Genomic DNA, 144179 nt, shown 5'->3' on the forward strand with positions numbered 1-144179 from the left:
GGGTAAAGCGGGTCTAAAAACCAGAACCGATGTTAGGAACCGGAACCACTTTTAGGGCCGGAACCGGTTTTTGTGAAACGTTTAAAAGATGTATATCTCATTCGTTTAAACTCCGATTGACAACGATTTTTTCCAACGTGTAGTTTAGAGTTTGTACATGATTTTAGACTATAAATTTTCCATTTTTAGTTTTATATTCATTGACTTACAGTCCCCCAAAGTCGAGATATCAAAGCTGAAAGTTTTTAGTTTTTCAGTTCTTTTGTATTCTGTGAAAGTTTTAAAACATGCATATCTAATTCGTTTGAAGTCGGATTGACATGTGGTTTTTTCCAACTTGTAGTTTACAGTTTATACATGAGTTTTGACTATAATTTTTTCATTTTTGGTTTAATATTCAATGATTTACAATCTCCCGAAGTCGGGATATCAAAACTGAAAATTTACAAATTTTCAGCTATTTGTTTTTCTACTTTGTATTCTGTGAAAATGTTAACACATGCATATCTCATTCGTTTAAAGTCGGATTGACATGCGGTTTTTTCAGAGTGTAGTTTAGAGTTTGTACATGATTTTAGACTATAATTTTGTCAATTTTGGTTTCATAATTCAATGAGTTACAGTCCTCCAAAGTCGGGATATCAATATGAAAATTTTCAAAGTTCAACCCACTAAATAGTAAGTAATTACCAAAAAAATCATGTTTTTCCGGGTTTTCCGGTTCTAAAACCACTTTATCCGATTCCATCCTACCCACTTTGATGTTTCCGGGTTTTCCGGTTGTAGACCCACTTTACCCGGTACCGTACCCGGAACCGAACCGGAACCGGTTCCTATATACCGGTCCGGTTTCCGGTTCTATAAAATCTCGTTAATCGGTTCCGGGTTTTCCGAGTCCGGGTCCATCCGGTCTGGGTTTGGACCCACTTTCATCCCTAATCAGAAGAGAGATTTCAACTACTGGCACATTTATCCAACCATATATAAACATGCATACTATTCACACATGATGCGTACAACTACCTGTTCACACTAACATACATGTTAGGAGCACTAAAATAAGTCTATGTTCTAAGAAAATTCAAAGGAGCATAACATGCTCTATGAATAACTTTAGATTCAAAACACAAAAATATAACTTTGGATATCACAACAATTTTGTACCTAACATCCCCTTGTGATAAGTCCTAAAAGATCTTAAATCAACAATCAAACAACAATGAAGCCACACCGACCAATGATCTTCTTAGAACCAACTACCATGACAAATGATCTGTCACATCCTTTCAATCATACTATGAATTCTCGACACAATTTGTAAGTATGACAAGTATATTTTGAAGTGTGAAATATGGAAACCCTTATTTCTCACTGATCTGAAAAACAACTTGACTTATCTTTCCCTTGGATTGATAAACAACTCCCTATTCGGGAATATGTAAGATATGTCATTCCTTATACTTTATAATCCCTCTCAACTTTGTATTGGGACTCACAACAACCTTCTCAAACCTATAGTAAAACACCATAAATAAACGGACATGGGTAAATGCAATATGAAAGGATTTACGATCCATTTTTCAACAAATCACAAAATTATTTGGATTAATAAGAGAAAAGTCAACAATAGTAAATTAAGATTCTTCATCTTTACCCCTCAGAACTTTGAAATTTGGATCTTGGAAAATGTCTTCAAATAAAACTCCATTCTTAACATCCAGACCCTCTAAACTTTATATAAACTCTAACCTCATCTTGTACTTTCTCCAACACAATGTGAAATCTGATTTTCCTTTCTTTAAACCATACTCTTTTGATCTCTTGAACCGAAAGGGAGATAATAAAATCAAAATTAGTATGTAGTAACTTATAAGTGAAGATATAATAAAAACCAAATTAGAAAACACTTGTTTAAGTAAAATATTCTTCCGCTTTCATTTGCTTCCTTCACATACAGACACTGAAAAAGAACACACACATGGATTATAGTTACACTATGGGTACTCTAATAGACTAATATACCAAAATGGGCTCAAGGTCATATCGTTGATGAAGTTTTAAAGGAGGTTAAAATGGATTAAGGTAGATTGTTTTACCTTCATGACTATTAAGTCGACTTTTTAACCTTTATGACTCCTTTATTTGTAGTGCTTTGCTCCACCCAAACCAATCATATATCTCAAAATTAATAAACTTTGAAAAAAAAAGATTAACATGAACCAGATGAATATGAATTTATATTGACCAATCATATAACTCAAACACCACTTTTATCCACATCTATTGATATTGGTATACAATTTTGAGCCAACCAAGTGGAACTAGTAGGAAGACTGTTTGTCAATCATATTGACAACTGATAAATTATAATGATCAGACTAATCACATACATGTATTTGCACTTACATTTAGTTACATCTAATAGCAACATAGTTATAATATGTTATCCATATCATCAACATCCCATTATTTCCATAAATAGTTATGTATTGAAATAAGATATATGAATACTATTGTAACATCCCAAAATCAGAGTAAAATTGTTCATTTTTTTTCAAAAACAACCCAACGACCATAATTGTTTACAAAACATTGTTTCAAAAGTGATAATCAATAATCAAAGTATCCCAAAATCCAAATAACATAAAATCCAAAGGATGTGCACGGTCACGCCTTGCCTTGCCAAGATCATCTGAAGTACCTAAAACAATAAACTAAAACTGTAATCCAAAGCTTAGTGAGTTCCCCCAAACTACCACCACATAAACATATAATTAAAGAGATACTGGTTCCACAACCTCCTGGTTGGATTACCCCCGTCTCACAACCTTTCAGTTGGAATGCCCCGGTCTATATTGACTGACAACATAAAGTAGTAAAGTCTCAACCCCACCATACTATGTCGACATATACATAACAAATAACATATTTCCACTATCCAGTAACAAATAATCATATAACCAGTCAGCAGAAAAACAGGCTGATCTACAAATCTGAAAGAACCCCTTTCTAAACTTTCATATTTCTGAAAGACCCAAACTTTCATACTTGAAAATATAGTTACTCCAAAACATGCTACATGCATATTTATAAAACATTATCTTACATTGATAAAGTGATTACAAAAGATTGGATACAAACCGACTATGTTTTTATATTTTACATAACTACCCAGGATATTGTAATTTTATACAAACATAAACCGAAATACAAAAGTAATATTACAACTATTCTAAACCTTCCAACAGTATATGACTATACTGGTTACTTATTCCCTGCAAATTTGTTAAACATTGAGAGGGTAAGCGGTGACGCTTAGTGAGTTCAATAATAGATACAATATAACGTTATGCCATATATATACTTCAATATGGCAGAAGCAAAGGGGAACAAGGAACAACAAAGGCATATGAGACATAACAAATTCCATACTTGATAAATATAATCAATAAATTTTTGGCCCAAATGGCACAGAAGACATACAACTTCGGATTAACATTTTGGTAGATTTCAGGCTTATAACCCTGTCTAACCTTTTGCCAATACCATAGAATAGAAATCATTCTCTTACGGAGACATGTTCTACATGGCCAGAGGCTACATACCAGTACCAATATGAATCTAAGTCCTTTCACTGATCACATGGTCAAAGGTATTTCTTTTGCTATTAAAAAGAATAACGAATAAAAATAACACGGAAGGTACTCAAGAATATTATTTTGCTAGAATACTTAGGCTTTCAGCCTTATCTTAGAATACTACCGAAGCCAAAGTGATGCCTATGTCATACACTTCATGGTCAACGGTTCATACCAATACCCAAGTGATGCCTATGTCATACACTTCGTGGTCAGAGGTACAGTCTTGCTATAAAAATAGCGGAAATAATAACACGAGATGATAACATGGAAAAGCACATAGCACATATAACACATAACATACAATTGTTCCTATATATTAAACTCACCTTGAAATAACCTGGGGTCAAAATAATAATTTGTGCATCATTTCGGCTCTAAATATGACTTTATTCGTTGAAAACCGGGAGATTTATTGAAAACCGGGCTCTACCAAGGTAGAGCTTCAAAACCGAAAATATAAATTTTTCGGGCTTCTCGGGAACTTCAGGGCGTGTTACGGGTGCTATAGTTGATACCGGGGCTTCGGGGGATGAAGAGATAGTAAAAATATTGAAAAGGGGTGAAAAAGTGCCAATTTCTAAAAATTACCCGGGCAATCTCGCATGCCTTCTATTTATAGGGGCGAGCTGCGAGGGTTCGGCCGAGAAGGAGGAGTCAGCGAGGCACGTGGCATCAGCAGCGAAGGCCAGGTGGTGACCGCGGAGCAAAGCAGCTGGCTCGGACACGCGACAGCTTCTGCGAGGGGCACGTGCGAGGCATCGGACGGATGGGGCCTTCTAAGTGGACCGAACTTCGGTCCAACGGGGAAAGAGGGTGACGACTTTGGACCAATCAGCGGGTTTCGTTTAGAACTTTCGTTTTTGACGTTCTTTATATGCACGCGTAGGGAATATTATGCTCTACAACTTTCGTTTAGACTTCATCGGAAAATTTTAACTTTATTTTTATATTATTATTTTTAACAGACCGGGACTGGTAAATCCGTTAAAAATTCATAACTTCTTCATCCGACATCCGTTTTCGTCAGACTTTTTACCGTTGTACTACTAATGACGAGACCTTAGATTCTCGTTTAGGTTGTGTCGGCTAAAAATCACTCGATCTAAAATTCGAGTTTTTAGCTGTCTACTGCTAAGCTGAAACTTAGAAAAATCATAACTTCCTCATACGAAGTCAGATTTTGGCGTTCTTTTTATCGAACTTCTCGGTTTAACGAATACTACGACTTTCATTTAGATCACTAAGGCTAAAAAGTAGTTTATCAAAAACTCACTTTTTACGTCATTCGACACCGTGCCGGTTTTATCGCGGATCTTCGATTGGTCATAACTTCTTCGTTATAACTCAGATTTCGATGAGGTTTTCGCCTACATGTTTCTAACGAGATTATCTCCAACTTTCAATAATAAAATTTTACTTATTTCAAATTTTATATTTTCGCTAAATTTCACTATTTGGCTTTTAATTGGAATCTCATAAGACTTCCAATATTTTATGAGTGATTCTAAACATAGTTTTACTTCATTTCTAGTAAAAACTATCTGTTAGAACTCTACACTCAATTTCACATAATATTTCATAATATTATTAACTTTTTAAATTACATAACACGATTTCAAAACGTGTATGTTACAAATACCTCCTCCTTTTGAGGATTTCGTCCCCGAAATCACAACGATTTAGACAAATGAGGATATTTCGCTCTTATCTCATTCTTATTTTCCCTAAGTATAATTTGAATCTTATCAGTGGTGTCTTGAATCATTTCAGGACCACCAAGGATTTTCTGTCCTACATTATGCCAACATAATGGTGTTCACAGTTACTACCGAACTCTAAGACACATGCACGAAACATATCTTCTACTGTTTGGTTTGTTCTCTCCGTCTAACCATCTGTCTGGGGATGATAAGCTGTGTTGGGAGCAACTCGAGATCCCAATTCACTTTTCATACTCGCCCAAAAGTGAGAAGTGAAGCGAGTATCACGATCGGAAATAATCTTTAGTGGCACACCATGTCTCGCCACAATTTCGTCTAAGTAAACTTGTGCGTATTTCTCCATTAGAACCGTTATACGTATGGCGAGAAAATATGCACTCTTAATCAGTTGGTCGATAATTATCCAAATGCTATCATTCACAGTTTTCTTCTCCTCTTTCAAGGTATTAACTGTATAAGCCGGATAAGTAGAATATCCCTTCGATATAAATTTACGAGTTTTTAAGAAAGAAATTTATTATTTTCACCGTAGACATAAATAGAATCCTTCCTTTCGATAGGGATGCATATCATCTCTTCGTAGCACAAGAGTTCTGCGTAGTTCTTTGAAAATTGATTCATGTCAAGAATAATATCAAAGTTGGGAAAGAAGATAGGAATTAGGTTAGCAGGAAGGTTATAACTTTCAATTCCTATGACACTATCTCTATAGACTTTATCAGCAAGTAATGATATATTTCCTATATTATCTATATGAAATGATTGGACAATTGCGTAACAGGCAATTTGAAAAGAATGTGCGAATTTATAAGGCACGAAAGAATAAGGGGCATCACAATCAAATAAGATGTGAGCAGATCTAAAGTTTACGAGAAATTACTAGTCACAACATTCGAGTCCTAACTTACTTCCTCTGTGGTAATCTAAAATGTACGATTTTTAACTTTTGGTTTGCCCAAACATTGTCAAACTCTTCAAATTTCTTAATTATTAGCGGTGCTCAAACCTGCACCCGCTCATCATTCTCTATTGGGCCTTCGATCCTAATCTTTGAGTTAAAACTCAATTCTCATTGCAGACTCCTGCTCCTTCTTGTTTTATAGACTAAACCCAAGATAAGGCCTTTACTGTTGCTATAACAACAACTCGTATGGTCTTATTCTAATGACCTTTGATTTTATAACGCACAAGACACATAACGAACCAAACTCTTGTATTAGAATCAGATCGAATAAATCGAGCTGATGGAATAAAGAAAACAAAAAGAGTTTGATCAACACGTGGATGCTTCGGAACAGAAAGAATAGCACCACGTATCTCTAATTCGTGCTTTCGGACATACACATCAATTTTATCAAATGACAGAATATTTCGATTGATTACTAAATCACGGATTTCATACTGTAATCCTAAATTCTTCATCGCCTTCATAACAGGTAACATCTCTAGTTAATGGTTGCTCAATTCTTTAATGAAGATCGTTATATTTCTATCGACCATCTCGACCATCTCCTTCTTGACTGAAGTTTCGTCATTACTTAATACATGGCTTTCTAAACCAATCAACTTTATCTTTGTAGATTTATATTAATCGGACTCCACTCTTTATGACATTAAGATTTGAACGATAATTATCTTCTTAGTCATTACCGAAACGAAGGTAAAGACACACATGAATAAAACGGAATCATTTACTAGCTTCTTGGTAACCTTGTGACTTTTCCTGATCCAAGTGTGAGTCCTGTGCTTCCAGTAGTATAGGCCTCTACTACTATTCACACCTACTCATACTCGTCCCAAGTATTGTCTGCAGTTCCCAAGTCACCATTCAAAAGTTTTCACAAAGCAACTTTTCACACCCGAGTGTGTTCAAACAAGTACATACAACAATTCCTCCTAGACTCAACTAGGGTTTTCGCGTTTCTATCAAACATATCTTGAATTACTTATACTCGCCTTCTAAGATTCTTCTCACCCATATGCTCGATCTAGCATATTCTAATACTCTTTCATAGGTCGATAGAATTTTACTTCCAATTCTTCATATAAATTCTTTCTCGGGTAGTGTCTACTCTGCAAGACATACTACACCCAAAATTTACTCTAGCAATGTAGAGACAAACGGTTTTCAACTACTTGCATCATCTTCTAACTTATGTAATTCACCAGGCACCTTTGTTTATTTCATTATCCTTCCATGACATCGTTATTCTTGTATCTGAGTAAGTCTAAGTCTACTTCATAGGAGTCTATCCTAAGAAGTCTGCATTATAGCTGCATCTCAGCAAGCTCTACTAGCTTCAACTTGGTTCTCTGTCATTCCTAACTACCACATTTCTTCTCATATAATAATATGAGTGTATATCTTCTTCAACTAAGTACTCTACCTTACTCTAACAAGTAAGCCACTCAGCCTTTTCACAACTAAATAACCTATTTCACTATCCTAATCTTGTATGTTAAAGTCGGCTTAACACACAATGGAACTTCCATAAGGAAGTGATAGAAGTCAATCATCACTCAGTATTATTAAATACTAAGTCTGAGCATCCTGTATAGGGTTACTACTTGAACTACATACTACATTACAAAGTCTTGGCCTATTGAGTCTGAAAACTTCATTAGCCTTTCCTTTGATCTTCATTTAATTCTTCTAAATCTTGTACCACATAAATTTCAATACTGTCGAAGTATTTATCACCAGCTTCGGTTCTTCCGACTCTATAAACAATCACTGCTTCAATCTGGACAGCGATGGAACAACTTCATGGATTTGTACCAACACATTTATCTCGCCCAAATGTGTTTCAAACGTACATCATTCTTCTAAAGATGTTATTATTTCATCAAACATACTTTAAATGTATAATACCACTCTATTGGTATTAATACACTATTTACGATAACATTTTATATTTATTATTTTACGATATCCCGATATCGTTTATTTATAAACTTATTGATGTCAACTATCATAAGTCTCTCTATCACTTTGAAAAGTTTCAGGTAAATTCTATTACGAAAATTCTTAGAATTCTGAACATATACTTTTCTAAACCAAGGTCGGCAACAGACCTTAAACTTTCTCAAATAATAGTAATATAGGTATGAAACCTAAAGCATGCTATATTTACTTATCATTTAGCACTTAATAGAATATAAGGCATATCCCCTCTTAATATTCTAGTGCTTGTGTCCATTAGGTATTCAACCTAAAGTATACCAGATACATATTGTATCATCTTCACTTAACAATTCATGTTTAAGTCTAGAAATTCTCAAAATTCCAAGTTCACATAAACTAATTCTCTAAAATTTTTGAAGTAACTTAATATCTTAGAATACTAGGGTTTATCACTACCCAATACCCCACTTAAGTATTTCCTATGGTTTGTATCCATATATTTACAATGATTCAGTTCATATATTGAACTTCCAATAGTTTAAGTCTAAATACCAATCCGTGGTATTTAGTTCACTTAAACCACTTCTCTGATACCATGATTGAAAGAACCCCTTTCTAAACTTTCATATTTCTGAAAGACCCAAACTTTCATACTTGAAAATATAGTTACTCCAAAACATGCTACATGCATATTTATAAAACATTATCTTACATTGATAAAGTGATTACAAAAGATTGGATACAAACCGACTATGTTTTATATTTTACATAACTACCCAGGATATTGTAATTTTATACAAACATAAACCGAAATACAAAAGTAATATTACAACTATTCTAAACCTTCCAACAGTATATGACTATACTGGTTACTTATTCCCTGCAAATTTGTTAAACATTGAGAGGGTAAGCGGTGACGCTTAGTGAGTTCAATAATAGATACAATATAACGTTATGCCATATATATACTTCAATATGGCAGAAGCAAAGGGGAACAAGGAACAACAAAGGCATATGAGACATAACAAATTCCATACTTGATATATATAATCAATAAAGTTTTGGCCCAAATGGCACAGAAGACATACAACTTCGGATTAACATTTTGGTAGATTTCAGGCTTATAACCCTGTCTAACCTTTTGCCAATACCATAGAATAGAAATCATTCTCTTACGGAGACATGTTCTACATGGCCAGAGGCTACATACCAGTACCAATATGAATCTAAGTCCTTTCACTGATCACATGGTCAAAGGTATTTCTTTTGCTATTAAAAAGAATAACGAATAAAAATAACACGGAAGGTACTCAGGAATATTATTTTGCTAGAATACTTAGGCTTTCAGCCTTATCTTAGAATACTACCGAAGCCAAAGTGATGCCTATTTCATACACTTCATGGTCAACCGTTCATACCAATACCCAAGTGATGCCTATGTCATACACTTCGTGGTCAGAGGTACAGTCTTGCTATAAAAATAGCGGAAATAATAACACGAGATGATAACATGGAAAAGCACATAGCACATATAACACATAACATACAATTGTTCCTATATATTAAACTCACCTTGAAATAACCGGGGGTCAAAATAATAATTTGTGCAGCATTTCGGCTCTAAATATGACTTTATTCGTTGAAAACTGGGAGATTTATTGAAAACCGGGCTCTGCCAAGGTGGTGCTTCAAAACCGAAAATATAAATTTTTCGGGCTTCTCGGGAACTTCGGGGCGTGTTTCGGGTGCTATAGTTGATACCGGGGCTTCGGGGGATGACGAGATAGTAAAAATATTGAAAAGGGGTGAAAAAGTGCCAATTTCTAAAAATTACCCGGGCAATCTCGCATGCCTTCTATTTATAGGGGCGAGCTGCGAGGGTTCGGCCGAGAAGGAGGAGTCAGCAAGGCACGTGGCATCAGCAGCGAAGGCCAGGTGGTGACCGCGGAGCAAAGCAGCTGGCTCGGACACGCAACAGCTTCTGCGAGGGGCACGTGCGAGGCATCGGACGGATGGGGCCTTCTAAGTGGACCGAACTTCGGTCCAACGGGGAAAGAGGGTGACGACTTCGGACCAATCAGCGGGTGCAACGCTAGGCTGCGGTCCAATCAGAAGACGCCACGTGGAGGCTGCATGCGAAGGATGACGTGGCAGCACTATTCATGCGAAATTTCTCGAAAAATGTGCCAAATCTTGTAAAATCCATAACTTTCTCATACGGGCTCCGTTTTTGACGTTCTTTATATGCACGCGTAGGGAAAATTATGCTCTACAACTTTCGTTTAGACTTCATCGGAAAATTTTAACTTTATTTTTATATTATTATTTTTAACAGACCGGGACTGGTAAATCCGTTAAAAATTCATAACTTCTTCATTCGACATCCGTTTTCGTCAGACTTTTTACCGTTGTACTACTAATGACGAGGCCTTCGATTCTCGTTTAGGTTGTGTCGGCTAAAAATCGATCGATCTAAAATTCGAGTTTTTAGCTGTCTACTGCTAAGCTGAAACTTAGAAAAATCATAACTTCCTCATACGCAGTCAGATTTTGGCGTTCTTTTTATCGAACTTCTCGGTTTAACGAATACTACGACTTTCATTTAGATCAATAAGTCTAAAAAGTAGTTTATCAAAAACTCACTTTTTACGTCATTCGACACCGTGCCGGTTTTATCGCGGATCTTCGATTGGTCATAACTTCTTCGTTATAACTCGGATTTCGACGAGGTTTTCGCCTACATGTTTCTAACGAGATTATCTACAACTTTCAATAATAAAATTTTACTTATTTCAAATTTTATATTTTCGCTAAATTTCACTATTTGGCTTTTAATTGGAATTTCATAAGACTTCCAATATTTTATGAGTGATTCTAAACATAGTTTTACTTCATTTCTAGTAAAAACTATCTGTTAGAACTCTACACTCAATTTCACATAATATTTCATAATATTATTAACTTTTTAAATTACATAACACGATTTCAAAACGTGTATGTTACAAATACCTCCTCCTTTTGAGGATTTCATCCCCGAAATCACAACGATTTAGACAAATGAGGATATTTCGCTCTTATCTCATTCTTATTTTCCCTAAGTATAATTTGAATCTTATCAGTGGTGTCTTGAATCATTTCAGGACCACCAAGGATTTTCTGTCCTACATAATGCCAACATAATGGTGTTCACAGTTACTACCGAACTCTAAGACACATGCACGAAACATATCTTCTACTGTTTGGTTTGTTCTCTCCGTCTAACCATCTGTCTGGGGATGATAAGCTGTGTTGGGAGCAACTCGAGATCCCAATTCACTTTTCATACTCGCCCAAAAGTGAGAAGTGAAGCGAGTATCACGATCAGAAATAATCTTTAGTGGCACACCATGTCTCGCCACAATTTCGTCTAAGTAAACTTGTGCGTATTTCTCCACTAGAACCGTTGTACGTATGGCGAGAAAATATGCACTCTTAATCAGTTGGTCGATAATTATCCAAATGCTATCATTCACAGTTTTCTTCTCCTATTTCAAGGTATTAACTGTATAAGCCGGATAAGTAGAATATCCCTTCGATATAAATTTACGAGTTTTTAAGAAAGAAATTTATTATTTTCACCGTAGACATAAATAGAATCCTTCCTTTCGATAGGGATGCATATCATCTCTTCGTAGCACAAGAGTTCTGCGTAGTTCTTTGAAAATTTATTCATGTCAAGAATAATATCAAAGTTGGGAAAGAAGATAGGAATTAGGTTAGCAGGAAGGTTATAACTTTCAATTCCTATGACACTATCTCTATAGATTTTATCAGCAAGTAATGATATATTTCCTATATTATCTATATGAAATGATTGGACAATTGCGTAACAGGCAATTTGAAAAGAATGTGCGAATTTATAAGGCACGAAAGAATAAGGGGCATCACAATCAAATAAGATGTGAGCAGATCTAAAGTTTACGAGAAATTACTAGTCACAACATTCGAGTCCTAACTTACTTCCTCTGTGGTAATCTAAAATGTACGATTTTTAACTTTCGGTTTAACGAATACTACGACTTTCATTTAGATCACTAAGGCTAAAAAGTAGTTTATCAAAAACTCACTTTTTACGTCATTCGACACCGTGCCGGTTTTATCGCGGATCTTCGATTGGTCATAACTTCTTCGTTATAACTCGGATTTCGACGAGGTTTTCGCCTACATGTTTCTAACGAGATTATCTACAACTTTCAATAATAAAATTTTACTTATTTCAAATTTTATATTTTCGCTAAATTTCACTATTTGGCTTTTAATTGGAATCTCATAAGACTTCCAATATTTTATGAGTGATTCTAAACATACTTTTACTTCATTTCTAGTAAAAACTATCTGTTAGAACTCTACACTCAATTTCACATAATATTTCATAATATTATTAACTTTTTAAATTACATAACACGATTTCAAAACGTGTATGTTACAAAGTCACTACCGCATATCAACATTATATATACAAGGATATAGATCTAATAGATCAATACAACATAACAACATCCTATATACCTCGATACACAATCTAGTAGGCCAACATTGGTGCCTTCGACCCACGAGTACAGTGAGAAAAACTCACCTCTCAGTCTTAAAAGATCGCTGAACAGGACACTGCTGCGATTATTAGCTCTACCCGTCATCTATTCATTGGAACATGACCAAACTTTACTTATAATCAAACTACCCAAAATGCCCTTAGGTTAAACTTGGTCAAACCCATGTCAAAGTCAAAAAGTCGAAAGTCAACATGATTCAACTCAACTGAGTACGTTGGACGTACTTAGCCTGTACACGGGGAGTACTCGAGCTTGACCAGAAAACGTGGTGTTGACTGTGTACGCGCAACATACCATTTGGTATGACCAACATATGCAACTGCTTCTTCTCCCTTCTATTAAGGGCTTAATCCTTTGAGCTATTTCATCCAAATTCCATATCTAGTCCTCAAATGTTGTCCTTAACTATAAAGTTTCCAACTTTATGGTCTTGCATGGCTATTAAGTGCTCAATACCAAAAACCCTAACTTCTTAACTCATTAAGACATCCTAGTTCATGCATGGAAGGAAACTAATGACCAAGATCACATTTTTATGCTTCTAAACACACCAAAACGTCTGAAAGGACATATTATATGAATTAGAGTAACCCATACTCATAATACCAAGTTCATGGGACGAAAAGAACACAAATCCATGGATTAACAAGATCTAATCAATATTTCATCAAGTTCAGAGCTTTTTACCTTTAAATGGTGTCAAATGATTATGTGTTTCTGGATCCAAAGGGTTCCACCCTTCTAAGACAGTCTCCGCTTCTTTCTTCCTCCTTCAAGATCACCAAAACACACACAAATGACTCAAGATGCTCTCTAATTAACTAGGGTTTGCAAAGGGGTCGAAATGGGGCTTGGAGGATGATGAAAGAAAGAAGTCTTGAGAGTTAAGGATGTTTAAATAGGGTCCAAACCCTAAAAATTAGGGTTTGGGATTCTACCACGTACGCCCACCGTACGCGTGTTTTGCCCAAAAATTATAGAAATGCCACTATGGTCCAATTTGCAAACAATTCTCACACATAAGGGTTATAAATGTAATTTACTTGAATTTTGAAAGTTACAATTCCCCCCTCCCACTTGAATCAAACTTTGTCCTCGAATTCCGCTGCTGAGAACAACTCAGGATAGTGCTCCTGCATCTCTGCCTCAGGTTCCCAAGTCCATTCGGAACCCTTCCGCTGCTGCCACTGGAACTTGACCAAAGATACCACCTTGTTGTGTAAGGCCTTCGTCTTCCGATCCAAGATCGCCACTGGTCTCTCAACATAATTCAGGAGATCCTCAACCTGAATATCATCCAATGGAATAGCCATTGAATCATCAGCCACACACTCCCGAAGCTAAGACATATGGAAGGTGTTGTGAATATGATTGAGCTCCTCAGGCAAATCTAGCCTGTAAGCTACCTTGCCAACCCTGGCAATCACTCGAAATAGCCCGATATACCGGGGCCCCAACTTTCCCCTCTTCCTGAAGCGTATTACACCTTTACAGGGTAATACCTTCAGCAAAACCATGTCGCCGACCTGGAACTCCAACTTAGATCGACACTTTTCGGCATAACTTTTCTGCCGACTCTGAGCTGTCTGCAGTCTCTGCCTAATCTGCTGAATGAGCTATGTCGTCTGAAGGACTACCTCAGTCCTTCCCATGACACTATGGCCAACCTCTCCCCAACAAACTGATGGGTTTTGAGCATTCTAACACTTCCTAAGTGTACATGCAACCCTAATAACCTTGAATCTATGTTTTCTCTATATACATGCAAATTTCTTTTTCAAGGTTATTTCCTAACTAGCATGGCATGGGGATTACATAAAACATAAAAAACTAGTAGAAATACATACCTTGTTGTTGCTTGGATTCCTTCAAGACTTTGTGAGCCTAGCACCCCAAATGTTGTGCCTCAAATGCTTCACACAACACCACAAGACTTGGAATAACTTGAGAGAATACTTCTAGCACTCAAAATCGGTTATGCCCTCTCTAGTAACACTAGGTCCACTAGCTCACCATTTTGCTAGCCATAGGGTTCCTTTTATAGTGTTGTCACAATTAGGGTTTACACATGAATGCCCTTAATTGTCATGACTCTTGATTTCTCATGACCCATGGGTTTGTAACTCCCATGGACTATCCATGGAGCTCCATATGGTTATAACCAAAGCCATAAACCATGGATCATTAATCCACCATAAAAGAATTGATGATTGTCATAATCAACCCTATATATTTAATTAGTCTCACTTTGATCACCAAATTAATCCTAGATTAATACTTGATCAATACTAATTAAATAATACTATTATTAATATATTAGAACTTATAATATATTAATAATCATAAGTGCCTTATTCTCTCATTTAGTCTATCCAAGTATTGCAATGCCATGCAACCCAAATGGACCATGCCGGGTCGGGTCAAGTACATACCAAATAAAGTTATGGACTTAGACACTATATCCAACAGTCTCCCACTTGGATAAGTCTAATAACTATATTTGCAAATGTGACTTCAAAATCCGACTAGCAATCGTAGCTCTTTCAAAGTCTCTCGGAACTGAGATGATGATGATACGCCATTTAAGATAAGTGATCATAAAATCCTCTGTTCTCATGATATCAGCCGGACAAACACATGGAACATGGTCTTACTTATTGTCCAGCATTTGTTTCTCGATCTCTGATTTGTTTCGACATAGAACTAAATTGAACACATCAATTAGGTTCTGACTGGGCCCGGTACATAGGTCAAAACCAAATCATCGAGGGGCCCAGATATCGCTTCTATTTCTAGAAGGAACAGATAAACTTCGACTGATATGCTTGTACTAACTACTTGTTGAATTATTCACAAAGGCACGTTTTATAACATCGAATTACCAATGCGTTTTCGTACAATCAATGAATAACCAACTCATAGTCAACAACTCATATCTCTAGGTTTGAAGATTTATATGATATTACCGTCTCACGATCACTCGAGATAAATTCCATGAAGTGATGCAAGTGAGCGTGGGTTGGATCCAATACTCAGCCCTTATGAGTACTCATGAATGTTGTAGCAACCATTGCATTGTCCAAAGCACTTTTAGACAAATCATACAAGCCAAATTCATGACAGTCTTAAATCAATACTTACTTCCAAAGTTTGACTGACTGTGGATGGTTTGAATAATAACATAATTATTCTGGAAGTAAAAACATGCAAAATTGAAACATAGTAAACAATCAACACAAGATAGTAACACCTTACTCATAAATAAATAACAACTTTTATTTATCATCAAATGTCAATTACATTTTACAAGTTTCAGGAATCTAATTATTGAAACTAATATCATCCTTCAGCCCAATGCGCCTTGCATGCTGTAAATGCTTAACCCTGCTCAGTCCCTTCGTGAGGGGATCTGCCGGGTTCTCATCTGATGATACCCTCTTAGCCACGAGGAGTCCTTCTTCTATTCGATGTCTGATGAAATGGTATTTTCTGTCAATGTGCCTAGATCTCCCGTGATCTCTTGGTTCCTTAGCCAAAGCAACCGCACTTTCGCTGTCACAGAAAATTTCCATTGGCTCTTTTATAGCTGGTACAACTCCAAGGTCTCCGATGAAGTTCTTTAGCCATATCGCCTCCTTAGCTGCTTCACTTGCTGCTATGTACTCTGATTCACAAGTAGAATCAGCTACTGTCTCCTGCTTGGAACTTTTCCAAGTAATTGCCCCTCCATTTAGGATAAAGACCCAGCCTGACTGAGAGCGGAAATTATCCCTATCAGTCTGGAAGCTAGCATCGCTATATCCTTTCACTCTCAAGTCATCACTGCCTCCGAGGGTAAGGACCCAATCCTTAGTCCTCTGCAGATACTTGAGAATGTTCTTTACCGCTGTCCAGTGTGCCTTGCCAGGGTTCCCTTGATATCTACTGACCATGCTCAAAGCAAAGGCCACATCAGGGCGAGTACAAGTCATAGCATACATGATCGAGCCCACAGCGGAAGCATATGGTATATGACTCATTTCAGCTATCTCAGCCTCTGTACTCGGACTCTGAGTCTTACTCAGCTTGGCATTACTCTGGATTGGTAATTCTCCTTTCTTGGATTCTTGCATGCTGAACCTCTTCAGCACCTTATCCAAGTAAGTACTTTGACTAAGTCCAATTAGTCTCTTACTCCTATCTCTCAATATCCTTATCCCTAGGATATAGGCAGCTTCCCCAAGGTCCTTCATAGCGAAACACTTCCCAAGCCAGGACTTAACCTCCTGCAAGGTTGGGACGTCGTTTCCTATGAGAAGTATGTCATCCACATACAACACCAAGAAGCTAACTATGCTCCCACTAGCCCTGACATACACACAAGACTCATCCTCACTCCTAGAAAAGCCAAACTCTTTGACTTTCTCATCAAAGCAAAGATTCCATCCGCGAGATGCTTGTTTCAATCCATAAATGGATTTATCACGCTTACACACTCTATTAGGGTATCTTGTATCGACAAAACCCTCTGGTTGAGCCATGTAAACATCCTCAGCCAACTTTCCATTAAGGAAAGCGGTTTTGACATCCATTTGCCATATTTCATAATCATGAAATGCAGCTATGGCTAACAATACTCTAATAGACTTAATCTTAGCTACTGGTGAGAAGGTCTCATCATAGTCAACTCCCGGAGTTTGAGTAAAGCCCTTCGCAACCAGTCGCGCTTTGTAAGTATGTACCTTCCCATCCATGTCGGTCTTCTTCTTGAAGATCCATTTGCACCCAACTGTCTTACGACCTGGTACATTGTCAACCAAGTTCCAAACTTGATTGTCATACATGGACTGAATCTCGCTGTCCATAGCCTCCTTCCATTTAGCAGACTCAGGGCCTGCCATGGCTTCCCTGTAATTATTAGGTTCATCCAAATCTATTAGTGTACTATCACTAATAAATGTATCACCTTCAGTGGTGATGTGATAACCATAATAAAAATCAGGTGTGTTCCTCACCCTAGTGGAACGTCTTGGAGGTACAGACTCATCTATCGGATCAACAGGAGTTTCCTCCTCAGGTTGGTCGATAGCATTTGAGGTTCCTTCACCACTTGACTCTTGAAGCTCTTCAAGGTCAATTTGCCTCCTACTGTCCCCTTGGCTTATGAATTCTCTCTCACGAAAGACTCCTCTTCTTGCTACAAAGACCACATTATCACTGGGTCTGTAGAAGAGGTAACCAAAGGATCTATGTGGGTAGCCGATGAAAATACACCTCTCACTTCGAGGTTCAAGCTTATCATGAGTCTCACGCCTCACGAAAGCTTCACAACCCCAAATCTTGATGTGGTCCAAATTGGGAACTTTCCTAGTCCACATCTCGTGAGGTGTTTTGGCAACATTTTTAGTAGGGACTAGATTAAGGATATGGGCGGCAGTCTCTAAGGCATACCCCCAGAAAGAGATTGGTAACGAAGCTCGACTCATCATGGAACGAACCATATCCAACAAGGTTCGATTGCGCCTCTCAGCTACATCATTCAACTGTGGTGTTCTGGGAGGTGTCAATTGTGAGACAATCCCACATTCCTTAAGATAGTCAAGGAACTCAATGCTAAGATACTCTCCTACCCGATCGGATCGGAGCATCTTGATGTTCCTGCCCAATTGATTCTCCACTTCCTGCTTAAACTCTTTGAACTTTTCAAAGGTTTCTGACTTATGCTTGATTAAGTAAATATATCCATATCTACTGTAATCATCAGTAAAAGTCACATAATAGCGATTAGCATCCCTTGTAGCAACTCTGAAGGGCCCACACACATCCGTGTGTACAAGGTCCAACAAACCTTCACCCCTATCACAAGTACATGTGAAGGGTGACTTTGTCATTTTTCCAAGTAAACAAGACTCGCAACTATCATCTGACTTGAGGTCAAATGATTCCAAGACTCCAGCCTTTTGGAGTTGGCCTATGCGCTTCTTGTTAACATGTCCAAGACGACAATGCCACAAGGATGCTTTATCCATGCTATCTGAAGAATCAATATACAACACATTATTTCCTAGATTGTCTACAACATTCACGGCTTCATATACACCATCACAAGGTAATGCTTTAAAGTAAAATACATCATTGTAATAAACATTAATAACACCATTTTTATTATCAAATGAAAATGAAAAACCTTGTCTGTACAAGCCATGAAAAGAAATAATATTTCTCGCCATTTCGGGCGAGTAACAACACTTATTCAAATCTAACATTAACCCATTATTAAGCAATAAAGAATAAACTCCTATCTTGGTAACAGGTGATGCTTTCCTGTTGCCCATGACTAAGTTTATCTTCCCGTGCTCCACTTGCTCACTTCTTCTTAGTGCCTGCAAATCAGTACAAATGTGAATACCACACCCTGTATCAAGCACCCAAGAATTAGCATTAGATGAGTTGTTAGACAATATTGTGTAAATATCTGCATGGGTGGGTTTAACCTTCCCATCCTTTAGATCTTGCAGATATTTGGGGCAGCTTCGCTTGAAGTGTCCCTTATCCTGGCAATAGAAGCACTGTGCTTCCTTTGGGCTTGAAGAAGGAGTAATGGGACCTTTCTTTGTCCCACTTGAAGAGGAACCATCAAGAGTCTTACCCTTGGTACCCTTCGAAGGGCTTTTCCTCTTCTTACCCTTTCCCTGCCCAATAGCCAGAACAGGGGCTGTTGAAGGAGTAGAAGTAGCAACCGCTTTACCCTTAAGGCCATTTTCAGCTGTCCTTAAGAGTCCTTGAAGTTTGCTAAGTGTGACTTCCTCCTTGTTCATATGATAAGTCATACGAAACTGATCATAACTTGGAGGTAAGGAATGGAGAATGATGTCAATCGCCATTTCCTCAGGAAAGTCAACATTTAGCTTCAGCAACCGGTCAACGAACCTTTGCATCTTCTACAAGTGACCGGTGATGGGTTCACCATCCTTCATCCTTGTGGTTATCATGGAGGAGATGATTTCATACCTCTCCTGACGCGCGCTCTGATGGTACCTTTCCATCAGATCCAGGTGCATCTCATAGGGGTAGAAATCTTCATAGGATTTTTGAAGTTCAGGAGTCATGGTGGCCATCATGATGCATGCTACTTTAGTAGAATCCTTTTCATGTGCAACAAACTCCGCAAACTCTTCAGGAGTAGCAGTGGCTTCACTCACAACCTTAAGCTCCCTATCGAGGACATATTCTTTGTCCTCATAGCGGGTAATCATTCTGATGTTTCTGATCCACTCATTGAAATTGGATCCATCAAAGATGACCTTACCACACAAGTTCATAAGGGAAAAGGAGCCTGTTGGGTTTGAGCCAGAAGCATTGTTGGAAGACATCTGAAAGGAAAGAAAGACAAGTTTCATTAGATTAGGAATCCTTAATAATTCACCCAAATGAAATATTAAGGCTAGGATCCAACAAACTATTTATAGTTGGAAGAGGGATGCCGTAATCCATACTATAAAATATTTGAAGGTAGGTAAATGACGATTTACCAATTTCCACCATAAGAACGAAATATTTTATTATTAGGTTTTATTGGTTTTGAAACTCCTAGATCTTTTGAGATACATTGAACTTTTCAATGGCATGTTTGAATCTCGATTGTGCCCTCTCAAGTTTGTGACTGGGATGCCGAGGATCACAAACAAGGTGTGAATAACCATACAAATTGACTTGGTACCCTCAACAATATTACCTAATCGATGTGCCGGTTAACCACACACGCTCCACCGATCTATAATAAAGTCAAGTTACCCTTTGCCACTCTTACTAGTCCATGTTAGTGTGCCGGTTAACCACACACGCTCCACTAACGACTTGGTAAGGTACAAAGTGTAATTTTATGGGCTAGCATCAATTTCACATTTTCCTAAAGTAACTAAGATTGGGAATTTATAATGTATAGTTACTTTATAATTCATTATACTTTTAACAAGTATTTAAAGTCGTATCCTACCCGTTCGGCTAACGACCCTCCACCGATCAAGGAAGCGGTGGGTGAGAGTGGACACCCATTAAGTCACCATTTTATAGGCAACAACCTTATACCCCCCTTATAGACCGGCTTCGTGAATGAGGCCTACTAACGGTAAGAATGACATATTCTTATACATATCTATATAATAAAATTATAATAATAGTATAAGTGTTGATTTTTAAACTTTTTAAAAATCTAAGGTTTAATTTGGAATTAAAGTAATAAAGTGTAAGACTTTTCAAATTCCAAAACTTGAGGGCAAGATTTGAAACTATTCCAAGTCTCTTCAATTTGTAACTTATGAGTTTTAATGGTTCATAAAAATGAAGACTCTTCATTTTATGAAACCTCTTTAGTTCTTTAATCACAATTAAAAGAAGTGACTTTTGGTTATCCATAACTTGAGGACAAGTTATGGACACCATCATAGCCATTAAGATCATGAATTAAACACACATGGTGGTTACACATAATTCCTATGATCTTCTAAAAACTCATAAGAACACAAATTCATGTCAATCAATCTCAAGAAATCATATAAACATATACAATACTTGAAAATTGATAAAAGTCATGTAAAATGGGTTAACATAATCATTATCATTTTGAAAAACAGATTTTACAAGTCCAAAACAGATTGGGATAATGATCTTAATCCATTTCCAGCAACAAAACTCGAAAAAACTGCCCAGCACGCTCCTACTCGCCGAGTGCACTATTCTACTCGGCGAGTAGAATGAATTTGTTCATGGACTCGGCGAGTCCTCCCCATGGACTCGGCGAGTCCATTCGTCAGAATGCAGAATTTTCGGTTTTTAAGCAGTTTTGCATCAAGTATACAGAAAACAATCCTAGGCTCTGATACCACTGATGGGTTTTGAGCATTCTAACACTTCCTAAGTGTACATGCAACCCTAATAACCTTGAATCTATGTTTTCTCTATATACATGCAAATTTCTTTTTCAAGGTTATTTCCTAACTAGCATGGCATGGGGATTACATAAAACATAAAAAACTAGTAGAAATACATACCTTGTTGTTGCTTGGATTCCTTCAAGACTTTGTGAGCCTAGCACCCCAAATGTTGTGCCTCAAATGCTTCACACAACACCACAAGACTTGGAATAACTTGAGAGAATACTTCTAGCACTCAAAATCGGTTATGCCCTCTCTAGTAACACTAGGTCCACTAGCTCACCATTTTGCTAGCCATAGGGTTCCTTTTATAGTGTTGTCACAATTAGGGTTTACACATGAATGCCCTTAATTGTCATGACTCTTGATTTCTCATGACCCATGGGTTTGTAACTCCCATGGACTATCCATGGAGCTCCATATGGTTATAACCAAAGCCATAAACCATGGATCATTAATCCACCATAAAAGAATTGATGATTGTCATAATCAACCCTATATATTTAATTAGTCTCACTTTGATCACCAAATTAATCCTAGATTAATACTTGATCAATACTAATTAAATAATACTATTATTAATATATTAGAACTTATAATATATTAATAATCATAAGTGCCTTATTCTCTCATTTAGTCTATCCAAGTATTGCAATGCCATGCAACCCAAATGGACCATGCCGGGTCGGGTCAAGTACATACCAAATAAAGTTATGGACTTAGACACTATATCCATGCAGCTTCAGCTGCCGAGAAGCATAAGCAATAACCCTCCCCCGCTACATAAGCACCGCCCCCAGGCCTGTGATGGATGAATCACAAAATACCACAAAATCCTCAACAACCTCAGGGAGGGTCAACAGTAGGGCCTCACATAACTTCCGCCTCAAAATCTCGAACGCAACCTGCTGCTCAGGTCCCCAACAGAAATCCAAGCTCTTCCTCCTCATAAAAGTGAGGGGTACTGCAATCTTGGAGAAATCCTGAATGAATCTCTAATAATACCCTGATAATCCCAATAAACTCCTGATCTCAAATGGGGACTTCGAAACCTCCCACTACATCATAGACTCAATCTTGGCCGGATCAACCAAAATCTCGTTCTGGTTAACGAGATGCCCCAAGAACTGGACATCCAGTAACTAAAACTCACACTTTGAGAACTTGGCATAAATCCGTTCTCGCCTCAAAACTCCTAGAAGCTCTCGAAGGTGTTCCTCATGCTGCTCCCTGGTCTTGGAATACACCAAGATATCATCAATGAAAACAATGACTGATTGATCGAGCATCGTCCTGCATACCCGATTCATCAAATGCATAAATACCACAGACTTATTGGTGAGCCCAAATGGAATCACCATGAACTCGTAATGACCATAACAAGTCCGAAACAAGGTCTTCTCCACGTCCTCCTCTCTAACCCTCATCTGATGATACCCCAACCTCAAATCAATCTTGGAAAACCAAGATGCACCTTGCAACTGATCGAAGAGGTCATCAATCTGCGTAAGTGGGTAACGGCTCTTCACCATCAACTTGTTCAACGCACGGTAATCGATACACATCCAATGTGAACCATCCTTCTTCTTGACAAACAAAATTGGTGCTCCCCACAACGAACTGCTTGGCTTAATAAACCGCTTGCCTAATAGCTCCTGAAGTTGTGAGGATAACTCTTGCATCTCAGGTGGTGTTAATCGGTACGACGCCTTAGCAATCGGAGCCGCACCTAGAACCAAATTGATCCTGAAATCATCCTGCCTCTCAGGAGGCACACCGGGTAAATCCTCCGGGAACACATCTGCAAACTCTCTAACAACAAGTACGTCCAAAACCGAAATCTCCTTTCCAACCCGTGTATCAACCACATACGCAAGATAACCCATACACCCGTGCTGCAGATATTGCTGAGCCCTGACAGCAGAACAAAATGTTGATCCAATACTGGTACCCACTCCATAAATAACCATTTCTTCCCCACTTGGGGTTCGAACTACCACCCGCTGACCCTCGCAGTCAATCATATCCCCAAACCCGCTCAACCAATCCATCCCTGCTATCACACACACATCCCCTATGGAAATCAGAATCAGATCAATCAGATCTCGACACCCCAAAAATCTCTAAGACATAAACCTGATAAACGATCGATCCAGAAACCCCATGTTCGTTGGCGATATATGTGACATCCCCTAATTTCTCGGCCAGAAAAGACCGATTTAATTTATGTTTTTTAAAATAAAATCAGAGAAATCTTTTTAAAAGATGTTGCGGAATTGGTCCCCAAAACAAAATATGATAAAAGTTTGTCAAAACCTTTCTTTAATAAATATATAATTTCATTTCATATCAAAACCTCGGGATGTCATGTACCGATACAGATCAAAAGCATAAACAAGACATGATAAGCCTTTCGACAGTTATTTACAGCTACTGGCCTATAATCCAAAAATCTCTCATCGTCCTCCGACTATGCTCGGGGTCCACTACCTGTAACATAAAAAGCTGAGTGGGTCAGGCTTGGGAGCCTGGTGAGCATATAGGGTTTTCAACCCACAGTAATAATAAACTTATTAAGTTCATCAATCAACAATAACCCTGATTACCCATTTCCCGTTATCCTCACTTTACGTCCCTAAACACTTATCACAAGGGACCTAGCCTAAAGAATATCATCGGGATGGACACTACTGCTAAGGGGTTTCCTCAGCCATACATGTCCTAAAGGCAACCATGAGGGGGATGGAGTACAACGAACGAACACCCAAGTTTATTAACACCTACAGGTTGCGGGCCTGCTAGCGTTTCCACTGGACTGTCTAGAAAGTCCGTGGTTGTCATCTAAACTCCGCTAGATGACTAGATCACAAATTACATCGAGGCCTCTCATCATTTTATCTCATCGCACATCAACTATCTACCCATGTTTTACCCAACATATTTGTAGATAAAAATACATATACAGTTTAAAACTTGTATAAAACATCGATTCAACAGTCACCTCAATTAAACAATTAATATAATTACACGTAGCACGTATTTCATATAAAATACTTCATATCTAGGTGTAAGATGAAGGTGACTATACACTCACTTGATTTGATGAAAATCGGGCAGCAATTCGTTTCCTAAAACGTTCGTTTCTAATAAAACCGGGAGTTTTATATAGAAACCGGGCTCTGCGAGGGTCGGGCTTCGAAACCGAAAAGATAAATTTTTCGGGCTTCTCGGGCTCTTCGTGGCGTATTCCGGGGGTTATAATTGATACCGGGGCTTTGGGGGATGTTAAAATGAGAAAATATGAAGAAAGGGGCTAAATGTGGCAAAATTCCAAAAGTAACCGAGAAGGCTCGCAAGCCTTCTATTTATAGGAGGTCAGAGGTCGGCTTAGAAGGGAGGAGTCAGCACGCGAGGACACGTGGTAGCAGGGCGAAGGCGCGCAGCACATGGCTCGCACGTGCGAGGGTCTCGGTGGCAGCCTCTGATTGGACCGAGGTCTAGTCCGAGGCTTCGGACGTGGCACCCCCCTGCGAGACTCAGACACGTGATAAGGGACACGCGTCGGACTCCTAGTGGACGACTTCGGATTAGCTCTCCGGTTCGGATGACTCACGAGATCGGATGACTCAGCATAATTTCGGACACGTGTTGGATGCGAGGCGAGGACACGTGGCCGAAGTCCACGTATGCGAAAATTCCCGGTTTTGACATCATTTCTCGATTTTCGCGCCAAAACTTCTAAAATCCATAACTTTCGCATACGAGCTCCGTTTTTGACGTTCTTTATATGCACGCGTAGGTAAAATTATGCTCTACAACTTTAGTTTGGACTTCGTCAGCTAACTTTGATTTTAATTTTTATATTATTATTTTTAACAGACCGGGATAGAAAATCCGTTAAAAATTCATAACTTCTTCATCCGACGTCCGTTTTCGTCTGTCTTTTTACCGTTGTGCTACTATTGACGAGACCTTCGATTCTCGTTTAGGTCGTGTCGGCTAAAAATCACTCGATCTAAAATTCGAGTTTTTAGCTGTCTACTGCTAAGTTGAAACTTCGAAAAATCATAACTTCCTCATACGAAGTCAGATTTGGGCGTTCTTTTTATACCTACTCTCGGTTTAACGAACACTACGAGTTTCGTTTAGATCACTAAGTCTAAAAAGTAGTTTATCAAAAACTCACTTTTTACGACATTCGGCCCCGTGCCGGTTTTGTCGCGAAACTTCGACAGGTCATAACTTCTTCGTTATAAGTCGGATTTCGGTATTCTTTATATATCCGTAATCCTTGTCACCCCCACTACAAGTTTCTTAATAGATATCGACTTTATCTAATATTTATTTTTGACGTTCATTTTTATTCTTAATTAATTAAACCCTAATAATTAAGCATAAAACACATAAAACACATAATATTCACATAATTCCTTTTTCATTTCTTCAAAATGAGTTACAAAGGTTAACCTCGACTATAATGTCAATATTAATGCCTAGCCTAGAAACACGGGCTTTACAATATAAACCCGCAACGGACACTCCAACTCTCCAAGAGTCATATCAAAACCCTATTGAAGGACTAAGATACAAAGGACCGACTCGCACCTGAGTCAAAAAGCGTAAGAGAAAGCAAAGAGTTCACTAAGAAGGTACCTAACATCATTACGATCATAAACATACAAATAAATATATCGACAAAATAATAAATGGAAACATACCAATAACGACGTCCGACACTACACCGGCCTCCTCTGTAGTGAGCTGGAAAACACGACCTCGAGACCTCGGGGGTTCCGCCCTACCCTGGCGTCCATCTGTAATCCTTAGAGTGGATGGAGATGGAGCCTGCATCGACCTAGCCGCGAGCAATGGATACTGTGCCTTCACATGGCCCACCTGATCATAGTGATAACAATTTCTGGCACTCGGTACTGGGGATTGCTGATGACAATCCTTAGCATAATGTCCCTCCCTGCCATATTTATGGCATGCAGATGATGATCGACAAGCTCCCTTATGAACCTTTCCGCACTTGCCACAAGTGCTTCCCCTCTATCCCCCAGATCTCGAATTAGCGGGCTTGAAGCGCTTCGCTGCAGGCTGGGACTAAACATGAGCATGCCTCATCTCCCTCGTCTGAATCTCTATCTCAAACTCTTGCCTCCTCGCGGCATCTCGAAGCTCAGTGAGGGTACCATAACGCTATGTGGACATGAACAACCAAATATCCGTCTTGAGCATGCTCAAGTACCGAGTCATTTGAGCCAGCTCCAAAGCAGGAAACTCAGGGCAGAAAAGAGCCCTCTCAGTAAACATTTTGGTGATATCTGTCACTGACTCAATCATTTGTGTCAGATCCAAGTACTCCTGATCCAACCTCTCCCTCTCCACCAAGGGAACGTATCTCGCACGGAACATTTCTGAGAACTGCTCCCAAGTAACAACAACTCTATGCTTAGGAGTGTAAGTACCAGTCACCAATACTCAGGAGTGAAAGTACCTGTCACCAATCTCCACCAATCCTTCGCCCCTAACCCGAGAAGGTTCAGGGCGCACTTGACCTTCTGGTCAGCAGGGCAAGAACATGTGACGAAACAGCCCTCCACATCAGACATCCACCTTATAGCTACAATCGGGCCCATGAACCCATCAAACTCTACGAAGTTCGTATTGTCAAAGTCCCGATACTGTAAAACACTCTCCTCTCAAACCCCCACGACAACAACAACCGAAGTAGCTGCAACAACAACAGCCTCAGAAAGTGCAGCATAGCGATCATCGAATAGCTCAATCATGATGGTCTTGATAGACCCAAACAACTCCGGAATAGATCCCCGGACAACAATAGCCACCTCAGCGACACTTATCTCTCGTATCTGATTACCGGTCAACCCTGGCCTATCCTGGCCACTCGCTCCAGATCCAGAACCTGATCCCCTCGTGAATACCACACTGAAAATAAACCATAATATATATCAGAAATGCCACAATTCATACCATCATAACCGTTCCAGACAGAAGAAATGTTGGATAAGGTGTCTAAGTCCATAACTATTTCTGGTATGTACTTGACCCGACCTGGCATGGTCCAGTTGGGTTGCATGGCATCATGCATTTGGATAGACTAAATGAGAGAAATAACACTTGTTGTTTATTAAAATATTATAAGTTCTAGTATATTAATAGTATTATTTAATTAGTATTGATCAAGAATTAATCTAGAATTAATTAAGTGATCAAAAGGAGACTAATTAAATATATGGGTTGATTGTGTAAATCATCCATACTTGTATAGTGGGCTAAATGCTCCATGGATTATCTAGTTGGGCTAAGGTCCATAGGATGCTCCATGGGAGTTACAAACCCATGGGTCATGGAAATGAAGAGCCAAGTCACATTAGGGTTTACATGGTGTAACCCTAATGCAACACACTATATAAGCATACTTAGAGCAACCAAAATCGGCTACACTAGTGAGACAAGAGGGCAAGGCCGATTTCAAGTGTTATACAATTCTCTCAAAGTTTTTTCCAAGAGCATTTGGTGTTGTGTGAAACATTTGAGGCATCACACTTGGGGTTCTAGGCTCTCAAGTTTTTCAAGGAATCAAATCAACAATAAGGTATGTAATTCTAGCCATCTTTTATGATTAAAGTTCCCCATGTATGCTAGATAGGATTATGAACCTTGGAAAAAGTATTTTGCATGTATTTTAGACAAACATAGATCCAAGGTTTTCTAGGGTTGCATGTACACTTAGGAGTGTTACAATGCTCAAATGCCATCAGTGGTATTAGAGCCTAGGCTTGTTTGTTTGATACTTGATGCAAAATTATGAAAAAACTCGTTTTTATGCATTCTAAAGCATGAACTCGCCGAGTCCATGGGGGGACTCGACGAGTCCATGAGTAAAATCATCCTACTCGTCGAGTAGGTTCTTGCACTCGACGAGTAGGAGCCCCTGAGTGCAGTTTTTCGAATTTTGCTGCTGGAAATGGACTAAAAACATTACCCTAAACTGTTTTGGTGTTTTAAAACTTGTTTTAGATGGTGTAATGATTGTTCTAATCCATTTACAATGGCTAATATCAAAATTACATGATTATATGTGTTCATATGTTCTTGAAATTTTGATATGATTATTCATGTTATTATGAGTTCTTGATAGATCATAGGAATTTCTTGTTTAATGCTAAATTCATGATCTTTATGTGTTTTAATGGAGTCCATAACTTGTCCTCAAGTTATGGATAACTAAAAGTCACTTTGTATTAATTCCATTAAAAGAACACATAAGTTACAAAAATGAAGAGTCTTCATTTTAATAACTCATAAGTAATGAATTGAAAAGGTTTTGTAAAGTTACAAAACTTGCCCTCAAGTTTTGAAACATGTAAAGTCATCTAGTAAACTTTAGTTCCAACCCCTAGAATTTTAAAAGTTAAAATTCAACCCTTATACTTTATAATATTATAAGTTTAATAATATATATATATATATATATATATATATATATATATGTATAAGATCAAAGTCGTTTTACCGTTAGTAGGCCTCATTCACGAAGTCGGTCTATAAGGGGGTATAAGGTTGTTGCCTATAAAATGGCAGCTTAATGGGTGTCCACTCTCACCCACCGCTTCCTGGTGAAGGGTCGTTAGCCGAATAGGTAGGACAATGACTTAAAATTCTCATTAAAAGTATAATGATTATTATAAAGTAACTAAATGTTTTATAAATTCTCAATCTTAGTTACTTTAGGAAAATGTGAATAAAGTGCTAACCCATGAAATTACACTTTGCACTTTGATTAAGTCGTTAGTGGAGCGTGTGTGGTTAATCGGCACACTAACTTGGACTAAACAAGGTAGGCAAAGGGCGACTTAAGGTTTTTCATAGGTCGATGGAGCGCGTGTGGTTAACCAGCACGTCGATTAAGTGAAAAACATTAAGGGTACCAAGTAATTTGCATGGTTACTTCACACCTTGTTTTGTGATCCTCGGTATCCCAGTCACAAAACATGAAGGGCACAATCGAGATTGAAACATGCCATTGAAAAGTTCAATGAATCTCAAAAAGAATCTAGGAGTTTCTAAAAACCAAATAAAAACCTAATAATTTATATATTTTGTTTTTTTTTCATGGTGGAAATTGGTGAATCGTCATTCACCTACCTTTCAAATATGTTTTAGCTTAGATTACGGCATCCCTCTTCTAAGTTATAATATATTGTGATTGGATCCTAGCCTTAATATTACATTTGGGTGTTTTATTAAGGACTATCTTTATATCTAAACTGAACTTGTCTTTTCTTCTTTTCAGATGTCTACCAACAATGCTGCTCCTGGCTCAAACCCTACCGGCTCCTTCTCTCTCATGAACCTTTGTGGGAGAGTCATCTTTGATGGATCCAACTTTACAGATTGGATCAGGAACATCAGGATGGTCACTCGGTATGAGAACAAAGAATATGTTCTCGACAAGGAGCTTAAGGTACCCGAGCCGACTGCTACTCCTGAGGAGTTTGCTGAATATGAGGCACATGAAAGAGATGCTACCAAAGTGGCATGCATCATGATGGCCACTATGACAGCCGAGCTCCAAATGTCCTATGAGGACTACTATCCTTTTGAGATGCACCAGGATTTGATGGACCGCTACCATCAGAGTGCTCGTCAAGAGCGATATGAAATCATCTTCTCCATGATAACAATCCGAATGAAAGATGGTGAACCCATCACGGGCCACATGCAGAAAATGAAAAGGTATGTGGACCGTTTGATGAAGCTGAATGTGAATTCCCCGAGGAGTTAGCAATAGATATCATTTTGCACTCCTTACCATCGTGTTATGATCAATTCCGCATGACATACCACATGAACAAGGAAGAAGTCACCCTCAGCAAACTTCAAGGACTCTTGACGACCGCCGAAAGTGGTCTTAAAGGTAAGTCGGTTGTTACCACTCCAACTCCTACTCCAAACCCCGCACCTGTCCTGGCAATCGGGAAAGGTAGAGGGAAAAAGAGGAAGAACCCTTCGAAGGGTACCAAGGGTAAGACCCTTGATGGCTCCTCTTCAAGCGGAACCAAGAAAGGTTTCGTCACTCCTTCTTCTGATCCAAAAGAGGCTGTATGCTTCTATTGCCATGAAAAGGCGCACTGGAAGCGGAACTACCCAAAGTACCAGCAAGATTTGAAGGATGGGAAAGTGAAACCCAACCATGCATGTATTTACAATATATTATCTAATAACTCACCCTATTCTAACTCTTGGGTCCTTGATACCGGTTGTGGTATTCATATTTGTTCTGATTTGCAGGGACTAAGAAGAAGTGAGAATGTGGAGCATGGAAAGATAAACTTGATCATGGGGAATAGGAAAGTTTCACCTGTCACCAAGATTGGAGTTTATACTTTGTTGCTAAGTAGTGGGTTTACTTTAGATTTGAATAAATGTTGTTATTCGCCTGAAATGGCAAGAAATGTTATTTCCTTTCATGCTTTGTACAAACAAGGGTTTACCTTTTCTTTTGATAATGAAGTTGGTGGAATAAATGCTTTCTTTAATAATGTGTTTTATTTTAAAGCATTACCTTGTGATGGTGTGTATGAAGCTGTGTCTGTTGTAGATAATTTAGGAAATAATGTGTTGTGTATTGATTCTACTAATGATAATAACTTGGATAAAGCATCATTATGGCATTGTCATCTTGGACATGTAAGCAAGAAACGCATAGGCCAACTCCAAAAGGATGGAGTCTTGGAGTCATTTGACCTAAAGTCAGATGATAGTTGTGAATCATTCTTACTTGGAAAAATGACAAAGTCACCCTTCACAGGTTCTTGTGCTAGGGGTGAGGGTTTGTTGGATCTAGTACACACAGATGTGTGTGGACCCTTCAAAACTGCCACAAGGGATGCTAATCGTTATTATGTGACTTTTACAGATGATTATAGTAGATATGGATATGTCTACTTAATCAAGCATAAGTCAGAGACTTTCGATAGATTTAAAGAGTCTAAACAGGAAGTAGAGAATCAATTGGCTAGGAACATTAAGATGCTTCGATCCGATCGTGGTGGTGAGTATCTTAGTACAGAGTTCCTCGACTATCTTAAGGAATGTGGGGTTGTCTCACAATTGACACCTCCCAGGACACCACAATTGAATGGTGTAGCTGAGAGGCGTAATCGAACCTTGTTGGACATGGTTCGTTCCATGATGAGTCGAGCTACGCTACCAATCTCATTCTGGGGGTATGCCTTAGAGACTGCCGCCCACATCCTTAATCTGGTCCCTACAAAGAAGGTTGCCAAAACACCTCACGAGATGTAGACTGGAAAAGTTCCTAGTCTAGCCCACATCAATATTTGGGGTTGCGAAGCTTTCGTGAGACGCGAGACTCACGATAAGCTCGAACCTCGCAGTGAGAGGTGTATTTTCATTGGCTACCTACATAAATCCTTTGGTTACCTCTTCTACAGACCTAGTGAGAATGTGGTCTTTGTAGCAAGGAGAGGTGTCTTTCAAGAGAGAGAGTTCATAAGCCAAGGAAACAGTGGGAAGCAAATTGACCTTGAAGAAATTCAAGAGTCAAGTGGTGAAGGAACCTCAAACCCTAGCAGTCAACTTGAGGAGGAAACTCCTGTTGATCCGATTAACGAGTTTGTACCTTTGAGGCGTTCCACAAGGGTTAGGAATGCACCTGAGCACTACTATGGTTTTTATATTACTGCGGAAGGTGAGACACTTATCAGTGATGAGACACTGGTAAGTCTGGATGAACCTAACAGCTATGCGGAAGCCATGGCAGGCCCCGAGTCTGCTAAATGGAAAGAGGCAATGGACAGCGAGATACAGTCCATGTATGACAATCAAGTTTGGAACTTGGTTGACAATGTACCAGGTCGTAAGACAGTTGGGTGCAAATGGATCTTCAAGAAGAAGACCGACATGGATGGTAATGTACACACTTATAAGGCGCGACTGGTTGCAAAGGGCTTTTCTCAAACTCCAGGAGTTGATTATGATGAGACCTTTTCACCAGTAGCCAAGATTAAGTCTATTAGGGTATTGTTAGCCATTGCTGCATTTCATGACTATGAAATATGGCAAATGGATGTCAAAACCACTTTCCTTAATGGGAAGTTGGTTGAGGATGTTTACATGAGTCAGCCTGAGGGTTTTGTCAGTATAGAGAACCCTAATAGAGTGTGTAAGCTTGAGAAATCCATATATGGATTGAAACAAGCACCTCGCAGATGGAATCTTTGCTTTGATGAGAAAGTCAAAGAGTTTGGCTTTTCGAGGAGTGAAGATGAATCTTGTGTCTATGTCAAGGCTAGTGGGAGTATAGTTAGCTTTTTGGTACTGTATGTGGATGACATACTACTCATAGGAAATGACATCCCAACCTTCCAGGAAGTGAAGTCCTGACTTGGGAAGTGTTTCGCTATGGAAGACCTAGGAGAAGCTGGCTATATTCTAGGGATAAGGATTCTGAGAGATCGGAGTAAAAGACTAATTGGACTTAGTCAGAGTACCTACTTGGATAAAGTACTGAAGAGGTTCAGCATGCAAAATTCCATGAAAGGAGAGTTACCTATCCAGTGTAACGCCAGATTGAGTAAGACTCAGAGCCCGAGTACCGAGGCTGAGATAGTAGAAATGAGTCGAGTACCTTATGCTTCCGCTGTAGGCTCGATCATGTATGCTATGACTTGTACTCATCCTGATGTGGCCTTTGCCTTGAGCATGGTCAGCAGATATCAGGGTAACCCTGGCAAGGCTCACTGGACTGCGGTAAAGAACATTCTCAAGTACCTGTGGAGGACTAAGGACTGGGTCCTTACCCTTGGTGGGAGTGATGACTTGAGAGTTGTAGGGTATAGTGATGCTAGCTTCCAGACTGATAGGGATAATTTCCGCTCTCAGTCGGGCTTGGTCTTTACCTTAAACGGAGGAGCAATTACTTGGAAAAGTTCCAAGCAGGAGACAATGCCTGATTCAACTTGCGAATCAGAGTATATAGCGGCAAGCGAGGCAGCAAAGGAGGCAATATGGCTGAAGAACTTCATTGGAGACCTTGGAGTAGTACCAGCTATAAAGGAGCCTATAGAAATTTTCTGTGGTAGTGAAAGTGCAGTTGCCTTAGCCAAGGAACCAAGGGATCACGGGAGATCTAGACACATTGACAGAAAATACCATTTCATCAGACATCATATAGAAGAAGGACTCCTCGTGGCAAAGAGGGTATCATCGGATGAGAACCCAATAGATCCCCTCACGAAGGGACTGAGTAGGGCTAAGCATCTCCAGCACGCAAGGAGCATAGGGCTGAAGGATGATATTAGTTTTAGTAGTTAGATAGTTTTGAAATTTGTAAAGTGTAATTGACATTTGATGATGAATAAAAGTTGTGTTTATTTATGAGTAAAGTGTTACTATTTTTTGTCAATCGTTTACTATTATTTCTTTTGCATGTTTTGACTTCCAGAATATTTATGTTGTGTTTTACATATTATTCAAATTATCCACAGTCGGCCATATGTTGGAAGTAGATATGAATTAAGACTGTCATGAGTTGGTTGTAGATGTCTAAGATGTTGGACATGGCCTCAACACTCATGAGTGCTCATAAGTTCTGAGTATTGGATTCAACCCACGCTCGCTGGTATCACTTCATGGAATTTATCTCGAGTGATCGCGAGACGGTAATATCATATAAGTCTTCAAACCTAGAGATATGTCTTGTTGTCTATGAGTTGGTTATACATTGATCGTGCGAAAATGCATTGGTAACTCGATGTTATAAAACGTGCGTTTGTGTGTGATTTAACAAGTAGTAGAACAAGCATATGAGTCGAAGTTTATCTGTTCCTTCTTGGATTAGAAGCGATATCTGGGCCCCTCGATGATTTTGTTTTGACCTATGTACCGGGCCCGGTCAGAACTAAGTTAATGTGTTCAACTAAGTTTTATGTCAAACAAATCGGAAATCGAGAAACAAACTGCTGGACAATGAGTACGACATTGTTCCACGTATCTGTCCGGCTGATATCTAGAACAGAGGATTATATGATCACTTATCTTAAATAGCGTATCATCATCTTCTCAGTTCCGAGAGACCTTGAAAAGAGCTACGATTGCTGATCGGTTCCTGAAGTCATACTTGCAGTTATATTTATTAGACTTATCCAAGTGGGAGACTGTGGGATAAGGTGTCTAAGTCCATAACTATTTTTGGTATGTACTTGACCCGACCCGGCATGGTCCATTTGGGTTGCATGGCATCATGCATTTGGATAGACTAAATGAGAGAAATAACACTTGTGGTTTATTAATATATTATAAGTTCTAGTATATTAATAGTATTATTTAATTAGTATTGATCAAGAATTAATCTAGAATTAATTAAGTGATCAAAAGGAGACTAATTAAATATATGGGTTGATTGTGTAAATCATCCATACTTGTATAGTGGGCTAAATGCTCCATGGATTATCTAGTTGGGCTAAGGTCCATAGGATGCTCCATGGATGCTCCATGGGAGTTACAAACCGATGGGTCATGGAAATGAAGAGCCAAGTCACATTAGGGTTTACATGGTGTAACCCTAATTCAACACACTATATAAGCATACTTAGAGCAACCAAAATCGGATACACTAGTGAGACAAGAGGGCAAGGCCGATTTCAAGTGTTATATAATTCTCTCAAAGTTTATTCCAAGAGCATTTGGTGTTGTGTGAAACATTTGAGGCATCACACTTGGGGTGCTAGGCTCTCAAGGTTTTCAAGGAATCAAATCAACAACAAGGTATGTAATTCTAGCCATCTTTTATGATTAAAGTTCTCCATGTATGCTAGATAGGATTATGAACCTTGGAAAAAGTATTTTGCATGTATTTTAGACAAACATAGATCCAAGGTTTTCTAGGGTTGTATGTACACTTAGGAGTGTTAGAATGCTCAAATACCATCAAGAAACCCTCGGGGTTTGTGACTTCCTTGCTATGCATACGGGTCCTATGCTTCCAGTAGTACAGGCCCATACTACCTTCCACACTTACCCGTATTTGTCTCAAAGGATCATCACAAACTGCCCAAAACAAGTACACCAACCAGGATATGCATACATCCTATTCTCACTCTATCACGAGTGGCTAAACATTCCTCATCTAGACGGTTGCTCACACATATACTCATCTATGAAACTTCCACTAACCCTGCAGCCACTCGTGCATGCTAATCATCCATAACATTGGATCATATAGACAGTCGAATACTTGATTCTAAATAAGGCTAAACCAAACATTCTCGGGCTATAAAATCTAAGTTATATACGACTATGATGCATACATTAACCGGATATATTATTGATGTCAATTTCATACAAGAAGTCCTCCTAGGCTATCAGACATCATACATCAGGCAATTCTATCATGCAATCCTAGAAGATTCCTTGCCTATCACTGGCATACAATGTTATCATATCATAACAAATAACAGTGTGGTAATTTGGGCTATACTTTCTTGCTCCGGTTGATCGTACACATCGCATCCTTCCTTGGTTACTTTTAAAAACCATTTTGAAAACCTTTTTCAGTTCCTTAGTTTGAGTCTAGATTCACATGAATGTTCATCCAATTCTCTCAAACCAAGGCTCTATTACCAACTTGTAACATCCCAAAATCAGAGCTAAATTTTTCATTTTTTTAAAAAACAACCCAATGACCATAATTGTTTACAAAACATTGTTTCAAAAGTGATAATTAATAATCAAAGTATCCCAAAATCCAAATAACATAAAATCCGAAGGATGTGCACAATCATGCCTTCGCCTTGCCACGATCATCTGAAGTACCTAAAACAATAAACTGAAACTGTAAGCCAAAGATTAGTGAGTAACCCCAAAGTACAACCACACAAACATATAAGCAAACATATACTGGGTCCACAACCTCCTGGTTGGATTACCCCTGGCCCACAACCTTTCGGTTGGAATGTCTCGACCCACAACCTTTCGGTTGACTTGCCAATACGTATTGTGTCCACCACCTCCCGGTTAGATTACCCCCGACCCACAACCTTCCGATTGGAATGCCCCGCCCCACAACCTATCGGTTGGAATGCCCCGGTCTATTGACTGACAACACAAAGCAGTACAGTCTCAAACCCACCATACTATGTCGACATATACATAAAAAATAACATATATCCAGTAACAAATAATAATATAACCAGTCAGCAGAAAACAGGCTGATCTATAGATCACTACCGCATATCAACATCCTATATACCAGGATATAGATCTAACAGATCAGTACAACATAACAACATCCTATATACCTGGATACACAATCTAATGAGCCAACATTGGTGCCTTCGACCCACGAGTACAGTGAGGAAAACTCACCTCTCAGTCTGAAAAGATCGATGAACAGGACACCGCTCCAACTATCAGCTCTATCGATCACCTATTCATTGGAACATGACCAAACGTAACTTATAATCAAACTACTCAAAATGACCTTAGGTCAAACCCTGGTCAAAGTCAAAATCTCAAAATTCAATCTGAGTAAACTCAACTAAGTATGTTGAGCGTACTCACCCTATACGCGAGGCGTACTTGAGCTTGACCAGAAAACGGGGTGTTGACTGCGTACGCACAACATACCATATGGTACGCCCATTGTACGCGACTACCTCTTCTCCCTTCTATTAAGGGCTCAATCATTTAAGCTCTTTCGTCCAAATTCCATATCTAGTCCTCAAATGTTATATTTAACCATAAAGTTTCCAACTTTATGGTCTTACATGGCAATTAAGTGCTCAATACCAAAACCCCTAACTTCTTAATTCATTAAGACATCCTAGTTCATGCATGGAAGGAAATTAATGACCAAGATCATATTTTTATGCTTCTAAACACACCAAAATGTCTGAAGGGATAGCTTATATGAATTAGAGTAACCCATACTCATAATACCAAGCTCATGAGACGAAAAGAACACAAATCCATGGATTAACAAGATCTAATCAATATTTCATCAAGTTCAGAGCTTTTTACCTTTAAATGGTGCAAATGATAATGTGATTATGGATCCAAAGTGTTCCACCCTTCTAAGATGGTCTCCACTTCTTTCTTCCTCCTTCAACATCACTAAAACACACACAAATGACTCAAGATGCTCTCTAATTAACTAGGGTTTGCAAAGGGGTCGAAATGGGGCTTGGAGGATGATGAAAGAAAGAAGTCTTGAGAGTTAAGGATGTTTAAATAGGGTCCAAACCCTAAAAATTAGGGTTTGATATTCTGCCACGTAGGCTCAACATATGCGTGCTTTGCCCAAAAATTACGAAAATGCCACTATGGGCCAATTTGCAAACAATTCTCATACATAAGGGTTAGAAATGTAATTTACCTGAATTATGAATGTTACAACTATAATAAAAAAATAGACAAAAAGATTAGAAAATTATACAAATGATGAAATGAATTAAGTCCACTTTTTAAGCACATGGTATAGAGGGAGAAGAAAAAAATGGGAAGAAGTTTGAACTTTGGAGTGATTGAAAATTCAATGAATCGATTTTCATGGGTATCGCACCTCAGCTGTCAACTTTCAAAGCAGATGTCAGTATCATCCAAATTCACTCCCTAACTAACAACAATATAGATTAAGCATCAATATAGGAAGAAATGGATACATGATGGGTACATAAAAAATCAAATTTGAAAACATACCATGATTGTTAAACCTATAGCCCCAATCTATAGTTACAGAGTGTGCTCTTCAAAAAGATCCAATTAGGTCAATATACACATAAAAACATGTCTGAAAACCAAAACCTTGTACCAAAAGAAATTTGTATGCCTTCGTTTTTAAAAATCAAGAGATAAAAACCATTCAATAGATTTTGGGGAGTAATGGTATACATGGGAGTGGTTTAGGCCGATGTTTCTAGGGTTTCTTAATCAGAATAGAGGAAAAATTGTGTTAGGTGTAGCAATACTCCTGGTGTATGGATTCTATAGAGAATATGACTCATCCTTACAATGTTCAAAGAAAACGGTTGAGCTGCTCTCTGTAAGCATTTAATTGGAAGATAAAGACGGTGATAAGGATTACAGAGGGTCGATGCGACATCCCTATTTTTACGGCCATTTTAAAACTATTTTATTTGTAACACCCTATTTTGGGTCGTTTCTAAATTCGGGGTTGTGGACGAGAATTCGATCATTTAAAGGCTTTGGGCTTTGAGAAAGTAGATTTGGGTCTTATTAAAGGTTGATAATATTGGTTGTGAGGTCAAGGCCCTTGATTCGTATGCTGGACCCAAAGGGAAGAAAGAGGAAAGGTTATATTAGGCTTATTCCGATGGTTTTGGTTTTATTTGGGTTGGTGGTAAGTCAGAATTAACAAGATATAATTGTAGGGATCTTCGATACCTTTCCGTGCATATAAGGAACGCCGAAAACAGAGTTGGAACGAAGAAGTTATGTTCATTTGAAGTGAAGTTGAGAATTGGGAGTTGGTGGTACGTTGGGCGTACATATGATGTACGTAGGGCGTACATCATTAAAGAAGTGGCGGCGACTCCATGAGTACGCTCGACATACATATGAAGTATGCAGGGCGTACTCATGCAGATCTTACACCCTAAGTTTTAGGGTTTGGACCCTATTTAAAGAACCTTAAGTCCTTCAGACCTCCCTTACCTTCAGCTTCCACTCCCTCATTATGTTAACTCGAAACTGAAACGTCCCATTTTCACAACCAAAATTTTTTATTTTTATTAAGGTAAAATTTCCCAATTTATAAATCCATTATTAATAAAACTGTTTATTCCAAATTACATTTATTAAAAATTAGAATATCATAGAAAATGTGAAATCCTCAATGTTGCTGAAGAGTGTGTACAGTCCTGCCTTCGCCTTCCCATAAACATCGATGATACCTGAAACAATAAACAACTGGATAAGCATAAAGTTTAGTGAGTTTCCCCCAAAATACCACCACACAAACAAATAACATATACAATCAAACATGTCAGGTCCAGTCAACCATTGGGTTGGAATACTCCATGCCCAGACAACCTCCGGGTCCAGTGATCCTCGGATGGAATACCCAGGTTGGAATGCCAATATACAACAGGTCCAATCATCCATCGGGCTGGAATACCCAGGGTTTGTTGGCCTACCGCCTCAACCCTACCGCTCTTCCCGAGCCTCCATACCTACGGCTTACATCCGGCCCGCACCGGGTATCTTGACCTACAACACAAAGCAGGACCGCCTAAACCCAAACCAAACACAACATGTCGACATATAACAATCATGATCAAGTAGGCACAAAATATAGGCAAACAACACTCATACAGCTCACTACCGCCTACTAGTCCTCTCACATCATACAGTCCTGCTACTAGCTAACCTCCATAGAATGCGTAACCATAAGTAACCAGGGGTGAGATAGCCACCCACACAGATGATCCTACTCTAGAGCCACAACCAAACAAGGAACAGGCAAGAGAGCCTAGACCAAGAGTTATCAGGCTATCCTACATGACCACAAACAGTCCCCAAGGGCACTCCATAGATGACAACCAGCAAGCACATATAACATACAATTCTATAGATTATTACAACAAATCAACATACTCAATACCAAGAAACAGATCTAACAGATCACTACAGCATAACAACATACTCGATACCATAACATAGATGTAACAGATCACTATATCATAACAACATACTCGATACCAGAACACAGATCTAACAAATCACTACAACATAGCAGCATACCAAATATCAACAATCCAAGGAATGCATGGCTGTATATACGCAGAGGTGAGATAGTCACCCGAACAGATGATCCTACTATAGAACCACAACCAAATAAGGAACATGTAAGAGAGCGTAGATCAAGAGTCCTCAGTCTATCCTACATGACTATATACAGTCCCTAAGGCATCCCTCTATTAACATATAACCAAAACTGGTGGGCCGACATTGGTGCCTTCGACCCACGGGTATAGTGAGGCGAAACTCACCTTGATATGCGTGTAGGTAACCACCGCAGCAATGAAGAACTCTACCAGCTTCAACTCACTTCCAATCACCTACAGGAAGATACTTGAGTCAATCCCTGATCACAGGTCATAGTCACTCACTCACTTGCAATAGTGACTATTTCACATGAAATGACGATTAGGGTTCCACATAAAATGACGATTAGGGTTAAGTAAGAACACTTAACCCATTAAGGACTTAATCATCTAAGGGTAGGACTGGTTAAGGTTTGAATGAGTCATTCTCGAGTGAAACAATAATCCAGGAAATAGCCCAAATACGCCCCCGACCATTATTCAAAATAGATTTCCCCGATTATAGGCTTTTCACATGAAATCATAACTAGGGTTAGTGTTCCACACTAAACCCCTTAAGGAATTAATTCATTAAGCCCAATAAGACATTAAGTTAATCGTAGGGCATTACCGAGTATAATTTAAAGTTCAATTAACAATTTTAACGTGGGTCCCGACAAAACTCCAAAACTAGGGTTTTTCTTGTCATTAGGGTTTTCTAAACCCTAATTAGGGTTTCCAACCCCAAAATCATGCCACTCGGACTAAAGTTATATTTTTAGGTAATTTAATGTTTAATAAGTCGAGCACCACCCACTGCCACCTCGGATAGTGGTGGTCGGTGGTGGTCCGAGAGCAATGGCAAGACGGAACAGTCGCATGGCGGCGACGGCGACGCAGAGAAACGATAGAAGAAACGAAGAAGGTGGAAGGGGGGGGGGGTGCACCATTAATGAAGAGAGAGTCACAACAGCCACATGACTCGTTCATCTGGTCTCCCCACAATCATGGTGTCGGGCTCGCAACCCTCGTCTTCGTCGACAACGGGAGAAACGTCGGTGGTGCTCGAAGGTCTATGTCCGACTAGGAGGTGGCGGCGGCTGGAGGTATGGAGGCATAAGGGTGTCGGCTGAAGAATGAGTTTAGGGTTAGGGTTTGAGGAAGAAAAATGAGAGGCAAGGGAAGGGGATGTCGGGTTTTAGTCCCACCTCCACCCATCAAAAAAATTTCCACTTTTACACTATTAGTCCCTCCTTCCCCATTCTTTTTCAAATTAAGTCCATAATTTACTCTATAGCCCCCTGATTCCAAAAATCCTTTCAATACAAGTCCAAAAATTACCAAACAGCCCCCAACATCCAAAAATCTATTCATAACTAGTCCGAAAGTTACACTTTAACCCCTGATTTCCAGAATTTATAACATTTTACTCCTTGCGCTAATACTCTAATAAATTATTACGGATTTAGGGGAGTAAATTACTAAAATCGTCCCTATTGTTTGGTTAAAATTTCACGTTTGGTCTTAAGCTTGGTTTTTGCACTCGGATCGTCCCTATGGTTTGATTTTGTTGCATTTTTTTGTCCCTTACATACATAAAGTTAGGGACCAAATGTGTAATTTTGACCAAATCATATGGACGAAAAATGCAACAAAATCAAACCACAAGGACGATCCGAATGCAAAAAGAAAGTTAGGGACCAAATGTACAATTTTGACCAAACCATAGGGACTATTTTAGTAATTTACTCGGATTTAGGGCTAACAAAAAAATATATAAAAAATTACATCTTGGGGTTTTAGGGCTTATTATTTATTTATTTACTTATTTTATTTTATTTATTTTATTTTAAAGGAAATGTTACAGAAACTAGGGATGAGATTTAGAACCGGAAAACCGGAACCGGAACCGGAATCGGACCAGAACCGGAACCGTTAAAACCGAAATATATAGAACCGGTTCCGGTTCCGGGTTTATAAATTGGCTTTATCCGGGTTCCGGGTAATCCGGGTTTGGGTCCATCGGGTCCGGGTAAACCGGGTCTAAAAACCGGAACCGGTGTTTGGAACCGGAACCACTTTTAGGGCAGGAACCGGTTTTTGTGAAACGTTTAAAAGATGCATATCTCATTCGTTTCAACTCCGATTGACATGCAGTTTTTTCCAACATGTAGCTTAAAGTTTGTACATGATTTTAGACTATAAATTTGTCATTTTTAGTTTTATATTCATTGACTTACACTGCCCCAAAGTCGAGATATCAAAGCTGGAAGTTTTTAGTTTTTTAGTTTTTTTGTATTCGGTGAAAGTTTTAAAACAAACATATCTAATTTGTTTGAAGTCGGATTGACATGTGGTTTTTTATAATTTGTAGTTTACAGTTTGTACATGAATTTAGACTATAATTTTGTCATTTTTGGTTTAATATTCAATGATTTACAGTCCTCCGAAGTCGGGATATCAAAACTGAAAATTTTCAACTTTTCAGCTATTTGTTTTTGTAATTTGTATTCTGTGAAAATGTTAACACATGCATATCATATTCGTTTAAAGTCAGATTGACATGCGGTTTTTTCGAGAGTGTATTTTAGAGTTTGTACATGGTTTTAGACTATAATTTTGTTAATTTTGGTTTAATATTCAATGAGTTACAGTCCCCCAAAGTCGGGATATCAATATGAAAATTTTCAAAATTCAACCGACTAAGTAGTAAATAATTACCAAAAAATTCCGGTTTTTATGGGTTTTCCGGTTCTAAACCCACTTTATCCGGTTCCAACCTACCCATTTTGATGTTTCTGAGTTTTTCGGTTCTAGACCCACTTTACCCGGTATCGAACCGGAACCAGTTCTTATATACCGGTTCGGTTTCCAGTTCTACAAAATCCCGTTAACCGGTTACGGGTTTTCTGGGTCCGGGTCCATCCGGTCCGGGTTTGGACCTACTTTCATCCCTAACATAAACCCTAACCCTATTTGTGAGAGTTGAAGGCCTTATTGTGGTTCTTGTGTGTTCTTGGGAAGAAGGAATCAATTGGAGAAGCCTTGGTGAGTTTGAAGCTTGAAGATCCGGAACCTTCATCACCTTTACAAGCTTGAGGAAGTATAAAGGTTGAACCTTTATGATTCTCTTGCTTAGATCTTGGTTAGCTTAGAAAGTATCATGCTTTTGGTCCCATGACTTGGTTATTGTGAGTAGAAGCTACTATAAAGCTTAGGTTTAGCATTCCTGATGTTTCTGAGGTTCTTATGGCATAAAGATCGGATGTTGATGGTTACATTTCACCCATGCATGAATTGTTGGCCATTTTGTGAAGTTTGGAAACTAGTTTTTGGTTTTGGGTTCTCCCCAACCATGCAAAGTCATAAAACTTTAGACGTCCATTAGAGTCAGATATGAGAGTTGGACATGAGGTCTTAACGTATTAATAACTTAAAAAGTCGATTTGGCATCAGCTAGATTACGCAGGGCGTAACCCAGTCGTACGCAGCGCGTAACAGGTCATGCCCATTTTCTTTTTTGTGGATTCATGGTATACGGGGAGTAGTTATGGTGTACGCATGTCGTACTCCCAAGAATAAGAATATGTCACTTTGGGATTTGGGCCAAGTTGGGTGGGTTTAGCCTTGGATGGGTAAAATGGTATTTTACCCTTAGTGAAAGAGAATATGTAATGGACCTTGATGATGGGTTATTATCCTAATTATTGATTAGGGTTGGTTTCAATATGTTTAGGGTGAGGAGATTTCGTAGCAGCAACGTGTGTGTGAGTTTCGACTCTCTTCGGATGGAGGCAAGTCTTTTCACTGTACTTGTGGGTCGAAGGCACCAATGTCGGCCCATTGGATTATGTTGTAGGATGATAGTTGTCTTTATGAAACTTACTGACATGTCTGTATATGCTTGTTGTCTGTGTGACTCTTGCTAACATGACTGTATGCTTAGATGTAGGGGTGATATAGACCTGTACCGGTTGAAAGATATCGAGGGAGTCGGAAGGGACTCAGAGAGCCAGAAGGGACTCAAGGGTGAAATAGACTCGTTACAAATTTAGGATGAGGGATTTAAGGAGTTTTAGGCCATTAATTAAATTGATGTAAGGCCTGCAAAGATTAGTTTATGCATCCCAAGATTTTAAATATTAATGAAAAACGCTTCTGATGGGTTTTGATACAAATAAAATTAGTTTTTCATAAAAACCGGGCAACAGAAGCTTTAAAAATAAGAAGTTTATTTTCGAGTTTATAGTAAAACCAAACCATCTAGGATCCATTTATAGAGGTTAGAATAATATTAAAAACAACCATAAAGCATTTTAGGATTACAAGATTTGGAGCCTTTGAACCCATTTGGTTTTGGGGTGTTGATGAAGATAGAAAGATCAAAGAAGATGATCTTCTATACAAGTATACACCATCAAGAATAAAGCACTTGGAATGCTAGTGCATTCTTGTATTCTTGAGTGTCTTAAGCCTTTAAGAACTTAACCCAAATAGGCACTAAATGAGACAACTCAAAAAAAGCACCAACACTTGCAAGAACTTCAAAAGAAAAGCAAGAAGAGAAGTGTCTTAAGACACTTACGGTTTTGGAGAGGGGAAGAAAGAGAACCAAAGAAATAGCTCAAAACAAGTTCCATGCACTTTCTTATATACTGTCATGCAAGACATGCCTTTAGATTATAATAACATGAAGTAATGGTAGCCTTTAGGAGCATAGGGAGCATTAGAAGAAGGTCGATAAGCAACCTCTCTTCTTTAATAATGAATTCGGCCATGCCTTTAAAAGAAGAAAAAAAAATGTTTTGCTAGTTTCTTTAACTTAAAGACCAAATAACTAGTAAGTCCATGGTTTACCAAAGTGTCCAAAACATTTGTACATGACTTATAAATCATACCATATGATATAATAACTAGTTATGCTCTCTTTAATTATTATTTTCACAAAAACAATAATTATTCCCTAACTAAATACGAGAGTTGATATTATTTATTAATAATCATATTAATAATAAATATACAAAATGTGACAACTTGATAAAGGTGTGACCCTATACGATCATATGTTATTAACAATATCACTCAATAATGATTCTTTAGCATATAGACCCAAGAATCTCCCACTTACACAAGATTCATTATAGACTGACATAGACAGTAGATGGCGTCTAGTAACGGGCAACTGCCCTAACAGCATACGAAGGGTGCCATCTTATCGACAAGCAATTCCAGGAGCTCTAAGCTATAATTGTTACTAAAGGTGTGGTATCAATTATTCCTTTGTCTCAGACATCATGTTGAACATGAGATATGGATCGCGATCAATCTCATATGGTGTTAAACTTTTAGTAAGGCCTTAGATGTCAAACTCTCAATGGATAAGAGGAACAAATCCTATCTTGACTTCATATGCCCATCATGTAGTTCATGTTATACCCAACGATGGCCCTTATAACTGCCTTTTATGGAACAACATTAAACCATGTCAAAGCACAACAATTCCAACACTCTAAGTCCTAAATATGTATCTCAAGTCTAAGAATACAAAGATACAACCTTTTATCAAACATCACTTCTGACTATGATCCACAAAGTGATTTCGATGCAAGTCAGGTCCAATACTTATTCTCCTAATCAAGTACCTATGAAGTTGGTAGCAACTCTTGCTAATTTCATGTCCATGAAAATCAACCAAGCCATTTATATTCGTCTTACCTCATAGAGGAAATACTATATCCAATATATCAACTCATTACAAATATGTTGCTTGTACTATTCCAATATCCAAATACTAAATTTAAATAAAATACATCCACTTAGGACAACAAGGTCCTATAGCACCAACTTGACTTTCATGCTTTAGCAAATGATGGAACTTTGTTAAGTAGATTCCACAATCTTGATTTGTATAAACTTTACGAATACCAACATTTTCAGTTTATATATATATATATATATATATATATATATATATATATATATATATATATATATAGAGAGAGAGAGAGAGAGAGAACAATTGATAATGTATTAGATGCTTAAATATGACTAAGATACCAATACTTACGTACTGGGATTATTCATAGTCATAATGAACTATACATTAAGCATCTTTGTATGTGGTTCTCCAAACAACAATGTACTCTAACTTTGATGTGTAACCGTAATTAAAATCTACATGGAACTACTATCCATGTAATTTATCTTCATCTAAAATGGGGACACACCCGGTTGTGATTGAGAATTATTTCAATCTATTTGGAAGTTTAGCATATGTCTAACAGTTTAAAGTTTAAACACAACTTTCTTTCAAATACTCTGCATATTAGGAATATTTCTTTATTTCTCTCAAGTACTTTAGAATGTTCCTTTAATACACACTACGACTTATTCTCGGATTATACTGGTATCATTCAACATGCTCTAAGCATACTGTAACATCCTGTTTTCAAGACGTTTTCATTTCAAAATGGTGAATAAGGTTTGGGTATTAGCAGGGTTAGAATCCTTGAAGAAGTCGATTACTGGGCTCATTTGGAGGTGGGTGCTATATTGGATGTTTTGGGTTATTCGGTTGCGACTTGGAGCAAAAAGAGTATTTCGATAATTTGTCGACCGGGCTTTATGTGAAATGGATTTTAGATTCGGGATATCTGATGGAAAATATGAATTGATAAGAGTGTTGAGCATCTCGATGCCTTTCTACGGATATATGGATGGTCGAGATCGGGGTTGTATCGAGTGAGTTATGGCATTCGGAAGAGTTAGGGTTTGGGGGAAAACCCTAGTACATGGGGCATACCAAGTGATACGCAGGGCGTACCAAGGAGAAAAGGTCTATGCGAGGCGTAGCTGGGAAGAATGCGCAGCATAGGTGCGAGGGTTGAGTCGGGGTGCACGGCGTCGTACGCGGGGCGTACGAGGGTCAGAATGAAAAACCCTAATTTTAGGGATGGACACTATATAAAGAACATAATGCCTCAAAGGTCAGCCTCCATCTCACCCTTAGACAACTTTCACGAAACCCTAATCCTTTTTGTGTGTTCTTGGAGCTTGGAAGACCATTAGAAGAGTGTTTTGGTGATTTTGAAGAAGGTGCTCACTCTTGAAGATTCATTGAAGAAGCTAGAGCCTTTAGATCCAGAACCTCATCAGCCTTTGGCTCTCATCTGAGGTATAAAGTCTCAAACTTGGTGGTTATTTTCTTAGATCTCTTTTGGGTTGAGTTTATGGACTCTTTTGGTCCCATTGATGAAGTCCCTTGAGCCCATGCCATTTTTGGAGCTTAGAGTTGCCCCTCTCAGTGTTATTTGGGACCTAGAATCATAAAGTTGTTATCTTGGAAGTCTTAATGGGTTCATGCAAGAGTTAAGACCATTTTCATGGAAGTTGAATGCCATTTCGAGAGTTTGGGCTTATGTGGGGCATGCAACGCCACCAAGCCAGTGGCTTTATGGGTTTAAACGTTATTTAGGACTAAGATCTGTAGTTTGGTCTTATGGCTTAAATCATTAAGTGCTTAATGGAAAAGTGGGGTTAAGAGGGACGTACGCTGGGTGTACAAGCCATTAAGTGAGTACGCGCAGCGTACAACTGAGTACGCCCTGCGTACTCTGTCTGAGTGGGTTTGCATATTTGGGCTTCGGTTTGGGATGTCTTCATGGGCCCGATTGCTGGTGACTGGTTGGGCCATCTGAGAAAGGGTGTTTTGGATTAGAGTTAAGTCGTGGGCTTTAGAGTAAGGCCCAATTATGAGTTTGGGCCCAATTTGGAAAATTGGGCCATTAGTGGACCTTTTTGGTCTTGGGCCTTGGTGGGCCTAATGATTTGGCTTAGTAGTGGGCCTGGTTAGTTGGGCCATCTATGGGGCGTAGTGTTGGGGTGTAGCATTGTATAGTCTTTGATTATAGTGTTGGGTTGTTTTGACCCAGTTCAGGAGTCAGTGCGCATCAGCAACGACAACGTAGGGTTTCTCGCGTAGCACTTGAGGTGAGTCTTCTCACTATACTTACCTGAGTGGTAATACTGTGTGACCGGAGTGTCTTATTTGAGTTATCGACCAGAGGGTCCTACGTGCTTATATTGAGCTATGTGATATTATGCATCTTGTCTTTGTGAGATATGCTATATTATTTTGTGCCTTACTGAGTTAGGACCAGAGGGTCCAAACTGAGTTATGAGACCGGAGGGTCTTCACTGAGATATAGGACTGGAGGGTCCGACCCGAGCTGTGAGACCAGATGGTCTTCACTGAGACACATGACCGGAAGGTCCACACCGAGCCGTAAGACCGGAGGGTCCTCACCGAGATGCATGACCGGAGGGTCCATGCCGAGCTATAACCATGAGGGGCTTATTATTTGTGTATGTGGTATTTGGGGAACTCACTAAGCTTCGTGCTTACCGTGTTGTGTGATATGTGTTTCAGGTACTTCTCACGATTGCGAGAAGGCGACGGCTTGATTGTACACATCTGTTCGAGATTATGTGGAGGATTCTGTGATATTATCAGTTGTTTTGTTGATCTGTGTTTTTGATATTTGATACATTGTGGTTTTGAGAAAATGTGATATTGAGTTTTATGTGATTTAAAAATGAAAATTTTGTTTGAAAATTTACGATGTTACAAGTTGGTATCAGAGCCTTGGTTTGAGGGATTCGGATGTACTCTCGGGTATGTCTGGACTCAAACTGAGGATTTGAGAAAATTTTCTAAAAAGAAATGATTTTTCTAAAACGAGTAAGAGCTTTTAAGAGAAAACGAGATGGAGCAGTGTGTACAATCAGCCAGAGCCCGAACGGAGATTTCCCAAAATACCACTACTAGTTTACATTATGATATACTTATGAGATATTACAGTTGCATGCTAGAGAATAGGCTAGGTATTTCAGGAATTTAGAGCTAAAGTTTCCTGATTCATGATGCCTTAGCCTAGGGAATGCTATTGATTGATATTATCTGCTATTTTCTCTATGTATGTGATGAGCAGGAGTACCTAGCAGGAATCTTTTAGAGAGAGATTTGAGTAGAGGAGTAATCTCGGAGAGATACCTAGATGTGTATTTGAGGAATCTATTGAGAGAGTAGTTAGAGACCCACGAGAGGTAGGGTTGCCTGAGATCGGTGATACCTTTTGAGTAATGGATAGAGCGAGTGGAGTTGTAAGCTAGAGTGGCTTTATGTGCTGGTAGCGGTTATTTGATGACCGAATGCTGCTTGCTTTGTGATTTGTGGAACTCTTGATGATGGGAGTCAGCTACTAAGTGAATATGACGATATTCAGGAGGTAGATGGCTGGCATCATGAGGAGTTCTTGAACAGCTGATGGCAGAGAAGCATGAGAACCTAGGAGAGCCTAGGAAGTAATTTTCAGCCGATGAGTGCACTGTTTAGAGGTGAGAATTCACTGGGGAGCGAGCATGAGTAATGGGATTGGTTGATCGAGAGGGCTGAGCAGCTACTTAGGAGATCTGGGACGATCCGTGTGGAAAGTATGGGTAAATGTAGAAGGTAGTATGGGCCCGTACTACTGAAAGCAGAGGACCCATACTCGAAACAAGGAGAATTCGAGAGGTTCTAAGTAGCAGATTGAGAGAAGATAACATGGTTAGGGTACCATGATGCGTAGCAGAGTGTGCTTCCGTCCCACTGTGATTGTTCAGACTGAGAGTGGACATGGTAGATTGTGGGGCCAGAGGACCAGGTTGGTCGAGCTTCAACGGAGTATACCTTGTGAGGATAATTGAGATTAGATCCCGAGGGGTTTGACTGGTGAGGTGCCAGTTGGAGTCGCGGGACTCAAGGAATAGTGGAGATGACGTTTTATGGAGGATTGCGGTCTGGATTGAGTGATCGGCCAATGGTTGAGATGTCACTTTCTGTGACGAGAATTACAATATTTCCGCTTCCCGTGTGGAGCGAAAAAGATAACGAGCTTTCGGTTTTCAGAGTTTGGAGGTAAACCCCGTGGGGTAGCATGTAGTTCCGATATTTTCACCAGAGTATTTTATGGTATGTCTGCTGCGAGGTATGTCTTATACCGTGAGGGAGTCATCAGAGGGGACTGAGATGGATGAGGACAAGGATATGCCTTAGTTGAGTATAGTAAGGCATATTTTAGCAACAGTTCCAGGTAATCAAGAGAAGTATATCGGGGCGGTGGCCCTCGTTGTCTACGTTGTATATTGATGGTAAGGGTTGAGAGTCGTAAAAAATTCGGGACAGTCGAGATGTCCGGTGGTGTGTCGGTACAAAATTTTGGGTGACTAGAGGCAGTCACATTGGGAGGATTCCAAGGTTTTCATCTGAGATTTAGGATACTTAGAGTTATTTGGTCATTATCTGGAAGGTCATCGAGTGCTGCGAGGTACGTTCCATGAGTCGAGAATGGTACATCTGGTGAGCCAGACTGTAGTGTGGTCTGTTTGGTATGTCAATGGACAATGGTTCGAACCCTAAGTGGGGGAGAACTGGGGTCATGTGGTAGTCAAGGCAACATACAGAGCGAGATGATGCATGTTGCACATGCTCAGGAGAGAATGAGTGTTTTCACGGTAGGTGGCTGTTGGACAGGTATCCGATTAGGGTCCGTGTTTCTTCGGGTGTGTCAATGTTTGAGTTTCGAGACGGTTGGGTTGCTGAGGTCAAGATTCGATTGCTGAGAGATTGATAGTTCAATGTATAGATTGTTATCTGTACGCAGGGAAGGGCAGCAATTGATTTGTCAAACAACTTCAGAGTCGGTATGAGTAGCTTCGCATGGGCGAGATCAGTAGAGGATGGGGTTTTGGACTGTCGTCAATGTGTTCTCAGTCATGGACGATTCCTTCTGCTTCAAATTATGAGTTGGGTACTTTAAGGGTTCGATTTGTGTGGGTAGAAGATCAGTGGTCGTGGCAAGACATCATGAGATTTTGTGATGGTGTATCGAGGTATCCGAGTATGATACCCTAAATTGTTGGATTACTATGAGACTTGGGTTTGTCAGACGGCAAGGGGAACATCAAGCGATTATACTTACAGATGTGAGACCATCAATTAATTGTCGCCAGACGGGGATTATCTAAGGGTGTGACTGTGCTGAGGAAAATGCCTTGTCTACGAGAACTTTGGTCAAGAGTAGTGATGCATAATCTGGGTAGGTGTGTGCACCTAACTATGTTGGACCGCAGAGCATTAGATAGTGAACTCAGTGTGTTGATGACTTGATGATGAGATTGCGGGGAACCGTAGCATACATGAGTCAGAGAGAGTATCGTATGACTGCGGGGAGCCATATCATACATGAGTCAGAGAGAGAGAGTATCATATGACTACGAGGAGCCGTAGCATACATGAGTCAGAGAGGGAGTATCGTATGACTGCGGGGAACCGTAGCATACATGAGTCAGAGAGAGAGTATCGTATGATTGCGGGGAGCCGTAGCATACATGAGTCAGAGAGAGAATATCGTATGACTGCAGGGAGCCGTAGCATACATGAGTCAGAGAGAGAGAGAGAGAGAGAGTATCGTAAGACTGTAGCGAGCCGTAGCATTCATGAGTCAGCGAGAGAGAGTATAGTAATGCCTCTAGAGTTAGGTCAGGTTGTGTTCTGACCCAAAGGGATAAAGTGATAGCGTATGCATCGAGGCAATTGAAAGAGCATGAAAAGAACTACCCCACTCATGGTCTGGAGTTCGCAGCGGTAGTATTCTCCTTAAAGGTATGGAGAAGGAATTGAACATGAGGCAACGACGCTGGCTAGAGTTACTCAAGGAATACGATTGTGAGATACTTTACCACTCTGGTAAAGCAAATGTTGTTGCTAATGCTCTCAGTCGGAAGGTAAATCTTGAAAAGAAAAGGCCAAGAGCGTTGAGAATTAAAGTTGTCTCGACAATCGTGAAAGCTCAAGAGGAAGCTTTAGAGAGAAATGACCGAAAGGAGGAACATTTGGGCAAAACGTTGGTGTTTGATACAAACGGTCAAGGACTGAAGGTATTCAAAGATAGGATTTGGGTACCTAAGGCGGGAGGAGTAAGAGATCTTCTGATGGAAGAAGCTCACAAAACCATGTACTCGATTCATCCCGGCAGTACGAAAATGTATAGGGATCTAAAACCCTATTACTGGTGGCCGACGATGAAGCTCGATGTTGCTAAGTATGTGGCCGAGTGTGTAACTTGTTCTAGGGTTAAGGCACAACATCAGAAACCGTATGGGAGTTTAGAACCTTTGCCTATACCTATGGGCAGATGGGAAGACATCACTATGGATTTTGTGACCAAACTGCCCAGAACAAGGAACGGTCACGACATGATTTAGGTGGTCGTTGATCGCTTCACTAAGAGTGCGCATTTCATAACAGCCAACGAGAAATGGTCTATGGATAAACTTGCGAATTCTTATGTGAAGGAAATTGTGAAGCTTCACGGTGTTCCGTTAACGATTGTATCCGATCGTGACAGCCGTTTTACCTCAAGGTGTTGGAGGAGTCTGTAAGAGGAATTGGGTACCAAGTTGTGTTTGGATACAGCTTACCATCCGCAAACCGATGATCAGAGCGAATAAACGATTCAAACGTTGAAGGATATGCTGAGAGCATGTACCCTAGAATTCCAAGGTAACTGGGATAAACATTTACCTTTAGTAAAATTTTTCTATGGTAATAGTTTCCACTCGAACATCTAGATGGCACCTTATCACGCTTTGTACGGAGAAAAGTGTCGAGCCCCGTCATGTTGGCTGGAAGCTGAGGAACAACAGTTTATGGGACTTGAAATAGTCCATCAGACTGCTGAAAAGTTGAAAGTGATTAGGGAAAGGATGTTAGCTGCTCAAAAGAGCTATGCAGACAAGAAAAGACAGCCGATATCATTCGAAGTTGGAGATTCGGTTTTACTTAAAGTCTCGTCGTGGAAGGGACTTATAAGGTTTGGTAGAAGGGGAAAGTTGAGTCCAAGGTTTATTGGACCATTTAAAAGTTCTTCAGAGGATCGGGAATCAAGCTTACAAGCTAGAATTACCGGAAGAACTAGAGGGTATTGATAATACCTTTCATGTGTGTTATTTGAGAAATTTCACAGGAGGTGTGCCCGACATAATTCCCATTTCTGAATTAAGGTTGGATGTGAGCAAGAGGTTAATTGGAGAACCTGAGGCAGTCGTTGATCGTAAGACTAAGAAGTTGTAACACAAGATGGTCGATTTAGTGCTTGTGCGTTGGAAACATATAAATGGGCCAAATCCCACCTGGGAAACGGAGAGTGACATGGTGAGTCCCTACCCGTAGTTGTTTGTCGATGTGTGATTCCGGGGACGGAATCATCCTAAGGGGGAGAGAATTGTAATGCCCGTGTTTCTAGGCTAGGCATTAATATTGACGTGATAGTCTAGGTTAACCTTTGTGACTCATTTTGAAGAAATGAAAAGGAATTATGTGAATATTATGTGTTTTATGTGTTTTATGCTTAATTACTAGGAGTTAATTAATTAAGAATAAAAAAGAGCGTTGAAAATAAATATTAGATAAAGCCGATATTTATTAAGAAAGTTGTAGTGGTCGTGACAAGGATTACGGATATATAAAGAAGGCCGAAATCCGAGTTATAACGAAGGAGTTATGACCTGTCGAAGTTTCGCGACAAACCGGCAGGGTGCCGAATGTCGTAAAAAGTGAGTTTTTGATAAACTACTTTTTAGCCTTAGTGATATAAACGAAACTTGTAGTGTTCGTTAAACCGAGAGTAGGTATAAAAAGAATGCCCAAATCTGACTTCGTGAATGCCCAAATCTGACTTCGTATGAGGAAGTTATGATTTTTCGACGTTTCAGCTTAGCAGTAGACAGCTAAAAAAACTCGAATTTTAGATCGAATGATTTTTAGCCGACACAACCTAAACGAGAATCGAAGGTCTCGTAAATAGTAGCACAACGGTAAAAAGTCTGACGAAAACGGACGTCGGATGAAGAAGTTATGAAATTTTAACGGATTTCCTGTCCCGGTCTGTTAAAAATAATAATATAAAAATTAAAGTCAAAATTAGCCGACAAAGTCTAAACGAAAGTTGTAGAGCATAATTTTACCTACGCGTGCATATAAAGAACGTCAAAAACGGAGCTCGTATGCGAAAGTTATGGATTTTATAAGATTTGGTACAAAAATCGAGAAAAATCCCCAAAACCGAGGAATTTCGCACACGTGGACTTCGGCCACGTGTCCTCGCTTCGCATCCGACGCGTGTCCGGGAATGGCTGAGTCACCAAAGCCACCTGGCGAGGCATGTCATGTCCTTCTCGAGTCCGAGGTTCGGTCCAATAGGAGGCTGCCCCGTGTCCGATCTCGGTGTGTCAGCAGCAGCCTGTCCGAACCATAGAGTTGTCCGAAGTGGTCCAATCAGAAGCCTCCAACAGACCCTTCGCATGCGCAGCCCACGTGCGAGCCTTCCCTGCGAGCCCTCGGATCTGCGCCACCTGGAGCCTTCTCAGCCGTTGGATCAGGAGGCTCGCCCCTATAAATAGGAGGGTGCGAGACCTCCCGGGTATATTTTGGAAAATTGTCACTTTTAGCCCCTCTTTCCATATTTCTTTCATTTTAACGTCCCCCGAAGCACCGGTATCAATTATAACCCCCAGAATACGCCACGAAGTGCCCGAGAAGCCCGGAAAATTTATCTTTTCGGTTTCGAAGCCCGACCCTTGCAGAGCCCGGTTTCTCAATAAAACTCCCGGTTTTATTAGAAACGATCGTTTTAGGAAACGAATTGCTGCCCGATTTTCATTAAATCAGGTGAATGTGTAGTTACTTTCACCTTACACATAGATATGAAGTATTTTATATAAAATACGTGCTGTGTGAATATTTATTGTTTGTTTATTTGAGTTGGATGTTGAAGGAGTGATTTATACATGTTTTAAATAATTTAAACTGTATATGTATTTTTGTCTACAAAAATGTTGGGTAAAACATGGGTAGATGAAATAGTGGGTGTGTGATGAAAGGTGAGTTGGATAAATGAGATGATCAGTGATATAGATCATAAGTTGAGGGTGAGTGGTGAAAGGAGATCATAAGTTGAGGGTGAGTGGTGAAATATGAGATAAGCCCTTACCCAAACGGTGACCCCCGTCATTCAACAGAGTAGGGATGACAACCATGGACTATTCTAGACGGTCTGTGGAACACTAGCAGGCTTGCAACCTGTAGGTGTGTGAACTATACGTTCATCATGCGTACTCTAAAAAACCATTGACATGTATGACAGGGGTGAATACTGTCAATAATACTGTCAATAAATAAGAGCTATGAATTTAGCCCCTGTTGTATAAACCCTGGCGATGGTGTGACCTTGTGCCTATTCCTTAGGATGAATCCTTAGGAAGGAGTGATATTTGAATCTTGGGGTAAACCCTTAAGAAATAAATAAGATAATGTGGTTGGGGTAATTTGGTTGATTGATTGTTGTTTAAGTATAATAAATTTATTTATTGTGGATTGAAAACCCTATATGCTCACCAGGCTTCCAATCCTGACCCACTCAGCTTTTTATGATTACAGGTAGTAGACCCCGAGCATAGTCGGATGATGATGATGAGTGATTTTGGATTATAGGCCAGTAGTTATAAATAATTGTTGTAAGGCTTATAATGTCTTGTTTATGCTTTTGATCTGTATCGGAACATGACATCCCGAGGTTTTGATATAAAAAGGAAATTATATATTTCTTAAAGACAGGTTTTGACAAACTTTTATCATGTTTTGTTTTGGGGACCAATTCCGCAACATCTTTTAAAAAGATTTCTCTGATTTTATTTTAAAAATCATAAATTAAATCGGTCTTTTCTGGCCGAGAAATTAGGAGATGTTACAGTTGGTATCAGAGCATTAGTTTAAGCGAACTAAGAAATTGTAGTATTTCTAGACTTAAACTTAGAATGCTAAGTGATGATTGTGAGATGAGTGTCTACCATATTTTAGACACGAGCACTAGTTTATTTTAGGAAAGATGCCTAAAATGCTTTTATGTGCTAAATGCTATATGTTTGCCATATATGCCATTATTTGTTCGGATCTATGGTCTGTTGCCGACCGGATCTGGAAACCTTATGTGTGTAGCATTCTAAACGTATGAATACGATATTAGAACTAACATATAAATGTTTCGGAGTAATAACGAAGATTTAACGTCTATCGAAAATAAAGATCTAAATTCACCTACGATTGGTGTATAGATCGAAATGGCGAGTACGCAAAGTGAATTCGGAAACGATAATCCGCAGCCTGAGCCAATCACGATGACTGGGGTGCAGGCAATGGTGCGTACGATGTTGGATCAACAAATGGAAGAAACAAAACGTTTACTTCAACAAAGTAAGGATGAACTTACTGTGCCAGTACGTCAGGCATCTGTTCTTGAGGCAACTATTAGGGTTGCTAAGTCTATTGAAGAAATGATCAATGACAGGACCGCCAATAAGGTTGAAGTTGGCAAGAAGAGGAAATTTGAGGGGTCTTCAAGGCCCAACAAGAGCAACATATCCTCAAGGTTTGGCAGAAGAGGAGGTAAAGGAAAATGGTACGAGAAGTGCAAAAAGAAGCACTTCGGGAAATGTAGCGAAGAGGTGACCTGCTACAAGTGTGGAAAGACTAGGCATTATGCCAACGAGTGTACGATTCCCAAGAGGGTGTGTTACGTATGTAAGGAAGAAGGCCATATTTCTAAAGACTGTCCGAAGAAAAATGAAGTAACAAGGCCAAGTGCACCGCCAACGCCAAGGGAATTTCAGAATATCCTTGACGAAGCAATTAATAATGCTAGGAAGTAGAAGTAAAGACTTGATACTTGAAGATCAAGTTACGAAGTAGTAATGTGAATAGTAACAAGTGGTTTAGCCTATTAGAGGCATAGTATAGGGTAAACTTGAACTTTTATGTAATCGTTTCAAGGAAATAATATAAACCCTGGTTTTGTCATCTGATTAATGGAATGGTTGGTGTAATTCTTGAAGTTGTCCCATCGTCTGGAATTTCCATCACCAACCAAGTTGAAGTAGAATTGATGATTGAAGATACGCATGGAAGAAGTCCTAGTAGAGTCTAGGAAAATTTTATGATTAATTGGACACATTTGTATGTGTTAAATTGTTTTGTGATTTTATGACTTGGGGACTGCGAGACCGTACTTGGGACGAGTATGAGTAGGTTTGAATAGTAGTAGAGATCTATACTACTGGAAGCACAAGACTCACACTTGGATCAGGGAAAGTCACAAGGTTACCAAGGAACTAGTAATTGATTCCGTCTTATTCTAGTCTGTCGTTACCATCGTTTCGGTAATGACTAAGAAGATGATTGTTATTCTGACCTTAGAGGTCATATCGAATCGAGTCCGACTAAGATGAGTTTATTATGTGGTTCAGAGAACCAAGTTCGATGTAGTATTTGACTTAAGCCAGAAGATTGAAGTGAGAAATGATCAAAGCGATCAATAGAAGCATCACACTCATTGTTAAAGAAGTTGGTAGTTAGAAATGATACATGTTGAACTGTGATTGTATCACATTAAAACATGAAGGTAGGTATAGTTTGTTCTGAAATTTGTCCCTAGGAGATCTGAGTTTAAGTAGTGCAGTATACAATGAGAGATCATTAGAACATGACCCATCGGTCTGTTACAATAAATGAAGGAAAGTACTTATTCCAAGAAGAAGAAGGAGTCCTCAATAAGGATTTATTTTGTAAATCGAAGGTTTCGATTGAAAGTCCTATGGAGATCTGAAGCTTTTTTAGGATTAGCTGGATATTATCGCTGATTTATCCAAGGCTTTTCTTCGATCGCGACTCCATTGACAGCTTTGACCCACAAAGGAGCTGTCTATACTTGGAATAAGAAGCATAGGAAGCTTTGAGAAGTTAAAGAAGAAGTTATGTGAAGCACCGATTCTTTCGTTACCTAAAGGAGTTGATGACTTCACATTTTATAGTAATGCCTCTGGAGTTGGGTTAGGTTGTGTTCTGACCCAAAGGGATAAAGTGATAGCGTATGCATCGAGGCAATTGAAAGAGCATGAAAAGAACTACCCCACTCATGGTCTGGAGTTCGCAGCGGTAGTATTCGCCTTAAAGGTATGGAGAAGGAATTGAACATGAGGCAACGACGCTGGCTAGAGTTACTCAAGGACTACGATTGTGAGATACTTTACCACTCTGGTAAAGCAAATGTTGTTGCTAATTCTCTCAGTCGGAAGGTAAATCTTGAAAAGAAAAGGCCAAGAGCGTTGAGAATTGAAGTTGTCTCGACAATCGTGAAAGCTCAAGAGGAAGCTTTAGAGAGAAATTACCGAAAGGAGGAACGTTTGGGCAAAACGTTGGTGTTTGATACAAACGGTCAAGGACTGAAGGTATTCAAAGATAGGATTTGGGTACCTAAGGCGGGAGGAGTAAGAGATCTTCTGATGGAAGAAGCTCACAAAACCATGTACTCGATTCATCCAGGCAGTACGAAAATGTATAGGGATCTAAAACCCTATTACTGGTGGCCGACGATGAAGCTCGATGTTGCTAATTATGTGGCTGAGTGTGTAACTTGTGCTAGGGTTAAGGCACAACATCAGAAACTGTATGGGAGTTTAGAACCTTTGCCTATACCTATGGGCAGATGGGAAGACATCACTACGGATTTTGTGACCAAACTGCCCAGAACAAGGAACGGTCACGACATGATTTAGGTGGTCGTTGATCGCTTCACTAAGAGTGCGCATTTCATAGCAGCCAACGAGAAATGGTCTATGGATAAACTTGCGAATTCTTATGTGAAGGAAATTGTGAGGCTTCACGGTGTTCCGTTAACGATTGTATCCAATCGTGACAGCCGTTTTACCTTAAGGTGTTGGAGGAGTCTGTTAGAGGAATTGGGTACCAAGTTGTGTTTGGATACAGCTTACCATCCGCAAACCGATGGTCAGAGCGAATAAACGATTCAAACGTTGAAGGATATACTGAGAGCATCTACCCTGGAATTCCAAGGTAACTGGGATGAACATTTACCTTTAGTAAAAAATTTCTATGGTAATAGTTTCCACTCGAACATCTAGATGGCACCTTATCACGCTTTGTACGGAGAAAAGTGTCGAGCCCCGTCATGTTGGCTGGAAGCTGAGGAACAACAGTTTATGGGACTTGAAATAGTGCATCAGACTGCTGAAAAGTTGAAAGTGATTAGGGAAAGGATGTTAGCTGCTCAAAAGAGCTATGCTGACAAGAAAAGACAACCGATATCATTCAAAGTTGGAGATTCGGTTTTACTTAAAGTCTCGTCGTGGAAGGGACTTATAAGGTTTGGTAGAAGGGGAAAGTTGAGTCCAAGGTTTATTGGACCATTTAAAAGTTCTTCAGAGGATCGGGAATCAAGCTTACAAGCTAGAATTACCGGAAGAACTAGAGGGTATTGATAATACCTTGCATGTGTGTTATTTGAGAAAGTTCACGGGAGGTGTGCCCGACATAATTCCCATTTCTGAATTAAGGTTGGATGAGAGCAAGAGGTTAATTGGAGAACCTGAGGCAATCGTTGACCGTAAGACGAAGAAGTTGTAACACAAGATGGTCGATTTAGTGCTTGTGCGTTGGAAACATATAAATGGGCCAAATCCCACCTGGGAAACAGAGAGTGACATGGTGAGTCCCTACCCGTAGTTGTTTGTCGATGTGTGATTCCGGGGACGGAATCATCCTAAGGAGGAGAGAATTGTAATGCCCGTGTTTCTAGGCTAGGCATTAATATTGACGTGATAGTCTAGGTTAACCTTTGTGACTCATTTTGAAGAAATGAAAAGGAATTATGTGAATATTATGTGTTTTATGTGTTTTATGCTTAATTACTAGGAGTTAATTAATTAAGAATAATAAAGAGCGTCGAAAATAAATATTAGATAAAGCCGATATTTATTAAGAAAGTTGTAGTGGTCGTGACAAGGATTACGGATATATAAAGAATGCCGAAATCCGAGTTATAACGAAGAAGTTATGACCTGTCGAAGTTTCGCGACAAACCGGCACGGTGCCGAATGTCGTAAAAAGTGAGTTTTTGATAAACTACTTTTTAGCCTTAGTGATCTAAACGAAACTTGTAGTGTTCGTTAAACCGAGAGTAGGTATAAAAAGAATGCCCAAATCTGACTTCGTATGACGAAGTTATGATTTTTCGAAGTTTCAGCTTAGCAGTAGACAGCTAAAAAAACTCGAATTTTAAATTGAATGATTTTTAGCCGACACAACCTAAATGAGAATCGAAGGTCTCGTAAATAGTAGCACAACGGTAAAAAGTCTGACAAAAACGGACGTCGGATGAAGAAGTTATGAATTTTTAACGGATTTCCTGTCCCGGTCTGTTAAAAATAATAATATAAAAATTAAATTCAAAATTAGACGACGAAATCTAAACGAAAGTTGTAGAGCGTAATTTTACCTACGCGTGCATATAAAGAACGTCAAAAACGGAGTTCGTATGCGAAAGTTATGGATTTTATAAGATTTGGTGCAAAAATCGAGAAAAATCCCAAAAACCGAGGAATTTTGCACACGTGGACTTCGGCCACGTGTCCTCGCTTCGCATCCGACGCGTGTCCGAGAATGGCTGAGTCACCGAAGCCACCTGGCGAGGCATGTCATGTCTTTCTCGAGTCCGAGGTTCGGTCCAATAGGAGGCTGCCCCGTGTCCGATCTCGGTGTGTCAGCAGCAGCGTGTCCGAACCATAGAGTTGTCCGAAGTGGTCCAATCAGAAGCCTCCAACAGACCCTTCGCATGCGCAGCCCACGTGCGAGCCTTCCCTGCGAGCCCTCGGATCTGCGCCACCTGGAGCCTTCTCAGCCGTTGGATCAGGAGGCTCGCCCCTATAAATAGGAGGGTGCGAGACCTCCCGGGTATATTTTGGAAAATTGTCACTTTTAGCCTCTCTTTCCATATTTCTTTCATTTTAACGTCCCCCGAAGCACCGGTATCAATTATAACCCCCAGAATACGCCACGAAGTGCCCGAGAAGCCCGAAAAATTTATCTTTTCGGTTTCGAAGCCCGACCCTTGCAGAGCCCGGTTTCTCAATAAAACTCCCGGTTTTATTAGAAACGATCGTTTTAGGAAACGAATTGCTGCCCGATTTTCATTAAATCAGGTGAATGTGTAGTTACTTTCACCTTACACATAGATATGAAGTATTTTATATAAAATACGTGCTGTGTGAATATTTATTGTTTGTTTATTTGAGTTGGATGTTGAAGGAGTGATTTATACATGTTTTAAGTAATTTAAACTGTATATGTATTTTTATCTACAAAAATGTTGGGTAAAACATGGGTAGATGAAATAGTGGGTGTGTGATGAAAGGTGAGTTGGATAAATGAGATGATCAGTGATATAGATCATAAGTTGAGGGTGAGTGGTGAAAGGAGATCATAAGTTGTGGGTGAGTGGTGAAATATGAGATAAGCCCTTACCCAAACGGTGACCCCCGTCATTCAGCAGAGTAGGGATGACAACCATGGACTATTCTAGACGGTCTGTGGAACACTAGCAGGCTTGCAACCTGTAGGTGTGTGAACTATACGTTCATCAGGCGTACTCTAAAAAACCATTGACATGTATGACAGGGGTGAATACTGTCAATAATACTGTCAATAAATAAGAGCTATGAATTTAGCCCCTGTTGTATAAACCCTGGCGATGGTGTGACCTTGTGCCTATTCCTTAGGATGAATCCTTAGGAAGGAGTGATATTTGAATCTTAGGGTAAACCCTTAAGAAATAAATAAGATAATGTGGTTGGGGTAATTTGGTTGATTGATTGTTGTTTAAGTATAATAAATTTATTTATTGTGGGTTGAAAACCCTATATGCTCACCAGGCTTCCAAGCCTGACCCACTCAGCTTTTTATGATTACAGGTAGTGGACCCCGAGCATAGTCGGATGATGATGATGATGAGTGATTTTGGATTATAGGCCAGTAGTTATAAATAACTGTTGTAAGGCTTATAATGTCTTGTTTATGCTTTTGATCTGTATCGGAACATGACATCCCGAGGTTTTGATATAAAAAGGAAATTATATATTTCTTAAAGAAAGGTTTTGACAAACTTTTATCATGTTTTGTTTTGGGGACCAATTCCGCAACAACTTTTAAAAAGATTTCTCTGATTTTATTTTAAAAAGCATAAATTAAATCGGTCTTTTCTGGCCGAGAAATTAGGGGATGTCATAACAATCAACCCAAATTACCCATCCCCATTATCTTCTTTACTCTCAAGGATCTACCCTCAAAATTGTCTATTCCTCGTTAATTCATTCCTAAGGAAACAGAACGAAATCCATCGTTGCCAGGGTTTACTCAACAGGCACTAAGTCGCATAGTTGCCAGGGTTTAGGCACTAAGTCTCATAGTCGCCAGGGTTTATACAACAGGCACTAACTCACATAGTCGCCAGGGTTTAGGCACTAAGTCTCATAGTCGTCAGGGTTATCTCGTTTATCGACAATATCGTTTCCGAGAATCCACTCGCAATACATGTCAATGGGTTTTTAGAGTACAGCTGGTGAATACACAGTTCAAATACACCTACAGGTTGCGAGCCTGCTAGTGTCCACTGGACTGTCTAGAATAGTCCGTGGTTGTCATCCATACTCTGCTGAATGACGGGGCCAACACACGGGTAAAAGGCTTCTCTCATGGTTTACCTCTCACCCTTATCTCATGGTCTATATCATCTCTCATCATAATATTATTGTCACACAACAACTATTTCATCTACCCATGTTTTACCCAACACATTTTCTAGATATAAAATACATATACAGTTTAAATCATTTAAAACGTGTATAAAAATCTTTCACCCAGCATAGACAGCAAGCATTCAGACAATATGCACAAATAGCACGTAGTTTATATAAAATACTTCATATTTATGTGTAAGATGAAAGTAACTATGCACTCACTTGAAAAGGTGGTGACTCGGTACTCGGACAGCACTTCGTTATCTCAAAACAATTTTCCCTTGACAAAACCTAGTATCAATACCACTAGGATTTAGTCTAACGTTAACCGCGACTAATTAATAGTTTAGCCATTATTATTATTATATAAGTGTTAAACAACACTCTATATAACTCATAATAATAGCCCAAATAATTATTTTTAAGGACCTAATAACATTACTATAATTATTTAAAAGCTATATTAAAAATTTCATAGGCGTAGCTCACTTACAACGGATTTTAAAGAAAACCGGGCTTCGCTTGGAGCAGCGTTTCCGAACCGAAAGACCCTTTTTCTCGGGACTCCGGGAGCCTCGGGGCTTCCTTCGGGTGCTAGGGGGTTTACCTAGGTTTTAGGGGGGGGGGGGTTAAAACCCTTAGAGAGAGAAAGTAGTTTAGAGAGAGAAGGAGAATGGTGTGAAAAATCCGAGAAATCTCGCAGCTATTTATAGGCTGCTGGCTTGGGACTACGCTGCGCGTTCAGCAGCACTACGTTGGGCGTAGTTCGGATGAGGATGCCAGCTGCGTCCAGCTGTCTCGCACTTCGGACTCGGATGGATAAGAACCGAGGTACGCTGGGCGTACCCGACCTCGGACGCGGGGCGTAGAGCGAAGGCGACGTGTCTTCATCTGGTGCGAGGCCGTGGGGAGCAAGGGAAGGCTAGGATCGTGCCACGTCATCACAGTTTCGCAAATTGCACACTTACCTTCTAAAAATCATAACGTTCGCATACGAGCTCCGTTTTCGACGTTCTTTATATCCACGCGTAGGCGGGAACGTTCTCTACAACTTTCGTTTAGACTCCGTCGGCTAATTTTGACTTTATTTTAAACGTTATATTATTAACAGGCCGGGACATGATTGGTCCATTAAAATCTCATAACTTCTTCATTCGACGTCCGTTTTCATCTGTCTTTTTATCGTTACGCTACTATTAGTGAGATCTTCGATTCTCGTTTAGGTTGTGTCGGCTAAAAACCGCTCGATCTAATATTCGAACTTCGGGCTGTACACCGCTAAGCCGAAACTTCGAAAAATCATAACTTCCTCATAGGAAGTCAGATTTGGGCGTTCTTTTTATGGACGCTTTCGGTTTAACGTATTCTATGAATTTCGTTTAGATCGCTAAGGCTAAAACTCACTCTATCGTAAATTCACTATTTACGCTTCCCGGTGGCGTGCCGGTTTTGCCGTAAAACTTCGACGGGTCATAACTTCTTCGTTATAACTCGGATTTCGGCGTTCTTTATATGTACGGAACCCTTGAGACATATTCTACAACTTGGTTAAGATTATTTATTCTAAATAATCTTTTGTCAAAAATTCGTTTTCGACCCCTATTATCTCTAAATTAACTAGCCCGGATCTGCGGGCGTTACATTGAAGAATTCAGTTATTGGTCACATTTGGAGGTGGATGCTATATTGGATGTTTTGGGTTATTCGGTTGTGACTTGGAGCAAAAAGAGTATTTCGATAATTTGTCGATCGGGCTTTATGTGAAATGGATTATAGATTCGGGATATATGATGGCAAGTATGAATTGATAAGAGTGTTGAGCGTCTCGATGCCTTTCTATGGATATATCGATGGTCGAGATCGGGGCTGTATCGAGTGAGTAATGGCATTCGGAAGAGTTAGGGTTTGGGGGAAAACCCTAGTACGCGGGGCGTACCGAGTGATACGCAGGGCATACCGAGGAAAAAAGGTCTATGTGAGGCGTAGCTGGGAAGAATGCGCAGCATAGGTGCGAGGGTTGAGTCGGGGTGCGCGGCCTCGTACGCGGGGCGTACGAGGGTCAGAATGAAAAACCCTAATTTTAGGGATGGACACTATATAAAGAACATAATGCCTCAAAGGTCAGCCTCCATCTCACCCTTAGACAACTTTCACGAAACCCTAATCCTTTTTGTGTGTTCTTTGAGCTTGGAAGACCATTAGAAGAGTGTTTTGGTGATTTTGAAGAAGGTTCTCACTCTTGAAGATTCATTAAAGAAGCTAGAACCTTTAGATCCAGAACCTCATCAGCCTTTGGCTCTCATCTGAGGTATAAAGTCTCAAACTTGGTGGTTATTTTCTTAGATCTCTTTTGGGTTGAGTTTATGGACTCTTTTGGTCCCATTGATGAAGTCCCTTGAGCCCATGTCGTTTTTAGAGCTTAGAGTTGCCCCTCTCAGTGTTATTTGGAACCTAGAATCATAAAGTTGTTATATTGGAAGTTTTAATGGGTTCATGCAAGAGTTAAGACCATTTTCATGGAAGTTGAATGCCATTTCGGGAGTTTGGGCTTATTTGGGGCATGCAAAGCCACCAAACCAGTGACTTTATGGGTTTAATCGTTATTTAGGATTCAGATTTGTAGTTGGGTCTTATGGGTTAAATCATTAAGTGCTTAATGGAAAAGTGGGGTTAAGAGGGACGTACGCTGGGCATACAAGCCATTAAGTGAGTACGTGCAGCGTACAACTAAGTACGCCCTGCATACTCTGTCTGAGTGGGTTTGCATATTTGGGCTTCGGTTTGGGATGTCTTATTGGGCCAGATTGCTGGTGACTGGTTGGGCCATCCGAGAAAGGGTGTTTTGGATTAGAGTTAAGTCGTGGGCTTTAGAGTAAGGCCTAATTATGAGTTTGGGCCCAATTTGGAAAATTGGGCCATTAATGGACCTTTTTGGTCTTGGGCCTTGGTGGGCCCAATGAGTTGGGTCAGTAGTGGGCCTGGTTAGTTGGGCCATCTATAGGGCATAGTGTTGGGTTGTTTTGGCCCAATTCAGGAGACCGTGCTCAGCAACAACGACATCGTAGGGTTTATCGCGTAGCAGTTGAGGTGAGTCTTCTCACTATACTTACCTGAGTGGTAATACTGTGTGACCGGAGGGTCTTATTTGAGTTATCGACCGGAGGGTCCTATGTGCTTATATTGAGCTATGTGATATTATGCATCTTGTCTTTGTGATATATGCTATATTATTCTGTGCCTTACTGAGTTAGGACCAGAGGGTCCAAACTGAGTTATGAGACCGGAGGGTCTTCACTGAGATATAGGACTGGAGGGTCCGACCCGATCTGTGAGACCGGAGGGTCTTCACTGAGACACATGACCAGAGGGTCCACACCGATCCGTGAGACCGGAGGGTCCTCACCGAGACGCATGACCGGAGGGTCCATGTCGTGCTATAGCCATGAGAGGCTTATTATTTGTGTATGTGGTATTTTGGGGAACTCACTAAGCTTCGTGCTTACCGTGTTGTGTGATATGTGTTTCAGGTACTTCTCAGGATCACAGGAAGGCGCCGGCTTGATTGTACACACCTGTTCGAGATTATGTGGAGGATTCTGGGATATTATCAGTTGTTTTGTTGATCTGTGTTTTTGATATTTGATACATTGTGGTTGTAAGTCCCCAATCTGCTTGTTTATCAATCAGATCTGTTTGATGGTGCGGAATCCCAATCAAACGGATGATGCCAGATCAATAGAAGAAGAAGGAGAAGAAAAAGATGATGAATCTTGTATGAATTAATAAGAATGTAGATCCAGATACAAGAGATTTACACACACAAAACTTCTCTCTAGTTTCTCTCTCTAGAAGATGCTCTCCTTCTCTCTTGCCTTCCACACTCCCACACTTGTCTAGCCTTTCATGCACTCCTCACCCTATATATAGTAGACAAGGGCCGTACACGGGTTTACGGCCGTACACACCAACCGTAAACACATATATAGCCGTAAACACCGAGCTGTTTACGGTCCTAGACATAAAAATAAATTTTCCTAGAAAAGCAAAGTATAAACCAAAATTTAGACCCAACAATCTCCCCCTTGGTTTATAGTTTTCTTTTCTAATTGACCCAACAAGCTCCCCCTAAAAAGTAGCTGACTTTTCTTGTCAATCTTTATCGGGAGCTTGGCTTCATCATTAATCTTCAAATTCTTCACAGCTTCAAGATGAACTTGATGAATCTTCAATGAATGACTTCATCTTGAGTAGTTGGGCTTTTCTTCAGGATTTGGCGTTGAACGCACGTTGGGTGAGGAGGCTTCTTGAAAAGATTCTTGAAAGATAGCACTTTCAGCTTGAGAATCTTTAGAGAGAATATCAGAGAGAACTAATCTTCTGGATTACTTCAGCAGGTACACGATAGCAGCAGACTGATTGAGGAGGCTTCAATGCAATCCGTCACATAATCTTCAAGTACAGCTTGACCTTGCTTCTGGGGTCGAAAGATTGAATGTTTAAAGAATAATCTTCATTTCTTGCTCCTTCGAATGAGAATTCTTCGATGCTCACGGATAAAGCCTTGGCTCAGAAATTTTCAATTCAGTCTCCATGAGTCTCATCTCTGAATTCACTTTTCAAGACAAAACAAAACTGAAAGATAAAAAACAAAACTGAAAGATAAAAAACAAAACTAAAAACAAAATTTAGCACACAATATTTTTGGATTTTTCATATTTTCTGAAAAAATAAAACAGAAACAAAAATATTTTTGGATTTTTGATTTTCTTGAACAAGAAATAAAAAAGAAATAACACTATTTTTTGGATTTTTAATTTTCTGATTTTTGTTTGATTTTTGAATTTTCTGATTTTTGTTTGATTTTTGAATTTTTTTTAATTCTCCCCCTAAATTTGTGCATAGAGGAAAACTATGAACAAATTTAACAAAAAAAAAATTGGGATCAAAGTTGTCAGGCAATCCAATATCGTTTATCAGCACACGCCTGCATGTCTAGATCTGGTCAATCACCGATATTATGGTCCACTTAAACACAAAGGATGTTGACAATTTGGACAGATTATAAATGACAAGTCATTGTGATATATATTTCTAAATGGACATTTAGCTGACGACGACCAAGGATATTGTTGTCCACTTAAATTAAGCAACAAGATCTACAGACAACCTATTAAATGGTTCAATTTTAGATGTACTAGAACATGTTTCCCACTTCCCGATATACCCCGGTAATCAAGAACTTCCAAAGAACTCCTTACTTTAGGTGAGTATTCAAGCATTAAGAAAGAAGTTAGATATAGAAGTGCATATGTTGTATCCCAGGTCGGATGTCTTCCAATCACACAGAGGGAACAACATATGACTAACATAGATAGAGGTTTAGAGAGATAGTAGAGTGCATATGCTGTGTCCCAGGTCGGATCTTCCGATCACGCAGAGGGGACAGCATATGGCTAACAGATTGAAAGAATTTCATAGATAAGGAGGTGCGTAGAGATAGAGTTGTATATGTTGCATTCCAGGTCGGATATGTTCCAATCATGCAAAGGAAGCAACATATGACTGACAGATAGAAAGCAAGAAAATAATTTCCTACATACCTACTTTATCAGAACCCCCCAGTTGCCCTATCAATACCGGAATTAAAGACATGAGTCCATACACAAGGAAATGTTGAGCCACAGTTCTAGATAATTAACTTTTAGTGTATCTCGCAGGTTCCCATGTTCATCTCATTGCTCAATCTACCCGAGCGTCGTATGGTCAGTCTAAATGAAACTATCTAAGTCTATATTGTCTAGTCCTTTCATGGTCAATCAGTGTCTAGTCCATTTGAATCCTTTTGTGCCTACCAGCACATTGAATACAGAGTCTAGACAATTCGGCTTTCGTGCATTACACGAATTTCAGATTGCCCTTTAGCACTAGACTTTATATCACTTCCCAAAACAACCTACTAAAGAAAGACATATAAGGAAATTAAAGAAAATTGTCTTTGAAATGAAACAGTGTAAGATAAACTCAGGAGTATCGAGAAGAAAAATCAAATTGTACGTCAGCGATTGAATTTGCATCCAGAAGGTATGAGAATAGCACGCATAATCTCAGTACAGATCCGAAAATTCTTCATGTCATTAAGCACAAACTCCATGTGTGATCCCTTCCTTTCTTCCCTTCCCGCAAAGGACACATACTCTCAAACAATGTTCTGAGTGTTGTACGGTTGAGAGATGCCTCCTATCATGTGCCTGGAACAGCCACTATCAACAAACCGAAGTCTGATGATATGCCTCCATAGCTACTCCGACACAGAGTAGGATTAGTTGGCCTTTGGAACCCAGTCCATTTTGAAACTGGGTTGACCTTTGTCATCCTTGCACGGTATTATCTCCCATGACATATCTTGTTTATCACAAACAGAAGATGAAGAAACGTTAGAAGCATTAGGAGATTTGGGAGATTGAACCTTTGGTACCCATCTGTAGTCGGGTTTAACCCATTTCTTTTTCGAGCGGATGGGTGCCTCGGTACTTGATTTTGAACTTGAAGCCGATCGCTGAAATGACTTTGATCTGACCGATCTTGATTTCGCTGGAGCATCTCTTGGATTAGACTTCTTGGCCGGCATACCCTTCTTGTTGTTGGGAGTTGGATTCTTGGCCTTGGGAGTTGAACTATTGCCCTTCGTGGCATTCCAGTCGCCATTGTCTGAACGTGACCTTGAAGGATTTCTTTTGGAAAATCTCCCTCTTGGCGCGTTCTGCCAGCCTTGAGCGTAGTGGGGAACGTATATGCGATTTGGACAGTTTCGGGCAATGTGTCTAGGTGTTCCACAGTGAAAGCAAGTCTTTTTCTTCACGTAGGAGTTGTTTTTTCCTGCCCCTGGTGGCGTGTCCTTGCCTCGTCTCTGATTGTTCCCACAAGCACACTTGCAGCAAGTCGGCTGTTTCACTTGGTTTGGTGGCCTGTATTTCTCAACGGCAGGTTTGTCAGAAGTAACTGAGTTAGAAGCAACAGATTCAGAGTTTAAGGAGACATTTGTTTGTTCAACAGTTTTCTCTTTGTTCTCATCTTTCGTTACTTTACTTGCACAAGAAGTAGAAGCATTAGAATCGTTCAGCTCAACACTTTCTGGCACAACCACATCACAATTATCAAAGATATCATCAAATATATCGAAAAAATTTGATTCATCAGACTTTGATACAATTTTATTATCAGACACACTCTCTTCAGCTGCTTGCTTTGATTGACTTAAATATTGATCTGCATGGGAAGTAGAAACATTAGTATTTCCAACATTAATACTACCTCCTGACACAAATCCATATTTAAGATGTGGCTCTCTGTCTATTTCCTCTTTTGTCAAAGGGTTATTAGTATAGGTATGATTAAAAGGAGGAGGCACTTTATCATACCCTAAACCCTTTTGCTGATTCTCTTTGAATTGTAAATTATGTTCTATCATGGATGCAACTACTTCACTTGACACATCAAATTTTCTAAAAGTAAAATCTGCATTTTCAAATTTGTTTTTCAACGTGTCAAGCTCAGCAGTTACCTCAGCAAGTTGTTCTGTCCTTTCCTAAGTTGATATCCTTCGTATTTTAGGTCCTCGTTCTCTCTGCGTAATAATTCGATATGCTCAAGTAAATTTTTAACTTTATCAATGCATGTTTGAGAACAAGAAATTTTATTGACTTTGGTGTTTGAAGAACTCATTGTTTACCAAAAATGCCCTTTGATTTGAAAACTCAAAAGTCAACCTTAAAAGTCAAATTCAAAAAATCAAACTTAAAAAGTCAAACTTAAAAAGTCAAACCGAAAATCTAAATTTGAAAATTTTAAAGTCAAAGGTCAAACTTGAAAGTCAAAGTCAAAATTTTAAGTAAAAAGTCAAAATAAATTAAAAAATTAAAAGCTAAAATTTTTGGAAGAAAATAGAATTTAAATTAAAAGAAATTTGAATTTTGGGCTAAAAGTGTCAAATTGGCGAAATTAGGTGTGAATGGGAGTGCTTTTGAATTAAAATCGAAAGGAATGTAACACTAGTGATGCTAGAGTAGTTGGTAAGGCGGAGGTTTCAATACGCAGAGCACCTGGGTTCGAATCTTGCAACCCTCGATTTCCTTTTGATTATTTTCTGCTTGCTGCGTAGACTATATGATCTAAAAATGGAAGAGGTTTAACAAATTCCTTGCTAGTTCAAGTGATTTGATGCGTGTGTTGATAAATCAAGGGACCCGAGTTCGATCCCCGGCACCCCCAATTCGTTTTTTGAATTATCTCCGAAGCGAGTATGCAACGTACGTGTGCGATGATGCTGGCCGTAAACGAGACCGAACACGCCTGACCGAGATCGAGGACCGTGAACGTGAGGGCCATGAAATCTGAAGCCGTACACATGCGAAGACCGGCCGTGAACCTCGGACCGTAAACTCCGGGCCGTAAACACTTCGGAAACCCTAGCTGTTGGCCGTACACGCCGCCACCCCCTCGCTGGTTACGACCAAAAACAGCTTTTTTCACCCTTTTTGCTCCAAAACTCGATAAAAAAACTCGTTTTTATCAAAAACACGAAGAACAAACCCCCCCTAATTTTCAGAGATATATCCAAAAACGTAAAATCCTTCAAAAATAAGATCAAATAAGCTCCAGATCTGACAAAAATGATTGATACAATCCAAGCTCTGATACCACTTATAAGTCCCCAATCTGCTTGTGTATCAATCAGATCCGTTTGATGGTGCGGAATCCCAATCAAACGGATGATGCCAGATCAATAGAAGAAGAAGGAGAAGAAGAAGACGATGAATTTTGTATGAATTGATAAGAATGTAGATCCAGATACAAGAGATTCACACACACAAAACTTCTCTCTAGTTTCTCTCTCTAGAATATGCTCTCCTTCTCTCTTGCCTTCCACACTCCTACACTTGTCTAGCCTTTCATGCACTCCTCACCCTAAATATAGTATACAAGGGCCGTAAACCCCGTTTACGGCCGTACACACCAACCGTAAACACATATATAGCCGTAAACACCGAGATGTTTACGGTCCTAGTCATAAAAATAAATTTTCCTAGAAAAGCAAAGTATAAACCAAAATTTAGACCCAACAGTGGTTTTGAGAAAATGTGATATTGAGGTTTATGTGATTTAAAAATGAAAAATTTGTTTGAAAATTTACAGTGTTACACATATGACTTATTTGGCCTTCATGCATAATCATGGCATACATGATTAATCCAATTGCAACAACATATGTAATACAATCATATTATCTAGTTCAAAACATTATGCTAGGATTTTGAAGAGTGCTCAAAATCATTTCATGTGGTATTTGACAAGATAACTCTCTCAGAGTCCATTATCTTAAGCTCTTTAAGATCCTTGACAATTAATGTAATTTTATTTAATATTTATGTTTCCATGATCTATCTATATAGATCTTTATTCCAAGAATTAGTATGTCAATCAAATATAATACTAGGAATGTTAATGCATTCCCACTAGCTTTGTAGAAAACACAAGAGTCGTCTTGATTTATAGTTAAATCACACTATTCAATTAACTTATAAGAAAGAAGATTCTTACTTTGAGATGTTAGCTTAAATCCAGAAAGATTTTCATTCATGTATTTCTCTCATTTGGAAACTTACTTACTCTTTATAGTCATACTATATCGAGAAAGATTAATCAAACCCATACTTGATAATCATACATGAATTCATCTCTATGTATTTTATTAGTTTCTGATCAACTATTAAATAGGTTCTGGTTCCAGACTATGATGCAATTAGTTTATGGTTCTTTAGCTCTTAAATTTCTATATTGCTCCCACTTACAAAAATAACTTTCTAAGAATATGTCTTTTGGAATGACAATCAGTGGGCTTATGGAAACTTCATCCTAAACAATCATTTAGAATAGTCTACATAAATGTAGTTAATAGATGCTAGAGTGATCAAGCATATTATCTAATAGAAGTTCCATAACTCTATACCTTTTAGATAAGGATAAACCAATACATCCTCAGTCTAATGAAAGTATTTAATCTACTCTTTTGGTTGAAAAAATATATATTCAATATAGATCTGTTCCAGTGAGCATAACTCCAAAAAAAATTATAAAGTAAATAGTTCCTTTAAAAACATCATATAGTAGACTACAAGGTCTATGTTTTATCCTATTCAAAAACTTGTACTATTGACATTCATCCAGTGGCCAAGTGACCTTATCCCACTAGAGAATACAAAGGCTAACTTAAGCATCATAAGACAAATCCAAGCGACCAATTGATCCTGTGCCACAAGAACCGTACGAATGACGAGTGAGTGTTTTTGACGGAATGAGTTGTGAATGTATTCCACAACTCTTAAGATGTTCCAAGAAGACTTGGTTTACAAAACTCATTTTCTTTATCACAATGAAATGTTAATGATGGAATCATTAAGTTGTATTTCAATATTCACCATGAAACAATTTGAGCAAATCAAAAGTTTCAAGAACGAATAAAAGTCGTTAGTGAAATTGACTTAAGTATATATCACCAAATCTATTCATGGATTGAAAAGATTGCATACATCACTTATGTATAATTCTTTGTCAAGTCTTTTGTTCTTTAACTACTAATAGATAAATACACTTGCGAATCATCTTCCCATATAAATATGATTCATATATATAAAATGAATCAAGCTTATTTGCCTTAAAAAAATTCCATCCTTTGAAAGTTGGTATATGTGTTTCATATTTATATAGTTATGATGATTATGACATAGATAAGTTTGAATCAAATATCATTTGATGATTTAGGTGTTAAAATCACAACTATCAATTTAATGAAAGCTTATAGATTTACTTCATAAATAACATAATGAGAAAGTATTCTTAACACATAATACATCGTTTCAGAACATGAATGTGAACATCCATTAAATGATAACTAAATCTAGATTTATTCATAAATTTACAATTTTTACATGTCCCTATAAGAAGAGGTACAAAACATCTATTGTTCGAATATAGACTATAACAACACTTGTTATATCTTCAACACGAAATACCATTCGTTTGTAATCAGTAGATTATTTCATCCAATCATCAACAAATAATATCAATTATTAGTGTCACCTGAAGTATAACATGCTCAAGTGAATGATGGAAAAATAAATAGTTCTAGCATATAGATATCTGAAGTCTTGGTCAAGTTAGACTTCCTCAGCTCGATGAGATTAGAGGAGCATTTCCTCATTCAGTGTCTAATTTCTTCCATAATAGATACAACATTAATCATTATGGTCCTTTCTCGATCCCTGGGTTTATGCTGTATTTTCCATAACTTAACTATAAGTCTATTTGAGCACACAATCACTCATACTTTCATTTTATTCAATGATTAAACAATTTTAAAGCACATTATACTGTTCTGGATGAATACCTGCTTTACTTGATGAGCCATCTGATATGTTTCATAATTATCCAAGACTTTTTGCAAGTCAAGGTTAAGTACTCTAGTATGATGTGAGACATATTAACATCATCACAATAATACTTTCATCAAAGCATCATGATCAGACTAACTGGCTTGCAGAGGTTATTCAGGTATGTGATCTTTCAGTATATAATTTTTATTTACCCTTAAGGAAGAACCTCAAGGTATTATACTAGTTATAGAAATTATAACCATCCAATGTTACTATCTCTTGAAACTCAACAAGAGAGAGGTTTTACAGGGCGTACGAGTATTAACATTTATATATACAACATTCAACAAAATTTCATTTAGTACTTTCAATATTTATTCTTTAAAAATTAATACCTTTTATTGTTTCTAAAACATTAATTTATTAAAGTCTAGGATCCAAGTAATGAAACAAGTAAATGGTTAGGTGAAATTTATCCCATCCACTTAATCAAACTCGATAGGTAGTGATTACTAATTGCATAAAATATATAATTCCTAGATAATGGGATCCCAAAAAACTATTGCTTATCTTGGCATGTTTGATCCCATCTATGCCTTGGACCTTTCATGCTTAGGTGACCTTTATCATACAAGATTCCGATCAAGGTTTCCTACTTAAAACAACTTGTAGCATTACAACTAACTAGTGAATATGTGACCCTTATGTCACAAGAGAATACAAAACAACTCGGACATCATAAGACAATCCTAGTGGTTAGGTAACCCATCCCCCCAGTAAGACCGTACAAATGGTACCCGAGTGTTCTTCAAAATGACGGCAATGAGTTTCATTTTTAAGAAAAAGTTTTATATATGTTTGACAATATAGTTATAAAAACATGGTCACATGAATATTGCATGCATCCAACAATTCATGCACCCTTTTGTAAAAATCATATCACTTGTTATAAGGTTCTTTAGGTACCAAATAAAAATTCATTTTATTTACCATTAGCCGCGATCAATTATAAACTAATCCGATGTTTATAGTTTGTAGTAGAGTGTTAAGAACCGGTCACAGTCTTAATAAAATTTCATTCTATGAGTTTTGGATGAGTTCTAAACTCACAATTTTAAATATCTCCTTAATAATCAAAATCTTATAACTTTATGAATTTGTAGAATAAAACTCGTTTTATTTTAATAAACTCAATTTTATGCATCTTATGATAAAAGTCATATTTTGATGAACCAAAACATGGGTGATGATAATTATGTTTTAAGTCTAATATGGAATGTGTAACGCCCGTAGATCCGGGCTAGTCAATTTAGAGATAATAGGGGTCGAAAACGACTTTTCGACAAAAGATTATTTAGAATAAATAATCTTACCCAAGTTTTAGAATATATGTCTCAAGGGTTCCGTACATATAAAGAACGCCGAAATCCGAGTTATAACGAAGAAGTTATGACCCGTCGAAGTTTTACGGCAAAACCGGCACGGCACCGGGAAGCGTAAATAGTGAATTTACGATAGAGAGAGTTTTAGCCTTAGCGATCTAAACGAAAGTCGTAGAATACGTTAAACCGAGAGTGTCCATAAAAAGAACGCCCAAATCTGACTTCGTATGAGGAAGTTATGATTTTTCGAAGTTTCGGCTTAGCAGTGTACAGCCCAAAGTTCGAATATTAGATCGAGCGGTTTTTAGCGAACACAACCTAAACGAGAATCGAAGATCTCGTTAATAGTAGCATAACGATAAAAAGACAGACGAAAACGGACGACGGATGAAGAAGTTATGAATTTTTAACGGAACAATCCTGTCCCGGCCTGTTAAAAATATAACGTTTAAAATAAATTCAAAATTAGCCGACGGAATCTAAACGAAATTTGTAGAGTACGTTCCCGCCTACACGTGGATATAAAGAACGTCGAAAGCAGAGCTCGTATGCGAAAGTTATAATTTTTAGAAGTTGGGAAAGAAAAATGTGAAAGTGTGAGGGGGTGATGACGTGGCTCAATCAGGGCCGTCGCTTGCTGATCACGGTCTGGTCTTCGGATTCGGACACGTCGCCTCGCCATTACGCCCCGCGTCTGAAGTTGGGTACGCCCCGCGTACTCCGACTCTTATCCGTTCCGAGTGCAAGACAGCTGGAGGCTCGCTGGCAGCCTCATCCGAAGATATGCGCCGCGTAGCCAAGGATTACGCCCAACGTAGTCCGAGGCCTCGCAGGCTATAAAAGGGGGCGAGGGTTTCCGGATTTTTCACACCAATTTTCATTCTCTCTCTAGTTTCTTTCTCTCTCTAGCTCCCCAAACCACCCCTAAGCCCTAGGAAAAATCCCTAGCACCTAAAGGAAGCCCCGAGGCTCCCGGAGTCCCGAGAAAAAGGGTCTTTCGGTTCGGAAACGCTGCTCCGAGCAAAGCCCGGTTTTTAATAAAACCCGCTGTTTTCTCGAGGGAAATTGTTTTAAGAAGTAACGAAGCGCTGTTCGAGTGCAGAGTCACCACCTAATCAAGTGAGTGCATAGTTACTTTCATCTTACACATAGATATGAAGTATTTTATATAAACTACGTGCTATGTGTGCGTATTATCTGAGTACTTGCTGTCTATGTTGGATGAACGATTTTATACATGTTTTAAATGATTTAAACTTTATATATATATATATATATATATATATATATATATATATATATATATATATATATATATATATATATATATATATCTACGATAATATGTTGGGTAAAACATGGGTAGATGTAATAGATGGAATATGAGTTGGATGATAAGTTGAGAGGTGTTATAGACCACGAGGTGAGTGAGAGAGGTGGACGATGTGAGAAGCCTTTCCCAAACGATGGCCCCGTCATCTAGCAGAGTATGGATGACAACCACAGACTATTCTAGACAGTCCAGTGGAACACTAGCAGACTCGCAACCTGTAGGTGTTGTGAACGATGTATTCACCGGTGTACTCTAAAAAAAACTCATTGACATGTATTGCGAGTGGACTCTCGAAAACGATACTGTCAATAAACGAGATAACCCTAGCAGTTGTGCTCGAAGGACAATACTGGCAGCGGCGCGTCACATAGAATGTCACAATTCTGGCAGCTGTGCCTAAGTGATAGAACTAGCAGCTGTGCTTGACAGCTGTGTCATTGACAATGATGGACTTCGTACCTATTCCTTAGGATAATCCTTAGGAATGAATGAACGAGGAATAATTGATTCTTAGGGTAGATCCTTAAGAATAAAGAAGATAATGGGGATGGGTAATTGGGTTGATTGTTTGATTATTAAACATAATTATATTATTGTGGGTTGAAAACCCTATGTACTCACCAGGTTTCCCAACATGACTCACTCAGTTTATTTGTATCACAGGTGTCGATGTGAAGTCTTTACACTGAGAGATTTAAAAGAGATGTAGATCACTAGTGTAAATGAATGTAAGTCCTGTTTATGCTTATGTTTCTGTATTGACGATGACATCTCAAATGTTTTAAAATGAATAAAAATACATTTCTTCGGAAATGCTTTGATAACGTATTTATAATGTTTTTCTGGGAACAAATTCCGCAACATTTTTATCAAAAGAGGTACTCTGATTTTTATAAAGCATAAACAAAATCGGTCTTTTCTGGCCGTGAAAATGGGGATGTCACAGAATGCATAAAACATAATATCAACATGTTGCGTTAAGTTTAAAAACTAATATCATATATTAAGTTTCGACGTAAAAAATAATCACTAGTTTTATTTGCCGTTATAACGCTATAAACCGATGTTAGTCTTTTTAATAAAAACTTCTTATTTATTATAAAGACATGAAGTTTATATAATGTTTAAACCATTTTAAAGTTGGATATTTATAAGTTTTACAATAAAACTATTTTTAACAAAAAAAATCGATGTTTAACCGGTTTTTATAAATAGTCATTTATAAACATCTTATGTTACCTTTTAAATATTTTTTACTCAAACTTCAAGTGATATTTCTTTATGATAAATTGTTATTTAGTTTGTAAAAACTATTTTCATACATCAAACATAACATACAACAATCATAAAATAAACATCACATACATGCATTAAAATGTGTATAAACCAGACAATGTCTAGTAATAATTTTTGTGAGTCATCACAAGAATTATTAAGTATTTTCTAAAGGAGACACTTCAAAAGGTCTTCAAACTACCACTTTCCAAGTCAACTCATGCTTGCAAAATAACTTCAAATCTTCATGTTGTAAATGTTGTAACACTTAAACCATAAAGACTATATAATAAGCCCAAAACCAATAGTAGAAGCTCATGGTTGGGATTATGGTCTCAAGTGGTTAAGTCATCTTGAAAAAGGTCATTTATTTATCTTGTTACATTTAAAAAGAAATACAACTAGTTTAACTAATTTATTACAACAAATAAACAAATGAAAAATACATATTTATCTATACATCTTATGAATAAATAAATATCAATCAAACACAACACAAATGTTCAAATGACTTGTTTATACATAACAACATATCAAATATAATAACAAACAACTCTTTTTTTTCTAAGACAACTTTTATATAACCAAAATGCATGAAAAATTGTTATATATAAAAATAAACAATTTTAAACTACAAGTTGCTAAAGAAGACAAATATGAACATTTCTTAACCAAAAGAAATTTATGCTTGTTTTCCAAAAACCAAAGATTATCAAATATAAAAAAAATAATTCTAACATATAAAATATGGCTTTGATACCACTGATGGGTTTTGATACAAAATAAAATTAGTTTTTCATAAAAACCAGACAACAGAAGCTTTAAAAATAACAAGTTTATTTTCGAGTTTATAACAATACCAGACCATCTAGGATCAATATATAGATGTTAGAATGATATTAGAAACAACCATAAAGTGTTTTATAATGACAACATTTGGAGCCTTTGAACCCACTTGGTTTTGGGGTGTTGATGAAGATAGAAAAATCAAAGAAGATGATCTTCTCTACAAGTATCCACCATCAATAATAAAGCACCTGGAACGCTAGTTTCTTCTTCTATTCTTGAGTGTCTTAAGCCTTTAAGCACTTAACTCAAATAAGCACTAAGAGAGATAACTCAAAATCTCCAACACTTGCAAGAATTTCAAAAGAAAAACAAGAAGAGAAGTGTCTTAAGACACTTACGATTTTGGAGAGGGGAAGAAAAAGAACCAAAAAAATAGCTCAAAACAAGCTCAATGCACTTTCTTATATACTCCCATGCAAGACATGCCTTTGCTTTTTAAAAACATAAAGTAATGGTAGCCTTTAGGAGCATGCGAAGCATTAGAAGAAGGTATTGAATTAGGTGTCTAAGCCATTAACTAAATTATTATAAACTTAAATTATTAGCAAAGTCCTTTTGGGTTGCCCTCAAACCTAGTAAGAAACTGGAATGTTATTTGGAGAGAGAGACTGATTTATTAATATATTATATGATTAATAAATTAATTAGAAATAAAAATAAATAATTTATTAATATGTTTTGTGAAAATTATATTAATTCGAAATTATATTGTTTAATTATATATTAATCACAAATTAATTGGAATTAATTTTAGGATTAATTGGATTAATTAAAAGTAGAAGGAATAAAAGTGTCAATGTCCAAAAGTTTAACATTGACTGATTCTAAAACCTCCCTAGGAGAGGGGGCGGTTCTAGAGGGGATTAAGGAGCTTTTCTATGAGTTCTAGGAAGCTTAGGGTTGCTTGGGGGAATGAAAAGGGTTAGAGTTATCCAAAAGGAAACCTGCCTTTTATGCACCTCCTGAAGGGTTTCGGTTTTCACCTCTTCCAAGAAACTCTTAGAGCCGAAAATTATATCCTTTCCCCTCTCTATTCAATAAGCCTCCAACTGCTAGTGTTTGGGTGTGAGCCATCAGAGGTACGAGATTTCTGGTGACGACTTTCTGAAGTTCTACAAAGAAGGAATTCAAGTTTATTTACAATAATAAACTAAAAGGTATGTTTTCTATTAACCCTTCTCCAATTTCGAAAACAGTAATGTACTTTAGGGTTCTTGAATTTAAATTGTTGTTTGCATATCATAGTGAGAACATAGATCCTTTATGGTGTATGGGAACTTAGGGTTTTATGTTTTCCACAAAAAATATGATTTTTGTTACATATAAAATCCATCAGAAGGTTGATAAGCAACCTCTCTTCTTTAATAAAGAATTCGACCATGCCTTCAACAGAAGACAAAAAAAATGTTTTGCTAGTTTCTTTAACTAAAAGACCAAATAAGTTCATGGTTTACCAAAGTGTCCAAAACATTTGTTGTCATTGGGGATGTCACATATGGTGTTGTAATTTCATTAGCCGCATCTTACCTGTTTCAAGAAGGGATACATCGATGAACTTACATTTTCTTTTCTATGTTATGTTTGTTTCCACCTAAAATTTGGATATTGTATTTTGGTTGTTGATGAGTTTTGCGTTTAATTAAACTTTTCATATTTACGCCACGTGTGATCTGGAAGTCGTTTAAGATTAGCATGGACGTCCCTCCTTGGCTTCATGTACCATAAAAATAGAAACCATAGAGTCCTAAACGACCCTCCATTCATGAATTATGGAATAAAATGTGTCCCTAACAAGGATAAAATAGGCCAACAATTTGATATCAATAATAAGTTGAGTAAATTTTTTCAAGGCTCATGTCTAGGGATTACAACTAGCTTCCTTTTATTTAGCATAATATAACATCTCAATAACAGAAGTGATTGCAATTATAGGTACATAAAGAATAGTATAATTCATTGGTAAGAAAAAAGCTCAAGGGTGTAAAACTTGAATTATGCACATTCACTTCAAAATAAATGGCATAAAACTTAGAAAAATTGTACAATGAAGAATTGAAGTACAAAAATTACATCAAGAATTAAACTAAATCAACTACAATATCTCTATTCTCATCACTACATAAGAACAAATTCAAAGTTCAATGATTGTTGCTAATTTTTGGTAAAGTGTATATATATATATATATATATATATATATATATATATATATATATATATATATATATATATAAACACACACTAATGTTGCCCTTACACTTCTTCATGCCTTCCTTTCATGTTGTTTTTCTGACCCACTGATGCCATGTGAAACGATTTTCCAAAATAAAAGTTAAGTCTTTTAACTCACATGAGCAACTCAACAAGACGTTGAGAGACACATGCCTTAATTATAGCTTTAGTTTTGTCATTTTGTATCCTCAGAAAAATAAAAGAGAGCCCATCATGAATCTCCAACACCTCTTCATTATTTGAATGACAAGCATGTTGAATCTATATGCGCAAGAATCATTATTGAGTGACATTGCTAGTAATATATGATCCTATAGGGTCACACCTTTATCAAGTTGACACATTTTGTATATTTATTACTAATGTGATTATTAATAAATAATATCGATTTTTGTATTTTAATTAGGGAATAATTATTGTTTTGTGAAAATAATAATTATAAGAGAGTATAACTAATTATTATTTCATATGGTATGAATTAATAAGTCATGCACAACCTTTTGGACTAGTTGAATTTTTTTGTCTTTTACCAAAAGACAAAGTTTATATTTTATAAACTTATAATTTATAAAAATTAAAAAATTCCTCCTCTTTTGAGAGGTATGGCCAAAATTAATAAAATAATATGGAGGTTGTTTGTGAACCTCCATGCTTTGCTTTGTCTCCCCATGCTTCTAAAGGCTATACATACTTTGCATGGATTATATAAAAGATGTGTCTTGCATGATTTTTGGGGAATTTTGGTCTTATTTTCTCCTCTTAAGCCATATGGACGAAAATACTCTTTCTCTCCCCCCTCTCTCTTTTGAAGTTAGTTTGGTGGTTTAGAATCCTTCTTGAGTTGTCTCATTTAGTGCTTATTTGAGTTAAACACTTAAAGGCTTAAGACACTCAAGAATACAAAAAGGAACTAGCATTCCAAGTGCCTTACTCTTGATGGTGGATACTTGTAGAGAAGATCATATTCTTTGATCTTTCCATCTTCATCAACACCCCAAAACTAAGTGGGTTCAAATGCTTCAAAGGTTGTCATTCTAAACACTCTTTGGTTGTGTTTTTTTAAATTTCATTCTAACCTCTATAAATGGATTTATAATGGTTTGGTTTTATTACGAACTAAAAATAAACTTGTTATTTTTAAAGTCTCCAGTTGCTGGTTTTTTGTGAAAAACAAACTTATAATTTGTATAAAACTCATCAAAGCCGTTCCAAAGCAGGAAGTGTTGCTTTTGTCTGCATTCTATCAGTGAGACCCACTCCTACATAATGATAGTGTTGAAATAGAGGCATAAGGCATAATTAAATCGTAGCAATGGAATGTCGTGTGTTTTTAAAGTATGTATATAAGTGATTGATTCTAAACGGTTAACCAGTAAACAAGGTTAAAGGTTGATTTGGTAAAAACATTTTATGTCAAAAAGTGTTTTAATATTTATGGTCAATTCACAATTTCTTTTTAAATTATAATGATTTTAAAATATAATAAAGGATTATAAATTGTAAAAAAAACTTTGTTTAAAAAAGAGATTTAGGATGTTCGATATTTTGAAGGTTAACAAAGGTATGTACGATAATTGAATTTTAAACTGGACAAATATGTTGCTGTGAAGCTTAACAATAGTATATAAAAAATTATCCTAAATTTTGTTTCCAAATTAAATTCGTATCATGGTTTGTGATTGGTTTTAGTTTATTTCGTAATATTCTAGTTCTTTGTTAATTCCTTATTTATTTTTATAATATATTTAGGAATCAAATACAACATATTTTTCTTGCTTTTTGAAGTTAACTACAAATCTAATTCTATCCTAATAATGAAAATTATTTTTGTCAAATGTCATATTCTCATTGTATTTGACACATGTTATTATCTAAGATAATTTTATTTATTGTTTTTTCACTTGTCATTTTATAGTTTTTTTTTCTATTTTATTAAATTCCAAATAATATTTAAATATAATAATTATAACAAGTGTAATTATAAATGTATATTAATTTCATTAATGCAAGTTCCTTTTAATTTTCAAGTTTTTAAATTTAATCCAATTATTTTATTTGTTCATTTATCTATATTATTTGTTTAAATTTAAATAAAAAAAGTTTAAAAGTAACAAAGTGAACATTACATTTTAGTAATTCAATATTTTTCTTTTCTTTCTTTATAAATTTAAAATTTCCTAAATTTATAAATCTTCGTAAAAGTTTTGAATAAACATGTGTAGTATACTGAGTATCACAGCTAATAGTTATCAAATATATATAACTTCGGGGCATTTTTAGGAAGTTATGTAATATTTGACGAATTGAACCTTATATAATTAGAAAATTATATAAATTGTCCATGTGTTTCATGAAATACATAAACAGTCCATGTCTCATAGGGAACTTATAAAATGATCTATATGTTTCAGTAAGTTACAATAATGGTCCATGCCTCATAGTTAATTTAAAGAAATTGTCCCTATATTTTACAAAAATACAAATATGGTCCATGTATCTCACAAAATTAAGGAAATGGTCCTTGCTTTATTGCAAAATTATATAATTGGTTCACTGTGTTCATAAAATTATAGAAATAGCCCACACAAAATTTACATAAATAATTCTTGTATTTCACAAATTCACATAAATGATCATTATCTAACAAAGAATTTACACACAAAATTACAGAAAAATAATCCTAACTAATATCGAAATAACCGAAATAGTCCTTGTGTTTCAAAAAGTTATAAAATGGTAGCGAATTTACCAATATGATCCCTGTATTTCACAAAAATTACACAAAAGGTCTCTGTAAAACATATCATTACAAATTTGTGTAAAAAAACAAACGATTAATAAACCGATGTAACGCACGAACCATCACATAGTTTTTTTTTACAATTACATGTATAAAGAGTATACGACAAAGGGTCTAAAAGTTACATGTAAAAATCCAAGTGTTTCTTTACAATTGCATATACATCTATATTCTAGGTAATAAGTAAACTAGGATTTTTCCTGTCGCACGTTGCGGCGGCGTCAATCTATTTTTAAGTTGAATTTTGACAATTGAATTGATAAAATGTAACATCCCAAAATGTCATGACCAAAAATTTCATTTTTAAATCATTAATCAACCATAATCAAGTCATACATAAATCCTTATATGAAATCAAGTATCAATTCAACATATTTATTTCATCAAAGTAAACATCCCAGGCTAAAAACCTCTTGGTGTGTGCCATGCGATCATCCCGAGCTCTTCCCTCCGCTACCGGAAGTGCCTGAAACCAAAACTGAAAACCGTAAGCACGAAGCTTAGTGAGTTCCCCATACTACCACATACCAGACATATAACCACATACTGGGCCCCCGCCCACTGCGTCGAGACTTGCCCGACATCGGAATCGCTCCGGCATCGGGCCCCGCCCGACATCAGGCCCCGCCTGGCATCGAGCCCCGCTCGGTATACAGATCTGTTTCTCTTAGGCCCCGCCCGTCTCTGGGCCTCGCCCTCTAAACACATACAAACATATAACACAACACATAACAAATAACTAAATATACTCTACTATACTCCTGATCTAAGGCCTCGCCTAACTTGGGCCTCGCCCCTGTAACGCCCGGGTTTCGGGGCTAAGCATTTTAGACGATGTAATAGTCTAGGTCAACTATTGTAACTCTTTTGATGTAATAAAGATGAAATATTTGAGTATTTTGTGAATTATGTGAATTTATGTGCATATTGTTTAATTATAAATGTATAATTAATAAAGAATAAAAATACGCGTCAAAATTAAAGTATGAAATAAGCCCTATATCTTTACGTAAAGTTGTAGTGGTCGAAACAAGGATTCTGGAGATATAAAGAACGCCGAAATCCGAGTTATAACGAAAAAGTTATGACCCGTCGAAGTTTCGTGATGAAACCGGCACGATACCGGGAAGCGTAAATAGTGAATTTACGATAGAGCGAGTTTTAGCCTTAGCGATCTAAACGAAAGTCGTAGAAAACGTTAAACCGAGAGCGTCCACAAAAAGAACGCCCAAATCTGACTTCGTATGAGGAAGTTATGATTTTTCGAAGTTTCGGCTTAGCAGTGTACAGCCCGAAGTTCGAATATTAGATCGAGCGGTTTTTAGCCGACACAACCTAAACGAGAATCGAAGATATCATTAATAGTAGCACAACAATAAAAAGACAGACGAAAACGGACGTCGGATGAAGAAGTTATGAATTTTTAACGGACCAATCCTGTCCCGGCCTGTTAAAAATTTAACTTTTAAAATAAATTCAAAATTAGCCGACGGAGTCTAAACGAAAGTTATATAGTACGTTCCCTCCTACGCGTTGATATAAAGAACGTTGAAAACGGAGCTCGTATGCGAAAGTTATGATTTTTAGAAGTCGGAAAGGAAAATTGCGAAATCTGCAAGGAGGTGGTGACGTGGCCAAATCTCAGCCGTTGCTTGCTGAGCACGGCCTCGCATCTGATGATCGCCACGAAGCCTCGCATACGCGTCGCGTCCAAAGTTGGGTACGCCCGGCGTACCTTTGGCCTTATCCTTCCGAGTCCGAGTGCGAGCCAGCTGTATGCGAGCTAGAGCCCTATCCCATCTACGCCCCGCGTAGCCAAGGATTACGCCCAGCGTAGTCCGAGGCCTCGCAGGCTATAAAAGGGAGGCGAGGGTTTCCGGATTTTTCACTCATTTCTTCATTCCTTTCTCTCTCTACTTTCTCTCACTACCCATTTTAACCCCCTAAGCCATAGGAAAAATCCCTTGCACCCTAAGGAAGCCCCGAGGCTCCCGGAGTCCCGAGAAAAAGGGTCTTTCGGTTCGGAAACGCTGTTAATACCAAAGCCCGGTTTTCTTTAAAATCCGCTGTAAGTGAGCTACGCCTACGCAATTTTTAATATAACTTTTAAATAATTATAGTAATGTTATTAGGTCCTTAAAATAATTATTTGGGCTATTATTATGAGTTATATTGAGTGTTATTTAACGCTTATATAATAATAATAATAGATAGACTATTAATTAGTCGCGGTTAACGTTTATATAATAATAATAATAGATAGACTATTAATTAGTCGCGGTTAACGTTAAAACTAAACTCTAGTGGTATTGATACTAGGTTTTGGTCAAGGAAAAATTGTTTTAAGATAACGAAGTGCTGTTCAAGTACCGAGTCACCACCTAATCAGGTGAGTGCATAGCTACTTTCATCTTACACATAGATATGAAGTATTTTATATAAATTACGTGCTATGTGTGCATATTATCTGAATACTTGCTTTCTATGTTGGATGAATGATTTTATACACGTTTTTCATGATTTAAACTGTATATGTATTTTATATCTACAAAAATGTTGGGGTAAAACATGGGTAGATGTAATAAGACGATGTGTGATAAAATGATGAGAGGCCTCGATGTTGTTGGTGATCCAGTCATCTAGCGGAGTATAGATGACGACCACAGACTCTTCTAGACAGTCCAGTGGAACGCTAGCAGGCTCGCAACCTGTAGGTGTTTGTGAACGATGTGTTCACCGGTGTACTCCATCCCCCTCATGGTTGCCTTTAGGACATTTATTGTTGAGGAACCTCCTTAGCAATAGTGTCCATCCCGATGATGATCCTTAGGCTAGGTCCCTTATGATAGGTGTAGGGACGTAAAGTGAGGATAACGGGAACGGGTAATCGGGTATTGTTGATTGATGAAATTAATAAACTTATTTATTGTGGGTTGAAAACCCTATGTGCTCACCAGGCTCCCAAGCCTGACCCACTCAGTTTCATGTATTACAGGTAGTGGCGCTCGAGCATAGATGTGATGTTTTGGATGACGGATTACGGATATAAGCATGTAGATATGAAATAATGTAGTAAGGCTTATATTGTACTGTTTATGCTTTTGATCTGTATCGAACATGACATCCCGAGTCTTTTAATGAAATACATTTCCTTGGAAATGCTTTTGATAAATATTTATCATATTTTGTTTTGGGACAAATTCCGCAACACTTTTATTTAAAATGTTACTCTGATTTTCAAACAAGCATAAACAAAATCGGTCTTTTCTGACCGTGAAAATGGGGATGTCACAGTTGGTATCAGAGCATTAGTTTAAGCGAACTAGGAATTTGTAGGATTTCTAGACTTAAACTTAGAATGCTAAGCGATGATTGTGAGGTGTGAGCACTAGCTTATTTTAGGAATTATGCCTAAAATGCTTTTATGTGCTAAATGCTTTGTGTCTGATATGATGTTATTTGTTCGGATCTATGGTATGTTGCCGACCGGATCTGGAAACCTTATGTGTTTAGGATTCTAAACGTACGACTACGATATTAGAACTAGCATGAAAACGTTTCGGAGAGATAAGGATGATTTAAACAACTATCATGAATAAAGATCTAAATTCACCTTATTCGGTGTATAGATCAAAATGGCAAGGACCTGTAGCGGAAACGTGAATGCAAATGGGAACCGAGATCAACCCCCAGTGATACAGCAAATACCAGTCGTAGTAGAAGTTGCACCTGAGCCAATCACCATGGCTGGAGTACAAGCTATGATGCGGGCTATGTTAGCTGAACAAAGGGAAGAAATGAGGCAAATGATGCAAGAGAATAGGGACGAAGCCACCGTGCCCATTGTGCAACAAGAGCCGATTCCCGAGCAATCGGAGGAAGGTAACTATAGCCGCCATGTGAGTCAAGTTGGGACTCAAGGAGAACGAAGGAATGACCCGGAGAGGGGAAACGACAAGGATGGGCGGATGTATAAGAATTTCTTGGGTGCCAAGCCACCAAGTCTCTCAGGAAGCCCAAAGCCTGTTGAGATTATGGATTGGATCTCCGAAATGAAGATGGTGTTCGAGAGCTGCAACTGTAGCGAGAAACAGAAGACTGTCTTTGCAGTTAGGCAACTGAAAACTGGAGTCTTGAGCTGGTGGAAGCTATTGGCGGATACAATGTCGCGGGGAGAAGCCCTGAAAATGTCATGGGAAGAGTTCTTGGAACAACTGAAGATGCAGTACTGTTCAGCGATAGATCTGATTGATTTGAACAATGAGTTCCAAAATTTGAAGAAGGGAAGGATGAGCGTCGACGACTACGCTACTACATTCACAGAAACAATGAAGTTGTTTCCATACCTAGTGCCAACCGAACTCTCCAAAATTGAGAAGTTCGCAAACGGACTGCCAGCCGACTTTGGCCCGACAGTCAAGATGGCAACCACTCTGAAATTAGTTGTTCGAGCAGCTAAGAATGTGGAGACCTAGCAAAAGGAAAGGGGTCTGGAGAGGGCCGAGGCTGGTGAGAAAAGGAAATTCGATGGATCTTCAAGGTCCAACAAGAAAAGTAAATTCTCGAAGTCCGGTTCGAAGGGAGGAGGAGCCGAAGCAAAGTGGTGTGACAAGTGCAAGAAGAAGCACTCCGGAAAATACGACGGAGAAGTCACCTGCTTTAAGTGTGGAAAGACCGGGCACTATGCCAATGAATGCACCCTCACAAAGAAAGTCTGTTATGGGTGTGGCGAGGAAGGGCACATTTCGAGGGACTGCCCGAAGAAGAAGGAGGCAGGAAGACCCAACATTCCACCGAAGTCGAAGGCAAGAGCCTTCCAGATGACGCTCGAGGCTGCAAAGGAGGCAGCAGACGTCGCTTCAGGTACCTTTCTTGTAAATGGATTGCTTGCCAATATACTATTTGATTCGGGAGCAAACTATTCCTTTGTATCGCATAGATTTGGAGGAAAATTAGCATTGCCTGTAGAAAAACTTGATAATGCCCTAATTGTGGAAGTTGCGAGTGGCAAGTTTGTACCTGTTAGTAATCGTATTAAGAACATCGTCATCGACATAAACGAAAATGAATTCCACGAGGAGCTGTTACCCATAGAATTGAACGGTTTCGACATCGTTCTGGGAATGGATTGGCTTAGCGCCAACGATGCTGAGATTTAATGCCGAAAGAAGATAGTAAGGGTAAACCCACCCGGAAAAGAGTCATTTATGGTGTACGGGGACAAACGCCGAGTAAATTCTAGAATCATCTCCCTGATGAAAGCCAGAAAATGTTTGTCCAAGGGATGTGCATCATACTTGGCATTCGTAATCGATGCTAAGAAGGAAAAGAAAGAGGTGCAGTTGTGTGTGATTATCCGGAAGTCTTTCCCGAAGATCTTCCCGGATTACCACCTGATAGACAAGTGGAATTTCGGATAGACTTGTTTCCAGGTACAACACCGATAGCAAAGGCACCATACCGATTAGCACCGACGGAGATGAAGGAGCTTATGACGCAACTTCAGGAGTTGTTGGACAACGGTTTCATTCGACCTAGTTCATAACCCTGGGGAGCTCCGGTGCTATTCGTGAAGAAGAAAGACGGAAGCATGAGAATGTGTATAGACTACCGAGAGCTGAACAAGGCAACGGTGAAGAACAAGTATCCATTGCCAAGGATTGATGACCTATTCGATCAGCTGCAAGGTTCGAGCTACTTCTCAAAGATCGATCTTAGGTCAGGATATCATCAGCTGAAGGTGAGAGAGCAGGATATCGAGAAGACTGCGTTCAGAACGAGATATGGACACTACGAGTTCTTGGTTATGTCTTTTGGACTAACCAATGCTCCAGCAGCATTCATGGATTTGATGAACAAGGTTTGTAAACCATTCCTCAATAAGTCCGTGATAGTGTTCATAGATGACATTCTCATCTACTCGAAAAGCCAGGAGGAGCATGGCCATCATTTACAAGAAGTGTTGGAAGTCTTGAAGAAGGAGAAGCTATATGCAAAGTTCTCCAAGTGTGATTTTTGGATCCGAGAAGTCCAGTTCTTGGGTCATGTGGTTAACCAAGAAGGGATAATGGTTGACCCAGCAAAAATCGAAGTTGTAATGAAGTGGGAACGTCCAAAGAGTCCCACAGAGATTCGAAGCTTTCTTGGATTAGCTGGATATTACCGACGATTTATCCAAGGCTTTTCTTCGATAGCTGCTCCATTGACAGCTTTGACCCACAAAGGAGCTACTTATACATGGAGCGAGAAGCACGAAGAAGCATTCGAGAAGCTAAAGAAGAAGTTATGTGATGCACCGATTCTTTCTCTACCCGATGGAGTTGAAGACTTTGCGGTCTATAGTGACGCATCTGGAGTCGGGTTGGGTTGTGTTCTGACCCAAAGAGAAAAGGTGATAGCATACGCATCTCGACAATTGAAGGAGCACGAAAAGAACTACCCCACTCATGATTTGGAGTTGGCAGCGGTAGTTTTTGCTCTAAAGATATGGAGGCATTACCTCTATGGAACGAAGTGCCAACTTTTCACTGATCATAAGAGTCTCCAGTGTCTCTTTAATCAGAAGGAATTAAACATGAGACAACGACGCTAGCTAGAATTACTCAAGGACTATGACTGTGAGATACTTTACCACCCCGGTAAGGCAAATGTTGTTGCTGATGCCCTCAGTCGGAAAGTCAATATTGAAAGGAAGAGGCCAAGAGCGTTGAGAATAGAAGTTGTCTCGACGATTGTGGAAAGTATCAAGAAAACTCAAGAAGAAGCTTCAGAAAAGAATGACCGAAAGGAAGAACGTTTGGGAAGGACGTTGGTATTCGGTACAAACCGTCAAGGACTGAAGGTATTCCAAGATCGGATTTAGGTACCTAAGACGGGAGGAATAAGAGATCTTCTGATGGAAGAAGCTCACAAGACCATGTACTCGATTCATCCCTGTAGCACTAACATGTGTAGGGACCTAAAACCCTACTACTGGTGGCCGACGATGAAGCTCGATGTTGCAAAGTATGTGGCCGAGTGTGTAACTTGTGCAAGAGTTAAGGCACAACATCAGAAACAGTATGGGAGTTTAGAACCTTTACCTGTACCCATGGGTAAATGGGAAGACATCACCATGGATTTTGTGACTAAACTACCCAGGACGAAGAATGGTCACGACATGATTTTGGTGGTCGTGGATCGTTTCACTAAGAGTGCACACTTCATAGCAGCCAACGAGAGGTGGTCTATGGATAAGCTTGCAAATGCTTACGTGAAGGAAATTGTGAGACTTCACGGTGTTCCTCTAACGATTGTATCGGATCGTGATAGTCGTTTCACGTCAAGGTTTTGGAGAAGTCTACAGGAGGAATTGGGTACGAAGTTGTGTTTGAGTACGGCTTACCATCCACAGACTGATGGTCAGAGCGAAAGAACGATTCAAACGCTTGAAGATATGTTGAGAGCATGTACCCTCGAGTTCCAAGGGAACTGGGACAAGCACTTACCCCTGGTAGAATTTTCCTACAACAACAGTTTCCACTCGAGCGTCAAGATGGCACCTTATCAAGCCTTGTACGGATAGAAGTGTCGTACGTCGTCTTGTTGGCTTGAGGCTGGAGAAAAGCAGTTTATGGGCCCCGAGATAGTCCATGAGACTGCTGAGAAACTGAAGGTGATTAGGGAAAGAATGTTAGCAGCTCAGGATCGTCAGAAGAGCTATGGTGACAAGAAAAGACGACCGATGACCTTCGAAGTTGGGGATTCGGTTTTGCTTAAGGTCTCACCGTGGAAGGGACTTATAAGATTCGGAAAACGAGGAAAGCTAAGTCCAAGGTTTATTCGATCGTTCAAAGTTCTTCAGAAGATTGGTAACCAAGCTTACAAGCTAGAATTGCCCGAAGAACTCGATGGTATTCATAACACCTTCCATGTGTGTTATCTGAGGAAATTCACGGGAGAAGTTCCCGACATAATTCTGATCTCAGAGTTAAGGATGGATGAGAACAAGAGGCTGATTGAAGAGCCCGGGGCAATTGTTGACCGTAAGACTAAGAAGTTACGACGCAAGATGGTCGACTTAGTGCTAGTCCAATGGAAACATTCGAATGGGCCGGATCTCACTTGGGAAACAGAGGATGACATGATGAGTCGCTATCCGCATCTGTTTGCTGACGCATGATTCCGGGACGGAATCATCCTAAGGGGGAGAGAATTGTAACGCCCGGGTTTCGGGGCTAAGCATTTTAGACGATGTAATAGTCTAGGTCAACTATTGTAACTCTTTTGATGTAATAAAGATGAAATATTTGAGTATTTTGTGAATTATGTGAATTTATGTGCTTATTGTTTAATTATAAATGTATAATTAATAAAGAATAAAAATAAGCGTCAAAATTAAAGTATGAGATAAGCCCGATATCTTTACATAAAGTTGTAGTGGTCGAAACAAGGATTCCGGAGATATAAAGAACGCCGAAATCCGAGTTATAACGAAGAAGTTATGACCCGTCGAAGTTTCACGACGGAACCGGCACGATACCGGGAAGCGTAAATAGTGAATTTACGATAGAGCGAGTTTTAGCCTTAGCGATCTAAACGAAAGTCGTAGAAAACGTTAAACCGAGAGCGTCCATAAAAAGAACGCCAAAATCTGACTTCGTATGAGGAAGTTATGATTTTTCGAAGTTTCGGCTTAGTAGTGTACAGCCCGAAGTTCGAATATTAGATCGAGCAGTTTTTAGCCGACACAACCTAAACGAGAATCGAAGATCTCGTTAATAGTAGCACAACGATAAAAAGACAGACGAAAACGGACGTCGGATGAAGAAGTTATGAATTTTTAACGGACCAATCCTGTCCCGGCCTGTTAAAAATATAACTTTTAAAATAAAGTCAAAATTAGCCAACGGAGTCTAAACGAAAGTTGTAGAGTACGTTCCCGCCTACACGTGGATATAAAGAACGTCAAAAATGGAGCTCGTATGTGAAAGTTATGATTTTTAGAAGTCGGAAAGGAAAATTGCGAAATCTGCAAGGAGGTGGTGACGTGACCAAATCTCAGTCGTTGCTTGCTGAGCACGACCTCGCATCCGATGATCGCCACGAAGCCTCGCATACGCGTCGCGTCCAAAGTTGGGTACCCCCGGCGTACCTTTGGCCTTATCCTTCCGAGTCCGAGTGCGAGCCAGTTGTACGCGAGCTGGATCCCTATTCCATCTACGCCCCACGTAGCCAAGGATTACGCCCAGCGTAGTCCGAGGCCTCGCAGGCTATAAAAGGGGGGCGAGGGTTTCCGGATTTTTCACTCATTTCTTCATTCCTTTCTCTCTCTACTTTCTCTCACTACCCATTTTAACCCCCTAAGCCCTAGGAAAAATCCCTAGCACCCTAAGGAAGCCCCGAGGCTCCCGGAGTCCCGAGAAAAAGGTGTTGGATTAATGTCTAAGTCCATAACTATAATTGGTAAGACTTGACCCGACCCGGCATGGTCCATTTGGGTTGCATGGCATCATGCATTTGGATAGACTATAATGAGAGAAATAACACTTAAGGTTGGTTAATATATTATAAGTTCTAATATATTAATAAGGTTATTTAATTAGTATTGATCAAGAATTAATTTGGAATTAATTAAGTGATCAAAAGGAGACTAATTAAATATATGGGTTGATTGTGTAAATCATTCATTCTTATATATGTGGGCTTGTGATCCAAGATTCCTTATGTTGGACTAAGTCCATGGGGTGACCCATGGATACTCCATGGAGGTTAAAATCTATGGAGCATAAGGAATGGGTAAAGTTATGAGTTACATGGTGTAACCCTAATAGCCACCATATAAAAGAATCCCATGGCTCAAGAAATCGTGCACTAATGTGTGAGTGTGAGGGCTAGACGATTTCAAGGAGTGTTCAAGTTTCTCTCAAGTTATTCCAAGTGTATTTGGTGTTGTGTGAACCATTTGAGGTGTCACACTTGGGGCACTAGGCACTCAAGCTTCATGAAGACATTCTACATCAAAGAGGTATATATTCTATCTTGTTATATTTATTATTTTGTATGCTAGATTAGGATAATACCTTGGATGTTCATAATTGTATGTATAATAGAGAAAACATAGATCCAAGGTATTTAGGGTTGCATGTACACTTAGGAGTGTTAGAATGCTCATAACCCAACAGTGGTATCAGAGCCTAGGCTTGTTTTCTTGTTATACTTGCAAAAGTAGCTGAAAAATCGAGTTGGATGCATATATTCGATTGTTTTGGTTGGAATTGGACTAGGAACATTACCCTAAGATGTTTTTGGATTTATAAACTTGTTTTTGATGTGGTAATGTTCATGCTAATCCAATTTCTAAGATAATTGTCATAATTTCAAGATTTGTATTAGTTTGTATGTTCTTGCTAATTTCTTGAAGATTGATGATTTGAATTATCTTGTTCTTATGAGGTTCTTAGATTAATAGAAAAGTTGTGTGAAATAGTTGTTTTCAATCCATTTTAATCTAAGAGTTGATTCCAAAGTGTGTTTTTGTAACTTGTCCTCAAGTTATATGAAAAATCACATTTAAGAATCATAAAACTCATAAAAGTTGGCAAAGGTTACAAAATGAAGAGTCTAGTTCTAATTAAATGGTTTTATGACTCCATAACTTGTCCTCAAGTTATGGAGGTTCAAGAGTCTCTTCATTAAATTAAAAAAAAAGGTGTAACCTTAATTAGTTCCATAAGTTACAATAAAAAAAAGTTATTTTTTTTATTAATTAGTTTAAAGTCTTCCATAACTTGTCCTCAAGTTATGGAGGTTCAAGAGTCTCTTCATTAAATTAAAAAAAAGGTGTAACCTTAATTAGTTCCATAAGTTACAATAAAAAAAGTTATTTTTTTTATTAATTAGTTTAAAGTCTTCCATAACTTGTCCTCAAGTTATGGAACTTGAAGAGTTGTAATTAAAAAAAAACTACTTTAAACTCATAAGTTATGGAATTAATTAGTTTTGAATAGTTTCAAAACTTGCCCTCAAGTTTTGGAATTTGAAAAGTTTTCACTTATGAATACTTTAACTCCAAGTTAGCCCTTAGAATTTTAAAAGTTAAAATTCAACCCTTATACTTTATAGTATTATAAGTTAATAATAAATATATGTATAAGAGCAGGTCAGTCTTACCGTTAGTAGGCCTCATTCACGAAGCCGGTCTATAAGGGGGTATAAGGTTACTGCCTATAAAATGGCAGTTTAATGGGTGTCCACTCTCACCCACCGCTTCCTTGAATGGTGGAGGGTCGTTAGCCGAACGGGTAGGACAAGGACTATAATTCTCCCTTCATTAAAAGTATTAATGATAAATACTAAGTAACTAAACTTTTTATAAATTCCCAATCTTAGTTACTTAGGAAAATGTGAATAAGGTGCTAATCCATGAAATTACACTTTGCACTTTGTTTAAACCGTTAGTGGAGCGTGTGTGGTTAACCGGCACACTAACCTGGATTTAACAAAGTAGGCAAAGGGTAACTTAATATTTATCATAGTATCGGTGGAGCTCGTGTGGTTAACCGCCACATCGATTGAGGGGTAAATATTAAGGGTACCAAGTATATTTGCATGGTTACTTCACACCTTGTTTTGTGATCCTCGGCATCCCAGTCACAAAACCTGAAGGGCACACTCGAGATTGAAACATGCCTTTGAATAGTTCAATGAATCTCAAAGATCTAGGACTTTCAAATCCAATTAAAACCTAATAAATTATTTCGTTTTTCATGGTGGAAATTGGTGAATCGTCATTCACCTACCTTCAAATATTTTATAGCTTGGATTACGGCATCCCTCTTCTAAGTTATAAAATAGTTTGTTGTGTCCTAGCCTTAATATTTCATATTGGGTGTCATATTAAGGACTTTAAATCAACTATCTTGAATATCTCCCAAAAAGATGTCTGGTCTAGACATTTATGATCTTCCCAAATCTCTTGAAACAAGCTTTCCTAAATGAAGATGATGTCCCATGGATATCATACTTCTTTCACCTCCTCCAATTATTCTCCCTAACCCATAAGTTCCTAAAAAGTTTAAGGTCACTCAAGCCCTATTGGCAAGGCAAGGTCTAGGTGTGATCACATCTTGGAGATGTAGTCACATATTGACAAGCCGGGAGAGTTGGGTGTCAAAGTCTTGAGAAAGTTGGTGGCTCAACTACTTTCTAAGTCACATAGTGAGTTCTTTTGGGAATCCTATGAAACAGACTAAGACAAGACCCTTAATGATCTTATCTATTTGCTAAGATCAACTTCCTAAAACGCTATGGACATTGATAATGATGACATTGGATATCCAGTAAAGCTCTCTCTTCCCAATGGAAAGGGATCGGCCATAGTCAACTCGGTTGACCCAATGGTAAAGAGAGAGGCGAAGTCTGAGATAGTCCCATTATCAAGGGTCCATACGTAACTATTGCCAAAGGAAGGGGCATTGGTTACGAAGCTGCCAAATTTACCTAAGGATGTTAAAGTCAATAAGTTTGGCTCTACTTCAGGTAAAGTCCATTGTCTAACTCTATTAAGTACATGCTGATTCTGATCGCGAAGATGGATTTCAATCGCATGGTTCGGTGATCAGAATTTTGGGCTATTACTTAAGAGTTATGATATTTATATTGCTTAGGAATAGATAACAACAAGGTTTTCATATGGATTGTAAGGATAAGTTTTTCCGCAAAGTTTTAAAATAAAAGAAAAAGGTTTTGATTTTATTTATTTTAAGTATCCTTACAATGGCATTTGTGAAAAGTTGTTAATTATAAGATTCCATTGATAACAATATTGGAAAAATGGATTTGATTCTTTCGGTTGTGGTAGTGTCTAATATTACCAAATAAGGAAAGATTCTCATCACCCAAGGTTCAATTGGACCGAAACTTGGAATCATGCAAGTTGTATAGTATGATGAATGAGAACTTTCAGCTTGGAAAATTAAGACTAATTCCTTATGTGAATAAGGAAAGGACTAAGGGATCGAGTACACATTCTTGTGCACTGGTCAAGTCCACCACAAAAGATCAAGAAGACTATTCGTCATGATTTACTTAAGTTCAGTAAATATGATTATACTTATAAGTTTAAGTATAAGTCTGTAGCATTGGAGAAGTTTCAATGTGAGACAGAACGAATAAGAAGAATCAAAGTATGGCAGAAAGATAAAAGTTTCTCAAATCTGAAAAGATGGGAGAGTACTTTAGTATCATGTTTATGATCATCTTAATGATTAAGATACCATATCACAATTGGTCCTCTAAAGTCATCTTAGTGCATTCTTATGACTAAGAAGAGGAGTCATGAATTGTTGAAATGGTTAAATAAAAAAGATGAGTCATACTTCGTTCCAAAACAATTCTTAGAGTCATACTCCAAGATTGTAACTTGAGTGACATATCTTAAAGAGGGTTTGTTAACACTAGTCAAATGTAAGAGTAAAAGGTTATCTACTCTTGTACATTTGAAATTGGTAAGTTGTGATGTTTTGGATAAAACAGAGACCAACTTAGGCCAATTGTGTAAAGTGTTAGTCTTGATAAAGAATCTGCACTATCTCTTGAATATTTGACAATGGAGTCTTATATGTCAAGAGGACAGTGGGAGTCTTAAAGCTCTTGAAAGTTTCAAGACTTAATCAAGAATAAAACCTAAAGTCCTTCACTAGCACACGACTTGAGGTTTATAACCTATCGTGTTGAAATTTTTGTGCCTATTCAAGTTGGCTTTGCATAGGAGTTCTAAGAGTTCTCAATTGGTTGCACAACTACTTGGAAGCAATGGCAGGCACCTGAGCTGCCAAATGGCAAGAATTTAAGATTGCACAAGTTTAATCAATATGAGTTTGGATTTGTCACTAACCTTGTCTTATGATTATGGTTTTGACAAATTCACATGGATAAGAACACATACACTATTAAATCTAAGTGTCATAAGGTTTCTCTCCGATTCATGAAAATGATGGTGAGGAAACACTTTCACTAAGTAGATTATAGCTAGATAGCAATTGTGATATTTGCATTCTCAAAGTCGTTAGTGGAGTGTGTGTGGTTTACCGGCACACTAACATGGACTTGTGAGAAGTGGCAAAGGTCTAAACAATTGAGACTATGATTACGGCATCCCTTTTCATAGTTTTAAAATTGTTTAGACACACATGTGAGCTATCTAAGAGAGGTGTATGATTTTGATAAAGTTTTATCAAAACAATCTAGTATCAGAAATCTGAACTTTGGTAAGAAAGTCAGCTGATTTCTGAGTACATGTCAAAGCTAGTGGGAGCATAAGTGTTATGCTAATAATCATCATGTTAGTGGGAGCATGATAATTATGACAAAGGTTGCAAGTTAGCAATGTTAATTATAGAAAACAAAAGTTTCAATTCGTGAGATTGCAGGGGTTGAAAAAGTTGTTTTGCTATAATTAAGGGAGAGGAAATTATACTTCATTTCAAATCTAAAAGATTAGATTGAGATTTTAATCGTATTTAATCAAGGATATATATATGAATTTCATGATGGAATGGCTCAACATAAGGAAATTCTATATATGGGTCCATTATTTGCGTTCTAAAATTCGATTATGATTACGACATCCCTTTTCATAATCTGAATTTTGAGAACTTGGCAAATTGAAATGGAAATATTATAGCAAAAGACTGGTTTAGTCTTTATGTGAGACATCATGAATCGTGTCCCATATGCTTCGGATATAGGATCGATTACATGTGCTATATTCATCCTTTCTAAAATTTTCCAAATGCCTGGGGCATTATGAAGGGAAAAGGTCTAGAATTGGATATGACTAAAATGATTAAGCAATTGTCGAGGACAATCTAAGGTTTACCAAAGATTGGTTGCTCAAGGACAGTTGGAAGTATAATGTTAATTCTGGAAGGACCATATTGACATAATCTGTAAGGAGTCAACTCTTGTTCAGAAGTGATAGTCAAAATGGAATATGGAAATGTTTCAAAGTTAGAAATTATTCAATCTGTGTAAGATTAGGAAACTTAATGAAAGAAGGATGTTTCCAAGGAGCTGATCTCCTTTGGAATGCTCTGTAATGATTGTTGTCAAGTCTTTCTGACTTTGTGCATAATCATTAAGAGGATCAATGCATATAAGTTTAGAATCTAACAGATTTCAGTAAATGGCATGAATTTGGAATTCTTGCATTTGCAGTAAGGATTTGGGACTGTGAAGAGAGGATCATTGGAGTGATGTTCAATTGATCTATTTTACAAAGTAAAGATCATAGACAAACATAGTATGCATACTTGGTGTATGGCATGACTAGTGTTTAGAAAACATAGTGTACATGCTTGGAGCATGGGACAACTATTGTTTTAAATTCAAGTATAAAGTTGATAAAACCGAAACAATGAATAATGAGTAATCAGTATGGTGATAAATAAAAGTGTTTATTTATATTCATAGGGTTTGATACCACATTTGATTCATTTATTCTTGTGTTTCACTTTGCATGTTTTGACTTCCAGAATAACTAAGTCGCTCTTCCTGAATGACTAAGTTATTCAAACCATCCACAGTCGGTCATATGTTGGAAGTAGATATGAATCAAGACTGTCATGGGTTGGTTTGTAGAGGTCCAAGTTGGTGGACAAAGTGGTGCTACAACACTCATGAGTGATCATAAGTTCTGAGTATTGGATTCAACCCGCGCTCATTTGAATCACTTCATGGATTTTATCACGAGTGATCATGAGACGATAATATCTTATATTCTTCAAACCTAGAGATATGAGTTGTTACTATGAGTTGGTTATACATTGACTGCACGAAAACGCATTGGTAACTCGATGTTATAAAACGTGCCTTTGTGTATGATTCAACAAGTAGTAGAACAAGCCATATGAGTCGAAGTTTATCCATTCCTTTTACCTTCGGGATAAAAGCGATATCTGTGGGCCCCTCGATGATTTAAAGATGATACATGTGAGTGCTTGGCCAAGCCAGGACTGATTTGATTTGTTCAATCAGTCAGTCATCATGAATCGGAAATCGGGAAACAACAAATGGACAGAGAGAATGATTGATAATCCATGTCTCAGTCCATATGATATCTAGAATGGAGGAATATATGATCCCTTATCTAATGGACAAGTCATTGACAAAGGTCAGAGTTCATCGACAAGGTCAGAGTTCGACAGAAGCTTTTGAGAGCTACGATTGCTGATCGGTTCCTGAAGTCATACGCAATAATAGTTTTAGACTTATCCAAGTGGGAGACTGTTGGATTAATGTCTAAGTCCATAACTATAATTGGTAAGACTTGACCCGACCCGGCATGGTCCATTTGGGTTGCATGGCATCATGCATTTGGATAGACTATAATGAGAGAAATAACACTTAAGGTTGGTTAATATATTCTAAGTTCTAATATATTAATAAGGTTATTTAATTAGTATTGATCAAGAATTAATTTGGAATTAATTAAGTGATCAAAAGGAGACTAATTAAATATATGGGTTGATTGTGTAAATCATTCATTCTTATATATGTGGGCTTGTGATCCAAGATTCCTTATGTTGGACTAAGTCCATGGGGTGACCCATGGATACTCCATGGAGGTTAAAATCCATGGAGCATAAGGAATGGGTAAAGTTATGAGTTACATGGTGTAACCCTAATAGCCACCATATAAAAGAATCCCATGGCTTAAGAAATCGTGCACTAATGTGTGAGTGTGAGTGCTAGACGATTTCAAGGAGTGTTCAAGTTTCTCTCAAGTTATTCCAAGTGTATTTGGTGTTGTGTGAACCATTTGAGGTGTCACACTTGGGGCACTGGGCACTCAAGCTTCATGAAAACATTCTACATCAAAGAGGTATGTATTCTATCTTGTTATATTTATTATTTTGCATGCTAGATTAGGATAATACCTTGGATGTTCATAATTGTATGTATAATAGAGAAAACATAGATCCAAGGTATTTAGGGTTGCATGTACACTTAGGAGTGTTAGAATGCTCATAACCCAACAAAAGGGTCTTTCGGTTCGGAAACGTTGCTCCGAGCAAAGCCCGGTTTTCTTTAAAATCCGCTGTAAGTGAGCTACGCCTATGCAATTTTTAATATAACTTTTAAATAATTATAGTAATGTTATTAGGTCCTTAAAATAATTATTTGGGCTATTATTATGAGTTATATTGAGTGTTATTTAACGCGTATATAATAATAATAATAGCTAGACTATTAATTAGTCGCGGTTAACGTTAAAACTAAACTCTAGTGGTATTGATACTAGGTTTTGGTCAAGGAAAAATTGTTTTGAGATAACGAAGTGCTGTTCAAGTACCGAGTCACCACCTAATCAGGTGAGTGCATAGCTACTTTCATCTTACACATAGATATGAAGTATTTTATATAAATTACGTGCTATGTGTGCATATTATCTGAATACTTGCTTTCTATGTTGGATGAATGATTTTATACACGTTTTTCATGATTTAAACTATATATGTATTTTATATCTACAAAAATGTTGGGGTAAAACATGGGTAGATGTAATAAGACGATGTGTGATAAAATGATGAGAGGCCTCGATGTTGTTGGTGATCCAGTCATATAGCGGAGTATAGATGACGACCACAGACTCTTCTAGACAGTCTAGTGGAACGCTAGCAGGCTCGCAACCTGTAGGTGTTTGTGAACGATGTGTTCACCGGTGTACTCCATCCCCCTCATGGTTGCCTTTAGGACATTTATTGCTGAGGAACCCCCTTAGCAGTAGTGTCCATCCCGATGATGATCCTTAGGCTAGGTCCCTTATGATAGGTGTAGGGACGTAAAGTGAGGATAACGGGAACGGGTAATCGGGTATTGTTGATTGATGAAATTAATAAACTTATTTATTGTGGGTTGAAAACCCTATGTGCTCACCAGGCTCCCAAGCCTGACCCCACTCAGTTTCATGTATTACAGGTAGTGGCGCTCGAGCATAGATGTGATGTTTTGGATGACGGATTATGGATATATGCCTGTAGATATGAAATAATGTAGTAAGGCTTATATTGTACTGTTTATGCTTTTGATCTGTATCGAACATGACATCCCGAGTCTTTTAATGAAATACATTTCCTTGGAAATGCTTTTGATAAATCTTTATCATATTTTGTTTTGGGACAAATTCCGCAACACTTTTATTTAAAATGTTACTCTAATTTTCAAACAAGCATAAACAAAATCGGTCTTTTGTGGCTGTGAACATGGGGATGTCACAACCCCCGTCCTGCTACTGATGAGTCATGGAACCCCGTCCACAGTCCTGCTGATAGTGAGATATGGGCCCCCGCCCACACTTACCTCCCTCCTAACTCGGGCCTCGCCCTTGCTCTGCTACTAATGAGATACGGAACCCCGTCCATACTCGGCTAGTGATGAGATACGGGACCTCGCCCACACTCACCTCCCTACCAGGCACATACAAGTATCACAAAGACAACAAGTATAATCTCACATTCATCATATAAACCTTCCTCGGGCTTGCCCAGGCATCGGACCTTGGTCCGGAACCTATAAGCACCGACACATACAAGAATCACAACTACCTCTAGCATACTAACATTCCTCGGGCCTCTCCCGACACATATCATAAAATACCTAGGGCTAACCCCCGGGTCTTCCTACTAGTGATGAGATACTGAACCCGGCTGAAAACTCCTCTGGCTGCTAACTGGAACTTCCCGAACTGCTGATCCTTCGGCTCCCCGAGCTATCAATACCAAAATATCACTTAGTCCAATTCAATAATTCTCTTTAGGTTAAAATGACCATTTTACCCCTAGTCCATCCCGGTCCATAATCAAGGCCCAAACCATAGCATAAAAGACCCAACACTAGGTGAGCTTCCCAAGCCCACTAGTGGCCCACTAATGGCCCAATTCCTTAATGGGCCTTACCCTAAGCCCAAAGTATATTCCTTGGCCCATATTATCTGACTTCTGATGGCCCATTAAAAACCAAATACCCAAGCATGGCCCAAATCCGAGGCCCAATAACAGGAAGCCCAAACTGACAGAGTACGCGGGGCGTACTCCTATGTACGCTAAGCGTACTAGCCAAATGGTGTGTACGATAGGGGTACCTGCATGTACGCTCAGCGTACTCCCCCTGTTAAGTCACTTTCCCAATTAAGTGCTTAATATGCTACTCGAGAAGCTACAAACACAGATCCAAGTCCTTTTCCATGTCTTAATCCATAAAGTCACTGACTTGGTGACTTTACATGGCCCAAACAAGCCCAAACTCCCAAAATGAGATTCCACTTCCATATAGAGGGCTAGATCTCATGCATGAACCCATTAAGACATTCAAGATGGAGACTTTACTGCTTATGGGACCTTTTTAGCTCTGAGGGTGGCAACCCTAAGCTCAAACACGAGATTTCATCAAAAGATCCATTCTTTGGACTAAAAGAGTCCATAAACTCCTCCTAATAGAGATCTAAGAGAACAATCATGAAGCTCAGAACTTTATACCTTGAAAGGGTCTGGAAAGAGGCAAAAGTCCCAGATCTACAACTTCTCCTTTGATCTACCACCTTGCTTTGCTCCTTCCTTGCATGGAAAATGGTTTTATAACACCAAATTACTCACTAATGGCCACCAAAGCTTCAAGAACACTCAAGGGAGGATTAGGGTTTCGTGGTGGCTGTTCAAGGGTGAAATGGAGGCTGGCCCTTAAGGCTTATCATTCTTTTTATAGTGGCATGCCCTAAATTTTAGGGTTTCTGGACTCTGGACGTACGCTGGGCGTACGCCAAAAACACCCGCGACCTTATGACCTTATATGCTGGGCATAACCCAACCTTACGCTGGGCATACTCGCGCGCTTACCACCTTGCATGCATGGTCCCTCCTTGCCATTTATTTCCATTAGGGGCCATTTCTGCCAATAACTTCAAAGTGTCATAACTCCTTCGTTCCAAGTCCGTTTCCGACGAACTTTATATCCACGAGAAGGTGGCGAGAAGCCCTACGCTTCTAGAGACACCCCCGACCCAAAACCTCTCGAATAAAAACTCAAAATCCATGAAAGACCAAAACGCCCCTAGCCTTGGCCTCTGAAATCCATAAACGGATACTTTCAGAACAGGGTGTTACAACTATCCCTCACTTAAACTAGACTTTGTCCTTGAAGTCTCTCCTTACTAACACCCATCTCCCAACAACTGATGTGCGGAACGCAACCGATGATTCTATGCGCGAAACAACATTCCCAAGACACTGAAAGCCAACTCGGTCTTCCATTCTGAAAAAGACGAACTTTAAACTTCCGCAAACCCCAATCTACTTCACACACCGGAACCCTCCAGATAGACACTTCTGCCCGAACACCATGCTGCCTCTTGCCTTCTTTCCAAAAGAACGGGGACCTCCCAGGTCCGAACCTTTCTGTCCACCACCCGGAATACCGGATTCCCTCCGGTCACCGAACCCAAGCTCAAAATCTCAGTCGCTCCGAGCGACCTCCGAAGAAACTTCGGATAGCTAAAACTGCTCTATCTACCTTGCCACTCTGGCTCCCTAAGTCATGGGATCCTCGATCCCCTAACTTGGTCCTACGGTCTCAACCAGGTCCCACCTGCGCTGCTATAATCATACGGGCACGAGTCTCACCCAACTACATCTCGGAGTGGCCTCTCCCACAGGTCTCACCTATCTTGGGCTATGCATGCCCCACTCCATCCTAAAACTCAACGAAATACTCTCTCTATCGATCTTCATCATGCTAACTAGGAGATACGGGCCCTCGCCCACAATCCTCTAACTAGCTGCTAACGAAATGCTACGGCCATCCTACAGCCTTACCACTCTTACCGCTCCGTCTAGCTGCTGGAGATTGCTACGGCGACCCTGTAGTCTTACATCCTGACTAAACTCGTATCCTACTGAGAAAATATCCCACCTGGTTCCCACCTAGGTATCATCTACAATGAATACACGAACTAAATGTTGGGATGTTTCCCAAACTCCCAACTCGCACGCTCCTCTATCCCAACAACCACTGGGGCTGCTTTCCTTTCCATCAAAGTTGCGAACTCATCCCAATTTGCACTTACTCCTGCCCCTGACCTCTGGGATAGTTCTCCCCCACTTCGATTCAACTAGATCCCTACAGTTCCCAGCTTGGGAAGGATTCCCAATTCTTCTCTCCATCTAAAGGGTTGATCTGCTGACATCCAACACTTACCACTGCTAACGCTCCAACCAACCAATACCAAATCTGAACCACTCTTGAAGACTAACAGAACACTCCCCGAACCCCACTCACACCTGCTACAGAGACTTCATCCTGAGAACCGGTTCAAAAGGGGTACTACTATGAACTACCGCCCGAAAATGCATGGTATGCAGATGGCATATGATCCGAACACAAACAAAAATAAAATTCTAACATACATTCACTAACATAGATGCAGTACCATAACAATAAAAAAATGACAGGAAAGCAAAAGATACATACATGCAACGTCCGGTGTTGCTCGCGCCTCCACCGTAGACAACTAAAAAGCCCTGCTCCCCACCGCAGGCGCCTTTGCTCGGCCCTGACGGCCGTCGGTGATCCTCATGGTTGCAGGGGCAGGTGCCATCACTTGTCCTGCTGGAAGCAAACTCGGACACTGGGCCTTCTTATGGCCCCTTTGACTGCAATGGAAACATATCAGGTCTGATCCCTGAGTGGTGGTAGCAGTACAATCCCTGCTGAAATGACCAGTCCAGCCGCACTTGAAGCAGCCAGAATCACTACCACTACCAGTCCTGCACGCACCCTCGTGCGTCCTGCCACACTTGCCACAACGACTGCGGCCCTGATAATCCCTCGATCTCACATCCGACCCTTTGGGTCTCTTGCCTGAACCTGCAGCTACTTGAACCTCATCCGGCTTCCTCTTCCTGAGGTGCTCCAGATCGATCTCCCTTTCCCTGGCCCGAGCAATCATATCCTCCAGTGTCTTGCAGTTGGACCTGCTCACAAACTCCCTGATGTCACTCCTCAGCATCTCGTGATATCGGTCCTTCTTCATTTCCTCGTCCGCGACATACTATGGAACAAGAAGAGCCCTCTCCCTGAACTTGGCGGTGATTTCCGCCACTGTCTCTGTAGTCTGCCGCAAATCCTGAAACTCTCGTGCTAACTGTTGCACCTCAATCACTGGTGCAAACTCGGCCCTGAACCTGGTCGAGAAATCACTCCATGTCATTGCGTCCAACGCGGCATCATCCCCAATGGCATGACCAACCTCCTCCCACCAATCCCGTGCTCTGTCCTTCAGAAGACAGGAGGCAAGTCGGACCTTGTCCCCCTCAGGGCACCGAATCGTACGGAAAGTGTTGGCGACATCAGCCAACCACCTACTGCTAGTGATGGGGTCCCTAGCCCCATGATAATCCGGAGCTCCACAAGCTTTGAACTCTCGGAATGTCAGCGAAGGTGCCCCCATCATGGCCATTATCTCAGTACGAAAAACTCCCAGCTTCTCATTCAGAAGCTCCAAAATACCATCCTTAACCGAACCAAAGATCAAATGAGTCTGGTCTAGAACACTGCGTGTAACCTCGGCTGAAATAAACTCCCTCATCCGCTCCTCGAGCTGCTCGGCTCCTGAACCCGAGCCTGATCCCTCTCTGGCGCCTGATCCACCCACTGGTCTCTCACGCAACGTCACCATGCTGAAAAATGCCATAACAACCATCAGAATACACATCACTACCGAGGGATCACACACGCAGTACAAGTTCCCTGGTTTTATCTCGACCCTTCTTGAATCGACTACAGATCCTCTGCTTTCAGTAGTATGGGCCCTAACTACCTTCCACATATATCCGTACTTTCCTCAAGAATTGCCTCGACTACACCAAGTCCCTTTCACTGCTACTAACACTGCTCCCAGCACTACTCTCGTCCTAGGCTTGCCCTAGGGTATCCTCTAACTCGCTATCTGCCATCAGCTGCATAAGAAGTTCCTGTTATCTCCCCCTAACTAACTCGCGGATACCATTACATATCACTCAGACTAGATAATTTTTCGAATGAGAGGTCCTACCCTACAACGGTTGGACTCAGACAAGAGCTGCGGAATAGGGTTAGACCTAACCTTCTGAAATTATTTGGTCCTTACAATATGTAACTTAACATATTTGTTTACTAGTTAACTAGAGATAACTAGAACTCCTAATAGCACAAAGCACGCAACATTCGGGCATTGGGAGAACTAACCACATAATTCAATCAAGTTGTTCTATCCCCTACTCAGGAATCTATACTAGCATGCAATTCATAAAGCTCATATAACCAGGCATAACCTAAACATGCTATCCTACCACTGACTAATCACTACTAACATGCAGCTCAATAAACGCATATAACAGGCATACAAGGCATCCTTCCTAGATCCTTAGCCCTAATACTAGCATGCTGATCACATAATCATATCATAACATAAACTTGTATGGGTAATTTGGGAGAACTTACTTGAGCTCGACTGATTGCATGCACCACACCCTTTTATCTTTTTCTCAAAATTCTTATCTAGATCCTTAGCCCTAATACAAACGATTTTCTTTGAAAATTTTCATACCAAGTCCTCAGTTTTAGTTCAGACACACTCGAGAGTGTATCTGAATCCCTCAAACCAAGGCTCTGATACCAACTTGTAACATCCAATCAAGTCATACATAAATCCTTATATGAAATCAAGTATCAATTCAACATATTTATTTCATCAGAGTAAACATCCCAGGCTAAAAACTTCTTGGTGTGTGCCATGCGATCATCCCGAGCTCTTCCCTCCGCTACCGGAAGTACCTAAAACCAAAACTGAAAACCGTAAGCACGAAGCTTAGTGAGTTCCCCATACTACCACATACCAGACATATAACCACATACTAGGCCTCCGCCCGCTGTGTCGGGACTTGCCCGACATCGGACTCGCTCCGGCATCGGGCCCCGCCCGGCATCAGGCCCCGCCTGACATCGAACCCCGCTCGATATACATATCTGTTTCTCTTAGGCCCCTCCCGTCTCTGGGCCTCGCCCGCTAAACACATACAAACATATAACATAACACATAACAAATAGCTAAATATACTCTACTATACTCCTGATCTAAGGCTTCGCCTAACTTGGGCCTCGCCCCTGTCCTGCTACTGATGAGTCATGGGACCCCGTCCACAGTCCTGCTGATAGTGAGATACGGGCCCCCGCCCACACTCACCTCCCTCCTAACTCGGGCGTCGCCCTTGCTCTGCTACTAATGAGATACAAAACCCCGTCCATACTCAGCTAGTGATGAGATACGAGACCTCGCCCACACTCACCTCCCTACCAAGCACATACAAGTATCACAAAGACAACAAATATAATCTCACATTCATCATATAAACCTTCCTCGGGCTTGCCCCGACATCGGACCTTGGTCCGGAACCTATAAACACCGACACATACAAGAATCACAACTACCTCTAGCATACTAACATTCCTCGAGCCTCGCCCGACACATATCATAAAATGCCTAGGGCTAACCACCGGGTCTTCCTACTATACATAAACATAATGGGCCGGCATTGTGGCCGTAGACCCATGCACACAGTGAGGAGACTCACCTCGAACTGCTGAACCCTGCTGAAAACTCCTCTGGCTGCTAACTGGAACTTCCCGAACTGCTGATCCTTCAGCTCCCCGAGCTATCAATACCAAAAGATCACTTAGTCCAATTCAATAATTCTCTTTAGGGTAAAATGACCATTTTACCCCTAGTCCACCCCGATCCATAATCAAGGCCCAAACCATAGTATAAAAGGCCCAACACTAGGTGAGCTTCCCAAGACCACTAGTGGCCCACTAATGGCCCAATTTGCTACATTGGGCCCAATTCCTTAATGGGCCTTACCCTAAGCCCAAAGTATATTCCTTGGCCCATACTATCTGACTTCTAATGGCCCATTAAAACCCAAATACCCAAGCATGGCCCAAATTCGAGGCCTAATAACAATAAGCCCAATTTGACAGAGTACGCATGGCGTACTCCAATGTACGCTAAGCGTACTAGCCAAATGGTGTGTACGTTGGGCGTACCTGCATGTACGCTCAGCGTACTCCCCCTGTTAAGTCACTTTCCCATTAAGTGCTTAATATGCTACTCCAGAAGCTACAAACACAGATCCAAGTCCTTTTCCATGTCTGAATCCATAAAGTCACTGACTTGGTGACTTTACATGGCCCAAACAAGCCCAAACTCCCAAAATGATATTCCACTTCCATAAAGAGGGCTATATCTCATGCATGAACCCATTAATACATTCAAGATTGAGACTTTATTGCTTATGAGACCTTTTTAGCTCTGAGGGTGGCAACCCTAAGCTCAAACACACGATTTCATCAAAAGATCCATTCTTTGGACTAAAAGAGTCCATAAACTCCTCCTAATAGAGATCTAAGAGAACAATCATGAAGCTCAGAACTTTATACCTTGAAAGGGTCTGGAAAGAAGCAAAAGTCCCAGATCTACAACTTCTCCTTTGATCTACCACCTTGCTTTGCTCCTTCCTTGCTTGGAAAATGGTTTTATAACACCAAAATGCTCACTAATGGCCACCAAAGCTTCAAGAACACTCAAGGGAGGATTAGGGTTTCGTGGTGGCTGTTCAAAGGTGAAATGGAGGCTGACCCTTGAGGCTTATCATTCTTTTTATAGTGGCATGCCCTAAATTTTAGGGTTTATGGACTCTGGACGTACGCCAAAAATACCCGCGACCTTATGACCTTATAAGCTGGGCGTAACCCAGCCTTACGCTGGGCGTACTCGCGCGCTTACCACCTTGCATGCATGGTCCCTCCTTGCCATTTATTTCCATTAGGGGCCATTTCTGCCAATAACTTCAAAGTATCATAACTCCTTCATTCCAAGTACGTTTCCGACGAACTTTATATCCACGAAAAGGTGGCGAGAAGCCCTACGCTTCTAACGACACCCTCGGCCCCCAAAACCTCTCGAATAAAAACTCAAAACCCATGAAAGACCAAAACGCCCCTAGCATTGGCCTCTGAAATCCATAAACGGATACTTTCAGAACAGGGTGTTACATAAAAATTAGGTACCGTTGCATTTGTTGGTAGATAAATACATAATGTCAGTACCACTAACTAACTCCAATATATATCATGGAATGAAAACGTATTATATGTGATCAAATTCATACATACGAAACGTACATAAAAATAAGCATGAAAACGTAAAGAAACTGAAAATTATACCAGCACGTACTTACGCATAAGTAAGTAATTTTTTTAATCAAATAATATAAAACGTATTATATGTGACCTGACTTATTCGTAGGAAAATATATAAAATTAAGCAGAAATATGTAAAAAAAATTACATTAAAACATAGAGAAACTTAAATTTATACTGATACGTACATAAAAAAAGCAAGTAAGTTTTTTTTTAAAAAAAAATAACGAACGAAAGTTCTAAATTCTCATTGAAAATTTGAGTACCTCAAATTTATACCGACATATACATAAAAATTAGTTTTTTTTTAAATAAACGAACCAAGGTTATTAAGAAAAATCATATTATGTATATAGTACAAGAATAAACAGGAAAGTTTACAAAATAGAAGGGTTGAAATTGATATTTTATATTGTTCAAAATCAAAGGGGTAAAAATGAAATGTTACAAAGTAGATGGGTGGAAAATGACAATTTACAAAGTATTTCTAAAATAAGGGATCAAAATGAAATTTTAAAAAGTACAGGGGTGAAAACTATCATTATTCAAAGTAAATTTTAAAAGGTTGAGGGTAGAAAGTGTACTATTTAAAAGTAGAGGGGTTGCAATGCAAATTAATGTATAGTTAATATCACTGGACCAGTCCTCTTTAGAGGCTGCGCCTTTGATGTGCTTTTACAAATAATGCATATGTCAAGTTAAACCTTGCATTACGAAATGATATTGGAATATTGCCTCTCAAAATACAACAAATTAAAAACTCATGCATCTCATCAAAGACATCAAGTAATAATTTGATTTGGAGAGGATTTCATGAATCGAAGTGTGCGAATTAGTAACAATGCATACCACATTGATATATAATAAAAAGTTCGAACATTTTATAAAATTTAAGTTGTATGCTATTAATAACTTTCATAATGATTTTAAGTCGATTCATATAACGTTCCAAAAATTATAAGGTAAAAAATTTATTTTTAATTCAACCAGGAACACCAATTATCCTTTTCAAAAATTCAAAATATGTCAGAATAAAACAGTTATCAGAGTATAATCCCAAAAATCATATAGTTGTGGAAACATAGGTGGATGCACTGCGATCAAGTCGGGTCCTTCATTTTCGAACCTGAAGTACATGAAACCATAACCATAAAACCGTAAGCACAAAGCTTAGTGAGTTCCCCAAAATACTACATACCAAAACATACAAGTGCCATGGACTACCACCATGGTCTTTCCTTGCAATGCCGAGGGCCAAATCCCGGTCTTACATACAACTGTCACGGGCTACCCCCATGGTCTTTCCTTGCAATGCCGAGGGCCAAATCCCGGTCTTACATACAAGCGTCAAGGGCCAGATCCTGGTCTTTCATACAATTGTCAGGGGCCAAATCTTGGTCTTTCATGCAAGTATCACAGAGACAACTAACATTCTATATAACAAAGTAATGGGTCGGCATTGGCGCCTTTGACCCACGGTTATAGTGAGAAAACTCACCTCAATCCGAGATAACCGAACACACGCGTTGCTGCTACCGGAAACCTCACACTGAACATAACCAAATTATCCCTAATCAATAATTAAGGTAATTTCCAAAATCCAACGTCCAAATCCATATCATATCCTTCCAATGGGTAAAAGACCATTTTATCCTTCCCATATATGACCCAACACCTCATGGCCCAACTCCTAAAAGACACAAGGCCCAAAAGGCCCAAAATGAGCTTTCTGGCATACGCCCTTGCATACCAGATTGATACGCCCCGCGTACCGTCTGCTGCAGCACAAACTACAACTCGCCGAAGCTTACAGACGGGGACTCCATGCATTACTCTGAGTGTAGGCATACGTACGCCCAACGTACTCATCAGATGGCCAAAACTCTCATTAAGCACTTAATGCTTAAGACCAAAACGTCCAAACTCAAATCTAACCTCTAATAAGGTCTTAAACCATAAAGTTGTTAACTTTACTCCTTTGCATGCCTTAATGGGACCCAAAACTCGATTTTGTCCATCTAAACCCATAAAATGAACACCAACTTAAGCATGATTCATCAAAACCCATCAATATGCCATTTTTATGGTTCCTAATAACTCCATAATGGATAAAGTTTTCAACTTTATCCATTAAAATGGTCCAACTAACCAAGATCTAGTCTTTAAGTCTCAAAGGGACCAAAAGTGCATCTTTTCCAACTTAATCCATTAAGTCCAAGCCTCAAGCCTTTAGATCTGAATCAATATGTTGTTTAGATGGATAAAGTTTCCAACTTTATCCATAACAAGGTCACAAACTTTCAAGATCTAAACTTTATGCACTAAAGTGACCAAAAGCTCATAACACCCAAGACTAGTTAGATCTATCAAACGCATCATCAAGATTCAAACTTTATACCTCTAGAAGAAAGATCAAGGTGAACAAAGTGTGGATCTACAAGCTCCAAAGCAACCAACACTTCTCCAATGAGTTCCTTCTTCTCCAATATGCACCAAGAACATGTTGGATTAATGTGTAAGTCCATAACTATAATTGGTAAGACTTGACCCGACCCGGCATGGTCCATTTGGGTTGCATGGCATCATGCATTTGGATAGACTATAATGAGAGAAATAACACTTAAGGTTGGTTAATATATTATAAGTTCTAATATATTAATAAGGTTATTTAATTAGTATTGATCAAGAATTAATTTGGAATTAATTAAGTGATCAAAAGGAGACTAATTAAATATATGGGTTGATTGTGTAAATCATTCATTCTTATATATGTGGGCTTGTGATCCAAGATTTCTTATGTTGGACTAAGTCCATGGGGTGACCCATGGATACTCCATGGAGGTTAAAATCCATGGAGCATAAGGAATGGGTAAAGTTACGAGTTACATGGTGTAACCCTAATAGCCACCATATAAAAGAATCCCATGGCTCAAGAAATCGGGCACTAATGTGTGAATATGAGGGCTAGACGATTTCAAGGAGTGTTCCATTTCTCTCAAGTCATTCCATGTGCATTTGGTGTTGTGTGAACCATTTGAGGTGTCACACTTGGGGCACTAGGCACTCAAGCTTCATGGAGACAAGCTACATCAAACAAAGGTATGTATTCTATCCATTTGATTACCCAAGTATCAAGTATTGTATGCTAGATAGGGTAATACCTTGGAAAGTTCATAATTTCATGTATAATAGAGAAAACATAGATCCAAGGTATTTAGGGTTGCATGTGCACCATAGGATGTTGTATTATACTAAAACCCATCAGTGGTATCAGAGCCAAGGCTTGTTTTCTTGTTATACTTGCAAAATTAGCCGAAAAATCGAATTGTATTAGTTTAAAAGTTATGCTAATTACTTGAAAAAAAAATTGATGTGAATTATCTTTGTTCATATGAGTTTATTAGATTAATAGAAAAGTTAATTGATTATGTGTTTTTCAATCCATTTTAATCTAAGAGTTGATTCTAAAATGTGTTTTTGTAACTTGTCCTCAAGTTATATGAAAAGTCACATTTAAGTTTCATAAAACTCATAAAAAGTTGGCAATGGTTACAAAAATGAAGAGTCTTGTCCTCATTAAATGGTTTTATGACTCCATAACTTGTCCTCAAGTTATGGAGGTTCAAGAGTCACTTCATTAAATGATAAAATGTGTAACCTTAATTAGTTCCATAAGTTACAAAAATAAAGAAAAGTTACATTCTTTTATTAGTTTAAAGTCTTCCATAACTTGTCCTCAAGTTATGGAACTTGAAGAATTTTTTTTTTAATTAAAACTACTTTAAACACATAAGTTATGGAATTATTTAGTTTTGAATATTTTCAAAACTTGCCCTCAAGTTTTGGAATTTGTAAAGTTTTCCCCATGAATACTTTAATTCCAAGTTAGCCCTTAGAATTTTAAAAGTTAAAATTCAACCCTTATACTTTATAGTATTATAAGTTAATAATAAATATATGTATAAGAGCAAGTCAGTCTTACCGTTAGTAGGCCTCATTCACGAAGCCGGTCTATAAGGGGGGTATAAGGTTACTGCCTATAAAATGACAGTTTAATGGGTGTCCACTCTCACCCACCGCTTCCTTGAATGGTGGAGGGTCGTTAGCCGAACGGGTAGGACAAGGACTATAATTCTCCCTTCATTAAAAGTATTAATGATAAATACTAAGTAACTAAACTTTTTATAAATTCCCAATCTTAGTTACTTAGGAAAATGTGAATAAGGTGTTAATCCATGAAATTACACTTTGCACTTTGTTTAAACCGTTAGTGGAGCGTGTGTGGTTAACCGGCACACTAACCTGGATTTAACAAAGTAGGCAAAGGGTAACTTAATATTTATCATAGTATCGGTGGAGCTCGTGTGGTTAACCGGCACATCGATTGAGGGGTAAATATTAAGGGTACCAAGTATATTTGCATGGTTACTTCACACCTTGTTTTGTGATCCTCGGCATCCCAGTCACAAAACCTGAAGGGCACACTCGAGATTGAAACATGCCATTGAAAAGTTCAATGAATATCAAAATATCTAGGAGTTTCAAATCCAATTAAAAACCTAATTACATTATTTCGTTTTTCATGGTGGAAATTGGTAAATCGTCATTTACCTACCTTCAACTATTTTATAACTCGGATTACGGCATCCCTCTTCCAGTTATAAATAGGTTGTTGGATCCTAGCCTTAATATTTCATATTTGGTGTTATATTAAGGACTTTAGATCAACTATCTTGAATATCTCCCAAAAGATGTCTAGTTCAGACATCTATGATCTTCCCAAATCTCTTGGAACTTTACTTCCTCCACCTCCTCCAATTATTCTCCCTAACCCACAAGTTCAAGGTCACTCAAGCCCTAATGGCAAGCAAGGTCTATGTGTGATCACATCTTAGAGATGAAGTCACATATTGACAAGCTGGAAGAGTTGGGTGTCAAAGTCTTGAGAAAGTTGGATGTTCAATCACTTTCTAAGTCACATAGTGAGTTCCTTTGGGACTACTATGAAACAGACTATGACATGAACCTTAATGATCATATCTATTTGCTTGGTGCTGCTGAATCAGCAATGATTTGGAACGATAGTAAAGCAAATTTGATTAGAAGATCAACTTCCCAAAAACTTTATGGACAGTGACAATGGTGACACTAGAAATCCAGAAAAGCATTCTCTTCCCAATGGAAAGGGATTGGCCATAGTCAACCCGGTTGACCAAATGGTAAAGAGAAAGGCTAAGTCTGAGATAGTCCCATTACCAAAGGGTCCATATGTTTATTTTGCCGAAGGAAGGGGCGTTGATTGCAAAGCTGCCAAATTTACCTAAGGATGTTAAAGTCAATAAGTTTGACTCTACATCAGGTAGAGCCCATTATCTAACTCTGTTAAGTTCTATTCTGAGATCCTCATTACATGATGTGACTGGGTCACATGTTGATGTTTTAAGAATCAAACAATAGAGAGAAATCTTAAAGGAAGTATATGTTGATTCTGATCGCGAAGGTGGATTTCGATCGCATCAGAATTTTGAAGCTGTTACTTAGGAGTTATGATATATTGCTTAGGAATAGATAACAACAAGTTTTTCCGTATGCATTTGCACTATAAGGATACGTTTTTTCCGCAAAGTTTTGAAATAAAATTAAAGTTTTTAATTTTATATTTATTTTAAATATCCTTACAAGTGGCATTTGTGAAAAATGGCTGTTTATATGATTCCATTGATAGCAATATTTGAAAAAAAAATGGACTTGATTCTTTCGTTTGTGGTAGTGTCATAATTTACCAAATAAGGAAAGATTCTCATTCCCAAGGCTTCAGTTGGATAGAAACTTGGAATCATGCAAGTTGAATAGTATGATGAATGAGAACTTTCAAGCATTGGAAAATTAAGACTTGTTCACATGGATGTGTGAGTCAAGTTAAGGACTAAAGGGATCGAGTACACATTCTTGTGCACTGGTCAAGTCCACCACAAAGCTCGTTAAGACTATTCGTCATGATTTACTAAATTTTAGTAAATATGGTTATACTTACAAGTTTAAGTATAATTCTGAAACATTGGAAAAGTCTCAATGTATGGCAGAACGAATGGGAAGAATCAAATTAGGCAGACAGATAAAAGTTTCTCAAATCTGAAAAGATGGGAGAGTACTTTAGTATCATGTTTTGTGATCATCTTAATGATTAAAGAACCACATCACAATTGGTCTTCTAAGGACATCTTAGTGCATTCTTATGACTAAGAAGAGGAGTCATGAATTGTTGAAATGGTTAAATCAAGAAGATGAGTCATACTTCGTTTCAAAACAAGTCTTAGAGTCATACTCCAAGACTATAAGTTGAGTGACATATCTTAAAGAAAGGTTTATAACACTTGTCAAATGTAAGAGTAAAAGTGTCCTACTCTTGTACATTTGAAGTTGGTAAGTTGTGATGTTTTGGATTAAACAAAGACCAACTAAGGCCAATTGTGTGAAGTGTTTGTCTTGATAAAGAATCCGCACTATCTCTTGAATATTTGGCAAGATAGTCTTATATGTCAAGAGGACAGTGGGAGTCTTAAAGATCCTAAAAAGAATTTCAAGAACTAATCAAGAATAAAACCTGAGGTTCTTCACTAGCACACGACTTGAGGTTTATAACCTATCATGTTGAAATATTCTGTGCCCATTCCAGTTAAAGTTGGCTTTGCAAAGGAGTTCTGAAAGTTCTCAATTGGTTGCATAACAACTTGGAAGCAATGGAAGGCCCTGTACTGCCAGGTGGCAAGAAGTTAAGATTGCCTAAGTTCAGTCCATATGAGTTTGGATTTGTCATTATCCTTGTCTTGTGACTATGGTTTTGACGATTCACATGGATAAGAACACATACACCATAAAATCTAAGGGTCATAAGGTTTCTCTCCGATTCATGAAAATGATGGTGAGGAAACACTTCCACCAAGTAGATTTGAAGCAGATGGCAAAAGGTCTAAACAATTGAGACTATGATTACGACATCCCTTTTCATAGTTCTGAAATTGTTTAGACACACATACATGCTATCTAAGGAAAGGTGTATGATTTTGTTACGCCCAGCGTACGCCCAACATACTTCTGAAATTGATTACGGCATCCCTTTTCATAGTTCTGAAATTGTTACGCCCAGCGTACACCCAACATACTTCCCCGTACGCCCAACATACAAGGCTTAACCCAAAACCGTCCTAACGTCAAACGGTCATAACTTCTTCGTTTCAACTCCGATTTAGACGATCCTTATATCCATGGAAATCTAATGAGAATCTATACAACCCTGTCAACTCTCATTTGCCTTAATACTTTACGAACTTAAATCCAAAATTCATAAAAGGTACGGACTAACACTTTACGGTTATACCCTTGGTCTAAATCTCTCTTTCCCCCAAGGTCCGAAGCCTTATGATAACTGATCTTCGGTTCATGACCCCGAATTATGAAACGATTTGAAGCAGGGTGTTACAACTCTCTCCTACTTAAATTAGATTTCGTCCTCGAAATCACTCTTTACCACCTTCCTGACAGCCAAAAAACTCGACCAATTCCTCTCAAACCCCGCTCCATCGAAGAGGCTGACTCATACTCATAGTGACCTTCCAATGCTACCACCGAAGACCAACTTTAACAAAACTCATACACCTTAATGATGAACAATTATTTACCCACTAACTGATAAACCAACACCTCACTGCTATAATTCCAAAACCCCCAAAACTTTACCTGACCTCCACACAGGTAGGACCATCCCGAAACACAATCACTAGGACCTCTTACTGCAATCTGAACTGAAAAACGTCCTTTTGATCCTAAATTATCCAACTAATACCTTTGGCAAGCAGATTCCTTAACCATAACTTGCTGACGAAAAGATCTTATATATATATATATATATATACACACACACACACACACACAAAGACGACTCCCAACACAATTCATGTCCATTTGCCAACCTGGTGCATAACTCATATCCCGAAATCCAGAGATCTACACTTGCATTCTCTCCAAAATTTTCCGATTCCACGGTAGCCTTCCACTAAACCGAGATATCAAATCCCCAATCGACAACTGAGATTGACGGTCTCACACCTAGTCTCACCACCAGGCTCCTACTAAGAGTCTAACTGATAAAGGCTACCCTATCCTAAACATCACACGGGTACCAATCACTGACCATAAAGTCATCCCACTTTAAACGTGATCTAGTACCTTGCTCAAGCCAATTTCCCACCTGGTGTCACCCATTTTATCATAACCCTACAGGCCTCGCCCACCGATCTCACCCAACCTGCACAATCGAACGGGCCTCGCCGCAGGTCTCACCCAAAGGAGTGCTGCACAAGCCTAACCTTGCCTTGGATCCAACGATCCTCATACCACAACAAGAGAAACCCTCCCACAATATTGTCTGTCTCAACCCAGGCATGCACTGACCCTCTATCAGCCCAACGACCACTCCTACAATAGCCTACCTCATTATGTTGAATGTTGCGACTACATCGCAGACTTACATCACTTCCCTAACAGCCTATCATCCTTGTGTATGCTACGGATACCGCGTAGTCTTGCAACACTCCCATAACTTCCTAACAACCTTGGGAATGTTACGGATGCCCCGTATTTTTACAACACTTCCACAACTGCCTAACAATCTTATAAATGCTACAGCTGCCCTGTAGTCTAACAACACTTCCATACTGCCTGTCAACCTTGTGAATGTTACAGCTATCCCGTAGTCTTACAACACTTCCATACTGCCATGGACCCACCCCATGGTCTTACCGTCTAACTACCAAGCCAACCATGATCATCATGAGTTGAACCCACATTGTCTATATCCCAATCAGGTGTTCGGGTCATGCTTCGAACCCCAAATCCTTCATCAGACAAGAACATGGAGGGAGGATCTAACACAACCATCGACCTGGATCCATCCACGTGTCTTCTATCCATTACTATGAATGCGCCAATCTGATGTTGAAAGCTTATGAACTCCCAACCTCGCGCAACCTCTATCGAGACTACCGCTTGAGCTGTCTTCTTTCCCAACTAAGAGGTGAAACTCTCCCTGGTTCCGCACCTGATTTTATCCCGGACATCCAAATGGTTCTCCCCCACTTGGATTTGGCTACACACTGCCAAACTCACTGGAAGCAACGAATAATGAATTCCCTTACCGGAATTGATGGATTTATGCATTCTAACCATCTTTACCCGATAAAATTTTGAAATTTCTTTGACACTTCCAATTGTCTGGACAAGCTCAGATGACCGCCACAATCATCCTCTCGTTACCGCTCCTTCCCTAGCAACGGTAGCGATCAGACCCAAAATTCCTTCCATAACAACTGCCATCCCTACTGAGCGACACAAGCACTTCTGTACTTTGACTTCATTGCTGACCTAATCACTCTAATATGGCTACTGATCTTCTACGCGATACCCCTGATTTGTTTCCATCAATGGCCCACAACAATCTACCTGACCATCTAAATCCAACTCGACAAGATGTGCCCCACTCATAACTCTCGGCATGCAAAAATACCATATATCAATCCTTGATAATATCAACTAGACAATAACAGAGAACTAGACCAAAGATAATGCCTCACATATTCAAGCACATGATTCAAAAGCACACACACACACACACACATATATATATATATATATATATATATATATATATATATATATATATATATATATATGAATAATAAGGCATGAAGGAAACAAAAGATAACATACCCGCGCTAGCATCTGATGAAAATCTGGCCTCCCCCTAACTGAAACTGCAATGCTCAGCTCCTCGCTGTCGGGGCTTCTGCACTGTCATCACGATCTCCAGTGATCCTCAAAGCAACTAGAGTAGGTGCACTCACTACTCCAACACTCAACATCAGACAGTCGGCCTTCTTGTGGCCCATCTGGTTCCAGTGAAAACACATCAGAACCGACCCACATGTCAATCCCTACTGAAATGATCCATTAGACGACAACTGAAACACCCCCTTCCATTCTCCCAACAACCACCCTCATGGGTCCTCCCACACTTGGCACAACGACCCCGGCCCAAATGGCCTCCAAAACATGAATCCTGAGTCTTTGGCCTCTTCACCTGACCCACTACGATCTGAATCTACTATGATTTCCTCTTCACGAGGTGCTCCAAATCAATCTCCCGCTCTCGGGCTCTAGCCATCATGTCATCTAAAGTCCAAAAAGCTGAAAAGCTAACAAACTTTCGGATATCCTCTCGTAGCATATTGTGGTACCTTGTCTTCTTCATCTCCTCGTATGTGGCATATTGCGGGACAAAAAGAGCCTTTTCCCTAAACTTGGTGGTGATCTACACCATAGTATCAGTCGTCTGTAGAAGGTCCTGAAACTCCCTATCCAATTGCTGCACCTCGATGGATGGGGCAAACTCCGCCCTAAGCCGGGTAACAAACTCATCCTAAGTCATCGCCTCAATGGCTTCACCACCCAAAGCGAAATCTACCTCCTCCCACTAACCTTGATCTCTTCCTTTCAGAAGACAGGAAGCAAATCTGACCTTCGACCCCTCGGGGAAGAAACTCATCCGGAAAGCATTCACCATATCCGCTAACCACCTCCTACTAACAATGGGGTCCTTCTCCCCAAAGAACTCAGGAGCTCCACAAGCACGAATTTCACGAAAGGAAAGAGTGCAAGCCCCCACAATAGCCATAATCTCAGTGCAGAACGTGCCCAGACGCTCATCCAAAATCTCCATGATCCACTATTTGACTGAACCATAGATTACATGTGTCTGCTCTAAAATACTGTGGGTGATCTCCGAAGAGATGAACTTCCGCATCCACTCATCAATCGGCTCAGTGCCAACACCTGATCCTGAACCAGATCTTCCGCCACGAGTTCTCATCACTATATCGAAAAGCAACCATACAATAATCACAACATACCTTAAAATCCTCATCCACGGGCTTCCTAGATTCTCCATGACTCCCCTTGATTCGAGTATGGATCCTGCGCTTTTAGTAGTACGGGCCCAATACTACCTTCCACACCTATCCATACTTTCCTCAAGAGTTATCGTGAATCCTCTAAGTCACCTTCTCAAATTGGTACTCCAAGTACTTGCTAAATAACGCTACCAAACCCACTAAAACACTTCCTAGGCTCTCCTAGGTTCCGACCTCACCCTGCCATAAGCTGTTGAAGAACTCCTACTAATTTCAGCTTGCAACTTCACGTATACAATCACATGCCATAAGGATTAGATAATCCATTTAGTAACAGACTCAACCCTACAACAGTTGGACTCAGACAAGAGTTGTGCAATAGGGTAAAATCTATCACTCTGAGATTATTTAACCTTTGTAGCATGCAACTTAACATATTCATGAAGTAATTAGCTCACATCAGTAACACTCCAAGCCACAGAACAGACCAAGAACATCCCAAGCTCACTTACCACAACCCATACTAGGATCTTCCACTCTCATTGTCGGTTGCCTTATGCATGAAAATTATACACAATACATGATCAAATAGACCGTCGAATAAAAAACTCTACCCTAGGACCACAACCAACCGAGGAACATGAAATAAGGTCAAATCAGTCATTCTAGGGCTATATGATCTTAATCGTATACAATTTTTAAAGCGTACATGTAGAAATTACTGTTACCAATACATATTCCCAATCTAGGATAACATCCAATGCTTCTTAGGCTACAAGGTATCACATACCAGGCCAATCTATCATGAAATTCCTGAAAGTATCCCTAGCCTTATCCTAACATGCAAACATTCACATCATATAACATATAAACATGTATGGGTATTATGGGAATCACTTGTGCTCTGCTGATTGCACACATCACACCCCATTTTTCTTTACAAAAGTCTTTTTGAGAAATTCTTTTCTTGTAAAAGATTACCAATTCCTCAGTTTGAGTTCAGTCACACCCGAGAGTGTGCCCGAATCCCTCAAACCAAACCAAGGCTTTGATACCAACAATTTAACATCCCAATTCATTTTTAATTCAACCAGGAACACCAATTATCCTTTTAAATCATTCAAAAGTATGTCAGAATAAAAACAGTTATCAGAGTACAATCCCAAAAATCATATAGTTGCAGAAACATGGGTGGATGCACTGCAATCAATCCAAGCCCTTCATTTCCGAACCGTAAGTACCTGAAATCATAACCATAAAACCGTAAGCACAAAGCTTAGTGAGTTCCCCAAAATACAACATACCAAAACATACAAGTGCCATGGGCTACACCCATGGTATTTCCTTGCAATGTCGAGGGCCAAATCCCGGTTTTAAATACAAGTGCCATGGGCTACCCCCATGGTCTTTCCTTGCAATGTCGAGGGTCAAATCCCGATCTTACATACAAGTGTCAGGGGCCAGATCCTGGTCTTTCATATAATTACCAGGGACCGGATCCTGGTCTTTCATCCAATTATCATAGAGACAACTAGCATTCTACATAACAAAGTAATGGGCCGACATTAGTGCCTTCGACCCACGGTTACAGTGAGAAAACTCACCTCAATCCGAGATAACCGAACACACGCGCTGCTGCTACTGGAAACCTCTAATTGAACATAACAAAATTATCCCTAATCAATAATTAAGGTAATTTCACAAATCCAAAGTCCAAATCCATATCATATCCTTCCAATGGAAAAAATACCATTTTACCCTTCCCATATCTGACCCAACACCTCATGGCCCAACTCCTAAAAGACGCAAGACCCAAAAGGCCCAAAATGAGCTCTCTGGCGTACGCCCCCGCATACCATATTGATACGCCCTGCGTACCGTATGCTGCAGCACAAACTACAACTCGCCGAAGCTTATAGACGGGGACTCCATGCATTACGCTGAGTATAGGCATACGTACGCCCAACGTACTCATCAGATGGCCAAAACTCTCATTAAGCACTTAATGCTTAAGACCAAAACGTCCAAACTTAGATCTAAGCTCTAAATAAGGTCTTAAACCGTAAAGTTTCCAACTTTACTTCTTTGCATACCTTAATAGGACCCAAAACCCGATATTTTCCATCTAAACCCATAAAATGAACACCAACTTAAGCATGATTCATCAAAACCCATTAAGATTCCATTTTTATGGTTCTTAATGAATCCATAATGGATAAAGTTTCCAAATTTATCCATTAGAATGGCCCAACCAACTAAGATCTAGTCTTTAAGTCTCAAAGGGACCATATGTGCAGCTTTTCCAACTTAAACCATTAAGTCCAAGTCTCATGCCTTTAGATGTGAATCGATATGGTGTTTAGATGGATAAAGTTTCCAACTTTATCCATAACAAGGTCACAAACTTTCAAGATCTAAAATTTATGCAGAAAAGTGACCAAAAGCTCATAACACCCAGGACTAGCTAGATCTATCAAATGCATCATCAAGATTTAAACTTTATACCTCTAGAAGAAAGATCAAGGTGACCAAAGTTTGGATCTAAAAGTTCCAAAGCAACCAACGCTTATCCAACAAGCTCATTCTTCTCCAAGATGCACCAAGAAAACTCCAAAGCACTCAAGAACACATTTTTTTGCTCAAAAGTCTCAAACTAGGGTTAGGGTTTTTAAGGGAGGGTGTTGGAGAGGCGGAGGCTGATAATGGAATGGGTTTGAGGAAGTTAAGGAGCTTAAATAGGGCTCGAACCACAAAAGAAGGGCTTGGAAATAGATCGCGTACGCCCAACGTACTCATGGATGCCCTAGTACGCCCAATGTACTTCCCCATATGCCCATCGTACGCGACTTAACCCTAAACCGTCCTAAGTTCAAACGGTCATAACTTATTCGTTTCAACTCCAATTTCGACGATCCTTATATCCACGAAAAGGTAATGAGAAGCTCTACTACCCTATAATCTCTCATTTTTCTTAAAACGTTCCGAACTCAAATCCAAAATTCATAAAAGGCCCGAACTAATACTTTACGGTTATACCCTTGGGCTCCAAAGCACCAACCGAACTCTCGGATCACCTAATCTACATTACCCACATTCAAAGGGTTCTTGTAACGCCCGTGTTTCTAGGCTAGGCATTAATATTGAGATAATGGTCTAGGTTAACCCTTTGTAACTCATTTAGAAGAAATGAAAAGGAATTATGTGAATTTTATGTGAATTATGTGTTTTATGCTTAATTATTAGGGTTTAATTAATTAAGAATAAAAATGAGCGTCAAAATTAAATATTAGATAAAGCCGATATCTATTAAGAAACTTGTAGTGGGCGTGACAAGGATTACGGATATATAAATAATGCCGAAATCCGAGTTATAACGAAGAAGTTATGACCTGTCGAAGTTTCGCGACAAAACCGGCACAGGGCCGAATGTCGTAAAAAGTGAGTTTTTGATAAACTACTTTTTAGCCTTAGTGATCTAAACGAAACTCGTAGTGTTCGTTAAACCGAGAGTAGGTATAAAAAGAACGCCCAAATCTGACTTCGTATGAGGAAGTTATGATTTTTTTGAAGTTTCAGCTTAGCAGTAGACAACTAAAAACTCGAATTTTAGATCGAGCGATTTTTAGCCGACACGACCAAAACGAGAATCGAAGGTCTTGTCATTTGTAGCACAACGGTAAAAAGACAGACGAAAACGGACGTCGAATGAAGAAGTTATGAATTTTTAACGGATTTCATGTCCCGGTCTGTTAAAAATAATAATATAAAAATTAAAGTCAAAATTAGCCGACGAAGTCTAAACGAAAGTTGTAGAGCGTAATTTTACCTACGCATGCATATAAAGAACGTCAAAAACGGAGCTCGTATGTGAAAGTTATGAATTTTAGAAGATTTTGGCACAAAATTCGAGAAATTTCGCATGGATGAGCTTCACCCGGAAATGCCACGTCGCCTTCGCTCGTAGTGCGCCACGTGTCCGAATTGCTGAGTTACCCGAGGCCAGATGGCGAGGCGTGTCGCTTCCTGATTCGCCCGAAGTCTCGGCCCTCGCATATCCGACGCGTGTGCACCCTCGTGTCCGAGTTCGGTGAGTCATCCGAAGCAGGTGAGTCATCCGGAGCTGGACCAATCCGAAGAAAACACCTGTCCAAGCCTCGCACCGCCTTAGCCTCTGAACCTCGTAGACTCCAACGCGTGTCTTCTTCTCACTGCTTCGGGTCCGAACCTCGGCCCTATATATAGAAGGCTTTTGAGCCTTCCCGGATACTTTTGGAAAATTGGCAATTTTGACCCCTTTTTCAATATTTTGGCTATTTTCACATCCCCCGATGCCCCGAGATCATTTCCAACGCCCGGAACACGTCCCGGAGTGCCCGAGAAGCCCGGGAAATTTATTTTTTCGGTTTCAAAGTCCGACCCTCGCAGAGTCTGGTTTCTCAATAAAACTCCCGGTTTTATTAGAAACGATCGTTTTATGCAACGAAGTGCTGCCCGGTTATCGTTAAATCAAGTGAGTTTATAGTCACTTTCACCTTACACATAGATATGAAGTATTTACCTTAAAATACGTGCTATGTGTAAATATATTAATTGTTTATTTGTGGTGACTATTGAATTGATGTTTTATACAAGTTTTAAACTGTATATATATTTTTATCTACAAATATGTTGGGTAAAACATGGGTAGATGAATTAGATGATGTGTGATGAAATAAAAGTGATGAGAGGTATCGATGTTTAAGATGATTTAGTCATCTAGCAGAGTATAGACAACGGCCACATACTATTTTAGATAGTCCAGTGGAACGTTAGTAGACTTGTAATTGGTACGTATGTTTGAACTATATGTTCATAAAGTGTTCTTGAACTATATGTTCATTATGTGTTTTTGAACTATGTGTTCATCTGTTAGTTCTTCTTTTTGACACTATTACGTGTCGGGATACGGGAGCGTACGAGGGTACTTTATCAGTATTTTCCCTATACTTTTATTTGGAAGAGCTTTGGAGTCTTTGTTCTTTTATGAAGTGATTGGACGAGCTTCATGAGTTAGTGATATAGATCATGAGTTAAATAGTGGGTGTGTGATGAAAGGTGAGTTGGATAGATGAGATGATCAGTGATATAGATCATGAGTTGAGAGTGAGTGGTGAAATATGGGAAAAGCTTTTACCCAAACGTTGGCGTGAGTGGTGCAATATGAGAAAAGCCCTTACCCAAACGTTGACCCCCGTCATTCAGCAGTGTATGGATGACAACCATGGACTGTTCTAGACGGTATGCGGAACACTAGCATGCTCGCAACCTGTAGGTGTTAATGGACTTGAGTGTTCATTCGATGTACTCTATTCCCCTTCGTGAGGGGTGCAATATGAGAAAAGCCCTTACCCAAACGTTGACCCCCGTCATTCAGTAGAGTATGGATGACACCCATGGACTGTTTTTGACGGCCTGTGGAACACTAGCAGGCTCGTAACCTGTAGGTGTTAATGGACTAGAGTGTTCATTCGCTGTACTCTATTCCCCTCATGAGTGCCTTTAGGGCATGTATGGCTGGGGAAACCCCTTAGTATGTTCATCAGCTGTATGGAAAACCCATTGACATGTATTGCGGGGGGAGGGGGGGGGGAGAACTCCCGTGGGAAATATCGTCGATGAATAAGAGTTATGGACTTAGCATATGGAAAACCCATTGACATGTATTGCGGGGGGAAACTCCCGTGGGAAATACCGTCGATGAATAAGAGCTATGGACTAGCACATGGCGATGATGTGACTTCATGCCTATTTGACATAAATTGCTGAAGGAAAGCAATGTTATCACCCCGGTGTTTGTCTTATTTGACATATATTGCAGAGGGAAGCAATGTTGTCACCTTGTTAGTTGTTTTATGTTAGGATGTCTTGTTTGACATAAATTGCTGAGGAAAAGCAATGTTGTCATCCCTTGTGAAAATCCTTAGGCTAGGTCCCTTGTGATAGTTGTTTTAGGGACGTAAAGTGAGGATAATGGGAATGAGTAATTAGGGTTATTTTGGTTGATGAAATTAATAAATTTATTGATTGAGAACTTAATAAGTTTATTATTTATTGTGGGTTGAAAACCCTATATGCTCACCAGGCTTTCAAGCCTGACCCACTCAGTTTAATTGTATCACAGGTATCGATACGAAGTTGCTTTACACTGAGATATTAAAAGAGAAGTAGATCACTAGTGTAAATGAATGTAAGTTTCGTTTATGCTTATGTTTTTGTATTGACAATGACATCCCAATGGTTTAAGTGAATAAAATACATTTCTTCGGAAATGATTTGATAACATAGTTATCATGTTTATCTGGGAACAAATTCCGCAACACTTTTAATCAAATGATTACTCTGAAATTATTTTAAAAGTATAAATTAAATCGGTCTTTTCTGGCCGTGAAATTGGGGATGTCACAGTTCTAAATCTCTCTTTCCTCAAGGCCCGAAGCCTTATGATAAGTGATCTTCGGGTCACGGCCCCAAATTATGAAACGATTCGAAACAGGGTGTTACAACTCTCCCCCCTTAAATTAGATTCCATCCTCGAAATCACTCCTTACCACCTTCCTAGCAGCCAGAGACCCCGACCAATTCCTCTCAAACTCCGCTCCATCGAAGAGGCTGACTCATACTCATAGCGACCTTCTAATGCTACCACCGAAGCCCAACTTTAACATAACTCATACACCCTAATGGTGAACAATTATTAAACCACTAACTGACAAACCAGCACCTCCGTGCTATAATTCTGAAACCCCCAAACTGTCTAGCGACCTTCCACTACTTCCTAACAACCTTATGAATGTTACGGCTTCCCCGTAGTCTTACAACGGTTCCATACTGCCTGTCAACCTTGTGAATGCTATAACTGCCCCGTAGTCTTACAACACTTCCATACTGCCATAGACCCACCCCATGGTCTTACCGTCTAACTACCAAGCCAACTATGATCATCATGAGTTGAACCCACATTGTCTATATCCCAATCAAGTGTTCGGGTCATGCTTCGAACCCCAAAGACTTCATCAGACAAGAACATGGAGGGAGGATCTAACACAACCATCGACATGGATCCTTCCACGTGTCTGTTATGCGTTACTATGAATGTGCCAATCTGATGATGAAAGCTTCTGAACTCGTAACCTCGCGCAACCTCTATCGAGACTGCCACTTGAGTTGGCTTCCCTCCCAACTAGGAGGTGAAACTCTCCCTGGTTCCGCACCTGATTTTATCCCCCGGCATCCAAACGGTTCTCCCCCACTTGGATTTAGCTACACACCGCCAAACTCACTGGAAGCAACAAATAATGAATTCCCTTACTGAAACTGATGGATTTATGCATTCTAACCATCTTTAACCGATACAATTTCAAAATTTCTTTGACACTTCCAATTGTCTGAAAAAGCTCAGGAGACCGCCATCATCATCCTCTTGCTACCGCTTCTTCCCTAGCAACGGTAGCGATCAGACCCAAAATTCCTTCCATAACAACTACCATCCCTACTGAGTGACACATGCACTTCTGAACTTTGACTTCATTGCTGAACTTATTGATGGGTTTTAGGCATAACAAAACAACTTAAGACTCTTAAGTGTGCATGCAACCTAAAACAAGATTTATTTTTTCACTATTGAACCTATAACTATGAATATCAAAATAAGAACCCTAGAAACCCTAGGTAATTTTTTGAAAATTACTAAAGAGAAAGGTTTAGGTTTACATACATTTTGGTTTTTATAGTAAACAACTAGGAATCCTCTTGTTGATCTTTTGGAAGCAAGCACCACAAGCGTCGCGCCTCTAATGGTTCACACCCAACACTAGCAAGAAGGAGATTATGGAGAGAGGAAGGAGGAGGGAATAATTTCGGCCTATCTCTCTAAAGGTATGAGTGGATGAAATTTCTAGGAGTTAGGTTCCTTATATAGTGCAACTTGGAAACCCTATATAAGCCCAAAACCAATATAATAATATTATCTTGAATTGGAAATTATCTAGCTTCCTAATTATCCTCCAATGATAATTCTAGAACCCTAAAGGCCTCCTAAAACCATCCAAGCCTCTAGGAAGGTTCTAGAGTGTCTCTTGTTCAACTATTGAATAATTACACTTTAATCCCTGCACTTTTAACTAATTCCATTAATCCTAAAATTAATTCCAATTAATTTATGATTGATTATTAATTAAATATTACTATTTCTAATTAATATATTATTCTCCTTGTATAATAATAAATTATTTATTTCAGGTTATTAATCAAATAATAAATCAACCTCTCTCTCCAAAAATCATCCTGTCTAATTTCTAGGTTTGAGGGCAACCCAAAAGGATTGTGCTACTATCAATTCAAGTTTATACCAATTATAGTTATGGGCTTAGAAACCTAATCCAACAGTATCCCACTTGGATAAGTCTGTAACTATAATTGCCAATATAACTTCTAAATTGATCAGAAAGTTGCTGCTTTCGAAAGCCGTTGTCGAACTCTAATCCAATCAGTTACGTGTCCTACGATAAGTGATCATATAATCCTCCGTTCTGCAAGATATCATTCGGACGCGATACATGGAACATAATCAATCTCATTGTCCAATATTTTGTTTCCCGATTTCTGAATTGTAATGACATAGAACTTCTAATCGAACACATCAATTTAGTCCTGGTCGGTCCCGACACTATAAGTCAACACCAAATCACCGAGGGACCAAAAGATATCGCTTTTTCCTGTGAAGGCTAAATGAAAGAATAAAATTTGACTTATATGCTTGCACCATTTACTAATCAAATCATGCACAACAATACATTTTATAACATCAAGTTACAGATGCGTTTACGCATTTTCAATACACAACTGACTTGTAAACAACAACTTATATATCTCCATTTAAAGATTATAAGATATTATCGTCTCAGAATTACTTGTGATAAATTCCATTAAGTAATTCTATGAGTGTGGGTTAATCCAATACTTAGATCTCCATTTCAAAGTACTCATGAACATTGCAACAATACCATTGTTGTGTCTAAAACTCTTTAGACAATCTACAATATAATTCATGACAATCTTAATTCACTACTTACTTCCAAAAGTACGAATGACTGTGGATTTGAATAATCGAATTATTCGGGAAGTAAAACATGGAAAACGAAACACAATCATAAATAATTGACAAAAGGTAGTAAACAAACTCATAAATAATTCTCTATTATTTAATCACCAAAAGTCAATTACATTTACTTTGTTACAAGTTTCAAAATAACTATCTAACTACTAAAACTAATATCATCTCTCAGACCAATGCTCCTAGCATGCCGAATGTGTTTAATCCTACTCAGACCCTTTGTGAGTGGATCTGCAGGATTCTCTTCAGATGATACCCTCATCACTACGAGGCGAACTTCTTCTACCCTATATCTGATGAAATGGTATTTTATGTCGATATGTCTTGATCTGCTATGATCTCTTGGTTCCTTTGTCAAGGCAACCATTCCTTCATTATCACAAATAATTTTTCATTGGATCCTTGATGGTTGGCACAAATCCAAGATCTCCGATGAAGTTCTTCAACCAAATTTCTTCCTTTGATGTTTCGCTTGCAGCTATGTACTGTGATTCACAGGTAGAATCAACCACTGTCTCTTGCTTGGAAGTTTTCCAAGTAACTGCTCCTCCATTTAAGGTAAACACCCAGACATATTAAGAACGGAAGTTATCTCTGTCTGTTTGAAAGCCGGCGTCACTATACCCAGTTACTCTTAATGTATCACTGCCACCAAGTACTAGGACCCAGTCCTTAGCCCTTCGCAGATACTTGAGAATATTCTTAACTGCTATCCAACGAGCTTTACCTGGATTTCCCTGATAATGACTGGCCATGCTCAAAGCAAAGGACACATCAGGGCGAGTACATGTCATAGCATACATGATAGATCCAACGGTAGAAGCGTATGGAACTCTACTTATTTCTGCTATATCCGCATCAGTCTTCGGACTATGAGTCTTACTCAGTTTGGTATTACTCTGGATGGGCAGTTCTCCTTTCTTGTAAATTTCCATACTAATATGTTTTAGCATCTTTTCCAAGTATGTATTTTGACTAAGTCCAATTAGTCTCTTACTCATGTCTCTTAGAATTCTTATCCCTAGAATATAGGCAGCCTCTCCTAGATCCTTCATAGCAAAACACGTTCCAAGCCAAAAATTAACCTCTTGCAAAGTTAGAATGTCGTTTCCTATAAGAAGTATGTCATCAACATACAACACTAGGAAGGTTACTATACTCCCACTAGCTTTGACATATACACATGACTCATCGTCACTTCTAGAGAAACCAAACTCCTTAACTTTCTCGTCGAAGCAAAGATTCCATCTGCGAGACACTTGTTTCAATCCATAAATGGATTTCTCAAGCTTGCCCACTCTATTGGGAAACTTTTCATCAATAAAACCTTGTGGCTGACTCATGTAAACATCCTTTTCCAACTTCCCATTAAGGAAAGCAGTTTTGACATCCATCTGCCAAATTTCATAGTGATGGAATTCAACTATGGCGAGCATTACCCGAATAGATTTTATCTTAGCCACTGGTGAGAAGGTTTCATCATAGTCAATCCCTGGGGTTTGAGTAAAGCCCTTCGCAACCATCCAATCCTTGAAAGTGTGTACTTTTCCATCCATGTCGGTCTTCTTCTTGAAGATCCATTTGCACCCAACTGTATTACGACCTGGTACATTATCAACCAAATTCCAAACTTGGTTGTCATACATGGACTTGATCTTGATGTCCATTGCCTCTTGCCATTTGGTTGCCTCAAGGCCTGCCATTGCTTCCTTGTAGTTACCAGGTTCATCCGTATTTACCAATGTACTATCACTGATAAACGCATCACCATTTTTAGTAATATGGAAGCCATAGAACTCAGGTGGCATACTAACTCTACTGGAATACGTAAGAGGTAATGAATTGTCATCTGGTTCAACTGGAGCATATTTAGAGGTTCCTTCATCGTTTGACTCTTGAATCTCTACAAGGTTAATGGTACTCTCACTTTCCTCTTTGCATATGAGATCTCTCTCACGAAATACTCCTATTCGTGCTACAAAGACCACGTTCTCACTAGGTCTATGGAACAAATATCCAAAGGAATTATGTGGGTAGCTGATGAAAATACATCTCTCACTTTGAGGTTCAAGTTTGTCGTGAGTCTCTCGTCTAACGAAAGCTTCACAATCCCAAACCTTGATATGTGCTAACGAGGGAACCTTCCCTGTCCACATCTCGTGAGGTGTTTTGGCAACCTTCTTAGTTGGGACAAGATTAAGAATGTGGGCGACAGTCTCTAAGGCATACCCTTAGAACGAAATTGGAAGAGAAGCTCGACTCATCATGGAACGAACCATGTCCAACAAGGATCGATTGCACCTCTCAGCCACACCATTAAGTTGTAGTGTCCTAGAAGGTGTCAATTGTGAAACTACTCCACATTCCTTGAGGTAGTCGTTCAACTCGATACTAAGATACTCTCCACCTCTATCTGATCGGAGCATCTTTATCTTCCTGCCGAATTGATTCTCGACTTCTTGCTTAAAGTCTTTGAACTTTTCAAAGGTTTCTGACTTATGCTTGATTAAGTAGACATAACCATATCTGCTATAATCATCAGTAAAAGTCACATAGAATCGATTATCATCCCTTATGGATGATCTAAAAGGCCCACACACATCTGTGTGTATGAGATCCAACAAACCTTCACCTCTTTCACAAGGTCCAGTGAAAGGTGATTTTGTCATCTTACCCAAAAGACAAGATTTGCATGTATCATCTGACCTTAGGTCAAATGATTATGACACTCCATCCTTTTGGAGTTGGGCAATGTGTTTGTTGTTAACGTGTCCAAGACGACAATGCCACAAGCATGCTTTGTCCATACATTAGACGAATCAATTTGAAATACACCATTCCCTAAATTTTCTATACACATCACAGTTTCATACATACCATCACAAGGTAAAGCTTCAAAATAAAAAACACCATTTTTATAAGCAAAAATAGAACCATTCTCATCATTAAAATAATATCTAAAACCTTGTCTGAACAATGCATGAAAATAAATAATGTTTCGTGTCATTTCTGACCAGTAGCAACAATTTTTCAAATCTAAATCAACACCATTACTAAGCACTAGACTATAAACTCCAATCTTGGTGAAAGGTGAAGATCGCCTATTCCCCATGATCAAGTTCATTCTACCATGCTCCATTTCCTCACTTCTTCTTAGCCCCGGAAAATCTGAACAAATGTGAAATCTACATCCTGTATCAAGGACCCAAGAATGAGAAGATGATGAGTTATTAGATGGGATAGTGTATATACCTGCAGAAGTCATCTCCACCTTGCCGTCTATAATATCTTGCAGATACTTTGGGTAGCTGCGTTTCCAAATGCCTTTGTCGTTGCAATAAAAGCAAATGGCCTCTTTGGGATCAGAGACAGGAGAAGCATCAGAACTGGATCTACCTTTGGGTCCATTGCTTGACGACCCAACTTGAGACTTTCCCTTCCAGTTTTGCTTTGGAGGACCTTTCCTCTTCTTCCCCTTCCCTTGACCAATGGCCAGAACGGGAGCACTAGCAGGAGTGGAGGCAATACTCGTTCCCTTCATCCCTGCTTCAGCTGTTCGCAGGAGGTTGTGCAATTGAGACAAGGTGGTCTCATTGTTGTTCAGATTATAGGTCAAGATGAACTGATCATAACAACTTGGGAAGGAGTTTCAGAATATGTCGATAGCCAACTCCTCATCAAAATGCACATTGAGCCTAACAAGGCGGTCCACGTATTATTGCATCTTTGCACGTGGCTGCTAACAGACTCCCTATTTCATTTTGCTTGTTATGAGGGACTTTACCACCTCGTACTTGTCTTGACGAGCTCACGTATGGTACTTTTCCATAAGGCCCTTGTTCATCTCGTACGACCAGTAATCCTCATAGAATCTTTGCAACTCAGGAGTTATGGTGGCTACCATGATGCAAGCACCTTTTGTTACATCATTGCAGTGCTTCTTGTAGGAGGCCAACTCTTCAGGTTTGACCTTCTCTTCGTCAATCTCATTTAATTCTTTCTCAATGACATATTCCTTATCCTCGAAACGAAGGGACATTTTGGTGTTGCACATCCAGTCGTTGTAATTGGTGCCATCCAATGTTACCCTTGAGCAGATGTTCAACAACAAGAAGTTTTGGTTGGAGGAGGAGGAGGAATCTGAAGCAACATTTGGAGTAGACATGTTTAAAATAAGGGTAGTTTTATTTAGATAAGAACAATCCTTAATATAGCAACCTAAAATGAAATATTAAGGCTAGGATCCAACTATATAATTCATAACTTAGAAAAGAGATGCCTTAATCTAATTGTAAATTTTATAAAGGTAGGTAAATGACGATTTACCAATTCCACCAGTAGAAAATGAAATTCAAAGGAAATTAAGTTAAGTGAAATTCCTAGATCTTTTGAGATTCATTTAAACTATTCAATGGCATGTTTGATCTCAGATTATGCTCTTCCATTTGTGACTGGGATACCGAGGATCACAAACAAGATGTGAATAACCATGCAAATTAGCTTGGCACTCTCGATGTCTTTTATCATCTCATTTTAATATGCTGGTTAACCACACACGCTACATTAATCAATGATAATTTTTAAGATGCCAATTATTACTCTTTATAGTCACTATTAGTGTGCCGGTTAACCACACGCGCTCCGCTAACTACTATAAAATATAATGTGCAATTTCATGGGTTAGCATACAAATTCATATTTTTCTAAAGTAACTAAGATTGAGATTTTAATAAAAAAAAGGTTTAGTTACTTTTAATAGCATTATACTTATTAATGAGAATTAATTTTGTCCTATCAAATCCGTTCGGCTAACGACCCTCCACTAATCAAGGAAAAGGTGGGTGAGCGTGGACACTCATTCAACTACCATTTTATAGGCAATTTCCTTATACCCCCCTTATAGACAAGCTTCATGAATGAGGTGTACTAGCGGTTCGACTGACTTAGTCTTATACTTATAGTAATTATTAAACTTTTAATTTTACACATACTATAAGGTGTATTTTAAAACTTTTTCAAAATACTAGGTTTATATTTAAATTTTGAAAATTAAATAATTAATTTAAATTTAAAAAATAAACCAAATGATTTAATAATTATCTATTAATTAACATTTAATTAATTATATTAAATCAAATAAGGATTAACTAATTAAATTAAACAATTAATTTAATCCTAATCCTTACCCTCTACATTTTTGAAAATAGGGTATAGGATTTATTCCAATTTTAAATTATCTCCTTTTAGGCAAGTAAAATGATAATTACCAAAAAATTTGAAAAACCGTAATAGCCTACCAAGTTTTCAAAAACTTGGGGATGAAAGCTAGGGTTTCAAAGCCCTAGCCCTTATTTCGAAATTTCAAGGGTTGGAGGCTTGGGTTTCTAAAACCCTAGCCCAAGTCGAAATTTTAAGCCTTTTAGGGTTTAATTTTCATAAACCCTAATTTGATAAAATTCAAAAATTATAGCAAATTCAATTGAAAAAAAAACGAACGCTCTGATACCACTGATGGGTTTTAGGCATAACAAAACAACTTAAAACTCTTAAGTGTGCATGCAACGTAAAACAAGATCTATGTTTTCACTATTGAACCTATAAATATGAACATCAAAATAAGAACCCTAGAAACCCTAGGTAATTTTTGAAAATTACTAAAGAGAAAGGTTTAGGGTTACATACCTTTTAGTTATTATAGTAAACAACTAGAAATCATCTTGTTGATCTTTTGAAAGTAATCACCACGAGCGTCGTGCCTGTAAAAGAAATGGTCATTTCTAGGGCAAGGTGGGGTCACATTCGGGTTTGAGCTTGTCACATGGGCATAGTTTCAGATCTTGACTTCCCAAGGCCTTATGGACATAAAGCCTCAAGCTTTATGAAGCTTTAGCTCTCCTCCATGTCCAAAACCTTCTCCTAATGCTATTTATGAGTGTTTTAGCTTCATAGAACCTTGCATGCACGTAAAGTTAGCAACTTTACGTGATAGCAACACCCTAGGAGCATAAATCTATTGTTTGGAGCAGCTTAAAATCGTCTGAATGAGTGATGGACTGAATGAGACTCGACGAGTTTCCTGGTCAACTCGACGAGTCGGATGAAGATGGCCTGTATTCGTTTTGCATAGACTCGGCGAGTCAGTAATGACTCGACGAGTCAGTTATGGTTCTTCCCGACTTTTGGACACACATGGACTCGACGAGTTGGTGGGACTCAGGACCGGGACTTCGACAACACGAAGCCCCCGACTTTTGATGGGACTCAGGACCCCATCAAATCCATGAGGTGGCTGTCTGACGTGGAGTGGTGTTTCTTCACATGTGCATGCCCTACTGACCAGAAGGTCAGGTGTGCTCTGAACCTGCTGAGGTCCGGAGCAAAGGACTGGTGAAGATTGATGACTGAATCATATTCGGATGAGCAGCGAGCTGCGGTTACTTGGGATCGATTTCGGGATATGTTTCGTACCAGCTACGTTCCGCGGGTTGAGTGTGAGATACTAGCGCAGGAGATTTTGGATCTGCGACGAGATTCAGATTCGGTGACGGAAATCACCCGCATGTTTACAGAGAGGGCGATGTTTTTCCCGGAGTTTGGATCCGAGCAAGCTTAGATGACTCGTTATCTGAGCATGCTCAAGAAGGACATCAGACAGTTCGTGTCCACACAGAGATGTGACACCTTACTAGATTTACAGAAGGCCGCCAGGCGGCGTGAGTTGGAGATTGAAAAGTATGTCAGAATAAAAACAGTTATCAGAGTACAATCCTAAAAATCATATAGTTGCGGAAACATGGGTGGATGCACTGCGATTAAGCCGGACCCTTCCTTTTCGAACCGGAAGTACCTGAAACCATAACCATAAAACTATAAGCATAAAACTTAGTGAGTTCCTAAAAATACCACATACCAAAACATACAAGTGTCATGGGCTACCCCATGGTCTTTCCTTGCAATGTCGAGGGCCAAATCCCGGTCTTACAAACAAGTGCCATGGGCTACCCCCATGGTTTTTCCTTGCAATGCTGAGGGCCAAATCCTGGTCTTACATACAAGTGTCAGGGGCCAGATCCCGGTCTTTCATATAATTGCCAGGGGTCAGATTTTGGTCCTTTCATGCAAGTATCACAAAGACAACTAGCATTCTACATAAAAAAGTAATGGGCCGACATTAGTGCCTTCGACCCACAATTACAGTGAGAAAACTTTCCTCAATCCGAGATAACCGAACACATGCGCTGCTGCTACCAGAAACCTCACACCGAACATAACCAAATTATCCCTAATCAATAATTAAGGTAATTTCCAAAAATCCAAGGTCCAAATCTATATCATATCCTTCCAATGGGTAAAAGCCCATTTTACCCTTCCCATATCTGATCCAACACCTCATGGCCCAACACCCAAAAGACCCAAGGCCCAAAAGAGAAAAAATGAGCTTCCTGGCATACGCCCCACGTACTGCCTGCTGCTGCACAAGGTACAACTCGCCCAAGCTTACAGACGGGGACTCCATGCATTACGCTGAGCGTACGCATACGTACGCCCAACATACTCATCATATGTCCAAAACTCTCATTAAGCACTTAATGCTTAAGACCAAAATGTCCAAACTCAGATCTAACCTCTAAATAAGGTCTTAAACCATAAAGTTGCCAACTTTACACCTTTGCATGCCTTAATGGGACTCAAAACCCGATTTTGTCCACCTAAACCCATAAAATGAACACCAACTTAAGCATGATTCATCAAAACCCAAGAAGATGCCATTTTTATGGTTCCTAATAACTCCATAATGGATAAAGTTTCCAACTTTATCCATTAGAATGGTCCAACCAACCAAGATCTAGTCTTTAAGTCTCATAGTGACCAAAAGTGCATCTTTTCCAACTTAATTCATTAAGTCCAAGTCTCAAGCCTTTAGATCTGAATCAATATGATGTTTAGATGGATAAAGTTTCCAAATTTATCCATAACAAGGTCACAACTTTCAAGATCTAAACTTTATTTACTAAAGTGACCAAAAGCTCATAACAACCAAGACTAGCTAGATCTATCAAATGCATCATCAAGATTCAAACTTTATACCTCTAGAAGAAAGATCAAGGTGAACAAAGTCTGGATCTACAAGCTCCAAAGCTACCAACACTTCTCCAAAGAGCTCCTTCTTCTCCAAGATGCGCCAAAAACACTCCAAAGCACTCAAGCACACCTTCTTTTGCTCAAAAGGATCAAACTAGGGTTAGGGTTTTCAAGAGAGGGTGTTGGAGAGGTGGAGGTTGAGAATGTAATGGGTTTGGGGAAGTTACGAAGCTTAAATAGGGCTCAAACCACAAAAATAGGGTTTGGGCACAAATCGCGTACGCCCAACGTACTCCTGGTACGCCCAGCGTACTCAGGGATGCGCTAGTACGCCCATCGTACTTCCCCGTATGCGGCTTAACCCAAAACTGTCCTAACATCAAATGGTCATAACTTCTTCATTTCAACTCTGATTTCGACGATCCTTATATCCACGGAAAGGTAATGAGAATCTCTATAACCCTATCAACTCTACTTTGCCTTAAAATTTTCCGAAATTAAATCCAAAATCCATAAAAGGCCTTAACTAACACTTTACGGTTATATCCTTGGGCTCCAAAACATCAACCGAACTCTCAGATCACCTAATCTACATTACCCACATCCAAAGGGGTCTAAATCTCTCTTTCCTCCAAGACCCGAAACCTTATGATAACTGATCTTCGGATCACGACCCGGGATTATGAAACGATTCGCAACAAGGTGTTACAATTCACCTATTTTTATACAATCATACTTATCTCAAACTTTAATTTTGAGATATTAGACCATTCAGCAACCCCAAAGCAACGAGCTTAAGGGTTTTTTCTTTTTTTTTGTTTATGTTTTTTTTTTTAAATAATTTCTGGTTTAGATGGTCTTTCATTCTTGTTTTCTTGATTTAAGTGATGTGCTCGGTTTAAATTGCAGCAGATATGTCGAAGTAATACGTTAATTATGGGTTTGAGTGTCATTGACTTATGAATGAAGAAGGATAAGGTGGAGGATGTGAAGTGCAAGAAAATGAATGAGTTGGAATATCTTATCCCATCCGAGGATAACATTATTCTCATGCTGCAACTAAGACTAGGATGGAAATATACGGCTAAAATCATTTCCCCATGTATTCTTTTTCTTTTCAAAAAGCAAATCATTTTAGGTAATTTTTCATTTTCAAAATTAACATTTAGATATTTATATTGTAAATTTATAATTATATAATAAATTATTTAATATTAAATTATAGTTCCGACAAATAGTGATCTTGAAAACATATTCATCTTCATAAGGATGGAAGAATGATAGCACTTTTAGCACATTGTCATGTAGAACTTTTTAAGTTTTTTTGAAGCCACGTAAACTTAGCATTAGTAGCACAAAAAATGTAGAGTAGCAGTGTGTCAATCATAGCCCAAGATCCGCCTAAACCCTCTCTCTCTCTTCTCGTTGTGGTTGTAGCAACTTTCTTTCGGCGAGCTCCTTAGCGTGCGCGAGGGGACGGTGTGCAACTCCCTTAGCGCCTCCTATAATAAATATGATAAATATGATTATTTATAATTATATAATAAATATGATTATTTAATATTAAATTATAGTTCCGTCAAATAGTGATTTTGAAAACATGTTCATCTTCATACCTAAGGCCGAAGGGAATGATAGTACTTTTAGCACATTGTCACATAAGATATTTTTAGTTTTTTTGAAACCACGTAAGCTTAGTATGTTTAGCAAAAAAATATATAGAAAGTGGTAGTGTACCAATTTAATAGAGTTTATTTTGGAAAAAAAAGAGAGAGAAAAGAAAAGAAAAAAGAATTAGTGTGGCTGTAGCGACTCTCTTCCAGCAAGGGCGGTGTGTAGCGCCCGTAGCGCCTCCTAACGAGGCCTCATTAACGACTCACTCCCTTAAGCCTAATAAAATAATCATTTTTGGTGTTATCAGCCATGTAACATCTTTTCGGTCCAAAATTTTATTAAATAAAGTATCGATTTTACCCAATGTTCTAAAAAGCTCGTCACGGTTCCGTCATGGCGCGTCATGACTCCAAGGCTTGTACTTGCCGCCAAGCTTTGACAAAATATCGCATTAAGTTACATATGTATATCAAAATGAATAATAGTAGAAAATACATATAAAATTATTAATTATATACAAAATTGCCGCCTTAAGTCACGCTTTACAAACGACATGGCTCGCCACGATTCAAAAAAGCTTGAGGCTTGACATTGCCTCCAAGTCACGCCTTACGTTATTTAGAACATTGATTTTACCCTTCTACTCCTTTAAATTCACAGTGCATAAAATCTGGATGATTCACCTTGCTGAATATATTGTCATTTCTTTTGGTGTTAATAAAAAAAAATAACATATAACCATATAAGTATATCGACCCATAATATTTTTAATGACATCCATCAACAATATATTTTGATATATTTAGAATTACTTTTAGCTTTAACTCTTAAACATGATGAATTTTGTATTATTTAACATGGAAAACTTCTAATTTAATCAAACAATTTTTGGAAATGTGATAAAAATCTAAATTAATTTGATTTACGTTTAGATAGTAGTATGTATTGTAGTACCTTTATTTTCATATAAAATAATAAATGTGAGCAACTTTTTACAACATATATATATATATATATATATATATATATATATATATATATATATATATATATATATGAAACGACATGGATCTCTAATCTACTCGCCTCATGAAGAGTTTGATCAACTTTTAGAGCACGAAATGTTGATTGGTCTCTCTAATTGAAGCAACTAATCTCATGTTGGCATGTTTTATGGTGTACTTAAAGCCATTTATTGTAAGTTGTGATAAATAATGATAGGTGACTTTGTGTGTATCCTCAAGATGAAAACAGTAAGGCTTAAGATGGTAAGAGGGCTTGAGAGTATAAAATACATATGATTGTTAAAGATGTACTAAAGATGAACTTATTATGACTAATGTTGTTATGAACTTATTTTCTTTAATTTAGTTTCTTTAAGAGTCCCAACACATGTATATCACTAGGCTTCCCAACCTAACATAATATTTTGAAGTGTGTCTGAGGTGTATGTCAGTAGGGATGCTTTAGAGTTTCCTGGTGTAATGTCCGCGTTTCCTACTAGAATAGTCATATTTTGTAATAACGTTGGTCAACTATTGTAATATTTTTATGAATGAATAAGAAAGGAATATTCATATATTTTTGGGCTTAAGTGTTTTATAGGATGTTTTTGTGTATATTATATATGATATAATAATAAAGATTAAAATACACAAAATAGAATAATAATTAGGACGAATAACCTTAAGGAAAGATGAAGTGGTCGCACTAAGGAGTCCGGAGATATAAAGAACGCTCAAATCCGACTTGTAAAGAAGAAGTTAAGCTTCTTCGAAGTTTCGCGAATAAACCGACACGACTCTACGTATCGTAGAAAGTGAAATTTTAATAAAGTACTTTTTAGCCTAAATAATCTAAACGAAATTCATAGTAGTAGTTAAACCGAGAGCGTGCATATAGAGAATGCCCAAATCTGACTTCATATGAGGAAGTTATGATTTTTCGAAGTTTCAGCTGATGGGTTTTAAGCAAAACAAACAATCCTAGGTGTGCATGCAACCCTAACTGAAGATCTACGTTTTCTCTAATTGAACATACAATAATGAACAAAAAAGTATAAACCCTAGATCCCTAGTGTATAATCGAAATTCTCATAGTAGAGGGTTATAATACATACCTTTAATATTGTTATTGTAAACAATCTTGAATCCTTGCTCGAAAGACCTTTGGTAGCAAGCGCCATAAGTGTCGTGCCTCTAATGGTTCACAAACAAACTCAAGCAACCAAGGAATACTATAGAGATATATATATATATATATATATATATATATATATATATATATATATATATATATATATATATATATATATATATATATATATATATATATATAAGGGAAGAAGTATTTCGGCTCTAAGCCTTTTGGAGGAGTGCATGGACGAAATCTAACCCTAAGCAGAGTTTATATAGGTGTTAGGAAGGTATTGGATAAGGCAGGTGTATCCAAGATAACCTTAATCCCTTAACTTCCTCCCTAAGGCATCCAAGGCACCTTTAGAGCCCTAAGAAACCATAGAAGCATGTAGAATTCATTCCCCCTACTATAGGGAGGTTCTAGAATTGCCCAATGTTCAACTATTGAACATTGTCACCTTTAGTCCCTGCATTTTCAATTAATTCTTTTAATCCTAAAATTAATTCCAAATTAATTTTTGATTAAGTATTAATTAAAAAATATGATTTCTAATTAATATATTATTTCCATAATACATTAATAAATAATTTATTTTGATTTCTAATTAATTTATTAACCAAGTAATAAATTAATAAATCATGCTTCTCTCTCTAACAGTCATCCTATTCAATTGCTAGGTTTGAAGGCAACCCAAAATGACTGTGCTACTATAAATTCAAGTTTATACCAGTTATAGCTATGGGCTTAGACACCTAATCCAACAGTCTCCCACTTGGATAATTCTAATAACTATAACTGTCAGTATAACTACTAAATTGTCTAGCAAATTTGTAGCTACCAAAAGCCGTTGTCGAACTCTAACCCAGTCAGTAACGTGTCCTAAGATAAGTGATCAAATATTCATCCATTCTACAAGATATCATATGGACATGAGACATGGATTATAATCATTCTCTCTGTCCAAGATTTGTTTCCCAATTTCTGATTTATGACGACTGATATCAGACTACTAATTGAACACATCAATTCAGTCCAGACTTGGCCAAACACTTTAGATGTCATCATCAAATCATCGAGAGGCCCACATATATTGCTTTTCCCGTTAGGGCAAAAGGAACGGATAAACTCCGACTCATATGTCTGTACTATTCACTCATCAAATCACGCACAACAATACACTTTATAACATCAAGTTACTGATACGTTTACGCATTATAAATGCACGACTGACTCGTAAACAACAACTCATACATCTCTGTTTTAAGAAT

This window comes from Lactuca virosa, chromosome 2 (assembly GCF_052849685.1).
Source record: "Lactuca virosa cultivar CGN04683 chromosome 2, Lactuca_virosa_CGN04683_v6, whole genome shotgun sequence".
In the NCBI taxonomy this organism is placed as follows: Eukaryota; Viridiplantae; Streptophyta; class Magnoliopsida; order Asterales; family Asteraceae; genus Lactuca; species Lactuca virosa.